General features: G+C 44.7%; 3 protein-coding genes across 5 annotated transcripts in view; all 3 read right to left on the bottom strand.

Annotated features, from left to right (window-relative positions):
- The window catches only part of LOC310786345 (protein MTSS 1-like), a 247,430-nt gene extending 223,682 nt beyond the window's left edge, over nt 1–23,748 (bottom strand). For all 3 annotated transcript variants that reach the window (XM_083647541.1, XM_083647540.1, XM_083647539.1), the window contains exons 1-2: nt 23,252–23,748; nt 13,177–13,238 (exon numbers count right to left, since the gene is read on the bottom strand). In XM_083647541.1, coding sequence (XP_083503667.1) covers nt 13,177–13,238; nt 23,252–23,323 — 134 coding nt within the window. In that variant the 5' untranslated portion in view covers nt 23,324–23,748. The remainder of the gene's footprint in view (nt 1–13,176; nt 13,239–23,251) is intronic.
- Nucleotides 23,749–34,979: 11,231 nt separating this feature from the next.
- LOC310788537 (semaphorin-4A-like) lies at nt 34,980–97,222 on the bottom strand. Its single transcript, XM_083650075.1, has 15 exons — nt 97,009–97,222; nt 88,689–88,840; nt 85,176–85,238; nt 80,816–80,914; nt 77,250–77,343; nt 63,212–63,325; nt 61,486–61,619; nt 56,846–57,027; nt 54,438–54,576; nt 49,585–49,765; nt 47,295–47,410; nt 44,466–44,629; nt 43,055–43,125; nt 41,272–41,494; nt 34,980–37,629 (listed from the first exon to the last, which is right to left on the bottom strand). The coding sequence occupies exons 1-15, from the start codon at nt 97,088–97,090 to the stop codon at nt 36,981–36,983; spliced, it is 2,463 nt and encodes an 820-aa protein (XP_083506201.1). The 5' UTR covers nt 97,091–97,222; the 3' UTR covers nt 34,980–36,980.
- A 7,013-nt stretch (nt 97,223–104,235) lies between these two features.
- Nucleotides 104,236–144,179, bottom strand: part of LOC310788593 (disintegrin and metalloproteinase domain-containing protein 15-like) — a gene marked incomplete at both ends in the record, with an annotated part of 189,890 nt that continues 149,946 nt past the window's right edge. Inside the window, 7 exons of the mRNA XM_083650124.1 lie at nt 104,236–104,302; nt 115,540–115,679; nt 118,154–118,762; nt 129,959–130,015; nt 131,664–131,726; nt 135,475–135,540; nt 139,025–139,130. Of these exons, the coding sequence (XP_083506250.1) occupies nt 104,236–104,302; nt 115,540–115,679; nt 118,154–118,762; nt 129,959–130,015; nt 131,664–131,726; nt 135,475–135,540; nt 139,025–139,130 (1,108 nt within the window). The remainder of the gene's footprint in view (nt 104,303–115,539; nt 115,680–118,153; nt 118,763–129,958; nt 130,016–131,663; nt 131,727–135,474; nt 135,541–139,024; nt 139,131–144,179) is intronic.

A 144,179-nucleotide genomic window follows, 5' to 3' on the forward strand; every position in this document is an offset into this window, starting at 1 on the left:
AAATGCGGGTATCACTCAGAGCTCCCCTTTGTCAGAGTTGACGTCATAGCCACATCAAAATTGAGACTTGTATCGTTAATGGTAAACACAGAATTATTATAAAGACGTTTGTTGACATTTTAACACAAAATTTGATGTCTTCATTATGTACCGTAATGTTAACGTTAACCCATTGATACCTGATGCAGCATTTGTGTGTGTATCCCTTTAAGACAGCGAACCGCGTCACGCAGTTTGCGGTCTTAAAGGGATACACACACAAATGAGGGATATACACGCAAATGCTGCATCAGGTATCAATGGGTATGTGTTTGTGTCATCTATTTTTCGCTCTGATTAGAGCACTATGTGAAATTCAGCATGTTCGGGTAGGTAGCTACAATGCTAACTGAACACAGGTTGCTATAGCCTGAGTTTGGTTTTCCCCCCGAGCGGGATGTGCAGCGTGAACGCAATTACCGTAAATTCCGGACTATAAGGCGCACCGGTGTATAAGCCGCACCTTCAAAGTTGACTATTTTTTTCTTATATAAGCCGCACCGGACTATAAGCCGCGGGTGTTTTAATGTTTTTTTTTTTTTTTTTTTTTTTTTTTTTTGTGTTTTAATGTTTAATTACCATATGTAATGCTCCCATTTATTAACATTTCAACAAAACAACATAACACAACACCACCTGTGTTGTTATTTACAGTGCACACAGTGTCATACAGTGTCATACAGTGTCATACAGTGTCATACAGTGTGGTGAAAAGAGGGCAAGAGAGGAAATTAAAACAGAAGTGGATTTATAGTTAGAAAGAGTGCTAAAAAAAGAGATTTTTTTTTTTTTTTTTTGAAAAAATCCATAGATAAGCCGCACCGTTATATAAGCCGCAGGGGCCAAAAAAGCCCAAAAAACGGGAAAAAAGGTGCGGCTTATAGTCCGGAATTTACGGTATGTCAGGGGCGGAGGTTACGTGTTGAAACTTACGGCGGTCCGAGTTGTCATGGACACGGGATATGGAACAAGTATGAAGCAACAATAGAGACACTGCATGAAATAGGCCACGCCCATCACGGGGGAAAGCCTCCGTTCACTTCCACACACCAGCGTCATTTTCCTTGAATTAAACATAGCTAAAAGCTGTTGTGTGGTGGGCTGCGCAGACAACAAATGTAAAAAAAATTGCCAACTAAAATTTCTTTGTACTCCCGAGCAAAACAAGGAAGCCATTGAGAATTGGCACGAAGAAAAATGTGGATCTAGCTGTCAAGGAAGTAAGTTGGAGTGTTCATCTTCTATATATGATCTTTGTGTGCAACACGTGACATAGAACGCCAGGAGGGGACAATAACGTTAGTATTTTTTGTAGGGAATGCACAAGTGGCCAGCCAGACAGATTGCAGTTCTGGAGCTGGTTTCCAGAGGGAATATCCTCAGACCAACTCGCCACAGACATTAGTCCTCTGAAGCGTATTATTATATCCATTAATTTTACCTAGGCTACTAATGTCAACATCGTTTGAGCATAAAGCCTAACCTACTTACAGGCACGGAGCATTCCTCCTGGCGCATGATTGTATAGGCTACTTTTTTTACTTTCACTGTCTTTCTTGCTGCATGAGGTGATTTCCCCTGTAATTTTTTTATGAAGCATTCACACTGTTCCGGCTTGGTGCTCCGACGCTTTCAAGTGGAGGCGGGTTACCTGCTAATACGGCGCTGTGACAAGCTTTGCTCCCGGGACAAAAGGCGTACAACAATTACCCAGCAACGCGCGTTCACAACTTTCACATCGGAGGAGCGGATCCTATTTTCCGTGCATTTTTCGGCTTTCAAGGCCGGTGTGAAAGAGCCTACTGTAACCAGAGCTTGACTTTAACATCTGCAAATGCCCCCGTCATGGTGTCAAGACAAATGACTTGAACAAATCTATTCCACAAGGTCTTGGCCAAGCCAACCTGAACTCCTCCATCTGACCATGATACATTCAGCCCCACTATCCCCATCTATTCTTAGCACAACAGCAAGTGGAATGTTGCTGTAGTAAAATGGGCCTGGCAGAGGGAGGTTCTTTCTTCTTTCAGGTAGGGATGCACGATATATCGGCCCGATATTGACCTTGCAATCGGGCCTATCGGCAAAAAAAGGCGGTGTTCCCCGATTGCAGTGGCCAATATTTAGCCAGTTGGGTCACATAATGTCTGCCTGGCTACTGTACTCGCGCACCTATAAGTAGGGATGGGCATTTCTAGCAAAAACACTATTCGAAATTCGCTGGCCAAAGTCGACTTTTAATCGAAATTCGAAAATAAATAAAAAATGTAAAAAAATAAAAAATGTAAAAAAAGATAAAAATTGTTTTACTTGCTCAAACCAAGCGATTCGACTATACTTAGAATCAGGAGAGACAATGCAACATTTCACTCACCAAAAAAAAAAAAAAAAAAAAAAAATTCAATAAACGAATTTCGACTTTCAATAATAAAAGTTGACCTTGATAATAACAACGATTATTCGAAAATTCGAAATTCGATGCCCATCCCTACCTATAAGTAGTGAAAAAGTCTTCTTGAGTAGGTAGGTCAAAGACTTGAAAGCAGTTTGGTTATTTAAGCAATATAGCATGAGAGCCAGTGTGTTGTGGCAAATATATCCCGCTGATCAGTTGTTATCCCACGAGGCCGCAGGCCGAGTGGGATAACTGCTAATCAGCGGGATATATGCCACAACACACGCTGCTCGAGTGCTATATTGCTTTTATAAAACGGTTTCCAAGTATGATAATATAAATATAATAATAATACTATAAGTCCGACTGGCATGGTATTCTGATAGAGTCAGTTGAAACACTACTGTAAGGCGGGACCTCTAGCAAGAAGATAGACGTGCGGGTGATTTGATTGGATCGTTCTGGAGACTGAAGTCGACATTGGCCAATCCTGGCGCTTGCTGAGAAGCTGAGAGCTTTTTGCAAAGCCCGACACCAGAGCCGTATGCCGACACCAACTAACGTTACGTCTTATTTAGAAATGCGGGGTTAACACATTGAGTGCCACAGCGCTTCAGTAAAATTGTCTGGAGCCTGTGCCAGGTTTCACTTCCATTCAGTTGAAAACAGCTATAGAATTTTTTCTATTAGGGCTATATGGACATAACCTGACGCTGCCAGATGGACGGTATAGCTCCACATAGGTTTCACTAAACCAGTCGATCTGGGTTTGAAGTCACCAGACCCGCTGACGGAGGCGGGCACTTTGTCCAAGCTACTTGGCAGGTGATTGGATGACCCATCTGTCTATCACCGCTGGTGGGTGTTAACTTCAACCAATCAGATCGCGGAAGGTGCCTGTGGATGATCTCCGTGGTATTCATTGATTGAGTCCTCGCGGTCGTAAAGTCACCTTCGAAGCATTTAGTTACGATTATAACGAACTAGTTGTGTGGCTTAGCCTTCCCAAATGTTGAGGGTCGTTTTTTAGAATTTAATACATAGAATTGGGAACATTACATTCAATTTCATTCAGACTGCCTGTCACTTCCGCGATGTTGACGAGTGAAAAGAACTACAAAGACCATGTACCCACTACTTGCCCAGACGAGCCTGCCCGCCTACGGCCGCCGCTGATTCGTCGGCCCGGCATGGCTCGACCAATCATCTTAAACTGCCTGTGCGGGTCCAGACCGTCACGGAGAACCAAATGAAATGTGAGTTCACGTGACGGGCGGTTTACCAGGCTAATATGGACAGGGCTGGACTCTAATGAAACATTGGACACTCCTGCTTCTTTCAAAGAAGAAATTTTGTTTCTAGACAGTTCCATTATGAAATGACAGCCTCTGAAAGAAGAGCACTTTCAAGGGTTTTCTGCTGTCTTTTTTTACTTTTCAAGATAAAGTCACTTTTATGAATACTTTTTGCACTCTAATTTCAAGCACATTCACTGACTCTAGCCACTATTTTCTGATGTAGTGACATGGTGTAGTTCTGTGCAGCCTGCGTGCCCCACCCCCCTCTCCCCCCCTCTCCCCCCCTCTCCACCCCTGAGCTGCGGGCTCCTCCCCACACGCACACAGTCTGTTTTCGCAGCCTCCGTTTTTGCCCCCGGCGGATCCCAGCGCAACAAGGAAATGGCAAACGGGACTGAAGGAAAAGGTTTGGCCGTTGGGCTTCGGGTGCTGCCTTTCTGGCAGGGAATCGTGTGGAGAAACTATATGCAGACAGATAGACAGAAGCAGAAGAGCTCAGTTGTGGGCGCGGATCGCAGCCAACTGTCAGCTGCAGACAGAGCAATCTATATGGCTCTGGCTGCAGCATGCATCGGTTTCGCTTTGATCACGGCTTTCTCCGCTTTCTCCTGCACAAAGTAAAGGATCTGAGGTGGGTGGCGCAGCTCCCGTGTAGATGTTTAAGGTGGCGCCGTGTGATCCCTTGAAGGGATTCATGCTCACTGGCTGGGTACGACCTTAAACAGCAGAATTATGGAATAATATGAATTATGATTTTAGGACGTCCACAGACGTCCTTGGCACTTCTCGTTACTTTTTTTTAGGACGTCCACAGACGTCCTTGGCACTCAATGTGTTAAGAGTGAGGGCGCGTGAGAGAGGGGTTAAGACATTAGCCCGCGTCTATTCTTGTACAAAACATAATTTTCTGCGAAGTATTAGTAAAGTTATAAACGAAGATCGATTCACAAGGATCTGACAGCTGTCTCCGCCATTTGTTTTTTCTACACTGTCATTTGAGGTAACCAAAGCCTTTTAGTAAGAGTTGCCATGGCAACTCAATAAACCATGGCCATGGGTTATTGGAGTGGGTTATTGGATTTATACAATGGCTGTGAACCAATCAGATTGCTTGATTTGAGAGAGCCGTTTTATAATTGTTAATAATGAAGGTGTCTTTGTTTCCCCGTCACAAAAGGGCAAATAAAATATATATTGGTATTTTATTGTTGCAATCGGTGCATCCCTACTTTCAGAGGCAAGCTATCAAGATTCATGGCAGAAGGAAGGCAAAAGCTAATTTTTCTTTCTTTCTTTCTTTCTTTCTTTCTTTCTTTCTTTCTTTCTTTCTTTCTAAGATTCATAGGCTGGATTTGGTCAGTTTTGAAGTGGCCTGTCTCTTCTGAAAATGAACTTGAAAGCAGAAGGTGGGAGGCCTATTTAAGCCTAGCCCTGACACAGCTGCACAGCCACGACCAGTTCAAAGCAGATTGTGATTAGAAATCAACTCGCCTATATTCCACCCTGCCCTCTTTCCTCAAAGCTGTGTGTGTGTGTGTGTGTGTGTGTGTGTGTGTGTGTGTGTGTTGGCTGCTAAAAAGCCAGTATGGGCAGCAGAAAAACACCATATTTGGACCAAAAAATGACAGAACAGCCCCAAGACTGTAATTGGTTGATTTCCTAGTTGCTTTGAGAGAGGGGAGCAGAGGGGCTAAATTACAGAGTAGTCTGCCTTAGGACGTCATTACACACACACACACACACACACACACACACACACACACACACAGCTGGTTAGACCAAGGAAGAAAGATGGGTGTGTTTGTATTTTGTTTTGTGTGTGCGCATTTGTGCCCTTCTATCTTCCCCAGTTCCAAAACAGATGACAGGAGTCCTGGGCGTGTGTGTGTGTGTGTGTGTGTGTGTGTGTGTGTGTGTGTGTGTGTGTGTGTGTGTGTGTGTGTGTGTGTGTGTGTGTGTGTGTGTGTGTGTGTGTGTGTGTGTGTGTGTGTGTGTGTGTGTGTGTGTGTGTGTGGGCGGGGGGGGGTTATTCTGCAGTTGAAAGACCTAGTTTGGCCAAATTTAAGGTGGCTGGAGATCGCTCTTCAAGTAGACACAAAAAGCCGTTTGGTTAGGCTCACATAAGAAGAGACTCTTAAGCTGGGAACATGCTCCAATATCAGCCACTATTTGGAGCATTCCCGACGGCAGACCCATATACTCCAACGTCAGCTTGACCAGGGCTCAAGGAAGAGTCCCCAGCAAAATTAGTCAATTGTGTGATTTCACTCGAATTTCAATGACTAGAAGTTAGCCGCAAGGAGGATGTAGTGCATATACCGTAAATTCCGGACTATAAGGCGCACCGGTCTATAAGCCGCACCTTCAAAGGTGACTATTTTTTTCTTCTATAAGCCGCACCGGTCTATAAGCCGCGGGTGTTTTGATGTTTAATTACCATATGTAAGGCTTCGTGCACAGAGGGGATTGTCGGGAAAGAGATGGCTGTTTGGGGAAGCTCCCATTTATTAACATTTCAACAAAACAAAAGTCAGGTCACTAATCCCCAGACAAAATCACACATTGTGAGATGCTTAAAAATCACCATCGGCGGGAGCTGCTGTGCAGCCAAGAACACAAGTGAAATTCGTTCTCTCGTGACCTGTGGTTCTCAACGTGATGGACGATTCACCTTTCTTGTTAACAGTCCTAGTGAGAGGCAGGTCGAACGTCAAAGGCACTTCATCCATATTTATGATCTGCTCCGGTCCGATGGAATATTCCTTGATCTTTCTTTGTGTGAATTCGCCGAAGTTTGTAATTTTCTCCTGGTAGTCGGGAGGGAGTTGCTGACACACAGTCGTCCGCGCCCTGACGGACAGTCCCTTTCGTCTCGGGTTTGTGCATGATCCTTTGCTGCTGCTGCTGTTGTTGTTCCTGTCTCGCTACTGTCTCAGACATGGCTTTCAGGCTCAATCGCCGCCATCGTCGTAACACAGCCAGTTCTCCATCTTTTGAAGCATGATGTTAGATTACAACGAGCTAGTTGTGTGGCTTAGCCTTCCAAAATGTTGCTGTTAGTTTTTTAGAATGTAATACATAGAATTGGGAATGTTACATTCAATTTCATTCAGACTGTCTTACAGGCTCAATCGCTGCCTTTTTCCCCCCGGAGCGAGGGAGGAGGGAGGGAGGGTGTTTTACCGTAGTGGCTGAGAGAGAGTAGTGGCACAGTGCTCCAATCAGGTCGCGAGGCACATTTTTTGCAACATCATCCAATCAGGGTCTCGCTCTCATAATGTCTGTCTTGCTCTCGTTCTGCCTCATACCAACATCCATAGATTTTGGAGGTTCCCGAGTGGCCGTTTGCTGGAAAAATCCATAGATAAGCCGCACCGTTATATAAGCCGCAGGGGGCAAAAAAGGCCAAAAAACGGGAAAAAAGCCGCGGCTTATAGTCCGGAATTTACGGTACTTGGTAATAGCTTTGACTCTCTCTCCAGTTACCTCCACATCTAAATTATATTATATTTGTGCGTCAAGTCATATTTTCAGGGAGCTGCATGCCAGCTGCGCAGCAGGCTCGCCAGCGGTGGCACAACCCTCGGCGCATATGGCGAAGGCTAAGGCTTTGACGCTGACACCCCGTGTCCATTAGGGTTGTGCGATGTCAGGAATTTATCCATCGTGATTATTCCACAGTGAACCATCGTGATCCACGATGGCATCGTCATTGGCGGGGGTGGGGGGAATAATTAATAATTTATTAAGTCGCTGCGGTGCGCTGCAATGCGTTCATTACAACTGGACAGCTGAGCTCTTCACGGAGACCAGCGGGCTTCGATAGGCTACTAAAGCCTCTGTGCTAACAGCACAGAGCCAGGTGACTGAATGAAGCAGTGGCTCTCACTACCAACAATTTGAACGGCGCAAATAACAAAACGTTAAAGGAGAATTTCGGTTTTTTTGAACCTGGACCCATCTCCTGGCAATAATTATGATTTGACCACTCACCCAGCGATGTCCGCGGCGTTTCTGGCCGTCCTAGCGTTGTTTTGAGATCAATAGCGTCCAAGTCAGTTGTAAAATGGAGCTGATTTGGGGCCAAGTGTGAGCCTGTCTTTCCTGCATCTAAATAGCTATTTTTATTCCCGTTTTCCCCAAATATCGTCATAATGTGATCCCTCAACATCCACCAGAGTGATATTTCGCCCCAGGCCATTTCCTGGAGTCGCACAGGGATCAAATTACCTCAAACGTGATCTCGGTCACCAAGTCTCGTGAAGTCCCGCGATACTTTCCTGCCGACTGGACAACTACAGGTAGGACGCTTTGCGGTGGTGGTTTTAGCGTAACCTATGTGGGGTTTGGTATAACCTTCATTATTTCGAATCCCACATAGGTTACTGTTAGTAGTAGGGGTGTCAAAATCAATCGTATAATCGATGCATCGCGATGCGGACGTGTCAATCGAATCGAATCAGATGAATCGTTGAATCGTTTATGTTTAAATTTCTGTTGACATTCAGATTTTAAAGCACTTTAAAATCAAAAAGGGACTTGATATTCATCTGACTGCTTGTATTAATTGATGAAAAAGTAGCCATGTGCAGTTAATAGTACAGAAAATTGAGGATTTGATAGTTGGAGCTGCAATACTGTTGGAGCTGTAATCGAGATGCATCGTGATGCATCGTGGAATCGAATCGAATCGTTGACAGATGAATCGTAATCGAATCGAATCGTGAGGCCAGTGAAGATTCACAGGCCTAGTTAGTAGCTAACGTTAGCTAGCTAGCATACAAGGTAAATGGCAGGCTAACTTCAAACACACAAGATAATACAATTAATAATTCTCACAGAGCCTCTCCTCCACCATGTTTGTTGATATTTTTAGTCTAGTTCAGTTTTAATATGCTGGCAGCTCAAAAAACGCTTTCTGTGGACACGGCACCTTATTAGTGCTTCAGCAGAAAGGCCATCGTTACTGCCAGCTATATGCTGCAACTCCTGCAGCCTGGAGTTTACAGAGGCTACAGCTGCTTCTAAAATACCAAAATATAGCAATCTATCTATGAATCAAACCCAATGATCGCACAAAGACAGAATTTATCTTCTCTTGGGACTAGGGATGTTAATGATTAATGGCGCTGCCGGGAACCTGACCCCGCCCACGGGGTGGTGCATGGGGGAACGGGCACTGCACTAGTATTAATTGATTCATGGACCAAAGATACCTTGCCTGCAGCTCTAAAACTCATTGTTGAAGATATTAATTGCAGTGTCTGCAATTTGGAAATTGCATAAGTTCATATTGCGATTGCAATTTATTTGCGATTAATTGTTCAGCATATCGTACAGTAACCTCACCAGTGCACAGGGTGTCCACTGTCCAGGCAGACACACAGACACCCTACTGCCAAACAGTCAGCCAGTCATTAGGAACAAGGGTACACATACCCCCGTGAGTAAAGCACTGCTGGGTCACATATTTAACCCCTGAATGATGGAGACACTTGAATAACATATTGATATTAATCAGCCCAAATACTGAGAAAATGAAGGACTGGGACACCAAGTAGTCTCTGTAAAGCAGGGGTTCCCAACCTTTTTTGGCTTGTGACTAGGGATGTTCATCAGTTATCGAAAATCGATAATTGATCGTTAAGGAATGGAATCGATCATGTGGAATTCTTATCGATTATTGTTATTATAAAAAAAAAAAAAAAAAAAAAATTTGCGGACTAGGTTTGGCTGGAATTCGTTCCTCCTCGCCCCACTCAATTGCACAGCCGACTAACGTGAGGTGGAGCTTCATATAGTCTCTAGTTTTCTGGCTGGGCACGGGCTTTTGTGCCAACAAAACTGTTTTAAACATGGGGAATTCACACCGGCATGCGCCGGGGACAGCAGAGTGTTGGAGAGGAGACACATTGAAATAAAGAATTAATTGAGGAGAACACGTTGTCTTTCGTATTTTCTGCCATAGGCATTCATTTTGTAAAATATATATATATATAGACATTTTTCAAAATGAACATCCCTACTTGTGACCCTATTTTGATGTGGCAAAGATCTAGGGACCCGCGACATTCAAATTCCAGTACACATCGATAATGTCATCAGTGACATCGTCAGTGATGTCACATAGTATGCTTCTTTTTCTCTTTTCTGACTTTAATCTGAGAATTCGGACTTTAATCTCAAAACTCTGGCTTTATTCTCAGAATCCTGATTTAAAGTTATAATCTCAAAGATTTGTATCTAAATAAAATAAAAAATTAAGTCACTCACAATGTTGATTGAGGCTATGGTCCATTGATGGAAGCCTTTGCAGCATATAGTGACATTATGTGACATTAGTAATGTCACATATTGCAACACTGTTTGGATGTCACCTGCAATTACCACTCATCGCCATAGGTGTCACCCAAGAGAACAACACTGAAATCTTAGAGATTATCACTTTAACTCAGAAGTAAAAAATAAGTAAAAAAAAAATCGCAGGTGACCCTAATCATCTTCGGTAGTATTAAATTGCGTCTGGTGTAAAATAATAATAATAATAATAATAATAAATAATAATAAATAAATCAGCAACCCTATTTGAATTCCAGGCGATCCCACTTAGGGTCACGACCCTAAGGTTGGGAACCACTGCGTAAAGTATTGTCAAGATCCTGGGCCTTTATATGACTGTCAGTATTTGTTCGTCTGTGGACACGTGGACACTTAAAAACAACTAGGAAACTGCCGCGCATTGTTAACCTAACAATAATTTAGGCTACAGGGCATGCATATTTGCAGTACCTGCAGGACAATGAGCTTTTATGTGGGCTGTCAGAGGTAGTTTGTCTACAGACACGTGGCCACTTAAAACCAACTAGAAAAGGTGGCTGGGATTGACATCCATTGTTTGCAGAAGACTTGGAATAATTTTTTCAGGAGGTTACAGCATTGGAAAGACAACCCCCTTCATAATGGGGGAAATTAAATCCGCCTTAATGAAGACTAAATGGGGGGAAAGGACACAGAATGACTCTGGACAGTATTGTGAAGACATTAGGCTTTTCTATCAACTGTCATTGCTGGTTTGTCTGTGGACACGTGTCCACTTAAAACTGCTTGGGAAGGGAATTGACACTGACATCCATTGTATACGCCCGGCAAGAGCACGAGGATGTAGAACCAGTGAGAAGAAGAGGCCAAGAGCACGAGGATGTAGAACCAGTGAGAAGAAGAGGCCAAGAGCACGAGGATGTAGAACCAGTGAGAAGAAGAGGCAAGAGCACGAGGATGTAGAACCAGTGAGAAGAAGAGGCCAAGAGGAGGAGGATGTAGAACCAGTGAGAAGAAGAGGCAAGAGCACGAGGATGTAGAACCAGTGAGAAGAAGAGGCCAAGAGCACGAGGATGTAGAACCAGTGAGAAGAAGAGGCCAAGAGCACGAGGATGTAGAACCAGTGAGAAGAAGAGGCAAGAGCACGAGGATGTAGAACCAGTAAGAAGAAGAGGCCAAGAGCATGAGGATGTAGAACCAGTAAGAAGAAGAGGCCAAGAGCACGAGGATGTAGAACCAGTAAGAAGAAGAGGCCAAGATCACGAGGATGTAGAACCAGTGAGAAGAGGCCAAGAGCACGAGGATGTAGAACCAGTGAGAAGAAGAGGCAAGAGCACGAGGATGTAGAAACCAGTGAGAAGAAGAGGCCAAGAGCACGAGGATGTAGAACCAGTGAGAAGAAGAGGCCAAGAGCATGAGGATGTAGAACCAGTAAGAAGAAGAGGCCAAGAGCACGAGGATGTAGAACCAGTAAGAAGAAGAGGCCAAGAGCACGAGGATGTAGAACCAATAAGAAGAAGAGGCCAAGAGCACGAGGATGTAGAACCAGTGAGAAGAAGAGGCAAGAGCACGAGGATGTAGAACCAGTAAGAAGAAGAGGCCAAGAGCACGAGGATGTAGAACCAGTGAGAAGAAGAGGCAAGAGCACAGGATGTAGAACCAGTAAGCAGAAGAGGCCAAGAGCACGAGGATGTAGAACCAGTGAGAAGAGGCAAGAGCACGAGGATGTAGAACCAGTAAGAAGAAGAGCCCAAGAGCACGAGGATGTAGAACCAGTAAGAAGAAGAGGCCAAGAGCACGAGGATGTAGAACCAGTGAGAAGAAGAGGCAAGAGCATGAGGATGTAGAACGAGTAAGAAGAAGAGGCCAAGAGCACGAGGATGTAGAACCAGTAAGAAGAAGAGGCCAAGAGCACGAGGATGTAGAACTAGTAAGAAGAAGAGGCCAAGAGCACGAGGATGTAGAACCAGTGAGAAGAAGAAGCCAAGAGCACGAGGATGTAGAACCAGTGAGAAGAGGCAAGAGCACAAGGACATATCACGATTTTTTCAGGCAGGATCACGATCCATGATTTTATCACAATTCTTTTTCATATAGTTACTGAACAGTACAAGTACAACCAAACTAATTTCAGGGTTCATACGGGCATGAAAAACCTGATAAAGTGATGGAAATTTAAAATACAATTTCCAGGTCCTGGAAAAGTTATGGAAAGAAATATTTTTTGGAAAGTTTTGGAAAAGTGATTGAAATTTGTTTCATAAATATTTTCACGTCCTTCATTTACGCTGAGTTTATAATAATTCATGTGCTAAGAAATAATGTACACAAGCACATCAACGTTGCCTGAAAACTAGTTTGGCGGTGGCCTGATACAGCCGCTTGGCTAATGGACAAATAGGCTGCATACATGTCATGGGCAACCGCAACAGGCCAAGCCCGGGCCAAGCAAAATGCAGGTTGTGTTGTGGCAAAAAAATCAATATTTTTAACATGAGAGAGGCGGCGGCATTAACGAGCCACACGCAAAGGAGGCAAACATCAAAGCTCTGCTGCTCGTCAATGTCACTGCAACTCCCATCCCTGGCCTGGGTTTCTTACCACAGCGAGGGAACTGCTATCACCGAGCAGCACGTCTCTCTCGTCGACTACCAAGCAGTAAGGGGTGTCCAAATTAATCTTATAATCGATGCATCGCCATGCGGATGTGTGAATCGAGTCCTTGTAGTCGACCTCATCGACTACAAAAATGTGTCGATTTGCATACGTACATCAATATTAAGTAAAGCAAAGATAATTAATACACTAGATAGCTCCATTCCAATATCAGATTTCAAAATAAATTTTGTGTGGTTTCCACATGAGGGTTCGAACCTGCGAGTCATAGGTTGGTAGGCAGGGAATATACCTTTACACTACCCGGACGCCCAAACAGTTGAATTTGTAGAATGTCAACTAATAAGCTGTTGAAATATTTAAAATACTATGTAGACTCTCTGTAGGCGGACTATCCAAATAAAGTGTTACCTCATTTTCTGTTCTATCAGGAATTGGGACACACAGGCATAAAGCCGTAACATACAGACCCACATGCACACAGACACATGCACGCACGCACACACTCACCTGAGCTGTGACTGCAGCTTCCCGGCCTTGGTGATGAAGTCCTCCCAAATAGGGTAGCTGCTCTGTGGGAACACACAGACAGAAGCATGCTCATCATTATACTGACACCAGTGTTCCCAGAGTTACTTAAAGCCATGCAGGTTAGGTGCAGGTTAGAGACCACTTTGCATTAATATGTGGGACTTGTATGTAGCAATTAGGATTCTCCTTTGTTTTTTTCAGCACACAGTTGCATCTAGACTAGGGATGTCACGATACTATAATTTCTACTTCGATACCGATACCCAGGAATATATCGATACTCGATACCATTTTCGATACCACGCGGCGGGATGAGAACACATCAAGAGGGAAAAAAATAAACAAAGACAGATGGACAGACAGATGCACGCTTCCCCATAATCTAGGCCTGATAAAACTCATTCAAAACTTTGACCTTACACAACAGATTACCCCTGCTCTAGTCATCAGCCTATCAGAATACTTTGAACTTGTTGAAGCAAAAGATACCCACCAATGACAGGGAGGGACAAATCAGTGGTATGTTTGATTTTTCATTAAGAGAAAGCACTGCTGATATTGATACAGTTGCAAATGAGTATTGTATCCGTTTCAAATTTTTAGTATTGATACTTATCGATACTATCGATACCTGTTGCAAATGAGTATTGTATCCGTTTAAAATGTTTAGTATTAACTTTTATCGATACTATCGATACTTTTGACAACCCTAATCTAGACTCATTTTTGTAAAGCAGCTGGCACATGAAAACCCGCAAATCGAGCCATAACACCTGTGACGTTTTTAATAAACAAGCGTTCCCTCGGATCATTCCCTCCATACGCCGAGCATCTGTCCATCCGTCTTATCCGCCTGAGACCAGTCTAGAGCCGGGTTAGATGAGCTGAGATGGTCGGTCGGCTGTGCGGTCTCTGGTTCTCCAAAATTATATTTCCAAATAAGCGTTATTTTGAAAAAACGATTGCATATTGGTGATCAACTAGTTTCAGTACTAGTTATGTTTGACTACTGAAACTATTAAAACTTCATAAAGTGCCATATTTACCATAGATAGAGCCCAAACTAAACAGAAACTAAATAGTTGCCTTCTCTGCTCCTTCAGTGCCGAAATGCATTCTGGGCAGTGTTGAATTATCGTACCAGAGGGTCAAAATGATCATTGTTGGAGGTAAATTAACGTACAAATATGATAATCATCGTACAAATACGATAATCTTACGTCTGGTGTTTTAGAAAGTCTTCTGCTGTACACATTGACTGTATATTATTATTATTATTACAGTAAGTACAGTAGCCCGATTGACATCACAGGTGTTATCTGCCCAGATGGCATTTTTTTTAGCATGTTCATTATAATGCCTTTATAATGAACATGCTCTTTTTCTCCATATTTCTGCCCTGGGGGCATGTTTTAATTAAATTTTTGTTTTTTCAGGGGTATGTGAGTCTTGAGTCCTAACTGTAGTAACTGCTCTTTAAAGACCCTGGAAACCGAAATCCACAAAATTACTATGTAATTTAGGGTCTTATGTGACTACGGTAATTGTAAGCCTCAAAAAGTTTGAGAAATCCTAAATATCGCCATTTCCCTGTTTACACTTTTTCTTGAGGCAGGATTTGAATTTTTTTTTTATTGATTGAGTTCTTTATTGATAATGAACAAACAGTATATACATATATACATACACAGGCCCACCATTATCAAAAGGATATAAAAACGCAATAAAGCTAACAGCTTATTTCCATTGCGGTCCTTAAAGGCCGGGTTTTCCGTGGGGGATATGAATATATATTAAATCTCACGCCCCTAAGGTTTTCAAATCCGTTGAAATTTTTGAAATTGGTTGTTTACAGCCTGAGATATCACCAGAAATCCACTCTGTGTGTGTGTGGGGGGGGGGGGGGGTGGGGGGGAGGTGCGGGTGCGGGGACTCGAAATACTACATTTCCCACAATGCACTGGGCTCGCGTGGCCTTCGTTTCCATGCCCACCCCTCAGGCGTTTGGCTGATATCAAACTCCAGTAGGTGGCGGTAATGCACATATATGTTTGCCAACCGCCATAAAACTCAAAGAAGAAGAAGACATGGAGAGAAGACATGGAGAGAAGAAGAAATAAATCGAAAATAAATCGAAAATCAATTGCCTCCAAATTGCACCAAATTTAAACTGAAGTATATATGTCGGGAGATGTCTTCATAAAAAAAAATTCATGCATTTTAAGGCATTTTCGTAGGAGTTACGTGCATCTGATGTTGTAACTATTTTCTGTAAAAATGTGTAAAAATGGGTACATTGCTCAGCGTTGATTTCGTTACTTCAAGCCACATACTACTAGATGTAAAATTTGACGAGCTTTCCAATGCCGCCAGTCCCGTGTCTGTTAGTGCTTCCGTTCCCGAGAAAATCGTCTCTTTGCAAGGAACTATGGGAAGCTAATATTAGCTACAGCAGGCTAGGCGGTTGAAAAGATGGCTGCCTTTTCGTTTTTCTTCAGACCTCTGAAGGGGCGTGGAGGACCTCTAGAGGCGGGACCATGGTTCACAACAGTTGTAGTTCATAGGTGCACGACTTCCGCAAGGCGGGGGGTGTCGCTCTGACGCGTTTTGCGTCAGAGCGACATGGAAATAATGTGATAGATGCTTGATAGGCATGGCAGTTAATAACCAATTTCAAAAATTTCAACGGATTCTAAAACCTTAGGGGCGTGAGATTTAATATATATTCATATTCCCCACGGAAAACCCATCCTTTAAGATGACTGTGATAAAATGTGCACTGTTGTGTGTATGCCTGGATGTGTGTAAGTGTATAACAGTATGAGTGCGTCAAGCACTTGTCAGAGTCTGCGGGTAACGCGTGGGTGTGCCTGCCACGCAGGGGGGAGGATAATATGGGGAAGTAGGGCACAGTGAATAATCAATAAAAATAAGCATAAAATAAAATAAAATAAAAGACAATTAGTACAATTAAAAATATACCCAACAAATCCTAATAAAATACCGTACAATAAAATATAATCAAGTAAAATAAATAAAATAAAATAAAATCTAATAAAATACAAGATCGATTGAGACACCGGCTCAGTTACTGGCTGGCCGACAACAGGTTGCCCCCACCTCAAACACTCTGCTTTGGGCGGTTCCGTTTTACAAAACCTTCATGTCCCCAGCCTGCAGCCTGATCAGTCTGCCTCTCTATTAGGGCTGGGTATTGGCAAGGACCTCACGATACGATACATGGGTCACGATACGATTGTATCACGATACATTGCGATACAATACATATTGCGATGAATTGCAATACTCTAAATCATTTAGTGAAAATTTAAATTTTTTATTTTTAAATCTCTTTATATTGATAACTTAGTGGACAAATTGAGTCAAAACTAGTGTTGAGTGTATTACTGAACACACTGAAATAAAAAGTATTCTTATTGTGTCACTGAACACACAGCTTTGCAAAAAATCGATATAGCGATATATCATGATACTTCTCTGAAATATCGATACAGTATTGCAGAAACAAATATTGCGATATATTGCCGTATCGATTTTATTGCACAGCCCTACTCTCTATTGAGTCCTGAGCTCTAGTGAGTAGTCCTACAGTAGCCTTTTTGCATCTAGCTAAACTACGCATTGCGTCAACACAACGGCACTAGCTATCTATCTACCTATCTATCCATCTATCTATCAGCAGAACTAGCACAGTGAGGACATAGACACCTCACCTCCACTAACGTGCTACCCACCAAACAGCTAAGGCTGAAGCTTCTATATGTCACTTACTCTGTCCCCCCCCCAAAAAAATCTATCTCATTGACAACAGACGTAATGGAGTCTGAATTTAAACCTGTTGAAAAATGGTGAAAAATAGATGAGTAATAATAATAATAATAATAAGATGAGTAAGTAGTGAGACAAACTGACAACTTCCAACATTCTACAATCTAACTTTCAATCATTTTCATATGCCATGCTCCTACTTTTTTCTCTCCTGTGCTCCATATTTTTCCATGTCATGTTCATGGGAGAAAAGATGTCATTGTAGTGCCCTGCATGTGTTGGGCCACAAAATGGGTCACAGGCCTCTTTCAGAAGGATCCCCACACAACACGAGTACTAATATGTTATAATGAGCCTGGCTCCCAAGGGGACTACATTCACTTCATTTGGGTCCTGGGCTGAAAATAGTTGAAGGAGCCTTTTATGTAAAGCCATTAGAAAGGCCTAATGTAATAATGTAACAAGAAGGAAACTATGAGGATGAACAATGGCAAGCTGAGTGCTGAATCTACTGTGAAGGGATGTCTGTGCCTGTGGCTGAATCTACTGTGAGGGGATGTTTGTGGCTGAATCTACTGTGAGGGGATGTTTGTGGCTTAATCTACTGTGAGGGGATGTCTGTGGCTGAATCTACTGTGAGGGGATGTCTGTGCCTGTGGCTGAATCTACTGTGAGGGGATGTTTGTGGCTGAATCTACTGTGAGGGGATGTTTGTGGCTGAATCTACTGTGAGGGGATGTTTGTGGCTGAATCTACTGTGAGGGGATGTTTGTGGCTGAATCTACTGTGAGGGGATGTCTGTGGCTGAATCTACTGTGAGGGGATGTTTGTGGCTGAATTTACTGTGAGGGGATGTTTGTGGCTGAATCTACTGTGAGGGGATGTTTGTGGCTGAATTTACTGTGAGGGGATGTTTGTGGCTGAATCTACTGTGAGGGGATGTTTGTGGCTGAATCTACTGTGAGGGGATGTCTGTGGCTGAATCTACTGTGAGGGGATGTTTGTGGCTGAATCTACTGTGAGGGGATGTTTGTGGCTGAATCTACTGTGAGGGGGTGTTTGTGGCTGAATCTACTGTGAGGGGATGTCTGTGGCTGAATCTACTGTGAGGGGATGTCTGTGGCTGAATCTACTGTGAGGGGATGTCTGTGGCTGAATCTACTGTGAGGGGATGTCTGTGGCTGAATCTACTGTGAGGGGGTGTTTGTGGCTGAATCTACTGTGAGGGGGTGTTTGTGGCTGAATCTACTGTGAGGGGATGTTTGTGGCTGAATCTACTGTGAGGGGATGTTTGTGGCTGAATCTACTGTGAGGGGATGTTTGTGGCTGAATCTACTGTGAGGGGATGTTTGTGGCTGAATCTACTGTGAGGGGATGTTTGTGGCTGAATCTACTGTGAGGGGGTGTTTGTGGCTGAATCTACTGTGAGGGGGTGTTTGTGGCTGAATCTACTGTGAGGGGGTGTTTGTGGCTGAATCTACTGTGAGGGGATGTTTGTGGCTGAATCTACTGTGAGGGGGTGTTTGTGGCTGAATCTACTGTGAGGGGATGTTTGTGGCTGAGTGCTGAATCTACTGTGAGGGGATGTTTGTGGCTGAGTGCTACTAGTGGCAGTGGGCGTAGCCCAAGGAATGTCATGGCATGCTGTGGAACATAACACCCAACAGCAAACTCAACTCTCTACCTACCGTAAAATACCAATTAGAAGCCGACTTCCAAATTGCCGCGGGTCCCATATATAAGCGGGGTCTGGATACATATTTTGTACATAAAAGCAGGTCCCAATTTGACGCCCGGTTAGTTTTTTCAATGTTTTCTTTTTACCTTTGCGACATCCTGTTGAATGCATCTCCCAAACACAACGAAGAAGAAAAATCGGATGAAGAAGACGAACAACGAGGAAACGAGGAACAACGAGGAAAAAAAACACATGCCCGAAACTTGCTGATCAAAATTCGTTTTCCGTCAACATCTGATGATTCTGAAAATTGTGTAGGCATTTCCTGAAGATTTTTATACACTAAAACCGACATCTCTGGTATAATAATTATTTTGAGAAATGTGCCTATATGGTATGTTTCCCTGCCAGCGGGCATAGAAGTCGGCTTCTAATTGGTATTTCACCGCACACTGCAGCGGAGGGGGCAGCGCATGCAGCCAGCGGAGGAGGCAGCGCATGCAACAAATAATCTGCTCACATGATGATCATGTTCTCTCACCTTCAGCGGAGAAAGTTTAGTGGTAAATACCGGTAGGTCACAGTTCAGCTCAAATTTTATTTGATTTCATGTACAGGCCAGAACTGGCATGCAATGTGCTCTGCTGCGCTGAGAGGGAGGCGCGGCTCTCCCCATAGACAAGCAATCGTGTGGAGGGCTGTAGCCAACTCATTAAAATAAATGGTTTATATAAACAATTTCATACTATTTACAATCTTTTCTGAGCAATATTTTTGTACAAAAATAATTAAAGCAGGTCCCAAACTGCCGCAGGTCCCATATTGACGCGGGGTCTGGCTACATATTTTGTCAATTAACGCCCGGGCTAATAATTGGTATTTTACGGTATCTTTCTAATGCTGCAGATACACTAGACAACTTTGAAAATCTTAACAGATTATGAAAAGACTGGGGAGTTTATACTCCACGACTTTTTCATTAAGATGTTTTATCACGACTGGAATCACAGATCAAAATACACTACCCGACTGTGCGCCAAGCGAACTCTGGTGAAAACTGTAATGATAAGTGATTTGAGTATAAGCCTATCATCTGAAGCATGTGCAGTAAGCAGTCTAGTCAGACAGATTCAGGAAGTGAACTGCACAGTAGAGCCGCATCATGAGACGCACAGACGGTCTGGTGTCAACATCTAACTGCCAAATCAAAGTAAAGCTCTTTCAAGTTATAAGACGGTGTGTTTATTGAAGAACCCGTAACACAAACAACCAGCAAACTTGACATGACCATACTAACCATACGGAAGCTAGACAATTTTAGTTTCAAAGTAAAAGCGTGAATCTATTACTGCATGACTCACTACGGGTTCAAATTGACATTTTGAAGCCACATTATGTTAATTTAAAACAGGTTTCTATGCAATTGTGTTCTTTATTTCCTCTTTGGTACTTGGGGTATTTCAGATCACACACACAAACACATGCTGCAATGGTATACTTTTATTTTGAAAGTTCTAACGGGAAGTTTCGGTTTTATTCTTTCTGACTTAACCATCAGCAACAGGCTTTTAGCGGTTTGCTTTGATGTGCCTCGGTATCCGAAATATCTATTGTATGAAGAATGACGAGCTATTAGACTGCTTTTGCCTCATTGCATCATATTCTTTCATTGGATATTGACGGGATTCATTCCACATGCACGTTGAGTTGTTGAGTTGAGTCAGGTCGTTGCACCAGTTTACAGTTTACACTACAGGAGAAATTCAAACATGATAACCGTTGTGGCTCCGCCTCCGACCTGCTCTGACTGGCATCGGGAGGCAGGTTACACTTGACTATTAGAAATCTGTAGCCATCATACACCAACAGATGTTGCTGCCGACGGGCACAACAACTGCAGACTAGAGTCAACAAAGACAGACTGAGCCCAAATGGAAAATCGGAGGGAAAGTCTTATAGTGTATTTTAAGCTTAAGCCTCTCTTCCACTGTCTGTGGCTCAAACTCTCCATTTCACTTCTCTCTCTTTCTCTCATAAGGATGTATGACCGATGATAAAGGCTTGGCATTGGCCCGAAGCTCACATTTAGTCAATGCTTGACTAAATGCTGGACGCCATGTCCTCTGTGTGGACAGAGATTACAGGATTTATTTGTTTTGCAACTTGTGAAATAGGTCAAATGATCTTCTGAGAAATCTGACGTTTAAGTTTATTTGTCGTTTGAATGTATCTCATAATTTGATTATTATGCTGCTGACTCAACCCAGTTTCAGTAATGTGAAATCGTGCATTTGGAAACACTGGTATAGTGCCTTACTTTAGTGTTCTGATTGCTTTATTTTTTTTTACTTTTTTTTTTACTTTTTTTGGTGTGATGCTTTTAAATGTAGTGTTTTTGTTTGTGTGTCTTCTTATTGGACCTTATGTGTCTGTCAATAAAGAGTTGATTGATTGATTGATCCCTGGTTCACTACAACCAGGGATCATTTTGTCAGGATTGTCTCAGGGAGAGCATCATCCAAGCCTGTTTAAGTAGGATGAATCCTACAGTTTGATTGGAAAGAAAATGTGTGTGTGTATATATATATATATATATATATATATATATATATATATATATATATATATATTAAAGAAAATTGCATGTTTTACATAACCTAAGTAGTTTTCTTATTTTGCCCAGTGAATGTGTACATTTTAAAAAGCGTTGTATTGTTTACATCTGCCAGTGGGCCATCACCATAAGAGTAGGCATAAATAATAATGTGTTAATTCTACTACAGGAGAAACTTGATGTTCTCTGAAATGTCTGCATATATCGCTATCGGCAATCGGACAAAAGAGTTGGACAATATTGGCATATCGGATATTTGCAAAAAAAAATCAAATCCCGTGCATCCCGACTCCCTCAGCCTGTGTATCTCTTCTCTCTGCTCCCTCACCCCACGCTGTCTGAAGAGGCCAGCATCTGCTCTGCCCTAGCTTCAGCACCACTAACACATACCAAACACTGCAGCGCGGTGCCATATAAGCCTCTGCATTAGGATTCTACCTCTCATTTAGACTCAAATACAGGCTATCAGCAAAGTGACACATGCCACAGTACAAAGTGATTTACCAGCACACAGGATTTGATGTTGCAAACATATGTGAGAGAATCCAAGGTGAGAATTAATTCATACAGAAGAGCCCAATTCAGAATGATGATGCCAAAAGAATGATGTACTAACTAGTCTAACCCACACACAAAAAAAAGGTAAGGCTGAGTCAGTGGTAGACCTGATGGCTGGCAATTTGACTTAGTGGGTGCTTCTTCTGGTGCAATCCTCAACCCCCCCCCTACTTTTCAATTAAAAAAAATGCCTTATGTTATTTATAGGATAGTGTATAGCTGTTTTCAGGGGAGCTGTGTGGACAGAGAGAAAGGCTGGTATGGACACAAAGGTAAGGTTAAATGAACATTATTCTGCTCATTTTCTGGAAAACGGCCTAGTGAGGATGTAGCCTTTGTGATAGTGGTAGACCTGATGGCTGGCCATTTGACCCACACATGTCAAAGCCTTCAGATCCTGCAGCTCAGGTTCTAGCCTGCCAGCTACATTCCCAGCATGCCTTCACAATGTGACAGCTGTGACATCTGCTAATTGTCCCATCAGCCAAGCTCTGTCAAAAATAACGTCAAAATGACATGCCCTACTTTTGTGACTCATTGGCCTATTTAGCCTTTACCTCTTTTGGGTTGGCTACATCCAGACCAAAGTGGAATAAAATAACATTTACATTTTTGATCAATCTTTCCCATTAGAATAGAATAGAATAGAATAGAATAGAATAGAATAGAATAGAATAGAATAAAATATACAATAGAGTGAAGTGAACCCTAATAGAAATGAACAGAAAACTAGGTTCCCCTACTAACTTGGACATCAAATTAAATCCAAGACTTTTTTCGTGACATACTTATTTGTTGACTTATGTTCAATGATTGAAAGTGGTCGTGTTTTGGACACAGACATGAGACATCAAAGTCGGGTAAGGTTAGGAGACGGTGTTTTGGACACAGACATGACACATCAAAGTCGGGTCAGGTTAGGAGACGGTGTTTTGGACACAGACATGACACATCAAAGTCGGGTCAGGTTAGGAGATGGTGTTTTGGACACAGACATGACACATCAAAGTCGGGTCAGGTTAGGAGATGGGCTCATCCTCGGACGAAGAGAGCTGCAGCATGATTATGAACTTGGCTGCAATCATGTAATACTGTTTAAACAAAAGGAACCCCAAGAATGTCCCAAGGCCATCTAACGTTATTCATTTCCAAACCTTTTAATGCCATATTTCATTTTCGTCAAATCCACAAACTTTCACGGATTTTACAGAAGTTAGATTACACATTTTGGGTGAGTTCAGTTCAGAAGGTGCCAGCTAACGAGCTAAATGTTTATGTAAACTAGCGTTAAAAGTTACTACATACATTACTTGAGTTGGGAAGCTAGCCAGCTGGTTTAACGTTATTTTTTTTGCAGTTGTTTAATGGTTGTTGGATAAAAGACAACTTATTTTTACAAAGTTTATTTGGCTTACTTTCATGTCTCCGATAACAGTTTGGAAGAGTCCTCCGAGCGCACCGCATTCCTTCTCGATCACAGCCTCCATTTTCAGGAGCAGCTCCAGCGGTCAGTCAGTCCCCACACAGCTCTCCAGCGGTCAGTCAGTCCCCACACACACACAGCTCGCCAGCTCAGCTCTCCAGGAAAACAACCACAATATATCCGGATGAACGGGGAAAAAATGGGTCGTGTGTGACACTTTTTTGCTCTTCTCAAAACCAATAATGCAAGTTGTGACTCAGTAAAAACAACAACAACAACAGCGCGCGGCTCTAACGTTACTCTAAGCCCACCGTTCGGTTGAAATCGTCAGAAGCCGTCTTGTCTTTCAGACGAAAGAGACTTTTAAATGGCCCTCTCTCCTCCACGCCGCTCCGTGCCTGGCCATGGCTCGACGACTGAGGCCACTGCGACTTTCTGTTGCAGCCTGCTTCTATTAAAACTAGTATGAATCCACCACAGCGTTTAGCGGGTAACGTTATCCTGTATCTTGAGGTTAAATACCGTCACACACACGGCTCCTCTCGCTGCCTTCGCTAACGTTACGTTGACTGAAGGAGGGGAGAGTGAGACAACTGTCAAGCCAGCCAGAATAAAAATAATAATAAAAGGAAACCGCTTCCGGTCAATTTTTCCAAATAAAACTCGATCGAACGCGACTACGCTCGAGTGTACGAAGTAGCCTATGTGTAATAAGGTTAGATTCAATTCAATTCAATTCAAACTTTATTTCAGACACAAGCGCAGGTCCATATAAAAAACAAGACAAGACATAAAATACATTAAAAAAAATGCATTATAAATGCAAAGACAACACTAAAATAAATACAATGCATCATAAAACATAGAGGCTCTTTCTCCAATGTTGCCACAAAGGAGAATAGAACCTGTAGCCTGTACTACGAAGCTAGTTTAATGCCTTATCCGAGTAAGTTTGAGTTTAAACCTGGTTTAGCCGTACTACAAAGCAAGTTAACTTTCAATCACCATGGCAACTGACGCTGCAAAGCTAACCTGGTCGCGACCAGGTTAGCTTCAGAGGATAAGATCAAAATCCATGACAGACCCATATAATCGGCTCTCTGGAGTCACTCACCGTTCATATAAGATCGCCATATGAAAAATAGATTGCAGTCAACTGAGAATATAACAAGAAAAACATTTGTGGCTCTGTAGGCTACATAATTAAATTAAGCCTACTTACCACTTTATGTCTTAACAGCTCAACGATGCGTGGAGAAATATGATCACTATTAATCACCGCCGCGCATATCATGAATGGACCCTCAAATGGAGTGAGGGTGATATTCTCCTACATGCCAGAAAATCCGCATCGTCTCAATTCAGTTCAGCAGTTTTCTCTTTTATAGTAGGCTATTAGGCTTTATACTAGGCTATTTTATATATGAATTATTCGATCAGTGCAACCACACACATGAGTGATAGAGATCATTATTCATTGAGCATGCGTTTCTAAATCTATGGTCTAAATAGGCTTACAGATTGTGGAAATGTATAGACTGAGATTACATTTGTTGCTGCTGTATCAATGTATGCAGCTGTATCAGACAGAAATCGCTGATCGAAGTAAATCAAATGACTGATGTGAATACAAGCTGCTGCTTTAGACAGCCCTTCAGCAGACTATCCAACGCGGATTTTCATTCTGACATTAAATCGCGGATACATTAAATATCCGCTAAAACTCTGATCATGCACTGCGCTTTCATGGAACGAGGAAATGGGTGTGGAAATTGGTGTGGGCGTGGATCAACTCAGCTGTTCATAATGTGATTGGCTAGTGCACCTCTTTCGCGTGGACGCGCGCCTGTGCACGAGCGAAAAACGTGCGCGTGCACAGGCAGATCCCAGGTCCACTTACCTAGTAAAAAACCAGCGTCGTAGTATCAGTTAACTAGATAGCTTTGATCCTGTTCAGTCAAACCAGATCAAAGGGACTTATCGCGGATCTGTTAAACTAGTTTCGTAGTACAGGGCTCTGGTGTTGCTTAATGCAGGATTGGTTAAGGCCACAATAACCCTGTTCACAGAGGCCTCTAATCAGGTGTTACTTTTGCGTCATTTGCTTTATTTAGGTCAGTGAGTTTGTCATTTGCATTAGGCTGGAGTAATACATAAATAAATAAATTGAAAGTTTTTTTTGTATTATTCGAGATAATAATGATGATTCAAGTCAAGATTATTTTAATGGCATTACGAGGGATCAGCCGAGCAGCATTTTGGTAAACAAACCGGCCGCGTCACTGGGTGGCAACGGCAATGGAACCCTATGGAGCCCAAGTGGCGCAAGGTGTGTCTGACTCTAGCCGGCTAACTCTTGTTTACATTTTTAAAACTGCGACAGTTCACACACCTTTAACACGACATGCATATATAGTCTAGCAGCAAGTCCTCAAAAAAGGCTTTAGTTTTTGAGATACCCCTACCCGAGGTAGAACAAATGACAACAATGATTTTTCTTATCTTTAGGGTCTCCCATTAATTGAAATTGATTGTTGTCCAAAAAAAAATTGGGGGAAAAAATGTTTTTTTGGCTGTTCTACCCCAATCCCTGAAAAAGAGCCAAATTAGGCCAGTCCGAATAGGGGAAGGGTACAAAAAAGCCAATAACTTGAGAATGCTCACTCTTTTCCTCATCAGATTTGCTGAGGTATGAACCAGGTGGCTGCCCTACATCACCAAATAGTCAGAAAATGATTTACCTAAAAAGATAATGAATTATAGTCCTGTAAATATAGCTTTAGTTTAGGCGGAAATTGTAATTTGTGATGATAGGAACATGACTCCATCACTTTTCTCTCATTTATCAGAAAAACTGAAATCCCTGAAAAATATACCATTACGGAGTTGTCTAGGGTGCTATTGAACACTGACCAGTAGCTGTATGGAGATATCTGGTACAGTTGTATTGCAAATGAGATTTCTTTAGACATAGGCCTACTATCTCTTCTCTGAAACAGTCAAATTAGGTCACTGGCATAATAGTCTATAAGTTAAGAATGCTCACTCTGATGGTCATCATATTTGGAGAGGGAAATACCAGGTGGCTGAACTACATCACCAAATAGTCAGAATGTGAGTAACCCAATAAAATAAAGATTATCTAAATTACAAACCGCCTGGAGCGGCTGTAGCTCAGGAGGTAGAGCGGGTCGTCCACTAATCGATTTGGATCAAAGAGGTCGGTGGTTCAATTCCCACCTCCTCCAGTCTGCATGTCGAAGTGTCCTTGGTCAAGATACTGAACCCCAAATTGCTCCTGATGGTGTGCCAGCACCCTAACCTGCCGCCATCGGTGCATGAATAGGTGAATGTACTGATTGTAAAGCGCTTTAAATAAAAGCGCAAGCCATTTACCATTACCATAAAACAGAAATAACATGCTGTAAATATTGGAAGTTTGATTGAAACTGGAACATTAATCCAAGTATAAAAATGGACTGATGTGCACAAACTTGTATGAACTGAGGTTCATAATTGCATCAACAACATATGCAGCCTCTGCAAATTTGCCACCAACAGAGGATGCATTTGCACAACATGTGCAAAGAGCAATGTATCAGACAGCGATATGGTGTCACAGTCACATGCCCAAACCAATGTTATGGAGTCCTATCGGCAAGGGATGGATTGTCAGAGATGGAGCAATTAAATCAGTCCTATTTAGGAAACCCCCAGCACCTACAGAAGTGAGAGACATTACTTACTTGTATTGCAAAGATCCAAACTGTTGAGAGTGGAAAGTGCCAGTGCCTCTCTGTTGGCCTCCCCTGTACGGAGTTCTGCACCTGCTGTGCAGAATGTCAAAATGTGTCCCCAAACATCTGAGGAACCTGACATTTGACATTCTAGTATCTATATACTTGACCTCTCACTGAAACACATCTTATGTACGCGCAGCAACAATGAAACATCCAAATACTTCGGAAAAAGTTTACAATATGATACACAGAAGAGGATTTTTTTTTACATTGTGATAGCTTAATCTGACAAATGGACAATGATACTAAGGATGCAGTATATTAAACACGATTGTCTCCAGATAGACAGGCTGCCTACAGACTGAGCAATATTTAGACAGTTTGTTTGCATCAGTCTTTTGCAATCCTTACAATTGCAGTCCATGGAGTATAAGCTTGTGAATGTGCCCCAGACTCGAAAACACTGGCACAATAATCTGGTACGGTCATAATACGTTCAACAAAGGGCTGATACTGTATTTCATATTTGGATATTTGGACTTTGGCTGTGAAACAAGTGTCCATATGCCAGGTCAAATGAGCAGTATTTTGTTTTCTAGTCTGTTCTCCTGTTTTTGTTCATTAAATGAAATGAAGCACTGAGATTTGGGGCTACCATAAAACAAATGTATTATGATTACTATTATACTTGTATTATTCCATCATGTGAAGACAGGAGATACTACTGATTTATAGTTTGGATTAATGTTCCAGTTTCAATAAAACTTCCAATATTTACACCTTGTATTTCTATGTTTTAGAGGCTTGTAATTTAGATCAACTTTATTTTATTGGGTTCCCCACATTCTGACTATTTGGTGATGTAGTTCAGCCACCTGGTATTTCCCTCTCCAAATATGATGATCATCAGAGTGAGCATTCTTAACTCATAGGCCACAGTACCCATCTGACCTCAAACACTATACCGTCCCAACTCCAACATCCCCTTCATCTCCAAAACTCTTGAGAGGGTGGTTGCCGCCCAAATCCAGTCCCACCTCGACTCAAACATCCTCCACGAACCATTTCAATATGGTTTCCGCCCTAATCACAGCACTGAAACAGCCCTGTTAAAAATAAATAAGGACCTCCTCCGTGCAGCTGACTCTGGACTCCTCACCATCCTCATCCTCCTTGACCTCTCCACTGCTTTCAATACCATCTCCCACCCACTACTTGTGGAGCACCTGGCGAACATTGGAATCACTGGTGTTGCACTTTCCTGGTTTGCATCCTACCTCCCGACAGACGACAGTTAGTCCAACTAGGGAACCACTCGTCCGGGTGTTCTGCCATTTGACCCAGGGGTCAGTATTGGGTCCACTCCTATTCATCACCTACCTCCTCCCCCTGGGTAAAATCCTCCGACACTATGGTGTCCAGTTTCACTGCTACGCCGATGATACCCAGGTCTATATCTCCACCAAACCCACCGCCGCTCTTCCTCCCACCTCCCTCACTGCCTGCCTCCAGGACATCAGGAGCTGGATGAGCAGTAACCTTTATTTACCCAGGCAAGCAAGTAAGAACAATTTCTTATATACAAAAGCAGCCTGACAAAAAGCAAGGGCCTTTTGGGGGAAGGGGGTGGGAGGCTGAAATAAAAACAAGGTTATATAAATACAAGTAAAAACTTACAGTAATAATAGGAGCATACTATATACAAACACAGGCTACAATAACAATATGAGAGAGAGAGAGAGAGAGAGAGAGAGAGAGAGAGAGAGAGAGAGAGAGAGAGAGAGAGAGAGAGAGAGGAGGGGGTGAAGGGGCAGGGAAGGGAGAAGAGGAGGGACTGGGGGTATGTGTGTGGTTGGAAGGAGGTCAACAGGTACAACAGTCGATTACAATCTGTTGCAGGTTTTGCTTAAAAGCAGTGAGGGATGAGAGGACCGTGAGTTTGAGGGTGTTTTGTAGAGTGTTCCAGTCATAAGCTGACGCAAAGCGGAAGGCACTGCGGCCAAAAACGGTGCGGACTTTCGGAACGGAGAGTCGGATGAAGTTGCTGGATCTGAGATTGTAGTCGGAACTGGAGAAGTGTAGAAGGGAGGAGAGGTAGAGAGGAGTTTTGCCTAGAATGGATTTGTAGATGAGCTGGAGCCAGTGAAGAAGCCGTCTGGTGTGAAGGGATGTCCAGTCGACCAGGTCGTAAAGGTCACAGTGATGAGTAGTGAATGGTGCGCCAGTGGCAAAACGGATGGCAGAATGATGAAGCGTGTCCAGTTTTTTGAGGGCGCTCTGGGATGCCATTCTGTAGATGGTGTCGCCGTAATCAAAGATGGGCAGGATGGTCATCTTGACAAGCGTGTGTTTGGCAGAACGGGTGAAAGAGGCTTTATTGCGGTATAAGAAGCTCAGGCGAGCTTTGACTTTAGACTGTAGGTGTTTTATGTGAGTGTTGAAAGAGAGGGATGGGTCCAGCCAGAGGCCAAGGTATTTGTATGATGTGACAAATTCCAGCTCGGAGCCATCGGCACAGGTGATCTTGGGGGCGCTGGTGGTGTCGTGTTTTCTGTCGAAAAGAATGCATTTCGTCTTCTTAGAATTAAGAAGCAGATGGAGGCTGTGAAATGACTGCTCAATATTGGTGAGACTGAGTTGAAGGGTGGATGCCGCAGAGTGGAGAGAAGGGCCCGTTGAATATAGGATGGTGTCGTCGGCATATAGGTGGATCAATGAATCTCCAGCAGCCTTGGCTACATCATTGATGTAGATGGAGAACAGCAGTGGGCCCAAGATGGAGCCTTGAGGCACCCCTTTAGAGATGGTAAGAGGCAAGATGTTTTCTGACTTCACCTGCTGAGCACGGTTAGCAAGGTAGCTGGCAAACCATTTACATGATTTTGGTGAGAGGCCAATGCTGGAGAGCCTCTGTAAGAGGATGGAATGGTTCACTGAATCGAAAGCTTTAGCTAGATCAATAAAGGCAGCGATGCAGACCTGCTTGGAGTCCAGGGAAGTGATGATGTCATCCAGGACTTTCAGGGTAGCTGTGATGCACCCGTGCCCCGGCCGGAACCCTGACTGCAAGTTGGTCAGGATGTTGTTTGAGGCCATGAAGTGGCTGAGCTGGTTATGAACCAGCCTCTCCAAGACCTTGGCCAAGCAGGGCAAGATGGAAATAGGCCTATAGCAGTTGGGGTCTGAGGCAGAGCCACCTTTAAAGAGCGGGAAGACCAGTGCAGATTTCCAGTCAGAAGGAAAGAGAGACAGCTCAAGAGACAAGTTAAAAAGCCGCGTGATGGGGACGACAATGATATGAGCAGCAGCTTTTAAAAACATGGGCTCGAGACCATCAGAGCCAGCTGACTTGTTTGAGTCCAGCTTGGTGAGCTCCTCTAAAACCTCCGAGGTCAAGATGGGTTTGAAGGAGAAGGCACCAGAGCTAGCACCAGAGCTGGAAGGAGAAAGAGGAGACTGCGACGAAACAGCAGAGGGGGGCGTGGCCATGAAGACATGGGCCGAGTTAACAAAATGATGATTGAAGAGCGAGGCCATGCGAGACTTATCAGTGACAACAGTGTCACCAAATGTCATCGCATTGGGAAGATGAGGAGAAGAGAGCTTGTTCTCCATAGATTTAACCGTCTTCCAAAACCTCTTGGCATCCGAGCCACAGGTTGAAAATTTGTCCAAGAAGTGGCTGATTTTGGCTTTCCTGACAGCCTGAGTTGATATATTTCTACACTGCCTAAAGGCAAGCCAGTCGGCAGGAGACTGAGAGGAACGAGCTTTCCGCCATAAGGTGTTCTTTTGACGGATTAGTACAGCCAGGTCATGGGAAAACCAAGGGCTGAAGCGATCCTTAATCCGTAGTTTTTTAAGTGGGGCATGTTTGTTGATGATCCGGCTAAAGGTAATCTTGAGGTAAGACCAGGCGGCATCAATAGTGGTGAGAGAGTTAATTTTGTCCCAGTTCTCAGCGGCTACATCGTGGAGAAAGGCTTCCAAGACAAACTTTTTCAGGGATCGCTTAGTAACGAACACTGGTGGTCGTTTGACCGAGGAGCCAGAGCGGATGCAGGCAATGGCACAGTGATCACTCAGATCTTGACTGAAGACACCAGATTTATAGTAACTTCCTGAAGTTAAATGCCAGTAAAACCGAGGCCCTCCTCATCGGCTCCAAAAACATCCTCTCCAAAGCTCAAAACACCACTGCCCCAAACATCATCATTGACAGCTTCCCTGTTCCCTTCTCCACCCAAGTCAAGAGCCTCCGCGTCATTCTGGACAGCACCCTTTCCTTTGCACCCCACATAAAAACATCACCCGGTCTGCTTTCTTCCACATCCGCAACATCTCCAGACTCCGCCCATCCCTGTCCCAACACAGCACCAAAGTCCTCATCCTGATCCACGTTACATCCCAGATTGATTACTGCAGCTCTCTTCTCTCTGGCCTACCCACCAAATTGCTCAACAGACTCCAAATGCCTGGATCATCACCCGCAGTAAATCATCTGACCACCTCACCCCTGTCCTCATTCAACTCCACTGGCTTCCCATTCACTACCGGATTGACTTCAAAAACCTTCTGCTCACTTACAAAGCCCTACACAACCTAGCACCCACCCATCTCTCTGACCTCCTCCAGGAATACACCCCTTCCCGCTCCCTACGCTCTTCTTCAGCTGGCCTCCTGACTGTCCCGCCTCCCTCGCCTCAGTACCATGGGTGCTAGGGCCTTCAGCTGCTCTGCACCCAGACTCTGGAACTCGTTGCCATCACACATCCAACAGTCTGACTCCATCACCACATACAAATCCCACCTCAAAACCCACCTGTTCAAATTGGCCTACTACCTTTAATCATATACAGTACTCAATCTGTTATTCGCCTGCCGTGTGTACCTTCTGTCTTTTCTTATATCTACGCTCGTCATATTTTAATGATGCTGGTGTTTGCAATGCTTGTTTTTATGTATGATATTTTAGAATGTCATGTCTCTTTTATGCACTGTACAATGAGCTTGGGTGTTTTGAAAGGTGTCACCAAATAAAATGTATTATTATTAGTATTATGCCACTTAAAGAAATCTCATTTGCAATAGAACGATATGAGATATCGCCATACAACTACTGGTCAGCATCCTAGACAATTCAGTAATGGTATATTTTTAGGGTTTTCTTTTTTCTGATAAATGAGAGAAAAGTGATGGAGTCCTATGTTCCTATCACCACAAAGTACAATTTCTGCCTAAACTAAAGCTATGTTTACAGGACTATAATTCATTATCTTTTTAGGTAAATCATTTTCTGACTATTTGGTGATGTAGGGCAGCCACCTGGTTCATACCTCAGCAAATCTGATGAGGAACAGAGTGAGCATTCCCAAGTTATAGGCTTTTATGCCACTTATTCCCCATTCAGAATAACATACAATAATTTGACTGTTTCAGTGAAGACGTAGTAGGCCTATGTCTAAAGAAATCTCATTTGCAATAGAACTGTACCAGATATCTCCATACAACTACTGGTCAGTGTTCAATAGCACCCTAGACAATTCAGTAATGGTATATTTTTCAGGGATTTCAGTTTTTCTGATAAATGAGAGAAAAGTGATGTCCTATGTTCCTATCACCACAAAGTACAATTTCCGCCTAAACTAAAGCTATATTTACAGGACTATAATTCATTATCTTTTTAGGTAAATCATTTTTTGACTATTTGGTGATGTACGGCAGCCACCTGGTTCATACCTCAGCAAATCTGATGAGGAAAAGAGTGAGCATTCTCAAGTTATTGGCTTTTTTGTCACCTTTCCCCTATTCGGACTGGCCTAATTTGGCTCATTTTCAGGGATTGGGGTAGTTCTAAAGAACAGCCAAAAAAACATCTTTTCCCCCAATTTTTTTTTTGACAACAATCAATTTCATTAATGGGAGACCCTAAAGATAAGAAAAATCATTGTTGTCATTTGTTCTACCTCGGGTAGGGGTATCTCAAAATCTGAGGGCCCATTCTGCTAGACTAATATTATACATCAAACTCTTGAGCTAATTCTGCTCTCACTCAGAATGTCAAAATATAAGCGATGTGATGTAGGCTATAGTTTTTGAGATATTAACGTTTGTTTGGCACAACTCATAGGCTACTATTAACTGCCGCGGGGTTCCGCATTTTCTGCGTGGCAAGTGACGTCACGCTGATTCATCCTATAGTAAGTAAACACACACACACACACACACACACACACACACACACAAATAATAATAATAATAATAATATATTTAATTTATTGAGCGCTTTTCTAAAAACTCAAAGACGCTTTACATTAGGCCTACATGTTAAAATATCAAAGAGAACAATATATTAAAAACAATAATTACATAGCATAAAATCACAACACAAGTAACCAAACATTAAAAGCGGTTTTGAATAGATGGGTTTTGACTAGGCATTTGAACTGGGGCAGATTGGTGCAGTCACGGATGTGTTTTGGGAGTGAGTTCCAGAGGGAGGGGGCAGCAATGGAGAAGGCTCTGTCACCCCGGGTCCGGCGCTTGGTCCTGAGTGGTGGGGATAGGAGGTTAGCATCAGAAGAACTGTGATGGTGGAGCAGGTCATTGAGGTAGGAGGGGGCCTGGTTGTGGAGGGCTTTATGGGTGAGGAGAAGGAGTTTGAACTGGATTCGTTGTGGGACAGGGAGCCAGTGGAGGTTCTGAAGGACGGGGGACGGGGTGATGTGATCACGGGTGTGGGTGAGGAAGCGTGCAGCAGAATTCTGGATGTACTGTAATCTGTTGAGGACTTGGGAAGATGAACCGTGGAGAATGCTATTGCAATAGTCAATTCTGGAAGTGATGAATGCATGGATTAGAGTTTGGGCAGCAGGGAAAGAGAGTGATGGGCGAAGATGAGCAATGTTTTTTAGATGGAAAAAGACATTTCTGGTGATGTGTTTGATGTGGTGATCGAATGAGAGGTTGCTGTCAAAGATGACTCCAAGGTTACGGATGTGTGGTGAAGGAGACAGGGTGGAGCTGTCGAGAGTGAGACGGAAGTTGTGGGTGGCTTTGGTGAGGGAGTTTGGGCCAATGATGACCATGTCCGATTTGTCACAGTTGAGTTTGAGGAAATTTGTTTGCATCCATGATTTAATTTCGGTGAGGCAGTTGACAAGGGTGGAGTGAGTTGCAGTGGTGATCGATTTGGTGGAGATATATAGCTGGACGTCATCGGCATAGCAGTGGAAGCGGAGACCATGATGGTGGATGATCTTACCAAGGGGGAGGAGATAGAGGATGAAGAGGAGAGGACCAAGCACCGAACCCTTGGGGATGCCTTGGGACAGAGGAGCAGCGGAGGAGGTGCAATTGAACAAGTCATTGGAGGTGGGGTGGGTTTTGAGTTGGGAGGCAACAACACGTTCCAGTATTTTTGACAGAAAGGAGAGATTGGAGATGGGGCGGAAGTTGCTCATGTCAGGGTGGAGTCCAGGTTTTTTGAGGATGGGGGTGACAGAAGCCAGCTTGAGTGGTTGATGATGCACTGCAGTCTGTAGAGGTGAGGAGGACTCAACAGTGGAGGTGTAGAAGAGTGCAAATGATGCTGCCTTTGGCATCTTGAACTTCCTTAGCCGCCAACGAAAGTAGGTTACATCCTCTGGTGTGCCTTCTTGGTGAGAGCTTTGATGTTTGTCTGACTCCCATATTAATATGATCCCATTATATTACAATACTTAAATTACAATACCCAATATGCACCCTGCAGTATGCACTGTCCAGTAGACTTATTGTAGTGCTAGCATCGTTCAATTCAGTAGGCTATTGTGTGGAAATAACATTAATACAAATTTAACCCTAGCAGACTTACTGGTCATTTTGTATTTTTGAAAATGCAAAATAGAAAAAAGATGCTTCTTGGATATTAAGTTCACATTTTAATTTAGAAGTAATGTACAGGTGTACTACACAAGTTCACTAACATGTACATCTTCAAGCAAAAACGCGGGCAACAAAACGTGCACCTGTACAAATAAAACAAACGAGATTATTCATTATTTGGAAACGTATCCATCATTGCTGTAGGTGACTTCAACGAACTTCCTCCTTGCAGAAGTCGACCACTTTATGATTGTTCACATGATCTGTTTAATGTATGGGTGGACAAGTTTACTATTATTGAACTTCAGGAGATTGTCAGACAAAAAGATGTGTCATTTGCTGAATTATTAAACAGACTAAGGAAGCGAAAGAAGGGCGAACCATTGCTGGAAGCTAATCTACGAATGTTGAAACAGTGTGAAACAGGAGAAGAAAAAAATGATGCTATCCATATTTGCAAGAAACAACCAGAATAGATCTTTGTTTTACATATCATTTTAAAAAGAGGTAGTACATTGCTCAAAAGGCACCCAGTTTACATATAGTCCCTGGTTTCATTGACTGCAGTAACAAAATGAGTTTAAACATAGACGGGCGATTTACAAAAAAAGAAGGCAGGTACTTATTTCTGTTCTCTACAAAGCTTACATTTTTACACTCAAACAAAACATGGAACTCATCTCCCAAACAGTTATCATTACATAAAGTACAGAATCTTTCCTCAGACCTTTATATCTTCCTATAACTTCACACGACAACAGCAACACGCCAAATCACTTTAAATAATTCTTCAAAATGATCTGCATGGTAACAAGTATGATCAATATAATTAATTCCAACAAAAGTATCTGATATTACGATAACCCAATGTAATTATTTTTTAATCACAATATGATTCTATTGATAAACGATACTAAATGTCTGATGTCTTGACTACAGGCAGATTGATATGTAAGGGATAATCAGCTGTGTTAAAGTCAAATTATTTCAATGCACGACGTGGAGGTGATAGCGGAGGGAGGCTGCCTCCGCGAAGTGCATTAAAATTGTTTAACGCACACCTAGGAGTTGATTATCCCGCTTATACCACGGCCATTTGCCAACAATATAAAATAAAAGCATTCACACATTTTTGGTGCAAGTTAAGCTATCAAAATCTAAAGCTTTTCACAGGCCATAACTCTGTTTACCTAGCAACATCTGGGAAACCGACTAATACCTGGAACAATCATTACCATCCTGTCAGCTTCTCATGCAATGGAAACGTTGTTTACTGCTGGAGTAAATAAGATGAACGCATTTCCAAAAAGACCATCACATAATCTTGAAAGTAACAGAGGTAAATTGTTGAAATAACACGTTGAGCATTTAAAACACTCGACCCAACGAGACCAGGAGGCCTTCAGTCCTGCAGGGGGGGCTGTAGTCCGATGTGACGGAGTATTTGGACTCATCTCTTGACCTTGGACTCCTCTGTATTTTGACTCAGATTCTTCTCTACTCTAGCTCTGTATTTGACTGTCTTGACTCAAACTCTGTATTTGGACTCACACTCATCTCGGATTTGTCTCAGTTTGTCTCTCTGCTGTTTGTTGCCTGTTTTGGTCTTGGTTTGCTTTGTCTTAACTTGGCCCCTTGGACCAGTTGGTATTGACTTGGTATTGACTTGGACTCCATTAATGTGATCTAGCTCTGAGTTCAGGTACGAAGAAGGAAAAACACCAAAATTGCAGTTGCCTTCTTTCCTCAATGGCAGTGACTTTGATGGGACCTAAGCATTCACACCAGCCAGATTTTCAGATATTCATATGACAAGAAGATTACATACAAAGTGAATGCAAACACGTCGCTCTTGGTGTATAACGGCCTTAGGATGAGTTATTTGAAGGAATGATAAATACTGACAGAACGAGATGGGGAAAAATTATAAAACGGATAAAAGCAGTGACCTGAGGGTGTCCACTGATTCTTAAGAATTCTGGCTTTGAAGACCCTTTCTGCTAACGATGTCTCACTCTCTCCTCTTATCGCGCTGTCGGGTGAAATCCTCGCAGCTCCAAAACACCGACTTTTCAAGAAGAGGAAGATTTGAGGTACGATGTCTTCACCACAGCATTACGCCAACACCTTCAGCTCAGTAGGCGAGTCTTCTTCCGGGCTGAGGGAGGGAACGCCCTCCAGTGACCCCTTGGGGTTGCCATTCTCCTGCAGACTGACCAGACAGGTCTTCCTCTGGTGCCACCTGTAGAGCCCAACGAGCATGACGCATACGCAGACTGCCAACAGGAGGGACACCACCACCAGCTCGCTGTGATAGCTCCTCTCCTTCAGAGGTTGGACGGAGTTCGGCATGTCGTCCCGGCTCTCCGTCCTGGGCCGGGGGTCCAGCGTCTTGTGGGTCTCGTCGGTCTCGTCGGTCACAGCAGAGTCCTTTCCGATGGGCAGGTGGGAGGTGTAGGTCACAGCAGAGTCCTTTCCGATGGGCAGGTGGGAGGTGTAGGTCACAGCAGAGTCCTTTCCGATGGGCAGGTGGGAGGTGTAAACATGGCCGCGCGTGGTGGGTCCCATTACTTCCTCATAGGGGATGGTCTCATCTTTGACGGGGGCAGGTTCCATCGTCGGGTTTTTCTCCGGCTCTCTGGAAGGTTCCATGATGACAGTCGGTTCCTCGGTTTGCGTGTTCTCGCCGATCTTCCTTTGGATGTTGGTGGTTATCGGGGACGGTCTCATGGAGCGCGGCGAGGCCTTCTGTCTGACAGTATACCTAATAATAAATAATAAAGTTTATTTGTATAGCACTTATCAAAACTAGTTTTACAAAGTGCTTTACAATGAACATAAAACCACCTCTGTAAAATACAGATATGTGAATAGGCAGGCAGGTATACAAAATACAGGAGGAATAAAACAAGTAGAATGGATGATTTACAAACCATAAAAAAGCCAATAATGAATAAAACCATAAGTAAAACACCAGGATACAATTAGAGCTTATAATTAGAGTTTATAAGAAAGTATTTCGGTATAAGTAAGTCAAGTCAAGTCAAGTTTATTTGTATAGCACATTTCATACACAGAGGCAATTCAAAGTGCTTCCCATAAAATGGTTGACACAAGGAAATAAAAGAATAAGAGGATAAAATATACATTTAAAAGCATCACAACAGAGGAAGAGCATAAAAAGTGCATTAAGCGACAGGCGCAGCAGTTAAAAATGTCCATAACCTTTATAATAGTTGGACTCGAACCTTTATAGGCCACACACATCTCCTAAAAAACAGCTGTCAGCAGTTAAAAGCGACGGTAAACATAAAAGTCTTTAGTCTATTTTTAAAACTAAGTAAAGTTGGGGCAGATCTGAGGTCTTCAGGCAGTTTGTTCCAGCTAGCAGAAGCATAGTGGGTGAATGCGGCCTTCCCATGATTTGATCCTAGGCAGTTAGTAAGCCGGACCCTGCTGACCTGAGAGGTCTAGACCAGTGGTCCCCAACCACCGGGCCGCGGACCGGTACCGGGTCGCAACGCATTTGGTACCGGGCCGCGAGCCGGTCCCCCCCACCAAAAAAATAATAATAATAATAATAATAATAATAATAAACATAGGCTATAATATTATAGGCTGTGTGTGGTAGTTTAAACATAGTTTCAAGTTGACGTTTATTTATGTTTGTAGTTAAAACAAAAACATAAATACTGTATAGGCTACATACAGTACAACACAAAAGGCTGTTATTTACCCTTTGTCGCCACCTGGTGAGTAAATATATATGTAACTAAAACCATTAAAATTGACAACCGGTCCGCGACTTTTTTTTCCATGTATCTACCGGTCCTTGGCACAAAAAAGGTTGGGAACCCCTGGTCTAGACGGTTCGTAGCGTGGGAGCAATTCAGCGATGTATTTTGGGCCTAGGCCGTTAAGTGATTTGTAGACTAGTAACAGTATTTTAAAATCTATTCTATGACACACTGGCAACCAGTGTAAGGACCTATGAACTGGAGTAATATGATCAGCTTTCTTAGTCCTTGTTAGAACTCTAGCAGCAGCATTTTGAATGAGCTGGAGTTGCCTAAGTTCTTTTTTGAGAGACCAGAGAAAAGGCTATTGCAGTAGTCTAACCTACTATAAATGAAGGCGTGAATTAGTTTTTCTAGATCCTGTCTGGACATGTATCCCCTAATTCTTGCTATATTTTTAAGATAATAAAAATCTCATTTTCTGATAGACTTAATGTGGGAGTTAAAGTTGAGATCAGAATCAATAATAATGCCAAGATCTTTAACTTGATCCTTTGGCTTCAGGGATAGAGACTCAAGGCGTGCAGTGATTTTAAGCCTTTGTTCTTTGGGACTGAAGACAATCACCTCTGTTTTGTCTTCGTTTAGCTGGAGGAAATTCTGGCACATCCAGTTATTTATTTGGTCAATGCACTGGCACAGTGAGTCTATGGGAGCATAGTCAGCTGAGGAAAGAGTTATATACAGCTGAGTGTCGTCTGCGTAGTTATGATAAGCTATTTAGTTTTTTTTGCATAATTAGGCCATAATGGATCCTTGAGGCACCCCACATGTCATGGTACTTAGGTCAGATGAGTAATTGCCAATGGAAACGAAGTACTTCCTGTCTTGGATAGGACCTGAACCACTGGAGGACCATACCCGATAGCCCAACCCAGTTTTCCAGTCTGTCCAATAATATTGAGTGGTCAACAGTGTCAAAGGTATGATGCACAAACCCAGACTATCAATACCAGATTCAAGCTGCTACAATATAAATGGATTATGCGTACATACATTACTCCCTACCTGCTACATCGTTTTGACAACAATAATCCTGATTTATGTAGTAAATGTAGTCTAGAAGTCGGCACTTTATTTCATTGCCTCTGGAGCTGTCCGAAAATTCAACAATTTTGGGAGAAAGTCATACAAACTATATCTGACATCACTGATGTTGCATTGCTAATCTGCCCACAGTTATTTATTCTGGGGTTACCCCCTCCTGGGTTAGGACTGACAGGGGCAAATAAAAAGTTACTAAATTTTTGTTCACTTCAGGCTAAACACTGTATTGCAACGTCTTGGAAGAGCACGGAGGCACCGACAGTTGAACAGTGGTTTAAAAGTCTTTCCAATGTTCTTGCCATAGAAAAATTGACTTATGCCGTCAAAGGGAAAATGCGAAACTTCTTTAAAATAGGGGGACGATTTATAGATTATCTAGAAAGTCGCACACCAGGAAATGTAATTGCTATTTAAGAATTGCTTGATTAATTTAATTTAATTGATTTTGGTTCTACTTTATAGTTTTTTGTGTGTTTTGTTTTTGTTTTTATATTCTTATGGCTGTGTATTTACATGTACATGTTGTCTTTATATCATTATATGTTGTACAAAAATGGAAAACCCAATAAATATATTTGCAAAAAAAAAGACAAACAATGTCAAAGGCAGCGCTAAGGTCCAATAGCACTAGAATCGAATTTTTGCCTGAGTCTGAGTTCATTCTGTCATTTATGACTTTAGTAAGTGCGGTTTCTGTGCTGTGATGGGGGCGGAAGCCTGATTGGAGTTTATCTAGGAGATCGTTTGAGGTTAGGAATCTATTGAGTTGCAGGTAAACAACCTTTTCAATTATTTTGCCTATAAAGGGGAGATTAGATATTGGTCTGTAGTTACTGATTACCGATGTATCAAGGCTACGCTTTTTTAGTAAGGGTTTAATAACTGCAGTTTTCAGGGACTTAGGAACGGTGCCCGTCAGAAGGGAGCTATTAACTATTTGCAGTAAGTCAGACGACAAGCAGCTATAAACGCTTAAAAAAAAACTAGTTGGAAGGGTGTCGAGACAACACGAAGATGATTTAAGGCCTTGCACAGTTTCCTCTAAAATGTTGTAGTCGATAGCGCTGAACTGGGACAAATTTATCGAGCTAGGGTTCTGTGGGTAGGATGATGTCACATCATTTCTTGGTGTGGAGCCACTAATAGCTTGCCTGATATTAATAATTTTGTCCGTAAAAAAGGCAGCAAACTCATTACATTTGACAGTGGAGAGAAACTCAGGTGCTACCCGAAGCGGCGGGTTAGTCAGTCTATCAACTGGCAAATAGGATGCGTGCATTATTCACATTTTTGTTAATGATATCGGAAAAGAACGATTGTCTTGACCTTTTCAGTTCGAGGTTGTAGGAGTGAAGGCTTTCTTTGTATATATCATAGTGAATATGAAGTTTAGTTTTCTGCCATCTACGCTCAGCTTTCCTGCAATCTCTTTTTTCGCCTAACGGACGCAGCATTCCTCCAGGGTGTTTTAATCTTGCCAGACAGCATTTTTAACCTAATAGGCTAATAAGTAAGTCTTTAGACGTGATTTAAAAGATGTGCCAAGCCAGAGTTGCTCCTACCTAGCGACGAGCTCCTGATGCCCTGCTTCCTCTGAGACACAGCGGTACGTCCCCAGGGTGTCAGAGGAGGCATGGAAATTCAGGTTGCCCTCTGCAAGCTGGAGGAAGATATTCTCTGGCAGGCTGCTGGCTTCAGTAGATTGCTCACAGGTCCAGGTCAAGGTTGCCAGGTTAGAAGGTTTCGAACACGAAAGTCTCACTATTTCATTCAAATCCACCTCCACTGTAGGACATAAACATTTCAGCAATCAATACCAATTCAAAGAATAGAGTGCATAGTCACGCCCTCATTCATTCATTAATTTTTCCATAAACATTTCGTAAAATGCGTCTAAAAATAGTTTTACTTGGTCAAACCAAGCGATTCAGCTATAACCAGGAGAGACCATAACATTTCACTCAGACAAGGGGGGACACAATTGTTTATTATTATTTTCTGTTCAAGTTTTTAAATCAGGATTCCGGTGGAGTGTCCCTTTATTTGTGATTTTAAAAAATTACCTTTTTTCAACTGCAAATGATGTCCGCAAAGGAAAAAACTTTGTCACCATCTGTTTTATCTAATAAGAAAGTTTCCAGTCTGTTAATCTCACTTCAATCACTTTTATTGCAGCAACATGGGATTGTCAAGCAGACAGACTGACCAACACTGTCATAAAAACCTGTCATAAATGTTGCATGCACTTGACAATTTATAATAAAATATTGCGATACTAGAAATCGCTTGTTCTGGCTCGGTAAAAAAACAAGTTATAGTTAGCCAAGATAGGAAGCATCTGTGTTGTTGTCATACTGTGAATGTTGACACTGAAGTAAGGAGACACACTGAATCACCTTGCCATGTATTTGGTAGGCTACCAAATTAAAGGGAAAACTGTGTTTTCTTAAATGGAAAAAATTTGATTGTTGAATGTATTTTATTTTTGAGATATAGCTATTGTTTGTTTGGAATGGCTTAAGTGAGAACTGCAGCAACATTGTAGAATTCGACTGGGCTCTAGAGCAGTGGAATCCAGGGACCACCAGGGGTCCTTGAGGTAGTTCCCAGGGGGTCCACTGAAAATTGATGAATTCTTAACTTCACCATTATTTCATTTACTAGGAGTAAACACAGTTGGAGAATGTAGAAGAATGACTGTTGTGCTCATAGTTTCACACTGTTAGAGCTCATGGAGTGTTTTTGACCAGAAGTCTCATGGAATTCTGGACAAAAACAATCTGGCAATAAAAAGATTCTCAGATTTGGTCAGAGAGACACGATCTCATCAAGTCCATGGCTGTGATGTGGACTAAATTATGATTCTTGATATGAAATGGTCGAGAATCATGGTCGAGAGGGTTAAAAGAAGCGCCACTAGATGGCAGCAGAGTACTTTACAACTACAGCTTGAGTTTCTCCACCTGCAAAAAAGTATTTATTTTTTAGCAGTGTGAGTTATTGGTATACTGCCTAAATTATTGTTAGTAGATTTTAAATCAATTGTTTAATTTTGACCATTATGGCCTTAGTGTGGTACATTAAAAATAATCGTAATGATAAAAAGGCTGTTACTCTATATCACACTTGATACCATCTTTTTATAGAAGAATTTGAAAATGTAATGTCAGGGCATAAAACAAAAAATCTGTTGATCTTTAGCCTACATATCAAGACTCGATAGTCTTGATATAAAATAAGAAATAAAAAATAAAAAATGATTGAAAATTGCATCAAATTGTGGATTTGAAGAATTGTGACACTATTGTCTGTCAGCATATGGTCTTTAGTTGAGGAAGACATTACCTGAGCTTGGCTTGGCCTCACTTTGACGCAGACATTCCTTTTCCACGTTGCCCTCCTCCACATCTTGAGCCCTGTGGAGGGAAACGACTGCCCGTCAGTCACAACCACAGACCAATGCTTCTCAAACTTCTTTGGCTTCAGTACCCCCTTTCCCTGATTTCTGAATCCAAGTACCCCCTTTACCTGACTACAACATTTCGCTTCAAGGTGCAAATGCGCGCTTGATCACGCAGTTATGGTTCTAGTTTGAATTTTAAATTTTAAATAGATATTTTCAAAAAGCCTTAATATTTCCATGATTTATTCTTATATTTGACCATTTCCCCCTTTCTCTCAAGTACCCCTTGTAGTACTTCCCCGTACCCCGATATGAGAAATTGACCATAGACTGTAGAAAGAGAGGTGAGATCATGGGGCCGACCATGTGTTTACAGCAGTGGTTCCCGACCTTTTCCAACTCAGGGCCCACTTGAAAATCTTAAAACTTTCCGCGGCCCACCTCTGACCTCTCACTCCCTCCCCTCACACAGAAACATCTGTACACAGACTACCAGGCTGTGCCACAGCTTCTTCCCCCAGGCTGTCTGACTGCTGCCCCCATCTACTCCTCTCAACCTGGGCCCCACCTCCCCCCTTACACCCCCCTAGTGCTCCTATTCAAACCAACGAGTGCCAGACTCTGTACTTTCTTCTTTTTTAATAGATTTTTTCCATTTTTACTTAGCTATATTTTACCCTTCCTGGAGGGCTGACCGTGGGTAGCTACTGGGACGTAAGTTGGGGCTTGGCCAGCCCCGGCTGGGTCACCTGGGCGAGGGTGTATGATGTTGCGAGACCCGAAACATCCTATGACCCCAGGGTACATCACTGAGGATACGTCCCAGTTATGCATCCATGCGATGTTTTTTCTTTATTAATTTGATATAATCCTACATATAGCCACTTAGCACACTTATCATTCCCCCTTTTTTTTTTTTTTACATTCATTTGATGTATCATGTCTATTGATGTGTCTTACCTTATAGAGCTCAACAGGCACGTGCCTTTTCGTGACGTAATTTGCCCTTAAACCGAATGTTTTATGGTCACTCAAGATTCTCTGGAAGACTTTTTGGCTTGGTTCGAGCTTTAAAACTCGTTATATTTGGATTTATCGAAATGTCTATGGAGAAAATGGACGTGGAACTTACTTCCGGGGCAAATAACGTCACGAAAAGTCACGTGCCTTTTGAGCTCTATTGATATTATGTGTCTTGACATAATTGATATGTGTCTTGTCTTGTTATACAGTAGGCTACAAATGCGTCCTGTCTTGAACGTTGTTTTTAATCGTCCTAAAAGTTACATTGTAGGTCTTACTGTATAGCTTGCTGTGTAGCGTTGGGAATGACAACTTAAATTGAATTCTTACATGTTGGTGGGATGGCTGCCCAGGCTGCTGCAGACCTCCCTGCTCCTGTCCCAGCCACAGAAGGGGTCTCTGGCCAGAACGCACTGGCTGCAGGTTGGGTAGGACGGGCAGTTCTCCACGGGCACTGCGGTCACGCCCTCCCACGTCCCCACGTAAAGCACACCCTGCGGGACCGGGAAGACCTACATGAGCAGCAATCTCCATACAGAGCCAAAGTCACGCCCACTTCCGGGTTAGGCATGCGAACCAAGGGATTTCATCCACCATTTAATTGTCCATAGACATTTCATAAAATGCTTATAAAAAATATTTTTACTTGGTCAAACCAAGTGATTCAGCTTAGAATCAAGAGAGACGATAGAACATTATTTTCAATCGGAGCAAGAATATTTTGTCCGAGTGAAATGAAACACATCTCCTGACGTAGGCAGGCAGTTGGACTACCTGGTAGTGTTGTATTAGGTTATTCCAGCTAACGTTAACGTTATTGGCTGTTTGTAACATTATGCTGACCTGTAAAGGCTAGTGCTTGTGCAAGCTAACATAGCCTGTTCATAGCATTATTTTGCTATGAAGATAATGTTAGCTGGAGTAAAACACATAGGGCTCTATCTTCCCAACGGCGGTAATTTTGCATTAGTTTTGCGCTGAAATAGCGCCACGCAAAGCCCTAAATTGTGGGCGTGTCGGCCCGCTGCGCTTCACGTCATCTCGGCACACATCTCCATATAGGCGTGTTTATGCCCCAAAGCATTGTGGAGGTGTGCTCATGCCCATAAAACCACAGCGTCACGTCAGCAGCTTCCTCCTTTACTGAGAGGGACTAGAGGGAGAGAGAGAGAGAGATGTGAGGCTGTCATGCATAGAAATCAAATAACGTGCTCATGCCCACCTGTGAATCACCTGGGTATTATTGCCATTTCACACGCTGAAAAAGGGCTGCTGCCGAAACGTCTGTATGCTTACAGTATCCCTTTTCGGGCTCTCTTCCATCTCCGCTGCGGGGCTATACTGCATGCGTAATTACGCAGCGTACTGAGAGCCGCGATGAGTGATGCTGCTCTATTTGAAGAAGTTGAATTTCGTTCCACCAGCACACATTTTATTAATCAGCTATTTTCTATTCGTTTCTATTCATATATATGCTACATCGAATCCCACCAATTTAATCTGTCATTTTCCCCTTGGCGCACATAAAGACACATGCTTCCGTCACTGTCTGCTTGATGGCGAGAGGGACTTCAGCTGCCATCCGCGCTGTGGAGAAGCTGGTCTTACATGCGTGCAATTGCAGGGAAATAGATTACTGTACTGGCCGCACAGGTGTTGCGTGAAAAAATTATGCGTTTTGAATTGGATTAAACGAGGGTCTGGTGGGCCGGGAGACTGTGTGCGCCGGGTGCTGGAGGGGGGTCTTCCCCGAGAAGGTGGGAGCTGGACGGGTATGCAGGCTTGGTGGTGGGGTGGGTGTGGGTCGGTGCCCTGGGTGTTTTGGGTGGGCCAGGGTGGGGAGAGGCAGCTTGGCACAACACCGTCACAACTTTCTCAAAAGCAATCTATTGTTACCTCACACCACAAACCTGTATGGTCGGGAATTATGTAGCCTAATAAAACCATGACAAACAAATTCTCATTTTTAAATCAAGGTGTTTTTTCTGCAATGTAGGCTATAGTTGAAAATCAACGTGGCATTCCGAGCAGAGAAGAGTGTGTGCAGGCACGAGTGGAGAGTGACATCCATGCCGTGCGTAAATGGATCCAAGCAAGGATTTCCTGCACTGCACGGAGATGTGGAGACTGTCTGCGCTCAGGCGTACGTCTGCGTTTGCGCTAAGACCAGCTATTTCCTGGCGTTAAAATTGAGAGCACCCAAGGCGATTTTTTTCTAACACATTGCGCTGGAACGCCTATTTTGGAACGGGCAATGCCCAGACCTCTCTTTGCGCTCGGAACATACCGACGGTATCTTGCCAGAGCGCTAAATGACACTTGCGCGAGACAGGTGATAGGCTAGAGGCCCACGGACACGCCTGGGCCACGCCTACACCTGCGTCATCCCAGCGCAAAACTGGACGGTGGAGGCAGACGATAGCTTAAGACGCTGGGAAGATAGCAATAAGAAACGCAGCGCAAACGATAGCGCCGTACGACGATAGGGCCCATAATTTCTGAAATTAACCACTTCAGTCCGGCTATACGTTACTTCCTCGTGCACTTTTCTCCAAGCCCTCTCCTTTGTATTCACTACTGTTGACAAAATGTGATGTAAGTTGCTTTGGATAAAAGCATTTGCTAAATGACGTAATTACAGTAATGTAATGTAGTTGCGGTCCCATTCACACATCAAATTGTAACAGAAACTATAGTAAAAGTAAGGTTAGCTTGAATGTCCTCCTAACCACCAATGTTACACAGTAATGTTACACAACTGTTGCTATTAGCGAACACACGTACGCAGGGCTTTCATGAGAGGAGCTGCCAGTGGTGGCTTGAGACTGGCTGTCACAGCTGTCATTCACCCCTTTTTATATCATCAAATAATTAAAAAAACTGATCAGAAAAATTAGCACTTGAACATTCATTAGCGTGAAAATAACTACCTAAAATGATAGAAACCACCTTTGGGGTTTGGATCTGACGTGTACTTTGATTGTTTAGTTTGGCTCATTTCCCATCCACTAACATGGTGGAGGAGGGACTTGTGACCTATACTGGGACCGACCACTAGGGCAGCGATCTAGATGCTTTGGCTTCACTTTTAGAAAGCTCATATGCTGTCCATTCTAAAACATCATTTGAAACTGGAAGGTGTGAAGATCTGAGGCTCACCTTGGAGGAGGAGAGGACCATGGTTTGGACCTGCTGAGGCTGTGTGAAGACCTGGACCTCCTCCACCACATGCGATCCCTGATCCAACAGAACCACTTTGTGCAGGAACCCAGATTCTGGACATTGTGAGAGTTGTAGAGAGTGATGGACCACAATGGAAATAAGTCAGTGACCTTATTGTGTCATCCTTGACAACTTTTAAAGCTGTGATGTATTTTCTTTTTTCCGGTCTCTCTTTTTTCTTTGTCAAATAAACTAAACTAAACTAATGATGAATGAGACTTTTAAGAACATTTAAAAGAGCTTCCAGGCCACATTTGCTGGACCCAGGAGGGCCGGCCTAGAAGCGTGTCAGGGGCTTACTCACTGACTGACTCCCTGACTCCCTGACTGCCTGACTGACTGACTGACTGACTCACTCAGTCGCTGACTGTCTGACTGACTGACTGACTGACTGACTGACTCACTCACTCACTCACTCACTCACTCACTCACTCATTCACTGACTCACTCCCTGCCTGGCTCACTCACTGACTCCCCATTGTTGAAACAGGCATGCTTGGGTGTTGAGCAGCAGCAGGCTACTGAATGAAGCCTGTGACAAAGGTGAATGTAATGCACATTTTGACTACTATGTGATTTGATCACTTTTGATCATGTAATAACGAATGTAAAAAACAACAAATAAATAATAATAATAACAATAACTAAAATAAACATAATAATAACAATAGCAATAATAATAATAATAATAATAGCAATAATAGCAATAATAATAATAATAATAATAATAATAATAATAATAATAATAATAATAATAATAATAATAATAATAATAATAATGAATTACTCCCACTCACTGAGCCTACCCTGAAACTGTTTGGAGCCCCCCTGGGGAGGCCCGCCTCCCACTTCAAAAACCTCTGAGCTAGGTGATTACATTCACCTGTGTCAACGAAATCCAGAGTGGGAATATTTTGGCTCTCAGCAGAATGAGAGAGGAGAGCCATCCAGTTTTCCCAACTGGGAAAAAAAACAGTTGGAGATATTCACACAGAAGTGAAAGTTTTTAGGGGGGCACGGTGGTGCAGTGGTAAGCGCTGTCGCCTCACAGCTAGAAGGTCCTGGGTTCGATTCCCACCTGGGACGCTGTGAGCGCTGAAGGAGTGCGTGCCCGTCCGCATGTCCTCGAGTGCCCGCCGCCCGGGTGGGGTCATCAAAAAGGGCCTTTGTGTGGAGTTTGCATGTTCTCCCCATGCCCCCTGGGGGTTTCCTTTTGTGCATTTGGTCATTGTGCCTGCCTAGTGCCTACATATAAATTAGTGTGGCCTTTCTTCCAAAATAGTGATGGTTCTGTCATTCTGTGGTGTAGCCTACATTTCAGATCTGATGCTTGCAGTGCGCTATAGGGGCAGAAATTGACACGTGAGAGAGAGGGAGAAGAGGGAGAGAGAGAGAGAGAGGGGGGAGAGAGAGTGAGATAGCGGCAGAAAGAGTGATTGAATTATGCCGTGGGTGCATCCCCGGACCCCGGGGCCGGCGCACTGAATAAGGCCTGATTTTGAAAAGCACTAACCGCAAAATGAACGCCAGTTGGGAAGATAGCTTTAGGGTGATATTTAAGGCCGAAACGCCCTATTGTGGCATTGCGCCACGCCTCTTCAGCATAAAGCGCATTTCGAGGAGTAAAAACATGACGCTATCTTCCAGAGTCACGGGTAGGCAGGCGCAAAGCGTGTTTTTTTGCGTTTAACGCCAGTTTAGCGCCTAAGGCCAGGGGGGAAATAGAGCCCTATATCTCCACGCTGGCCTGGGAACGCCTCGGCATCCCCCAGTCAGAGCTGACTAATGTGTCCAGGGAAAGGGAAGTTTGGGGTCCCCTGCTGGAACTGCCACCTCCACGACCCGTTCCCGGATAAGCGTTTGAAGATGGATGGATGGATGGATTTTACAAAATGTTGATGGAAAAATTAACGGTGGATGAAATCCCTTGTTTCATATGCTGAACGCGGAAGAGGGCAGACTTTGGCACTCTCTAGTGCTGCACTTTGTGGGTGTGGCTTGGTTTAAAACTATTCTTATCTATCAGAATTTGCCATTTGAAAACAGGCATGCTTGTTTTGATCGCATTGAGAGCATAGAGATTGCAGCTCCTAATTGTATGTACTTGGTGACATTCAATTTAGTTCAAATTTGACTGGGTGGTTAATAACACATTTTAACACAATAACAATAATAACTAATATAATAAATACATTTGGTTTCCAGGGACTTTAATGACTCGTCTCACCAGTGAGGAGGAAGAGGACAGTGTACTCTTTGCCGTTGGCTGCCGGAGTCGTCATAGCAACCAGCCGACTGTAGCGGTGAGCTGTAGAGGTCACAATAGGAACACCTGTCACACTGTGACTGGTCAGGAAACTCTTCTTCGCCTCCATTAACACAGCATCTGCGGCGTTCTCCAACCCACACTGTCACCAAAACATCAAGACAGACTCACTCAAATGACAATTATGTAACAAATTTACCACGAGAGGAAGGGGGTTGTGGCCACATTTACCACTGGTACAGGGTTGTGGCACGAGGCGAAGCCGAGTGCTATAAACCCTGTACCAGTGGTAAATGTGGCCACAACCCCCGACCTCGAGTGGTAAATTTGTTTTCTACAACAGCTACCAAATAATATAAAAAATACACAATTGTAACATCCAATTCATTTATTTACAATCATTACTGGTTTCAGAATACATTTATCCTTCCGCCACAGAATATAGTTCCATACACAAGATCAATGATTGCACTAAACATTTAGTTGCCTTTGAGCCAAAAAACAACTAACCTATTCCTTAACGGGATTCACAGTTATTGATACATTGCCTGTAAAAGTACAGTTATTTAAACAGTTATCTAAAGCAGCCCGTTTTGGTGGTGGTGTGTTGATATCTGGTGACGGCAGAGGGCATTTGTTTGTTTGACAGTCCCAGGTTCGGGGTCCGGGCGCTAGTCCGACCTCCCGCTAGTCCGACCTCCCGCTAGTCCGAACTCGTGACAACTCAAGCTCAGCCAGTTCTCTCTCCCCAATTTCACCATGTCATTCTTTGTTCACTTCACCTTCATCTTCATCTAACCACTGCTCAAAACTCAATCCACCCAGTAAATCAAACGTTACTACGAAATCGGACATTTCCTTGTTAGAGATCGGCCATTTCCTTGTTAGAGATTTGCAGACTGACAGGCTAACAGTGGGCGGAGTCAGCACAGGGAGCGGAGTCAGCATCAGGGAGCGGAGTGATACTGCGGTTGGAGCCGAACTGTAGATTGTTGGTCTATTTACCACTGTTGCTAGCCAATCAGAATCCAGTATTCACTCATGCTGTTGTAGAAGTCTTATTTTACAGTATGCATGTGTGTACACATTTTTGCAAATTGTAATCTTTGTGTTAAGAAGAGCGCATTTCAGACTTCTTTCTGCTGTTCAATAAATGAATTGAATGGAACAGGCCTAGGATTAGTGAGTAGAAGACTGGGCCTAGAACAAGCTGCCAAAACCATGGGTGAATTCTGAAGCCAATAAGGAAGTGGCTGAAAGAAGTGAAATGTTATGGTGTCTCTCCTGATTCTAAATATAGCTCAATCCAGGGCCGGCGCCAGGATGCAATGACTTACGGCTCGTGCACACCATGAAACGCTCGGCGGCATGCCTCCTGTGAAAGCCTCTTTGATGCTGCATCTTGATAGGCTGTCTTGCTCTATTTCCGCGTCTGATTGGTCAATTTCAACCTCGCGCCCCCTGCCGCAGGAACCGCCCAGCGTTTCGCTGTCGCAGACCAGAGGCGGCTTGTCTCCGAGCGGCTTCACGCTCGCGGGGCGGGACTAGGGCGGGACCTTTCGTTAAAGCTACCCAATGACAGCCCTTCCTACACATTTCGTCCCCCCACCCTCCTGTGTACCTCGACCTGAAAACGTTTCTACAGGCTACAGCTCCAAGCTGGAAGCTGGTTTCCACGCCCACAAAATGCTGCGACGAGGCGGAAAAGCGATTTTGCCATTGTAGATGTGCACGAGCCGTTAGGGAGCGGTTATAACTGGGGAGGGGGCTGATTTTTTTTCTGATTTTTATTTTTTTTATATATTTTTATATCGTAAAACATAGGTTATATACCCGCTATGTCTATTTCTGGACTTTTTAACCATAATAACCTCTGAAAAGCGCAATAACAACGCAAGAAAGACTACTATTCAAAATCAAATAAAACATTTATTTCACAGCAGCAGATTAAGGCATTAATAGAGCTGAGCTTTGCATAACGTGAAATGCAGGACCTGTCTGGAGCACTCTGAACATATATGTCTATGAAAAGTCATAGAATAAACAATTGCTGCAAAAATCGACAAAAAAATAAACAAAATAATAGCCAGTCAGTGCCAGGTTCATTAAATTAAAGAAATAAAGTGATCAGATGTGTTGTCTCCATCTTTCTGCTCATGGCATGCTGTGTGCTTGGGTGCAGCTGATTTCTCTCTCTCTCTCTCTCTCTCTCTCTCTCTCTCTCTCTCTGTGTGTGTGTGTGTGTGTGTGTGTGTGTGTGTGTTTTAATCACATCATGATCACTACAACATGCAGCGAGGTTAAAATTTAATAAATAGCTACATCTCTGACACCTTGTGACAACCAAAGCACAGCAAATAGCGCGTCCCTGCCAATTCTGAAACAACAGAGCTATGTTTATAGGGGGTAGCCTACACATCAACTTAAACTGATCAAATTTGATGAAGACTGCAGTAACAGCAGCCGAAACATGTCAGGTACAAACATTGCCTAACTGGCCTTTATAGATGAACTATTCAAAAAAAAAAAAAAAAAAATTTTTTTTTAAGTGAGTAAAATTATTTTATAAGCATTTTACGAAAGGTCTATGGAAATATAAAAAATAAAAGGAAATCCCTTGTGTTGATGTGAGATGAGTCGTAAGGTCACAACATTTGACTGGAGTGTTTGAAACGTGTTGGTCCAGCGTTGAAGATGCCTGCTGGTGAGAGCAGCAGAGATGCTCATGTCATTCTTTGCAAGTCCAAGTCAAGTCCCAAGTCTTTGGTCACAAGTCCAAGTCAAGTCTCTTATGGATGAGTGTTCTATCATGTGCTGCATGCCATCTGGGGCCCATACCAAATGTAGGATAAGCAGATCCAGGATCTGTCCCATGATCTGATTTGGCTTAACCAGATCATTGCCATCTAGCTAGATTGTAGCTAACTCATACCACGAATGTAGTTCTCAACTCGTTAAGTGGATCCAGGTTTTTCTAATCAAGTTGAGAGCGCGTGCACATGAAAATGCCCGTGCACAGGAGCTCGTGCCCGCAAAAGAGGCGTGGTTTTTAACAACTAGCCAATCACAATGCAATATGCACTGCTCCAGCTTTTACAGTGCCAGACTGTCAGTGCCAGCCTATTTCCGCTCATTCATTGAAAGCGCAAATCGTGAAGCTTTACTATGTATGTCAGAATCAAAATCCGCGTTGGATATTATTAGTCTGTTCCCGAATGACCACCAAAGTTAGCACTTTTATTCACATCAGTAATTTCTTTGAAGAGCGGTTTCTGCCTCCACATATCTACAGCAGCTCAATTCACCCTCTCAATAAACTCAATAAAACCTGTCTTTTTTGCAAGTGGAAGTAATGTGTAATCTATCTCAGTCTAAATGTCCAAAATCCGTAGGCGTATTTAGACCATTTAGGCTCAATGAATAATAATGATCTCATGATGTGTTTGGTCGCACTGATGGAATAATTCCTATAGGCTAATAGGCTATCAATAAAAAAATAATCATAATAAAATTAAAAAAGGCTGCTGAACTGAATCGACACGGTACGTGCGGGCATAGATTTCATTTATAAAGAAAATTGCCTATTTTGTGGTCACATATCGGCTATTGGCAGCAGAGTCGGATACAAGGACTATGCTGGAAATAATATGAAGTTCAATCACATCATACAGGCCAAAATCAACACAGTTGCAGCTGCAAAATGCAGGAGTAGCCTAGATATGAATAATCTGTGTGCAGGTGATCCCATATTAAATTGCTTAGATGTAGTAGGCTATTCTGGCATGTATGACCATGTCCAACCCAACGTCAGCATCAGCTCCGTTGCGCACACGGCACCGTGCCCTTTGGAGATGTTTATGTAACCTTTTTACGCCGGTTTAGTGATATTTCTCCACTCACCATTCAGCTGCAATCGATCGGCGGGGTCAAACGTATCTAGCCTACTTGGGAGCACAAAAATTAATATATAAAAACATATTCCAAAGTGGTAAGTAGGGCTTAATTTAATTATGTAGCCTGCAACAAGTGCAAGGCTAATCAGTCCTCGATTAATTCAACAGGGGCCATATGTTTTTTTCTTTTTTCTTTTTCTTTTGAATGCAATGTATTTTTCATATGGGGACCATGTGAATGGTGACTCGCTGTTTCCAGAGAGCTGATTGGTAAGCAGGTGGGTCTTTCATGGGTTTTGATCTTATCCTCTGAACTTAACCTGCTACAAAGCAGGTTAGTCGTAGAGCATAAGTTGCTATGGTGATCTATCTCGGTAAGAAGTTAACTAGCGTTGTGGTACGGCAAACCTAGGGTTAAACCTGAAGTTACCTCGCTAAGCCACTAATTTTGCTTCGTGGTACACCCCACAGGTCTGCTTAGAACACTGCATAGCTAAAACTAAGGAATTCAAAGCATGCAGTGTATTATCCTCACTCCATTATCTATAAACATACTGTATCAGCATTTATTAGTTGACATTATTATTAGTAGAGACTTCCTTAATGTTAATGCAGCAAAATAATTATGATAATGATAACAATAATAATTAACAATACCAATAACAATAACAATAATAACAACAACAACAACAACAACATTAAAAATAATAATAATAAATACATAACTAAATAAATAAAATAAAGATTGTTCACAAGTCCCAAACTTCAAGTCCAAGTCAAGTCTTTGAGGACGAGTCTCAGTCAAGTCTCAAGTCAAGTCTCAAGTCACTGTGTGCGACTTAGGTAGGTGCGACTCAAGTCCAAGTCCCCAACTCTGGAGAGTGGTTCTAACTTTAAAGACAGTGGCTGTGCTGGTCTCACCTTCCCCAGATCCGGGTGTTCCCCCTGCAGTTGACTCCACTGTTGGCTCTCCATGTCGAAGGTCTGGTAGGGTCCGGTGAACACCTCGCGCACTTTCTGCAGCTCAAACATGCACACTGCTGACTCTGACGCCATCGCCCTGACAGAGAGCAGAGACAAAACACATCGTACAACTCCTCTACGTACAACACGTTTATGTTTTTGCAATAGACCTATTTTCACAGCAGCCATTTTGAGTGTGAAAGCAGGGTAAACACAGGTGTAACCAATAACATTAATGATGGCCCTGGCACTGGAACATCTAAATGGAAAGGATTCATCATTGGTTACATATACGTTGGTGTTTACCCTGCTTTGACACGTCAAAATGGCTGCTATGAATTGGGTCTATTATCAGACTCAGACTAATTTATTATCTCCGCCAGGTGAATGCCGGAGGAGATCATGTGATCGCTCGAGTGTATGTGTGCTTGTGCATGTGTGCGTCTGTGTGTGTGCGTCTGTGTGTTCCTCCTCTCCTCGCTTGCCTCAGTGTGGCTGGGGTTGCCAGATTGGCCGCTTTGCCGCCCTAAATGGCCTGCACAAATTGGGCTTGGGCGGCAGTTCATTGGCCAGCAGTTGATCTGCTGGGTGACAGTTTACAGTACCTCTGCTGGGCGACAGTTTATCTGGCAACACTGACAGCCTTTTTTTTATTATTATTCTTTTTTCCTCCTTTTTGCTTACCGTTCACTCCGTGGCTGCCCCTGCCTAATTTTCAGACCGGGAGACGGACTGTCAGGGTGAGTTACACACCTCTCTAACGCTAGCAAGCATATTTTGTTTCTTATAGCCGGGCTGATGACAGACAGCCACCACGTTAGCTAGCTAACATTACATTGGAGCCTCTTCAGCACATTAGATATGTTTCCCCCTATCCTTAAATGTTGCCTGTAACGTTATGCGTTTATTGCAACGTGTACAACGTATTGTAGCGATCCAGAGTTACATGTAGTGTGGTGTGCAATAGAAGTGTCTCGATTGCAGCTAGGAACTGATGTGTGGGAGTGTTACTGGGGGGGAACACTATGCTTGGGGGAGACTTCCTGTCAGACAGAGCATGCGTGAAGTCAGTCTCCATGAACAGCCTAAGGAGGAAGCAGCTAGCTAGCTATGTGCGTAGCAACCTCCAAGAGTTGTAAGATAACGAACTGTGAATAAAGAACCCTGTACCAACAAGAAGCCTCATGATTCCATAAATACCAGGAACGCTACAGTATACATAAATACATACATAAAATAAATACATAACAAATAATAAATAAATAAAGGCTGATTATTTGGCCCAGTGTAATGAAAACATATACACAGGAATACAATCAGTCAGACTGCCCTTGAGAAACAATCGCACCCTTTCATCGCGTAACCGCATCCCCTAATCAAAAAACGAAATAATTATTAAAACACAAAGGGACAATGTTTGCATTAATTTCTACAAACCACTTGGCTTTGCTTGGTGTGCAGATCTGCATGAATGTGCCAAACATACAAACAAACCCTGCAACACTACAGTAAATGTATGTTTTGCCTGGCTGTAAGGGAAGTCAATGTTAACGTGTGTCATGTCCAAATCTGTTCTCCCATTAACTGGTGTTTCCTGTTATGGGTCCCTTCGCAGTTGGGTTTCGGTTTGGACACGGTTAGGGGTAACGCTGCCTGGCGGAGATCTGCACTCTACTAAGGTCACTTTTTTTTTTACATAAACGCTCATAAATCAAAATTGGTTTAAGTCATTTTAACCTAACTTGGTCCATGTGTTCAGATGCTAGGTCTGAGGTCCCAGCTTCACTACACAGTCTTAAGATATTCTGCCACTAGGGGGCACCACGAATGTGAAAAGCTTAGATTTCGTAATTGGCTACATAGTCTTCTGCTCTAAAAATAGGTTTTAGATTAAGGAAGACAACATAGGAGGTGCTGGTCAACACCCAGTTGGCCAGCAGGTTATGGCAAGAAGGGGCCTCCATCACACTCTTGCCAGTGTGCCTGCGACAACGCGAGCTCCAAGAATTGAGCCAAGATCATACCTAAACCCTGAAAGCAACCAGGGGTCTGGGCCCTTCAGGCCCATTAATTAATTCAAACCAGAGTCTGGGCCCTTCAAGCCCACCTCTACAATAATATGTCTTCTTCAGCATGATGTTCATTTGGTAAATTATGGTCCCATTTAGAGTAAAAAGACGATAAAGCAGACTATGTTTTGGGGCGTGATTGACAGATGTTCAGTGATCGCGCAGCTCGCTGATCACAGACCAATTGCTGCTCTGTGGGAAAGCCCTGGTCTCGCGCTAGCTGCTTCCGACTCCAAAAAGAAAAAGAGATGGTGACGGTGAAAATGCGTCCATATTTATTATAGTCTATGGTCGTACCACTGGGAGGTGAAGAGGCCGTAGAAGTGGGTGTCTCCAGTGTTGGCACCCCGTGGTGGCTGCAGGGTGAAGCTGTCCTGGAGGATGTTGAAGGGAATTTGTTCGGGATGCTGGCAGAGGAGCGGGGCCTTGGCGAAGGACGTCCATTTCCTCTGCAGAGTCCTCTCTCCCCCCACATCGTCCTGCCAACACACAGAGAACTCACTGTTAACCCCTTCTGTCCCGACCGACCAGAGGAGGCACTACCCAGATAACAATGACCCATCGGCCCAACGGTGGCAATGGTCGGCACCGGTCGGCAGCTGAAAACGTAGTTGGGCCAGAGTTGGGTGAGTTGGCTCTGATGAGCCGTATAAATGGTTGGACATAAATGGTTGGGCCGACGTTGGCACTAGGACGGTCACACATACAGTGTAAACCAGAGATCACATCACATTACAAAGTAAAGGTAAAGTCCCACTGATTGTCACACACCTGAGTGTGCAAAATTTGTTCTCCGCATTTGACCCATCCCCTGGGGGAGCGGTGAGCGGCAGCAGTGCCGCGCTCGGGAATCATATGGTGATCTAACCCCCCAGTTCCAACCCTTTTGATGCTGAGTGCCAAGCAGGGAGGCAAATGGGTCCCATTTTTATAGTCTTTGGTATGACTCGGCCGGGGATCGAACTCACAACCTCCCAGCAGGCGCGGACTGCATAATCGGGCACGTCGGGCCGATGCCCGGTGGGTGGCCTGGCCTGCAAAAATAAATAAAAAAGTTTGTGTGTGTGTGTGCCCGCAGTCAGGCCACTCACTAAACAGCAGGCCAGGCGCCACCTACTGGTTTACTAGTGGTTTTATTACTTATTAGTTAGTCTGAAGTAATAATTACACCTCAGGGTTAAAGTGGGTGCATCTCATTGTAAAATTGGACTCAGAAGCTCAGAACCATAGACGGTATGAAAATATGGACAGAGCCACCGTGATGTCACTCATTCATTTCTGAGGCCTGTACTACAAAGCAAGATTTAGGTTGATCCTGATAAGTTTGGGTTTAATATCACTAAACCGGCATAAAAAGGTTACATAAACGTCTCCAAAGCGCACGGTGCCGTGTGCGCAACGGAGCTGAGACTGACATTGGGTTGGAATTGAAATGGTCATAGCCTACATGCTAGAATAGCCTACTACATCTAAGCAATTTAATATGGGATCACCTGCACACAGGCGATCCCATATTAAGATGATTCATATCTAGGCTACTCCTGCATTTCGCAGCTGCAACTGTGTTGCTTTTGGCCTGTATGATGTGATTGAACTTCATATTTCCAGCATCATTATATGAAATATGGAGATATGCGACTCTGCTGACAATAGCCTATAGCCTATATGTGACCACGAAATAGGCTATTTTTTATAAATGAAATCTATGCCCGCACGTACCGTGTCAATTCAGTTCAGAAGCATTTTATTTTATTTTATTATCATTCTTTTTTTTATTGATTAGCCTATAGGAATTATTCCATCAGTGCAACTAAACACATCATGAGATCATTATTATTCATTGAGCCTAAATGGTCTATACATACGGATTTTGGACTGAGATAGATTACTATTATTAGGTAGAAACCGCTCTTCAAAGAAATTACTGGTGTGGATAAAAGTGGTCACTTTAGACCAGGGGTGGGCAATTATTTTTCATGGGGGGCCACATGAGAAACCCAGATTGTTGCCGGGGGCCGAACAAATATTGTCATGCCGTAACCCATGGATGGGTAACTTTGATGATAGAGAGGGCCACAAAAAATGTCCTCGCTACCAGGTTTTGCTGAGGGCCGAACGGCGCCAGTGTGAAAAATTTGGTGCATTTGAAGCCATGTTTAGAGGAATAACTCATTTTAAATTAACAGTTGTGATGTCATTATTCAGTCTTAACCACCAATATTTCATCCTTTTCTCACTCACTCCTATGTCACCACCTGCTCTCAGGGTTTGAAATTAACTTTTTTGACCACCTGCCAATATGGCTGCTAGATTTTAAAGTTACCAGCCAATTAGAATTTCCACTAGCCAAAATGTTTTTCTTGAAATAAATCAGAATATGAGCGGGTTAATTTAAGCATAAGTATCAGTAAGTGGCCCGGGATGATCAAAGCCTGTGTTGAGGGTCACACGAACAAAAATGCAGTCTTGAAGCTAAATAAATCCAAAACCAATGAGTTAATTATTTAAATTTCTAATTCAATGTAGCCTTTTAGTCATAAATATTATTGAAAGATATTCCATATTCCAGACTGAAATGCTATAACAGAAGTGGAGTATTGGCCAGAATGACATGAACATTTGGACACTTATTCAGCGGGTATCTTGCATGTTGCGTTCAGGTGCACTGTGTAAAAAAAAAAAAAAAAAAAATTTTTTTTTTTTTTTTTTTTTTGTGCAATTCCATGGCGGGCCACACAGGTGGCGCCCGCGGGCCGCATCCGGCCCGCGGGCCGTAGTTTGCCCATGTATGCTTTAGACAGTCATTCGGGAACAGACTAATAATATCCAACGCAGATTTTTATTTGCGGATTCATTCAATGAGGAAATAGATGTGTCTGGCGCTTTGGTGGCGAAATCAAGCAAGCTGAATAACTTTTTCTAACTTTTTAGACAATCTGCAATTTTTTGCCAGCCCTCCTTTCGCCGCTTATTATGTGCAACAGTGTTGCCCTTTCTTTTTATTAGATCTTTAAAAACCTCATATTTCGTGAATATGAGCGTTTGCTCCTCAAGCGAGAAATATGCGGCTCTGCTGCTGCTGCTGCTGCAGGCGTATGTGCCAGACGCAGCCGATGACATGTTTGGCGTCTCCATGTTGTGATTGGTCAGACGTCGGAGAGAACGCCCTTTTTATGTGCACGAGTTCATGTGCACGGGCATTTTCATGTGCACGAGCTCTAGGCTCGATTAGAAAAACCTGGTTCCACTAAACTAGTGGCAAACGAGGTTCGTAGTACAAGTTAACTACAATCGAGCTGATCTGGTTTAGACAAACCAGATCAAGGGACAGATCCTGGATCTTCTTATAGAACATTCGTAGTACAGGCCCCTGGACTCTTGTGTTGGAGCCTTGAGTTTTGCATTACTCAACACTTGGCTATAGGCTATAGAGACTAAAACCATTGTTGGCCTAATTTTTCAGAAACAAAGGTTGGGGCTTGAACAGAACACACTACCATGTCTTTAATGTTAGGGGCTTGCTTAAACAGGAAGATGTTTAATGAAACAGAATATGTCAATGTTTATTATTATTGTTATTGTTATGACGTGTAGTTCTTAAGCCTGTGGAGAACGCAGTATGCACGATCTGATCACTCTTCCTTAAATAAAGTTTGCTGTGAAGCGTTTGTACAGAGCCATGTTTTTGGTTTTACTTCTTCATATTATACTTGCAGTTATCTAGGCAATGTTGATGTTTCTATTAGTGAACAAATAGGTAACATGTATCATCGTGTTAGCATTATATTCAGTAAATCTAGCTTCAAACGACCCAAATTGGGCTTAAAACGGCCCAAATTGGGCTTCAAACGGCCCAAATTTTTCGCGTCAGCCCGTAGCGGCTAGCGGATAGTGAATTCAGCAAGATAGGTCACTGGGTAAAGCTCAGGGGCCGGTTGCACCAACTGGTCTTAACTATGCCTGGTCGTAACTCCTACGTCGGTCTTAGTTAAGACCATGGACTTACGCCTGTTGCACCAACACGGCTTATGTCTGGTCTTAACTATGCTGGTCGTAGCAATGCGCGTCCATGTGAATTGCCAGGGAATGCACCCTGATTGGATGATGTTGCAAAAAATGTGCCTCGCGAACTGCTTGGAGCACTGTGCCACTACGCTCTCTCAGCCACTACTGTAAAACACCCTCCCTCCTCCCATCCTCCCTCGCTCCGGGGGAAAAATGGCGGCTATTGAGCAGACAGAGTCAGTCTGAATGAAATTGAATGTAACGTTCCCAATTCTATGTATTAACTTCTAAAAAACTAACGGCAACATTTTGGAAGGCGGGTTAGGTTAACTAGTTAGTTATAATCTAACGTCGTGCTTTCAAAGACGGCGAACTGGCGGTGTTACGACGATGACGGTCAAAAAGGTCTCCGCGGAGATCTCCGTTACAGGCAGGCTCTACGCCTCCTCCTGACGAGGCGTAGGAGTTACGCCTGGTCTTAGTGAAAATAAGGCTTAAGTCGTCTTGGTGCAACCGGCGTAGCTGTTAGGTCGTAAAGTTACGACCAACTTAGCTTAAGACCAGTGTAAGACCAGTTGGTGCAACCGGCCCCAGTGCTGCTGCATGGGAGGTTTGTGTCCATACGGTTCAAGGAACTTTCAGAAAGTCATATTAACATATAGAAATGATGAAATGGCATGTAGAGAGGACTGTTTACAGTACAACGTTGGGCCCACGTGATGCCACCAGCCAAAAAGACGTTGGTCCGAAGCCGGCTGCCAACGTTCTGCCAACGAAAGTGCCAATGGTGGGCCACCGTTGGCCCCACATGTCATTGTTATCTGGGTAGTGTAGTGACCAGGACTCATACCCCACCGGCTTCCCACCCGCAGACACGGCCAATTGTGTCTGTAGGAACCCAGACGCCCCCTGGATGTGTTTGCTGTCTTTACCTTGCAGACTTGGGCGACTCGGGCGATCTTCAGCTTGTCTATGAAGCTGAACTTGATTTCTTTCCCGATTTCAGTGAAGAAGAAGTAGACCTTGTCGCCAGCCGGGTCCAACGAGGAGCCCACAAACGCAGGCTCTGAAACAGGAAATTATGCTATGAGGGGTGGATACTAGTGCCACAGATCACCCAGGAGACTGTCGTGTGACGTCTTCGTGAGGAGAGGGTTTGTACACCGTCACCAGTGTGACTTAAACATTGTTGATAAGTACGTCACCAGTGTTTCTTTTTTCCAACTTTGAGTTAAGTCAATTCATTCAATACGTTAGTATATGAGTATATGAGTATACATGTTCCAGACTGTTTTTCATCATAAAAGTAAATATACTTCACAGTATAAAAATAATAAGGGACATTGTACATGGGTGCCTGGTTATGTTTTAAAATGGGGGAGCAAACTTGGAAAGATACATATATGGCTGCACACACTGTTGGGGAGCCATATTCTATTATTAGAGGTTGCATTGGTTGGATTTGTGTGCCTGCATTTGGGTCGGATCACATTCACACCACAAAATAACTGTTTTCTCTACTTCCTGCTTCTACACCTATCTTACCTCTACTTCCTGCTTCTACACCTATCTTACCTCTACTTCCTGCTTCTACACCTATCTTACCTCTACTTCCTGCTTCTACACCTATCTTACCTCTACTTCCTGCTTCTACACCTATCTTACCTCTACTTCCTGCTTCTACACCTATCTTACCTCTACTTCCTGCTTCTACACCTATCTTACCTCTACTTCCTGCTTCTACACCTATCTTACCTCTACTTCCTGCTTCTACACCTATCTTACCTCTACTTCCTGCTTCTACACCTATCTTACCTCTACTTCCTGCTTCTACACCTACAGTATCTTAGCAACACGAGCCGCTGACTAATTATATCTTATATTATAGCTTCATGTACGCTGCAAGCATCACCTCAAGACCCACTCTTTACCAAAAGAGGAAGAGTGGCCACTCGATTCTGGGTCCAGAAGCTACACCAAGTTCTCTGTATATATTCTGAACAACTTCTATATCTTCTATTCGAGCAATTCCTTCTACAGTCGTAGACTGAGCATCTCGGACCAAAACATTAAGGTTCATGGCCCGCTGGTCATCTCAAGCATACCACTCCTATATCAGCAACAACGTCAATGATCTCTGTCAATCTCACAATCAACTCAGCTCTTTCTAAATCCGACTCTTTTGGGGGTCTTGAAATCAGCTCGGACGTAAACACGCCTGAGAAGCAATCCGCTCGGGCAGCACATGCCGAGACGGAACCCCCAACGCTGAGTCTCCCTCTGCCCGGTCTTCAGTTCCTCCTCTCAGACGAGACAGATGTCAACAGACGACATCTCCATGCACCCTCACCCTCACCTGCACCTCAACACATACACATTTCAATCTTCATTAAACTTCTAAACGATATATTGTTGTGGTGTGGTCCTTGCAAGTGAACTGATCTGTTTCAGCTGTCATAGGCAACCTGGCTGTCTGCCAAATACTGCTCTGTTTCAGCTGTCATAGGCAGCCTGGCTGTGTGGAGGAGAAGGTGCTATGTGTACCCTTAGGTGCCCATGAACTGTCTAACCCATTATATTTAACAGTGGTTTTAATATAATTTGTGGAATCAAATAAATAATTCAAATGTGTGTGTTGGGAGCAGAGTGAGCACTCACCATCCAGTAAGCTGCTGGTGTCCTGGTTAACGTCCGACCGGTCTTTACTGAAGTGACGCGAGATGAGTGGCGATCCTCTGAATTCTGACATGGAGCCGGTGAACAGCTCGCCGTCTGACACACAGAGACAGGTCACATCTCATTTATTTTGCCTTTGACAGGAATCTGCCTTGAGATTGTAATTTTCGAAGCAACTTCCGGTTTTGCCAGGAAAGTAGTTCTGGCTATGTATTTGCTCCGCAAATTAGAAAGTCTCATTTTTATAATAATATAATTATACATTTTACATTATTATTTCATAATGAATGCTCGAGTCACAACCTGTATTTGACTATAGTAACACTCTCTGACAAGGAGACGGAGAGCGAAACTCTCGACCCCCACTCTCCACATTCCACCAGTTGGTCAACTGAGTGACACCCATCATAAAGGACAGGGGGGCGAGCCAACTTCTTTGTTATCCAAGTGAAACAAGAGAACCAAGCCAACGTCTCTGTCATCAAAGCAGCGAGATGAGATGAGCCAATACTTGAATCTGAGTGGCTTATCTACAACAAAGACACGCCCTGACCCCCACACTGTACCCAGGGAAAAGTCACCCAAACCACAGGACGTTCTGCACCCCAGACAGAGAAACGGAGCAACCCCCCTCTCTCTTGTGAACGCGAATTAGCATTAGCCACTCTCAGGCTACGCTAACTAGCTACCTTCTCCGGTCCCCTGAAGAACCGGGACCACGTCGCCGCATCCCCCTTGCCGACTGAAGCCCTCTCTGCTTGGCCAGCAGAGACTGATGTCAGCTGCGGACCGCACCTCTCCTCTCCACCTCCCCCTCGTCGCCGGAGAACCCCGGCACGGACAGCCGCACCGAACTGTACGCGCATACAGATTTCTCAAAGTAAGACAGGCTCATTTAAGTTCAGGCGGACAGGTTGTTTAGCGTTAGAAGATTTAATACTGTGAAGTGATTTAATACTGTGAAGTGATTTAATACTGTGAAGTGATTTGATACCTGAAATTGTCTGTGATTGTAACTGTGCTTGCATATGTATTTACTGAACCAGAGTGCCTATGAATGCTAGCTAAAGATCTCCACCGATCCGCTGAACGGATCTAGGTTGTAGGCCGGGTTGAATTTATTCCATCAGTTAAACGTCGGTTAATCCATAGCCGTGGTGGAATAAGTGCATCACGGTCTCCATTAACTGCGCTAGCTCTCACTCACGGGCACGAGCGTTAAGCACGAGCACGTGATACACTACCCCATACACACACCTCTACACAGGCCAGCTAGCCACCATGTTATGCTAGGCGGAAGCGAACGCGTCCGCCATTTTGTGACGAGGTGGCCCTAGTCATACACACACACACACACACACCCAGCGCTCTGGCGCCATCTAGTATCCACCCGGTGACCCTACACTCATATGCAGAAGTCACCAGTCTTCCCTCACATTTTCCCATACTGTAAGTCAATGACTTTGCAATGTAACTTAGTTATAGAAGAAACTCATTGATTGTAATGCCAATATCCCTCTTTTATTTTACATATAATAAATAGTGTCAACTTTTAATTGAATTAAACTGTTTCCGTGTGATTTTGGTGTAATTGTGGTGAATCACTGCATAAGGATTTAAAGGACTACGCTTCAGAAAGAGACTAACTGTGATTAAATGCAAGCTGGGCCTGCCAATGAGCAGGTGGTGCCCCTAGGTTAATCCTTATTAAGGATAAAATATTTGATAATTAATAATTTTATGAAATATTAATAATTTGCAGATTATTAATATTTTATTTTACCCAGCTTAATTGAATCCAAATAACGAGCACTACATAAGTAAATAATTAATAATAATTTTGGCGTTGTAGGAATGTGTATTTGGTAACTTTGGTAACAGCAGTAGGCTAGCCCGTTCCGCAGGGGGTCCACCCGCTATGCCGACCACCCGCAATGCCGACCTTAGGTTTAGGCGTGGGGGTGGGAGAGGTTAGGTTTTGGGTTAGGGTCTGGGGGAGGTTAGGTTTAGGCATGGGGGGAGGTTAGGTTTGGCGTGGGGGCTGGGAGAGGTTAGCTCCACCGACACGCTGCACGCCGCCTCGCTCAGCTGGTTCTGCTTGTGGGCTATCGGCATTGTGACCTGTCGGCACTGCGGCCTGTCGGCACATAGACGCGGCACCGTTCCGCAGACTACCAGTCATTGTGCTAAGCTAACTAGCAGGAGGAGGGTTGTGTCACTACTTTCTACTGCACACACAGAGGAGAGAAGGGCATATGTGACCCGCTCTATCAAAATGAATCGGATGTCGCAACTTGCCGTTTCTCTTGACAGGCGATTTTATGAGAAAATATTGATGTTGGCTGTTTTCAGGTTTCACCTGATTTTTGTCAAATAAAGCCTTGGCTTTCATTCTGTGTAAAGATTATTAACTCATTGAGTACCAGCCACTTTTGGAGAACGGACGCTCCCAGTGCCAGAGTTTCAGAGCGTTTTCAGTGATTTCTCGAGGCCCACAGAATATTGTGTGATATTACTATGTAAACACCGAACACGCCCAAAGAACGATGAGACTCTCTTCTATCATCAGCAAAAAAAAGTTTATTGATATCATTTTCCGTTCTTTAGTTATCAGCCAGAGAAGATAGGTTGATTTCAGCAAAAACAGACGTTCCCATCTAGAAGCTGAGATAATCAGCCTTTTGTGAAATGAAGCATTTCAAGCAAATCACTGACTCTGAAGCTAATATTTTCTGACCTGAAACATCTGAACAGTAATTTCCTTCAATAAACAGCACCCCCACCCCCCTCAACTCCAAACTCCTCCTCCGTGGGAGTGTCTCTGGTGGCTCTGCTGGCTCTGCTGCGTGTGTCAGGCGAGTCTCTGCTGCCTGCTATGGCAGGCTCTGCTGCCTGCGGATCCACGTTCGGATGGCGGCCGCTCGTCGGGGGAGTCTGGATCGGGCTCGCTGAGTTCGTCTGCGTTTCTGGGGTTTCAGTTGTGAGCTGGGATGAAGCTGCGTCCGATTCTAGGCTTTCTGCTGCGCGTTTCAAAGTGCGCTGCACCCAGTCTATTTTCGCAGCGCTCCGCCTTGTGCGCCGGCTCCCAGCGCGACACTGAAAAGCCAAACCATTCTCATGAGAATGGTTTGGCTTTGGTTTTATTTTCTGGCGGCTAATCGTGTGGAGAAACTATGCAGCAGAGACAGAGGGGCTCAGTTGTGGGAGCGGATTGGCTGCTGTTCGCAGCTAACGTTAGCTCCAGCCAGAGCAATCTGTGCCGCTCTGGCTCATGCATCGGTTTCTCTTTCATCACGGCTTTTTCTGCTGTTTTTCCTCAACTTTCTCTAATCTGGAGAGCACTGTCGCCACCTAATGGGTCCGTAAAATAGGTTATACACCTTCAATAGCTACAATATTTTTACAGGAGATGCATGAGGCTTTGATCCACGTCCCACCGTCAAAAAACGCATTTGATGCCGATCGACGCCGATCGACGTCATTGGCACTCAATGAGTTAAGAAATTCGAACGCTAAATATCATTTTGAAGCAAAAGTTTGGAAGGATGAGAAAGTGAAACTTCCCCGCTCTGCTGCTCTGGGCTGAGCAGCATTCATTCTTGTTGCCAGATAAACTCGGTTGTGAGTAGGGGAGGTCCGGGACGAATTAAGCAGGGGGACGGAATAAGCTTGTCCTCAAATACTATCTTTGACGAAATTCTGGAAGACGATTTTTTCCCCCCATGTTACACTTCCTGGTAGCTCACTTCCTGTGAAATTTCAGCTCGGCCAGTCAGTGGATGGCGGAGATATCCGCAAAAACGTTGCCTTTTCGTCTTATTTTCAAACGTGAGTAAAATATTGCAAACTGTGTATTTTTCTATTAGCGTGTTGGAATTTATTTATTTAATGCTGCTAACGCTATTCATCTGTTAGACCTATCGGTAGACTACAGCTCAATGATCGTTTTGTGTGTAATGTTAGCATATCCTTTGTGTTAGCTTAGCTTTCATCGAGGGAAACGCACAGGGGACAAATAAAGCACTTTGCTCCAATTGCCTTGACTAGGCTATGCATTTATCTGTGCTTGCAGGACAATGCCTCGCATAAGGAAGAGGACCACGGATAGAGGGCAAAAAAATGCACACATTCAAATATTTCTTTGGATAAGCCATTTAAGGGAGGTAAAATATTGATCACATCAGCTAAATATATAGATAGAAGTTATAATGATATTAATTTGCAACATATAACATACTAAAATGTATTTCATAATACTTAGTTTCTTAGATGACCAAAAGATGAAGGAATTGTATGTTAATGCCAGAAAAAAATTGTTACCTGGCTGTTTTATTTAGTTGAAGCTCGGCTCCCACCTATTGCCATCTCTGCGTGGTACACGCTATCGAATGCTCTTACCTTTTATTACTTTAAAAGTGTCCTTTCCAACCATTCATTAGACCGTTGACAGGATGCAGACTGGACCCTTGGAAAATCCCGGGCGATCCTGACGGTCTCATGGTCTCCGATCCAATAGCTGGAGTAGAGGCGGGCACAAGCCCTCACGCCTGGAATTGGACCGGGAAAACCCTACTCTTACCTGCATTCGGCCATGGACAGACGTGTGAATTTATTGCTCCAGATTAGCGTTAGCTGCCTTGCCCGACCACTTTCACTTCAACTGCTCCCCGTACATCGGCGTAGCGGACGGGAACCTCGGTCGTTGATTTTCCGGTCTGGAAGTTTACCTTCGCCTGGGCGGTGAAAGTTGGAGGCGACAAAGCTAAGTGCTTTTTTTCACGTGTCGGCGGCTTGAACAAGCCGGTCCGAGTGTCGTTGTATGCTTGCTAATTGAATTGCTGTCTAAGCTAACCTCACGTAGAGATAACTCTCCGCTACTAGCGTCACGTGTTTCGTAGCTTAGTCTTGTTCTTGTGTTGGTTACAGGTATTAGTCGGCACCATTGCCGACTAGCTTGCTAGAGTTAAGACCCGCTAAAATAGCCTGCCGCCTACGCGCGCTCGGTCTGCCACATTCAGTGGATTGTGTTAACTCGCTTGCTTCAGTGTTACCCACAAGGCGAAAAAGAAGAGGATAAAATTAATTACGTTGGGTTACTCGCCTGTCACTACTCGCTAGGTGGAACCGCGTGTTCTCCAGGATGGCTAGTGCTAACAAGGCGAAGCGCTGTGCGGACCCCAAGTGTGGCGCGTGGCTATCAGCCAAGGACTCGCACACGCTGTGTGTTGAATTCCTGGGACAGGCCCACGCAGATAGCTGCCTCGGAGATCCGGAGTTTTGCCTCGCCTGTACTGAGATGCCTCGTAGCACTCAAAAATACAGGGCAGACTTCTTCAGAGGCCACGCTGGCGGCGTTGCCGCTGCAGCTGAGCCCAGCCAGAGTCAGACTACCTCTGGGCCTGCTACCTCCGGCACCCCGCTGCCTCTCGGACAGCAGCACGTTGACTTGGCCAGCTCTCGGGAGGGCTCCCAGCACAGCTCCCAGGAGAGCTCCCCACGTGCTTCTCGTTTGGGTTCACAGCACGGCCACAAGGAGGGTTCCCAGCAGTGCTCCCAGGGGAGCTCCCCACGTGCTTCTCGTTGGGGTTCACAGCATGGCCACAAGGAGGGTTCCCAGCAGCGCTGCCCGCTGAAGCGCCCACAAGATGCGTAGGGTTCCCGGTCGGGTTCACAGCACAGCTACCAAAGAAAAAAGGTAGGTTCCCAACAGTGCTCCCCGCCGAAGCGCCCGCGGCATGACGCGCGGATTTCCCAACGCGGTTCTCGGTCGGGTTCACAGCACAGCTACCAGGTAGGTTCCCAGCGTGACTTCCCGTCGGGATCACGGCAGTGCGAGCAGTATACCCGGCACAGTTTCTCAGCGGGTTCACAGCACAAGACGGGTTCCCAGCGCGGTCCCCACCTGGGTTCCCCACATGGTTCCCGCTGTTCCCTGCCCCCCTCCCCCAGGTCGGGTGAAGGTGCGGCTGACTTCCGTGTCTCGGAATGGGCTCGCCTTTCCGCCAAGATGACCGGAGGTGGGGGACCCTTTTGCCCCGACGTGCAGCGTAGGGTTCAGCGATCCTGGACCAAACCCTACTCCTCTGAGGCCCCCATCCGACGCTTTAAGTGCTGGTCTAGCGTGTGGAAGGGGCCCAATCAGGCTATAAACATCCCCCCCCACTGGAGAAGGCTGTGGCGGACCATCTGCTTCCAGGCCAGAAGAAGGAAGGGAAGCCCTTGCTCCCCTCCCCAGCCTGCAGGGAGACTGCTTCGCTCCTGGAAAAGTCCTATCTGGCGGCAGGCCAGGCGGCCTCCATGGCCAACACCATGGCCTTCCTGCTGAAGTATCATTGCTTCCTGATAGACCAGGTCCAAGCAGCCCCCGAGCCTGAAATGTTCACCGAGCTACGCCGGGTCTCCGACTACGTCTTCAAGATGCTGGAGTGTGTGTCGGAGGACTCAGGGAGGGTCATGGGATCTTCGGTGGCCGCCTTGCGTCACCTCTGGCTGCAGCTCACCAGCCTGCGTGGCCATGAGAGGACGGACCTCCTCAACGCGCCCGTTTGCCCTACCGGGCTCTTCGGTTCAATGGCGGACCTCGCCAGCAGGGCCCAGAGGCGGCGTGAGGACACGGAGGCGGTCGGCAGAGTCCTGCCGCGCAAGACCGGGGCGACCCATCACACAGCGAGGCCACCTCCTGCCCTAAGGTCGTCCGACGACGACCCGTGGCAGCCCTGCACGCCGTCCACGGGACAGGCACCCCCAGGGGTGGTCCGGTCCCCCGGCCAACGCAGACAGGAGCAGCTCGAATGCCCCAAGGAACGCGGGGCCAACACCTCCCCTGCCAGCCTGGACTGGCGCGGGTCGAGGAAGCCGTGCCCGCCGCAGCAGGGGCTCCCGCCGTAACCCTGACAAGTCGGCCACCGCGACCGGGCCCCGAGGCGTACCTAGCGGTCCCCCGGGGGGGGGGAGGGGCAGCCTCCACGCTGCCAGGACCTGGCGTCCCGCAGTGTTGTCAAGCGCCGAAGAGAGCCTTGCTCAGTACGTGTCCCTTGCCACAGCTGTCGTCGCACCAGCCGGGCAACGACCTCCTGCGGCCTCCGGGACGCAGCTCCTATGGGCTGGTCCTGCCGGGGCTGCACACCACGGGCGACGACTCGCCGCGGCCTCCGGGACGCAGCTCCTATGGGCTGGTCCTGCCGGGGCTGCACGCCATGCTGCCACGGCCTCCGGGACGGACGCCCCCTGGGGCCGTCCTGCTGGGGCCGTGTGCCGTGGCGCCTCAGGATCATGTACCAAGGGTAACCCCGACTCAGGGCACCAGACCTGCCCTGGCAAACAGCCTCCCCCCGTGGAAGAGGCTGTGCAGACCCACACCGTGGGTGCTGCGAACGCTGGAGAAGGGCTACGCGCTGCAGTTCGCGGCCCCCCCGCCTGCTTTCACGGGCATCCCTGTCTCAGACCTGGCGGATGCGGACTCCATGGCTGTCCTCGGCGAGGAAGTCTCCTCGCTTCTGGCAAAGGGCGCGATACGGCCCGTGCCGGACAAGGACAGGCAGTCCGGGTTCTACCACAGGTACTTCCTGGTGCCCAAGAAGGACGGGTCCCTACGGCCCATCCTCGACCTCAGGCGGCTAAACCCCCTGCTCAGGAAGCTTCCCTTCCGCATGTTGACGCTCCCCACACTGTTCAGAGCGATCAGACCCGGGGACTTCTTCACGTCAGTCGACCTAAAGGACGCCTTCTTCCACGTTTCCATCGTGGAAAGGCACAGGAGGTACCTCCGGTTCTCCTTTCAGGGAGTCTCCTACGAGTACTGCGTACTCCCCTTCGGCCTATCTCTAAGTCCCAGGACTTTCACAGTCTGCGTCAACACAGCGCTGGCTCCCCTCCGAGACAGGTCACAACCTTCCTGGGTCTGGAGCTAGACTCCCTTTCAATGCGCGCCCGCCTCTCTCCAGAGAGGCTGGACAACCTTTGGAGGACAGCGGAGACTCAGCGTCGCGCACGCACGATCTCCGTTCACCAGTGCTCCGTGCTACTGGGCCTTATGGCCGCGGCGACCGCGGCAATTCCTCTGGGGCTGCTGCACATGCGCCCCTTCCAGAGGTGGTTCCTCGGTCATTGCTTGGACCCAGCGATACATCGGTCCCGCGTCCTTACGCTGTCGGACCGCGCTCGCCAAGCCTTGGATGTGTGGACGGACCACTGTTGGCTCTCAGAGGGCGCCAGACTGCGTCCGGTCCCACTCAAGCGAGTGATTCGGACCGACGCCTCCCTTTGGGGCTGGGGCGCGGTCTTCGAAGGCCAGGCTGCAAACGGGCGATGGCAAGCCCAACAGCTTCGCCACATAAACGTACTGGAGCTGGAGGCAGTTCGCCTCGCTCTTTGGCACTTCCGACATCAGATCATGGACCACCATGTACTGATACGGTCGGACAACACCGCAACAGTGGCGTACATCAACCGCCAGGGCGGTGTCCGGTCGCTGGCTCAGAACCAGCTGGCTACGGTCATCCACGAGTGGGCCCGTCTCCACCTGCTGTCCCTGTCGGCGGCACATATTCGGGGCCACCTCAACCTGGGTGCGGACCTGCTATCGCGGGGCAACCCGCGCAACTCAGAATGGGTTCTCCACCCACAGGTGGTGGAGCAGATCTGGGCCAAGTTCGGTCGAGCCAGCGTCGATCTCTTCGCCTCGCGGCTCGCACACCATTGCCCCCAGTGGTTTTCCATCCTCGCAGACAATCCACCGTGTGGCCACGACGCGCTGGCGCACGTCTGGCCGAGGGCGGCCCTCTATGCGTTCCCCCCAATCGCACTGATTCCCCAGGTGCTGGCCAGGGTGAGACAGCAAGGGCTACAGCTCATTCTGGTAGCCCCGCACTGGCCGTCGCAGGTCTGGTTTGCGGATCTGATCACTCTGACGAGAGGTCCTCCGTGGCTGCTGCCGCGTCGGAAGGACCTGCTGTCGCAGGCGGGCGGAGAGATACTCCACCCATCCCCACACAAGTGGAAGCTGGCCGCCTGGTCCCTGAACGGGAACGGTTGCTAGCCCAGGGCCTGCCTGCGAACGTGGTGCAGACCATACAGAGTGCTAGAGCCACCTCGACTCGCACTCAGTACACCTACAAGTGGCGGTCCTTCTCGCACTGGTGCGCAGAAAGGGACCTGGACCCGGTGACCTGCGATGTTCGGCCCATTCTCTGCTTCCTCCAGGGTCTGTACGAAGCGGGCCAGTCGCCACAGTCCCTTAAGGTATATGTGGCCGCCATCTCGGCCTGCCACATGGACATCGAGGGCAAGACAGTGGGAGGCCTGTCTTTGGTCTCTCGTTTCATGACGGGTGTGCGCAAGCTTCGCCCCCAGACGAGGAACATCTTTCCCAAGTGGGACTTGGTCACGGTCTTGGATGGCCTCTCGAGGCCTCCGTTTGAACCACTCGACGCTGCCGACCTGAAGCACCTCTCGCTGAAGACGGCATTGCTCCTCGCTTTGTCTTCGGGCAAGAAAGTGGGAGACTTGATTGCCCTGTCAGTGCAACAGTCGTGCATGGTGTTCTCTAACGATGGGCGCAGGGCCACGCTCCGCCCGAACCCTGCTTATCAGCCTAAGTGTATTGGAGCTGGCTTCAGGTCCATGACCATAGACCTGGTCGCGTTTGAGCCTTCCGCCTCTTCTTCGGCGGAAGAGAGGAGACTTCGGTTGCTCTGCCCCGTGCAGGCGCTCCGTGCCTATGTGGCCAAGACGCGTACTTTGCGTACGTCTAACCAGCTTCTGGTGTGCCATGGGGCTAAGGCTTTGGGCAAGCCGTTGTCCAAACAGCGTCTATCACACTGGATAGTGGAGGCCATTAACTTGGCCTATTCTGCCGCTGGGAAGGTTCCACCGGAAGGAATTAAAGCCCACTCTACTCGGGGCGTGGCTTCTTCCTGGGCGCTGTTGCACGGGGTGACGGTGGAAGATATGTGCGCAGCTGCGTCATGGTCGACTCACCATACCTTTGTGAGGTTTTATAGTCTGGATGTGGGAGGCGCGACGTTCGCTCATGCGGTTCTGTCTGCCTCCGCGGACTAGTTGCCTCGCTGACTGCTCCCCAATCCTTATCGGGTTCCCATGCGCTATAAGCCGTGACGGCCCATTTTTCGATCGAGAGTCGCAAGGTCGGGCACTTAGGTGCTCCTTTGCAGCAAGGTCGGTTGTAAGGTGGCAATAGGTGGGAGCCGAGCTTCAACGAAATAAAACTAAGGGGTTGTCCTACAACCCAGGTTTTATGAGTGAAGCGAGGCTCCCACCTCAGGTGCCTTGCTGCCAGTCTGTCTGGTTGTGGCCGAATGCCGGGTGAGTGGGGTTTTCCCGGTCCAATTCCAGGCGTGAGGGCTTGTGCCCGCCTCTATTCCAGCTATTGGATCGGAGACCATGAGACCGTCAGGATCGCCCCGGATTTTCCAAGGGTCCAGTCTGCATCCTGTCAACGGTCTAATGAATGGTTGGAAAGGACACTTTTAAAGTAATAAAAGGTAAGAGCATTCGATAGCGTGTACCACGCAGAGATGGCAATAGGTGGGAGCCTCGCTTCACTCATAAAACCTGGGTTGTAGGACAACCCCTTAGTTTTTGTGCCTTTTTCAAAACCGCTACATTAGTCCCCCGCCTGTGCTTTATTTGTCCCTCCACTGTGGGACAAATGAAGCATTGCGCAGCTTCTGGTTGCCGTCTGATGACGTCTGATGTATTGACCCATGGAACGAAACTATGGTTGGTAATGCCAGAGGACATGTGTAGGTTGCTTACATAAAAATATTGTAACTCCAGCTGAAACAATCTTTACACAATGAAAAAAAAAAAAAAAAGTGCTTCATTTGTCCCGGACCTCCCCTACTTGTAAATGGTAGGCTTATAAATAGGCTACTGCAGGATTTAAAACACTGTTTATAATGTTAGTCAGCATTGTATTGTGGAGTTATGTTATTGGTTTGTTATTTTAGATTAGTTTGAGCTGTTTGTATAATGTTTTAACTTCTTCAAAATCTGCCGCCGGGGGGGTTTATCGCAAACTGCATGGCAACCCGTCTCCCTGCCGGCCTGTGTGTGTCTCTCTCGCTCTCTTTCCCTCCCTCTCTTACACCTGTGTCCCTTAAAATTATTAATGTTTTCTGCATAGCAACAGTTTGATGACCACTGTCATCATGTCCATGTGTAGGCCTATGGATGTATGGATTTCATACTGGCCGTTTTAGAAAAAGGAAAAGAAAAAAAGCGAGTGTTCGTCATCTGTCACTAAAGTGTTGGCAGGCTGTGAAGTCCAGTGACAGGTGACCGTCTGACTGATAAACTAAACTAGCCATGAATTTGCGCAATGAAGACATTGCTCGTCTTTTAAATTCAATTCCTGTTAGAGGTGCATCAACAGAGAGCAATTTGACTGAGTTGATTTCAGATTATTATTATTACGCCCGATTAGCTGCTGATGATGAGGAGAGGTGAGCGACTCTGACCACCAGTCGGACTCGGGCTGTCCGGGGGCTAGCTCCGATGAAGGTGATGATGATGAAGGCGGGGAGGAACATTTACCACTCGTTCCTGACCCGATAGAGATGCAAGATCTCAGATGACACAATGACGATAGTGTTACAGAAACTGAGACAGCATGGGAGTAGGCTACAAGTGTGACTGCCAACTTTACAACAGCAGCCCTTGTTACAAGCATCCCGGATGAGATGGTGTTAAAGAAATGAGTCATGTAAGCTTGGCTACATGATCTAAATATAATGAATGCATGAATGAATTCATGTATGTATGTATTTGTTTGTTTGTTTGTTTGTAAAGGCTGTAGGCATAGTGGCCCCTATCGTTGCATCGGCGCAGTTTCTAGGCCGAGCGGCAGGCGCAGATCAAAGCAGTGGGCGTGGAAAGGCGCTCTTGATATCGTCGTGCTGGCGCTAGATGCAGCCCAAAGCATTACAACCACGCCTTTTAGGCGTAAAATTATGCACCGTCATGCTCATTGGATAAGTGCAATAAACGAATCGCACGCTTGCCTTTTTAGCTCCAATTCCAGTGATCCCGCAAAACCAGACGAAAGCCAAACGCTCTGCCCCCCCCCCCCCCCTCCCTTCATCCAGCCTGTCTGTCTGCATTATAGGCTATTATTCCATATTATTATGCTTCTCAAACCAATCTAACTGCAGTTTCAATACTGCAAGCATGTAAATACGCTACACTATAGCAAGATCAAAGTGAAAATAATGTTCTATGCATCAGCTAGAAAAATATAGCCTATTAGATTGGTGAAAGTTTGTCCAGAAAGATATCATTTTCTCTCGCCTGCTGCAGGAAGGATGATGCACATAAATATACCCTACATTATGTCAAGTCATTGCATAAATGTGTTTTTATTGTAAAACTAAATGTGAAATAGGGCCAAGTTATTGGAGAGACATCACAGTATAGCAGATGCCATTAGAAGCGCGTTCCGAAGCGCGTTCCGCTGTTACTTCTCTAAATCACGTTAACTCGACAAGGGATATATATAGGCCCAGGAGGACATATATGTTTCACATAGGGTGGTGTTTTCATTTCGAGGTTTTATTTGGTCCAATATTGAAATGTTGACAATGGCAGGCTGTGTTACCATTACACATTAATTTAGAACTACCTTTTATATCTATTTTGGCTCATTTGGTGGCTATTTAGTAGCGAAATGAAGAAACACAATGCATGCTGGGAACTCAGAGAGAGAGAGAGAGAAGGGTGACAGAGAAGAAGCAGTGAAGGCAGAGAATAGGCCTGCTTTTCAAAAGCGCAAAGCGCTAAATGTAGGCCAGCTCCCAAGATATCACTAGGCTGGTATTTAGCGCAGACACGCCCACTTTGGGACTGCGCCACGCCCATTCGGCCTAAAGCGCATTTGGCAGCCTAAAGCCTATTGCTATCTTGCCGAAACAGGCGCAAGGCACGTTTTTTTGCGGTTAAGGCCCGTAATAGCGCCGATGGCCTGTGGGAGAATAGAGCCCAGTGTGTTTTCCTGATCATCAGTGGACAAGAAAATCACAGCTATCAATAGCTAATAATGTTTGTGTGTTCATGAGCATCTGTGAGAGACAATGTGAGGAAATTATTTCATATCAAAATAGCCTGTAATAATGTTAGAGAGAGAGGGGGGGTACAGGAGATTATAAGACAGGTGGTTTGGTTGTGTGCGTGTGTGTGTGTGTGTGTGTGTGTGTGTGTGTGTGTGTGTGTGTGTGTGTGTGTGAGAGAGAGAGAGAGAGAGACAGACAAAAATGTGAGGAAATAATTTCTTAGAAAAACAAAATAATAGCCTATAGCTTAGTGAACGTTTGTAGGGTTGTAATGTAAATCCATCTGATAGGCCTACCACACGGTGAATGTTATGTTCTGAACATGGGGCATATCATAATGCTATGTCATTTTGTAGCTCAAAAATATCTGGTTCTCCTTGGGAAGATCCAGGTGGTTTTCAGGACTTTCCAGGTGGTTTCCTGGAAAGTCCTGGAAACCACCTGGACCTTCCCATGACCTTCACCGGATCATAACAAACTGCCATACAAATGCAGGAGTCTGTGGGGTCGGAGACCCCCGGAAAAAAACGTTACCATTTTACAATTTTGGAGCCGAAATTGTAACATAGCAACATTGGTCCAAAACGTTGCTATGTTACAATTTTTTGGAGACTGGGCTGCTGGGGTTCAATTCCCAGCGCAAGCCACATTTAAATTTTTGAACAAAAGTTTTTCTTATTTAACCGCGACCAAACCATTTCTCTAAGCATTGGGCCTTAAGTGTTGGACTGACCCACGGTGATGGACTGACTGTGTGTGTGTGTGTGTGTGTGTGTGTGTGTGTGTGTGTGTGCGCGTGCGTGTAAGTGTTGGAGTGACCCACAGTGATGGACTGTGTGTGCGCCTGTGTGTGTGTGTGTGTGTGCGTGCGCGCATACGTGCGTGCATACATGTGTGTGTGTGTGTGTGTGTGAGAGTGTGCGTGTGTGTGCATGTGTGAGTGTTGGACTGACCCACGGTGATGGCGCTGCTCCTCTGGAAGGGGCTGAAGGGACAGCGTCCCTTAGCCTTGCTGGAAATCTGGACCATGGAGAAGTTTCTAACGTCCTGCAGGGAGAAACAGAGAGCAGAGACACTCCAGCCTGACACTGTCTGAAAACCCAGCATCACCAGCAGCTCATGAAATAGTCACAAAGCCGGCAACTGGTGCTTGTAGAACCCCCTGTATTTATATTTTACTGTACACATATTGTACTGTATATATATTTTAGTTGTAGTTTTGAACCCCCTGTATATATTTTAGTTGTAGTTTTGAACCCCCTGTATATATATTTAAAGTTGTAGTTTTGAACCCCCTGCATATATATATTTTAGTTGTAGTTTTGAACCCCCTGTATATATATTTTAGTTATAGTTTTGAACTTCCTGTATATTTTAGTTGCAGTTTTGAACCCCCTGGGCTCTATCGTTGCATCGGCCTATGAACTGCGCTCAACGCCAGACGCAGCCCAGAGTAGTGGGCGTGGACCAGCGCACTTGATATTTTGGTATCGGCGCTACACACAGCCTTAAGCATTACAACCACGCCTTTTAAGCGTAAAATTATGCACTATCTGCTCATTGGGTAAGTGCAGTAAACGAATCACATGCTTCACTTTTCAGCTCCAATTCCACAGAGCGATCCAGTCCGGCTTCAGAAAAGCCAAGGGCTCTGATCTCCCCCCCTTCCTTTTATCCCCTCTGTCTATCTCCATATATAGGCTATTATTCCATATTATTCTCAAACCAATCTAACTGCAGTTTAAATACTGCAAGCATGTAAATACGCTACACTATAGCAAGATCAAAGTGAAAAGAATGTTCTAAACGCATCAGCTAGAAAAATATAGCCTATCCCTATGATGAGATTAATTAGATTGGTGAAAGTTTGTCCAGAATGATATCGTTTTGCTACCTTTTCTTCTCCCCTGCTGCACAGGTAGGATGATGCACATAAATATAGCCCACATTTTGTAAAGTCATTGCATAAATGTGTTTTTATTGTAAAACTAAAATGTGAAGTAGAGCCAATTTATTGGAGCGGACATCACAGTAGGACATGACAGTAGAACTGCGTTACACTGTCACTCATCTAAATCACGTTCAATCTGCAAGGGATATATATAGCCCCAATATGACATATATGTTCCACATAGGGTGGTGTTTTCATTTCGATGTTTTATTTGGTCCAATATTGAAATGTTCTACAATTGCAGGTTGTGTTACCATTACACATTATTTAGATCTACCTTTATATCTATTTCGGCTCATTTGGTTGCTATTTATTAGCGAAATGGATTAGCCCAATGCATGCTGGGAGATTTCACGTGTGCCTGTTGCAGGAACGCCAGGCAGTGAATGTTTGGCCAGAATGATCTCATTTTCTCTCGCCTTCACTGCACAGGTAGGATGATGCAACACCCTCTGAATGTCACGAGCTCAAAACTGTCATGTTAGAAAAAACGGTCATGTTGTTATACTATGTACGGTATAACAACTTCTTTTTTCTATCGGACTTGTGTTGTGTCTGTCTGAGCGAGGGAGTCAGAGAGAGAGAGAACCGGCGAACTGTATTGTGCCTGTCAGACTGATGAGCAAGAGAGAGGGAGTGACACAGAGAAGGGTGACAGAGGAGAGGCAGAGGAGGGCTCCGCGCAACTGGCGCACTGAATAGGCCTTGTTTTCAAAAGCGCAAATCGCTAAATTAACGCCAGGACGGAAGATATCATTAGGCCGGTATTTAAGGCCAAAACGCCCATTCTCGCCCATTCTGGGACTGCGCCACGCCTATTTCGCGTAAAGCGCATTTCGGAGCCTAAAGCCATGTTGATATCTTCCCGAGGCAGGCGCAAGGCACGTTTTTTTTGCGTTTAAGGCCAGTTTTTGCGCCGAAGGCCTGTGGGAGAATAGGGCCCCCTGTGTATATATATTTTAGTTGTAGTTTTGAACCCCCTGTATATATATTTTAGTTGTAGTTTTGAACCCCCTGTGTATATATATTGTAGCGGGTTGGGTTTGTGTGCTACTGTAAGTGTGTTATACTGTTCTGTGCATGGGGGTTAACTGTGGGATTGACATGTCTGTGGGGATTTACGGGGGTCTGTGAAGGCGACATATAGCCAGTGGGTGGGGTGAGAGGGGGGGTTCACCTGTGATTGGCTGGGGGGAGGGGAGCTGTGGGCGAGAGGGGAACAGCTCGGGGAGTTGGTGTGTGGAACCTGAGAGGGAAGGCTGTGTGGGTGTGAAGAGCGGAGAAGCTAGGAGAGGTAGCGGGGTTTTGGGTGTGTGTTGTGGGGTTTGTTTTGGCGTGGGCTACGGCTGACAGTACCCCCCGGACCCGTGTGAAACCAAATAAAGTGCGGTAACTAGATCCTGACTCTAGACTGGTTCCTGACAATGCTACAATATTTTAGTTGTAGTTTTGAACTTCCTGTATATTTTAGTTGTAGTTTTGGTCCGAGTGATATGTTTTATGGTCTCTCCTGATTCTAAATATAGCTGAATTGCTTGGTTTGACGAAGTAAAACCAATTTTGTAAGCATTTTACGAAATGTCTATGGAAAAATGAATGGCGAAAAATTCCATTGTTTGTATGCCTAACCCGGAATAGGGTGTGACTTTGGCACTAGATTTGTGTACATGAACAAACCAAAAAATCCCATTACACTCAGCAGCACTTTCAAACGAATGTATTTCATCTGGAAGTATATTTCATGCATGCAACACTTTTTTTTTCTTTTTTTCTGGCAGCCGGGACTCAGGAAGTAGGCTAGGCTAGGGCGGAAGATGGGGGTATACGATGCCGACGACCGGGGTCAACACAGTCTCACAGAAAATTGTAAAATAGCAACGTTTTAGAGTGGACCAACATTGCTATGTTACAATTTCAGCTGCAAAATTGTAAAATGCTAAGGTTTTAGGTTTAGGGTTAGGGTCTGGGGAGAAGTTAGGTTTAGGGTTAGGGTCTGGGAGGGTTTAGGGTTAGGGTCTGGGGAGAGGTTAGGTTTAGGGTTAGGGTCTGGGAGAGGTTAGAGGAGTCTGTGGGGTCGGAGACCCCCGGAAAAAAACATCCTGGAAACCACCTGGACCTTCCCATGACCTTCACCGGATCATAACAAACTGCCATACAAATGCAGGAGTCTGTGGGGTCGGAGACCCCCGGAAAAAAACGTTACCATTTTACAATTTTGGAGCCGAAATTGTAACATAGCAACATTGGTCCAAAACGTTGCTATGTTACAATTTTTTGGAGACTGGGCTGCCGGGGTTCGATTCCCAGTGCAAGCCACATTTACATTTTTTAAGTTTTCTTATTTAACCGCGACAAAACCATTTCTCTAATCTTCACCAAGTTGTTTTATTTGACTAACCATGACCGTAACACACGTTTGAACTGTGACTGATCACATGGTATCCTGGCTGTTTTGACTCTGAAGCTCAGATCACGTGTGGAGTCGTATCAGGAGAGAAACAGATTTTATTGTCTCGTCTGGCTGAACTATAGAAGAACAACATTAAAGCAGCAAGGGGAAGGGCTTACGATGTAGGCATCATGGGGGTTGTAGGCAAAGCTGCCACAGGCGTACAGGTGGGAGGAGTTTATCGGCTGCAACACCTGGATGAAGTTAGGACAGTCGACCTGAAGGCAGACAGACAGAGAGAGAGATATAGGGCCCTATCTTCCCAAAAGCGCTAATTTAGCGTTTGCGCTCGTTTAATGCCGTGCTCAATGCAAATTGGGGGCGGACACAAGCGCATGCCTGTGATAATTGTACTGGGTATTGGCTGCCACATGCCAAAACAGGCGTGTCAGCGCTAAAATGTGGGATAGATGGCATTACCCTATCGTCAGCAGCGCGCAATTACTTTGCGCTAAGAGCTTTGAAAAGGACCTCTTACGTGCAATTACCTGCTGTGCTGGGAGCGCACCCATAATCTCCATGCAGCGCAGCGCAGTGCAAAGTACATTAGAATTCATTTTGGATATGTCATTACGCACAGCCTAGACATCAAATTATGCTGCTAAAATTGGGTATTAGCAGATAATTCAGTGAGGCAATCAACTATAACTCACTGAGAAACTTGTATCACATCGCAAAGAGAGAAATGAATTGAGAAAACGTGTTGGACAATGGACATGGGCTATTTACCTTCAAAACCCAGAGGGTCGTTGGCACCACAGACGATCTGTCAATAAGCTCTCTCTGTCCTTGCACGAGTGAGTACACTCTATTACACATGGAGAGAATTACAGCATATTGCATGCCTCGCGCAAACAGCCATTATGAGACGGGAATCTGATTCATTTTGATTGACGTAATGCCCAGCATTGCCTGGCCACGCCTGTGAATAATTCTGGTAGTTAAGACCACCCAAATCGCATTTGCGCAGGCATTTTGAGGCACAGATGATTTTGGCACGGCTCTAATTTGCGTCTGCGACAGGTGCCGTGAACGTTTCCGCATGCCGGCCGAGAATTGCATCCGCAACATATTTCGGGGCTGTTTTAACTTAGGGTGTATTCACACCTCTGGGTCGTTTGCTTTGTTCCGATTCAGGTACTTAATTGATACAATTGTTGCATTTGTGCCTTGGTTCGTTTGTGTTCACACAGCCACAAATGAAACGGTCCAAATAGTATTGTCAAACTTCCTGGATTGGCCAGCAGACACGCTGATAGGCTAATAGCCTCTCTCTGGATGGACAAAATAATTCCCAGAGATTTTCCTATATGATTATAAAAATGCGTTTTGTTAGACCTACATTTTAGGCTATGTCGGGCGTCCGCCGTGCGAGGAGAGAGAGAGAGAGAGAGAGAGAAAGAAAGAAAGAAAGAAAGAAAGAAAGAAAGAGGGAGGGATCGGGAGAGAGAGAGGGAGAAAGTTTTTTATTTATTTATTAATGTATGCTATGCTATGTAGCCTATGTAAGCCTATGTATTTATTTAGCCTATTTAGGCTATCGGGAATTTGGAGATCAAAGACCCTCGCGAATTCTGCTATTAGGCTACTATCACGGAGATGAGGATTAGCCGAGACATAGGCTATATGAACACCTGCCCTGTCAGGAATAAAATATTAATAAATAATTTAATAATAACGGACATTTCGAGGAAGACATGCAATCAGTCTGATTGTCTGATTGAACCAGACAATCTTATCACAAAGAAGGCTGGCTCTGATTACCACGATTTGTTTTCATTTTGAATGGAGACCAGAGAGAGCGAGAGAGAGGGAGAGAGAGGGAGGGAGAGAGGGAGCCAGCAGCACACCGCACACAATTTACAGGCAAAATCCGTAGAGATTCAACACATTAACTCATTGAGTGCCAGCCACTTTTGGAGAACGGACGCTCCCAGTGCCAGAGTTTCAGAGCTTTTTTCAGTGATTTCTCGAGGCCCACAGAATATTGTGTGATATTACTATGTAAACAATGAACACGCAAAAAGAACGATGAGACTCTTTTCTATCATCAGCAAAAACAGGTTTATTGATATCATTTTCCGTTCTTTAGTTATCAGCCGGAGAAGATAGCTTGATTTAACAAAAAAGAGCCTTTTTTTTCTAGAAGCTGAGATAATGGCCCTTTTGTGAAATTAAACATTTCAAACACATCACTGACTCTGAAGCTAATTTTCTGATGTAGTCACAACACTGTCTGGGTGTTGTGTGTGTGCTGCTCTGCGTGCCCCCCCCCCCCCCCCCCGCCCCGCCTCAACTGCACACTCCTCCTTATGGGAGGTGGCTCTCTGCTGAGTTTGCTCTGCACTGTGAAGGGTGCGGACATGGAGGAGCTCAATTGTGGGAGCAGATTGGCTGCTGCTGCTGCAGGCACATCTAACGTTAAAACGCTTCATGCATATCGATGCATACGGATGCGATGCGATTTCCGTTTCCCCAACGACTTATTCTCTGTTTTTCTCTGCCTTTCTGTTAACCTGGAGAGCACTGTCGCCAACTAAGGGTTCTGTAAAATAGGTTATAGACCTCCAATAGCTATAATAGTTGTACAGGAGATGCGGAAGGCTTTGATCGACGTCCCACCGTCAAAAAACGCATTGGACGTCGAAAGACGTCCGTGGCACTCTACGTCACTATTTAATTGGACGTCGAAAGACGTCCATGGCACTCAATGAGTTAACGTTGCTTCCCATGGTCCGAGGTAAGTTGATTGAGTTCAACTGCTGATGTGATGATCCAAAAATCCCCCAAAGTTTATCGATGCAAGTCACAAGTCGCCAAAACAGGATCTGAAAGATGTTGTTTTTAAACGATAAAAATGTTCGTTCTTCAGGCCATTACTACGCACAGCGCAGCTGACTACGGCAGCTGGTTTATCCAAAAATGCGCACCGTTTACTGCTGTTGTGGCGGATCGAGGTCGGCTCACGTTCTCACCACAAAGGAACCGCACCAGAGTTCGTTTAAAAGCGGACCGAGACCACCCTTTCTTGGCGATCTCGGTCCGCTTGTTTTGTCCCTCATCCGAGTGCGATTGCTGTGTTCACACTCCCCCAAACGAACCGCACCAAGGGGGAAAATGCTCTCTGTTTTGGAACAACTGCTCCAAACGAGATAGGTGTGAATACACCCTTAGAAATCAGGGAGGTCACGTCTACCAGACAATTATATCACTTTTAAACAGTTACATTTCTGTATAAATCATTGCAATATGCTCCCGTGAGGTGGGGATGCTGCTGGCGCTGGGGTGCAAAACTCGGCATAACACCTGGCGGATGGCGCAAGGCGGACTGCTATCTTTCCTGCCTTAAGGCACGCGCAAACAGGTGCGCAAGCGCTATTAGGGGATAGCGCTTGTCAGAAGATGCCCAATTTTAGCAGCATAATTTGATGTCTTGGTGTGGCAAGGCTGTGCGTAATGACATATCCAAAAGGAATTCCACTTTCCACTGCGCTGCGCTGCACGGAGATTACGGCTGCGCTCCCAGCGCAGAGAGCTATTTGCGCGTAAGAGGTCCTTTTCAAAGCTCTTAGCTGCTGACGATAGGGTAATGCCATCTATCCCACATTTTAGCGCTGAAACGCCTGCTTTGGCATGGGGCAGCCAATGCCCAGTACAATTATCACAGGCATGCGCTTGTGTCCGCCCCCAATTTGCATTGCGCACGGCGTTAAACGAGCGCAAATGCTAAATTAGCGCTTTTGGGAAGATAGAGCCCTATATTACCTGTGCAGACGGAACACTTTCAATATGGACAAGCCTTTGATGGTTTTATTCTCCAAAATCTTTTATTGAGTCTATTTTAACATTTTGTTTAATTTCTTGGTATGGGAACCTTACTGTGCAAACAAAAATTGTCTCTCCAATATTGTTAAAGTAGCCAGCAAAATCATTGGCATGCAGCAGCTCTTTTTAGCATACATCTATGACAAACTTGTGCAAGGCACAGTCGATCTTGGCTCGCCCTCAGCTTCTCATGGAATGGCTATTCTGCTCAGCTAATAGAATAAATCTTTAATTAGCTCAGCTAAGTCAGAAAGCTAACGTCAATACCGTAGCTATGCTAGCAATTTTCAAAGTCAATAACAATGCATACGGTTGACAAACAGTAAATATAACAGTATCCTATTTGTAACAACAAGACAAGCTAGCTACTGTATCCAGCCGTGCTATTGTCCCCAAATCAATATGAAGATTTTCAGGAACGATGAGATAGGCTCTGTCACCCTGAAGTAGCGAATAACGTTAGCTGTGCTGTTTGATTAAACAGCTGTGCAGGTTGGAATTTAGAACTGTGATTAAACTTGCACCGGACTACATGTACGTTAAAGGATTTTAACGCACACCTGCTGGCCAATCAGAAAAGAGTATTCACAGACCAAGTTATAACAGAAATTAAAACATGCAAATGTACAAAACTGGAATTATATGGTTTGTTACCGTTTTATTTTTGCCTTTATCCTCACAGGCCTGCAGGTCACCGTCAGACGGACTCCAGTCCACCTGAGGAGAGCAGACACACTGACATTTTAAGAGTCCACCTGAGGAGAGCAGACACACTGACATGTTAAGAGAGGACTCCAGTCCACCTGAGGAGAGCAGACACACTGACATGTTAAGAGAGGACTCCAGTCCACCTGAGGAGAGCAGACACACTGACATGTTAAGAGTCCACCTGAGGAGAGCAGACACACTGACATGTTAAGAGAGGACTCCAGTCCACCTGAGGAGAGCAGACACACTGACATGTTAAGAGTCCACCTGAGGAGAGCAGACACACTGACATGTTAAGAGTCCACCTGAGGAGAGCAGACACACTGACATGTTAAGAGTCCACCTGAGGAGAGCAGACACACTGACATGTTAAGAGTCCACCTGAGGAGAGCAGACACACTGACATGTTAAGAGTCCACCTGAGGAGAGCAGACACACTGACATGTTAAGAGTCCACCTGAGGAGAGCAGACACAATGACATGTTAAGAGTCCACCTGAGGAGAGCAGACACACTGACATGTTAAGAGTCCACCTGAGGAGAGCAGACACACTGACATGTTAAGAGTCCACCTGAGGAGAGCAGACACACTGACATGTTAAGAGTCCACCTGAGGAGAGCAGACACACTGACATGTTAAGAGTCCACCTGAGGAGAGCAGACACACTGACATGTTAAGAGAGAAATAACGCCAATTATACAACAGCTAATTCCGGTTGAGCAATTTGACCGGACAAGAGGCATTCCATGCATGCTGATATTGAGGGTGCGCCAGAGCAGTGAAAGTGCTCTTATGCTTGACCAGCTCATCATGGAGTGGGTGCTGTAGTATCCTATAGGAAACTGTGGACGATTCCAAGGGCCCTTGGCTGACAGGGGCCCTGACAGGGGCCCTAAAAAAATGGAAGACTCTGGAATTTTTTGCAGTATTAAATTATTAACCTATCGTCATTAATATAATATTTTATTCACAATGTACTAATAAAACTAATGGTTTATTTTTATTTTTATTGTATTTTGGCAAAAGAAATCATCCACCCTCCTCCCCCTTCGATTTTCATAAAATGGTTCAGTCCTGCCTCAAGTCCGCCCAACTATACCTTATTTTGTTCATAAGAAGGAGGGCTTTCCACTTTACAAGTAAGCAGAAATATATGAAAGCCTGAGAACGAAAAATAAGTAGTAATTAAATTAGTTACAAACCAGTTTGCAATCTCTTTGGATCTGACATGACATCACCGTTCTCCATCTACTCTCCAAAACTTTCCTGTGCTCCATAAGAGTAATAAACATTATGGATATGAATGAATTTGATTGTGATATTAAAGATAATCGATGTTAAATCGAACATGATGCTGTGATATTGTCCAAATCTCCAAGAAGCCTTTTATTTCAATTTTTTCCTGTGATGGCTATACTATACTAGTCCTACATAATAATTTCCTTCTCAGTGGACTTACAGGGTCTGATAGTTTATAGTGATACTCTTGTCTTGTCCTAACCATAGAACTGTCCTAGTGAATGTTATTCAACTTTTGTATATCCTACTGGAAATTAAGCCGTTAGTCCATAGTGAAATAGGCTGTTACTTCACAGAATCTCTGAGTGTTTACATTTCTGCCAATATTTAATCAATGCAGGGATAAGATTTTTTTTGCAAGCCATTCATACTAAATCAGTTGTCCCTGGCCTACAACAGTCTATAATAACAGACTCCTGTTGGACTCCATATGTGTATCAATATTCTTTCTAAGTCATTAGTTTACTGATAGTATTTCTTTGTTCACTCTGGGGCAGTGGTTCCCAACCTTTTCCAACTCAGGGCCCACTTTTATGTCTCAAAAATGTTCGCGGCCCACCTCCGACCCCATAAATACAAAGGCCATATAATGCGTTCTCAGAGCACTTTTTTATTGAAAATTGAACATAAAGGACTGAACTGAATACAGGAGAAACATGTTGGAAGCTCCACAGTCACTAACACAGCACCTGTAACATGTTGCAACACCTTCAGTATTACAGTTTTCAAGGAGCTGTCCACACACACACACACACATACACACACACACGCACACACACACACACACACACACACACACACACACACACACACACACACCAATCATTCAAGGAGCTGTCCATCAGCACCACACAGATGTCAGAAATGACAAGCAAGGGGCTGTCTGTAACAGGCTAATTAACAAATGATTAATAAATAACGGTATCCTTCAACAATGGAAAAATGCATTCTCATAACAATTTGACATCCAATATCAGATCCAAACAAAATCCAAATATCAGAAGAAAGCCCATTAAATCGATAGGGTTACAAATAAACACAAACCCAATATAAAGATGATGTAAAGATGAAACTTCAATTCAAGCAAAAGCAATAACATCAAAGAAACAAAAATCATACTTTTTCAAGTATGATTTTTCAAAATCTTTAAAAAAAAAATTGAAAAAAAAAAAAAAAAATTTTTTTTTTCAAAAATCATACTTTTTTGGAAATGATTTGGCGGCCCACTTGCAATACCTTCGCGGCCCACCAGGGGGCCGCGGACCACAGGTTGGGAATCACTGCTCTGGGGTATTCAGAGCAAAGAGGGAGAGAGAAACAGAGAGCATGATGATTCAACAGGACAAGGAGAGCTGGTATAGATGATATGGAGGTGAGTGAGAAAGGGCAAATAATGACATTACAATAGTCTAATCTGAATATTAATTTAAAATGAGATATTCCTCCAAATCGGGCTTAAATGGCCAACATTTTCCGCCGCCGCCCTATGGACGGCGGCATCGGTGTGGTATCCTTTCATGGGGCTGAAATTAAAAGGAAAGAAGACTGAATTTAAAGGATACTACGTCATCGGAGGCCACAAAGTACCATTCAATCTTCAAATTCTACAAAGGACTGCATCCTCAGCAGAGAAGAAATTTCGAGGATGCATGTGTATCCTGGCGAGCATCGTAAATTAAAAATCAGTTTAGTGTGGTAGCAAACGTTTTAATGCCAAATTGTTCATTAATAAGCTAGAAACTTCAGTAGCCTTGGGCTAACTGAGCTGGCTAAGTTTGTTAGCTGGCCTGCTAGCTAACTAGCTCGCTAGGTCTGTCAAATTCCTTTGTTGTGTTTTGGTGCGGAAGTGACATTGGGACCATGATGCAATCACGCACACTCACTAGCCTGTTCCAAAATGTTTGCTCTTCGAATGTGAGGAAGGGCTCTTGCCTGCCCTCTGTAGGACGTGACTAGGAAGGAGCCGTCCTGCCGAGGAAGCAACCTTAACATTGAGTGTCACATTGAGGCTAGGTGCTGATATACAGTAACAACAGCCCCACCTCCAGTGTCATATTGCTGAATCATATTTCATACAAACTAACAAAAAGCTGTAGGACTTCCAGCACATGAACACACTGCGTCCCAGTCCTGCTAAGCATCATGGGAGTGCATGACTACCTTGTTCTTCAGGCTGATGACATCACGCCGGCTGACATCCAATGAGAGGACCGCGTCCTGCCCTCCCACATACAGTGTGGCGCCATCGACGCTTAGCAACAGGCTGCTGCTGTGGGCGTCCCTGAAATGGGCCAGCGGCCTGTCTGTGGAGTCTACACACACACAGACACACATGCACGCACATCACACACACACACACAGACGCACACATGCGCACGCACAAACACGCACACACATGCACGCACACGCACGTGGAAGCGCGCAAACACGCACACACACACCTCAATATGGAGTAGGGTTTCAAATATTTGCGTTTTTCACATCGACTGTCTATATGTCACTGTGACTCACCCATTGGTTTTTGGCAGAGGTAGAAGTAACTAATTACAAGCATTCAAATTACTGAAATTGAGTAGCTTTTTTGTGTACTTATACTTTTTGAGTAATTTTTTTAAATCGGTAATTTTACTTTAACTTGAGTACATTTAGAAGTAGTAAAATGAATCCAAATTAAGTTCCTCTATGGGTTCCCCACAGGGCTGTGTTCTTTCCTCACTGTTCTTCATTCTTTACACAAACTTCTGCAGGAGCATCTATGAGAACAGGCACATCCTGAGGTTTGCTGACGACTCCGTCATAGTGAGTCTTTTGAACAACAGTGAAACTGAGCACGGCGCTGTGGTTGATGATTTCATAACTTGGTGCAATGACTTCTTCCTCTCAATCAATGTGTCAAAGACCAAAGACATGGTTATTGATTTTCGGAAATCTCGACCTAGCAGCTAACTCCTTATACCATCATCCAGGATAAGGAAGTCGAGATTGTCCCACAATATAAATACCTGGGAACTGTCATTGACAATAAGCTGAGCTTTGAATCCAACCCAGATGCTGTATGCAAAAAGGTCCAGCAGCGCCTCTTCTTCTTAAGAAAAGAAACTGAGTTCATTTAAAGCGTGGGGGTTTCCTGTGAAATACCCCACAGTCCAGCAGCGCCTCTTCTTCTTAAGAAAAGAAACTGAGTTCATTTAAAGTTTGCAATGTTCTAATGACTTTGTTTTATCAGTGCTTTATTGAGTGTGTTCTTTCTTATTGTTGTGTGGCTTGGTTTGGTTTCCTCTCCCTGTCCAATAAGAACAGGCTTATCAAAGTGGCAAGTAAAGTGATGGGGGTGCAGCAAGCCCAGCTCCAGGATATATACCTTAAGCGGGTAAGCAGCAAGGCTAAGCTTATTCTCCACTGTTCTGAGCACCCACTGTTTCAGGGGTTTGACCTCCTCCCATCCGGCCACCGTTTTAGGATGCCAAAGACCAGGACGCAGCGTACCAGGGTCTCTTTTATTCCTGTTGCTATAGACAGGCTTAATCTCCTGGGCTAGGCTTGTCTGCACACCCCATACTACTTCTTATGCATTTGCACTTCAATGCCTTGTTTTTTATTATCAATATTGTTTCGGTATTATGCACTTTAATGCACTGGTTACATTATTACCATGCACTTTAATGCATCACACCTTATTAGTAGTATTTTTATTGGTAGTTCTTTTGAATCTACCTTGATTGTCTCTGCTTATGCATTTTATTGCATTATCAGTGCATTATTGCACAATGTTGTCAGTGCCTTATAGGGGTAATGTACTTTTCCTTTTTTTTGCTCAAACCTGTTCGCTCCCGTAGCTATTGCAGCTGTCATGTTTATTATGATCTGTGATGTCGTCTGATGTTGTTTTTGTCTACTGTGTTGTTGATGCCTGCTGCAAATCTAATTTCCCTCGGGATATCAATACAACTGAACTGAACTGAACTGAACTATTGGCTGCTCAAAAACATCACCAGAAGTCACCAGATTACATTATGCTAATTTGCATATCAATATAAAACCTACAGTCCTTGCTCGCAGCAGAGGGAGGGGGGCTATGCTGTGATCATCAGACGTCTGTGGGTGACAAGCAAGTAGAGCAAACCGGCATCAACCATACCAAATGCTTTGGATTCAACACTTTACCAGAAGGTGAATGACGGTCAGTCAGACAGACAGACAGACAGACAGACAGACAGACAGACAGACAGACAGAAAGACAGGCAGGCAGAAGGACAGACAGACAGACAGACAGACAGACAGACAGACAGACAGACAGACAGAAAGACAGGCAGGCAGAAGGACAGACAGACAGACAGACAGACAGACAGACAGACAGACAGGCAGGCAGAAGGACAGACAGACATGATGATCACTTGGCTGCAGCACTGACTATAGATGCCTTGGTGCATGTGGGGAGCTTGCGCGTGATCTGCCAAGGAATGCGCTGCAGTGCCTCGCTCGACTATACTGTAGCCCTTAAAGTCGAGCTGAAATGGGTCGGAGAGGATCTGTGTGACGTATTGCGACTGAAACAGGGTAGAGAGGCGGGACACAGCATGTGGAGGAGTTTGATTTGACTGTTGGAAAGCAGGATTAGGGCCTGGAGTTGATGTTGGCCAATCCTGGCGGTTGAATAAGGCTAGTTAGGTTAGTTAGGTAAGGCTAGTTCTGCCCCCAAATCGAGTGGGATCCATATTATGGATCTCACTCGTTTTGGGGCAGAACAAGTCTGCAACACAAAATAATGTATTTTACCGGTCAAAACGGAAACCTACCTGTCACATTTCAATAACAGTCTATGTACAAACACAATATAAATACAGCCCTGTGGAGTGCGCGCTGGCTGCTGGCTTGAAGTGTGTGACGAGCTGTGGTAAATAACAATATTGCTGGAATGCGAGTTTAACAAGCCCGTTACATGTTCTTTGCATTCTACATTAAATGAAAACAGTATGAGTTTTATTTTGTATGTTATACTTATTATTGGCCAAGTATATTAACATTTATGGACTAGAAAAGTCTGCACTACTAGGCAGCCATGTTGCCTGCTCAGAATTTTCTCAGAGCCATGAAGATTGACAGCTGTCATGTCGTGATATGATTGGTTGAAATGGGGTAGAAATGTGATAGTACTAGCTGACCTCAGCAAACGGCAGATGACTGATGACTTTTCTTGGTGTACTGGTCTGACATGTTAGTAATATTGCACATTGGTACCCGGTTATCTTACCTCCCAATTTAGCAACCCTGTGTAATTGATTCTTGTTCTGTACACTTAGTGATCCACCCCAACACTGAATACTGAAGGTCAGCACACTCTGGATGCAGGTCTTATAGAACAGTATCTGCAAAGTTCTGTCCACTTTAAAACTTTTAAGTTCTGTTGAGCCTTTGCAGACCAGTGGCCTGTACTACGAATGTTGTATAAGAAGATCCAGGATCTGTCCCTTGATCTGGTTTGTCTAAACCAGATCAGCTCGATTGTAGTTAACTTGTACTACGAACGTCGATTGGCACTCGTTAACTCGAACCAGGTTTTTCTAATCAAGCTCACAGCTCGTGCACATGAAAATGCCCGTGCACTGGAGCTCGTGCCCGCAAAAGAGGCGTGGTTTTTAACAACTGCCAATCACAGTGCAATATGGACTGCTCCAACTCTGACAGCGCCAGACACGCCTATTTCCTCATTGAATGAAACCGCAAATACAAATCTGCGTTGGATATTATTACTGTTCCCGAATGACTGTCTAAAGTGACCACTTTTATCCACACCAGTAATTTCTTTGAAGAGCGGTTTCGTAGGCTATCTACAGCTCTCTATCTACAGTCTTTTGTGGAAGCAATGTGTAATCTATCTCAGTCCAAAATCCGTATGTATAGACCATTTTGGCTCAATGAATAATAATGATCTCATGATGTGCACTTTAGTTTAGATGTGGTTTAGTCGCACTGATTGAATAATTCCTATAGGCTAATCAATAAAAAAAGAATGATAATACAATTAAAAAATGCTTCTGAACTGAATCGACACGGTACGTGCGGGCATAGATTTCATTTATAAAAAATAGCCTATTTTGTGGCCAATCACATTATGAACAGCTGAGTTGACACGGCAGGCACACCCATTTCCTCGTTCAATGAAAGCGCAGTGATCAGAGTTTTAGCGGATATTTAATGTAGCCTGTCAGAATGAAAATCTGCGTTGGATATAGTCTGCTGAAAGACTGTCTAAAGCTGACGCTTTTATTCACATCAGTCATTTGATTTACTTTGATCAGCGATTTCTGTCTCCTGCAGCAGCTTTTTGCGAGTGTAAAAATGTAAATGTGTAATCTCAGTCTATAAATTTCCACAACCTGTAAGCCTATTTAGACCATAGATTTAGAAACGCATGCTCAATGAATAATGATCTCTATCACTCATTATGTGTGTGGTTGCACTGATCGAATAATTCATATATAAAATAATGATATCCTAATAGCCTATAAAAGAGAAAACTGCTGAACTGAATTGAGACGATGCGGGCATAGTTTTCATTGATAAAAACTAGCCTATTTTGTGGTCACATGGCTATTGTAATGTCAGCAGAGTCGCATATCTCCATATTTCATATAATGATGCTGGAAATATGAAGTTCAATCACATCATACAGGCCAAAAGCAACACAGTTGCAGCTGCAAAATGCAGGAGTAGCCTAGATATGAATCATCTTAATATGGGATCGCCTGTGTGCAGGCGATCCCATATTAAATTGCTTAGATGTAGTAGGCTATTCTAGCATGTATGACCATTTCAATTCCAACCCAACGTCAGTCTCAGCTCCGTTGCACACACGGCACCGTGTGCTTTGGAGACGTTTATGTAACCTTTTTATGCCGGTTTAGTGATATTTCTCCACTCACTATTCAGCTGCAATCGATCAGCGCGGTCAAACAACGTATCTAGGCTACTTGAGAGCACAAAAATGAATATATAAAAACATATTCCAAAGTGGTAAGTAGGGCTTAATTAAAATGTAGCCTAAGTGCAAGGCTTTAGTCCTTGGTTAATTCAACATTACAATTCGTGCTCCTTCCTCGTCCAGAAAGGGGTTGGCCATTTTTCCAAACTGCTGATTCGATTGGTTCGTGGGTGGTGTATTTAAGGTCTAATCTTATCCTTGCAACTTAACCTGCTGCGGACCAGGTTAAGTGTGAAGCATAAGTTGCTATGGAAATATATGTCGGTAAGAAGTTAACTTGCTTTGTAGTACGGCTAAACCAGGGTTAAACCTGAACTTACCTCGCTAAACCACTAATCTTGCTTTGTAGTACAGGCCTCTGGCATTGGTGTTGACATTCCATGTCAGTTTACTGTCAATAATAGTGCCCAGGTACTTGTACTCCTGTACTATTTCAATGGGTGAATTATTCATGGTCACGGGGGACAGAGAAACATTTTCACATAATGCAAGCAGAAAAAACACATGAACAAAACGAAAACACAAGTTGAATCCTCCAGCACACTAAACAAAAACATTCCTCCAATACACATTGATGAGAACAATTCTCAAACAAATGATTGAACCACACATGTCGGATTTAGTGTAAAGAAATCAGCAGAAACTAAACGAAAAAGCTCAGAACGAAAATGTGTTGCTGGTGAACGAATTTCCACTTTAAAGAGGGCATCATTCGCAGGGTGCACTGACGACGTTGACGTAGGCTATATGCGCTCTGTGTGTCTGTCTGCCTGTCTGCACATGCGAGCGCTGCGAGACCCCGCCAGTCCGCAGTTAATCAATGCATAGCCTACAAATGGATCTGGCTCTGACACAGCACCTCCTATTAAATAGCCTAAATTAATATTTTTTACGTCCAAGTTATAGTGTCGGCTACTGTGTTATGCGGTGAACCAAACAACGAAACACCTAATTCACAAGGATGCATGGCGCTCAATGCATGTGCCTGGGCGCAGTTAGCATGCAGCTCTGTCTCAACAGGTGGAGAGTGTGGCTACATATCAACATGCAGTGAGAGAAAGAGATAGAGACAAGACAAAGTATTTTCTGAAACCAAGCGGGTCTAATGTGTCTGTGGTGGAGAGGCACAGGAAATACCTCAGGTTTTCCTTCCAGGGGACAGGCTACGAGTTCTGCGTCCTCCCCTTCAGTCTGCCCCTGAGCCCACGGACGTTCACCGCCTGTGTGAACACGGCGCTGGCTCCCCTCCGTGCAAAGGGGATATGCATCTATGTTTACCTCGATGACGCGCTCATAGCGGCGGACTCGGGGGACCTCGTCATCGCGCAGACCAGGCCGGTGACAGACCACCTACAGGCCCTGGGGTTTCTGATAAACTGACAGAAGAGTTGACTCGCCCCGGTCCAGGTCACGACCTTCCTGGGGCTGGAGTTGAACTCGCTGACCATGAATGCGCGGCTCTCTGCGGAGAGGCCGGGGCGCATCATGCGGCTAGCCCAAGCCCAAGCCCTGCGCCTGGGTCACACAGCCTCGTGCATCAGTGCGTTGTGTTGCTGGGGCACATGGCTGCGGCGGCTGCCGTGCTTCCACTGGGACGAGTGCACATGTGTCCGTTCCAGATCTGGTTCCTCACCACCTGGACCCGGGCAGGGGCCGTCATCGAAGAGTACCCTTGACGAGTCTGGCCCGACGGGCACTGCGTGTGTGGACGGACCCTCGCTGGCTCTCCACGGGCGTGCGAGTGGGGCCTGTTCCACTCAGGCGTGTCATTCGCGCCGACGCCTCCCTGAGGGGTTGGGGCGCGGTGTGCAATAGCCTCTCGGGAAACGGCCAGTGGGAAGCCCAGGAGCTTCACCACATAAATGTGCTAGAGCTGGGAGCGTTTCGCCTGGCCTACTCCACTTCCGGCATCAGATACGTGGTTGCCATGTCCTGATTCGCTCGGACAACATGGCCAGGATCGCCTACTTGAACAAGCAGGGCGGTGTACGGTCGAGAACCTTGAACCAAGTGGCGGTGGATAGTTCCCTCCCCCTCCCTCCCCTGATATGTGAAGCACTTTGAGTATCTAGAAAGGCGCTATATAAATCTAATCAATTATTATTCAATTATTTATGAAGGGGGTGCGCAGGCTGCAACCACGGGTGCAGAATGTCTTCCCTAAATGGGACTTGTCACAGTGTTGGAGGGTCTCTCGGGTCTCCCGTTCGAGCCCTTGGAAACTGTGGACCTAAAGTTCCTGTGCTTGAAGACTGCGCTGCTGTTAGCCTTGTCTTCAAGCAAGAGGGTTGGTGACTTGATTGCCCTGTCGGTCCAGCAGTCTTGTTTGATATTTGCTGATGACCCCTCTCATTATGAAACAACAAAATAATAAAAACCTAATTGTTGTCCAGTCAGCCGGTTGCTGGCTTGATGCTGACGTCAGACTTGTGGTTGGCTCAGCTGATGCTCACTGCTTCTACATATTATGGGATGTGGAGCAAGCCCACCGCGTAAAAAAAACACTTGCTACAGAAACCACAATGGCAGACTTCCTCTGTCTGAGGAAGACTGCCTGGAGCCCGTTGGCTCAGTGTGGTTAGCGCCCTGCGCTCCACTCAGGAGCCTACAGGCAACAGTGTGGTTAGAGCCCTGCGCTCCACTCAGGAGCCTACAGGCAATAAGAGGAAGAGAAGAAGAAGCTACGTTTTGTCAATGAGATTCTGTCACATCTCTACACTGAGCTGCAACATGTGACGTGTTTCACAAGACAGCTGAGTCACAGCTGACTGACAGAAAACATTCACACTGTTAGTACCAGACTCACCCAACACTCTAAATGTTGGGCAAGTATGGTACCCACTAGGGCTGTGAATCTTCACTGGCCTCACGATTCGATTACGATTCAGAGGGCTACGATTCGATTACGATTATCGATGCATCTCGATGCATCTTAAATCGATGCATCACTTTTTTCCGCAATAGATGATTTATTTTTTCTCACTTTCTTTTTTCTCACTGTGTGGCTACTTTTAAAATAAATGTGCATTTGGAATTGCATTGTATTATGATCCATAATTAAAATAAACAACTGCATGTACATTATATTTTATTTGACTATATATATATATATTTTTTTATAATCGATTTTTGACATTTGTGAATCGATGCAGAATCGTGCACGTCCGCATCGCGATGCATCTTATAATCGATTATTTTTGACACCCCTAGTACCCACACGAGTATGGTTTTTATGCTGCTGTCTGATATGATGAGATGTGATTTTGCCTATTTAAATAAAGGCTAAATAAATAAAATAAAAATAAGTATTACTACTACTACTACTACTACTACTAATAATAAAAGTGCCATTGAAGGTTACAGCATTTCCAATGTGAAACACATTCTCAGTTTTCAACTTCCCATCCCTTGCCATCATGGACCAGTGGAACAAAAACACTTAAATACTCATTTTAACATTATTATTATTATTATTGAATTAATATCTAGAGGACTTACTGAGGGGGAAGGAGACCCGTGGAGGAGGCAGAGAGCCGGAGCAGCCGATCATGCCGAGCAGGAGTAAGACCAGCCCAGGCATGATGAGTCGAGACGAGACCAGACGAGGTGAAACAGACAGAGAGGTGGATGGATAGATAGATGATAGACAGATAGAGTTAGTATTTGCCTCTTACAGGAGCTTCGTCAGTGGTATCTCGTGTAGACGGACAGAGTTCAGTGTGTGTTGATTGTGTCTGAGAGAGACAGGAAGACTCACCAGCTACTTCCTCTTCAAGCTGCGGTGGAGAGAGGGCGCAGGGGGGGGGGGGGGGGGGGGGGGGCTCGACTCATTTCTCAAGTTCAACCCGCAACCTTTCAGTCCCCAGACCAGTTTCTCCCCCTCCCACAGCCAGTGCTGCGACTACTGCACCCATCACTCTCATCATTCCCATCACACTCTCACAGGCTCTGCTGGGTGGAGTCTGCTGGCCATCAATGTCCCTCCTCACCTATACCTACAGTATAAACACACGCAATCGAATCGATCGAAAAAATATATTTTTCCCTGTTTGTTTGTTTTTTGCTCCAAGTGAAATGTTTTATGGTCACTCACGGTCCAGTAGGTGGCTGGTTGGCTTGGTTCCAGGCTTAAAACTCATTACAGAAGGATTTTTCCAAACATCTATGGAGAAAATGAATGGGGAAATGCTCTGATGGAGCTGAGGAAAAGTGGGTGTTCACTGTTGAGCTCTATTGTAGGTAGAGATAACATGATCACAACATTCTCCTAGCCTGACTCCAGACCTTCAAAGCCACGCCCACTCCACAGTTGTGGATAATGAGTTTATGAATTGATGATGCAGTCTGAATATCAGGCTAACATTCTCCAACTGTGTTCACTTCTTGTCAATTCAATTAAATAATGCTGAAGTTTAACAATTCATCAGTTTGCTGGCGACCCCCGGAAACCTCGTTAAGGACCCCTGGTGGTCTCTGGACCACAGGTTGAGAACCTCTGACGTGGAAGCTTGGTAGAAATGACTCAGAGGTTTCAAAGTGACAGTGAGTGAGGTGCAGAGGCCCCCTCCCCCCCCCCACCCTGCCGACGCTCCACTGCCCACATCCTGTTTCAATCTGACATGCTGTTACTCACCGACCCAGATCTCTACATCACCAGATCACTCTCAATTCATCTGGATTCATTCAGTCAGATCTCTACATCACCAGATCACTCTCAATTCATCTGGATTCATTCAGTCAGATCTCTACATCACCAGATCACTCTCAATTCATCTGGATTCATCCAGTCAGAGAGCTGGACATTTTAGGGGATGTTTAGATAGAGAAACCGGACAAACCACTCAATGTTGGTGGACCAGTAACATCAGGGATTACCTGACCAGTAAAGTGACTAGTTGTAAGGCTGCTGGTTCAAACCTTGGTTACTAAGGTTATCAAAAGTATCGACAGTATCGATAAGTATGATCCCACTACACAATACAATACAATACTCATTTGCAGCAGTGCTTTCTCTTAATGAAACATCAAACAGACTCATGATCTTTCCCTCCCCATCATTGGTCGCGATCTGTTGCTTCAACAAGCTAAAAGTGTTGTGATAGGCTGATGGCGAGAGCAGGGGTAATTTGCTGTGTAGCGATAGGCTGATGACTAGAGCAGGGGTAATTTGCGGCATTCTGATAGGCTGATGACTAGAGCAGGGATAATCTGCTGTGTAAGGTCAAAGTTTTTAATGAGTTTTATCGAGCCTAGATTATGGAGAAGCGTGTGTCTGTCCGTCCAGCTTGTCTTCCTTTATTTTGTATGCCTTTTTATTATTAATAATAATAATAATAAAAATAATACATAAAATCTACCGCCATACCAAAAATGCTATCGAGTATGAATATTTTGTATTGCATCAAAGTTAGAAATACATTGTGACAACACTACTGGCTACTGTCAGTGTCTGACCCAGCCGACATGCTTGTGAGCAAAGCCTCCTGACCACTAGAGTACTGATGTAGCGGCCTGAGCTGGAAGGAATCAGGTTCGATGAAGAAGCTGCGGTCCAGTCTTGTCTGGGGACACGTCACAGTGGCAGCGTTCACATAAGAAGCGGTGAGAAGCTAAAGGTGTTACGACCGTCTGTCTAAATGCAGAACGCTTCCTCTGAAAGAGAAGAGAGCCTTCGCCTCGGTCTGCTCTGTGGGCAGACCAGCCTTTTTCACAGCAACTACTGGCCTAGTTTCACGTCTCGCACTCACACACACACACACACACACACACACACACATAGCTAGCATGCAGTGTCTGAAAGGGGAAATGGTCGTCAACACTTGTTCTGTTGAAAATATCAGCATAAATATCTAACATTAAGGTTCCAACAAGGATCCCAAAATGACACAAATTAGACCATGCCTCCCATCTGATAACTAAGATTTCTGCTTTTAGATGTTTTATTACAGAAAGTGTATGAAACCCATAACCAAAATAGTCATACACTCTGTCATTGTGTTACTAATGGATGGAATTATAGTGAAAATAAATGAACCCCCTTTTGGCTGGGGACGCCCTGGAACCCCCCCAAGGATGCCTGGGGATCCCCGGACCCCACTTTAAGAACCACTGAACTAAGGTATTGTTGAGGCATCCAGTCACTGAGGTTAAGGTCAGAGCAAGCTTATGGTCAAGGCTGTTAATTAAGGGTTAGTTAATGCATATTAAGCATTCATTAATGTACCCTTATTGTTAAGTGTTCAAATGGGGATCAAATTGGGATCACGTATAAAATCAACTAACAAAAGGAAAAGAAAAGCAAAGAGAGGAAATAGAAACAGTGTTTTATTGAGGCCATTTTCCTATAGCAGCACCACATGGGCAGAACAGGACAACAAACAGGATCAATCAGCCAATAAGATTGTCTGCTGGTTAATTTACCGGTTTCATGAAATGATCAATAATCCATGCATTTTCTCTCGCTGCTTATTCGCTATTCAGGGTCCCGGGCAGCTGGTCAGAGGTCAGTCAGACCGAACTCTCTTAATTGGCGATGCAGTGTATTCACACTTTCATGTTGACATGTGTCTGAAAACTGATTGGACTGATTAGACAGTGAAGAAGGAAGTGATTTTAAGCAGAAGCTCGTAGCCAACCCCACCGCAGTTTATCTCTGGGCTAGGGATGCACCATTTTGGATTTTCTTTGGGCTGATATCCGATATGCCCATATTTTCCAACTCTTTTGGCAGATTGCCAATATATGTGCATTCCCCCCCCCCCCCCACACATCTAATTTCAGACATCAAGTCTCTCCTGTAGTGGAATTAACAAATTATTAAGCCTACTCTGCTCGTGATGGCCGACCCGCAGTTGCAGACATAAATACAATGCTAACCCCAACCAACGCCAGGGACATGGCATTGTAGGAAATAAAATAATCATTGTGTTTTTATCTTAGCGTGTTTTTCTTTTATTGGGAATAGTGTATTCTTTTCCGTGCATTGAAGGATAAAGTGTGTTTCCTCTGCTCATACCAGGAGGGATGAAAATCACAGTAGAGCATAGGACTAAGGATAAACTATATGCCATGTTTGGTTAGGAGGAAGGAGATGATGGACAATGTTAATATGCTCTATAAGTGTCTCTGTGTGCTACATGATGTCCAAGTATGGTAATGTTAGCGTTTTGCACTTGACTTCCTGTTATGAAACTAAGGTACATGTGTGTTCTGAATAATGCACAATTCTAACATGTGTTTTGTGTCCATTGTGTCCTAAAGGTTAGGGTAAAGGTTAGAGGTTTGAATGTGCAAGTTGAGCATGTGGGAGGAACTATGATGACTTGATATTTGATACTTGATATGATGAGATCTGTGTCCCTGGACCCCGGTTTGGGAACCCCACAGTTAATCCAGAACACCCAAGACTGCTTGGTCACCAGAGAGGCTGTTTGTTCAGCAACAGTAATAGTGATTTTTCTTATCTTTAGGGTCTCCCATTAATTGATTGTTGTCCAATTATATTTTGGGGGAAAAAGTTTTTTTTTGGCTGTTCTTTAGAACTACCCCAAACCCTGAAAAAGAGGCAAATTAGGCCAGTCCGAATAGGGAAAAGGTGACAAAAAGCCCATAACTTGAGAATGCTCACTCTTTTCCTCATCAGATTTGCTGAGGTGTGAACCAGGTGGCTGCCCTACATCACCAAATAGTCCGAAAATGATTTACCTAAAAAGATCATGAATTATAGTCCTGTAAACATTGCTTCAGTTTAGACGGAATTTGTACTTTGTGGTGATAGAAACATAGGACTCCATCACTTTTCAGAAAGATTTATTTTTGCCTTGGTTATTTTGTTTTCTAGTCCGTTCTCCTGTTTTTGTTTATGAAATTAAATTAAATTAAGCACTTAGATTTGAGGCTACCATAAAACAAATGAATTATGATTACTATTATACTTGTGTTATTTTATCATGTCAAGACAGGAGATACTACTGATTTATATGCATGAATGAATGAAGTATTTATTTGTCCGTTAGGAAAATTGGTTTGTACATCATGGTCATTGGCAAAAAGGACATCAAAAACAACAGACAAGACAACAACAAAAATTATTGGCAACATCAACACATCACAAGATTGGGCTATTGGAGGGGCTGGATGGGTGGTGCTGGGGGTATCAGAGTCCGTTTATTAGTCCAATGGATGTGGGGAAAAATGTTCTGTTTGTCCTTGTTGTTCTATGGAGTGGGGTTCTGAACCTGCGTCCTGAGGGGAGTGGTTTATATTGGCTGTTGAGTGGGTGAGTGATGTCTGTTATAATCCGGTTTGCGTTCTGTATTGCACGTGATTTGAAGAGTGATGTCCCGGCATTTGATTCTGCAGATCTTGCTTGATATGTTGATGATTTTTGCTATCCTATTTTTATTGATGAGTGTTAGGGAACTGAACTAAAAAAAGGCTAAAAATCCAAAAGTGAGTACAGTTTCCATGAAGGTTATATATAGTTTGGATTAATGTTCCAGTTTCAATAAAACTTCTAATATTTACACCTTGTATGTGTATGTTTTAGAGGCATGTAATTTAGGTAAACTTTATTTTATTGGGTTACCCACATTCTGACTATTTGGTGATGTAGTTCAGCCACCTGGTATTTCCCTCTCCAAATATGATGACCATCAGAGTGAGCATTCTTAACTTATAGGCTATTATGCCAGTTATCCCCCATTCGGAATGACCTAATTTGACTGTTTCAGAGAAGAGGTAGTAGGCCTATGTCTAAAGAAATCTCATTTGCAATAGAACTGTACCAGATATCTCCATACAACTACTGGTCAGTGTTCAATAGCACCCTAGACAATTCAGTAATGGTATATTTTTCAGGGATTTCTGTTTTTATGATAAATGAGAGTGATGGAGTCCTATCACCACAAAGTACAATTTCCGCCTAAACTAAAGCTATGTTTACAGGACTATAATTCATGATATTTTTAGGAAAATCATTTTCTGACTATTTGGTGATGTAGGGCAGCCACCTGGTTAATACCTCAGCAAATCTGATGAGGAAAAGAGTGAGCATTCTCAAGTCATGGGCTTTTTTGTCACCTTTCCCCTATTCGGACTGGCCTAATTTGGCTCTTTTTCAGGGTTTGGGGTAGTTCTAAAGCAGGGGTTCCCAACCTTTTTTGTGCAAAGGACCGGTAGATACATGGGAAAAAAAGTCGCGGACCGGTTGTCAATTTGAATGGTTTTAGTTATATATTTAGTCACCAGGTGGCGACAAAGGGTAAATAACACCCTGTTTTTTTTGAACAGCCAAAACATCCCCCCCCCCCCCCCCCCCCCCCAAAATAAAATTTGACAACAATCAATTTCATTAATGTGGGAGACCCTAAAGATAAGAAAAATCATTGTTGTGTTTTGTTCTACCTTGGGTAGGGGTATCTCGAAAACTAAAGCCTTTTTTGAGGACTTGCTGCTCGACTATAAGGTCACAGGTTAAATTCCCTGGAGACTGAAGTGCATTCAATTTGAAAAAGCGACCACCAGTTAAAAGTTGCCATCTTTAGGAAGGCGTCTTCCAGCAGCAGTCTGTAGTTTCTGCATCCCAGCATCACTGCCGAGGAGCTGCTGAGCAAGGCACTGAACTCCAAGAGGCTCCAGAGGGGGCTGCGCTCTGGAGATGCATATTATGAAGCGCGCGCACGTGTGTGTGTGTAGAGATGTTCCGATAAAATGTTTTCCTCTTTTGAACAGCTGTATTATACTACTAACCCTGTATGGATTTGTCAGGTTTAACCCTTTGATTTCCAGGAAAACAGACGTTTCATCTGGGTGCAACAACCTTTTATCAGGGCTAATAACTCAGGACTAAAGACTTGCCAACTTGCCGATACCGATCTAGCATTTTAGGCAGTATCGGATCACATTTCCAATACTGGTATTGGTAGCGGAACAACTCTATGTCTGTGTGTGAGTGTGTTTGTCTATGTCTGTGTGAGTGTGTGTGTGAGTGTGTTTGTCTATGTCTGTGTGTATGTGAGTGTGTGTGAGTGTGTGTGTGTGTGTTAGATGAGAACTCAGACGACTGTGTGCAAAGTGGCTAATGGAGTCATCTTCATTATCTTCATCTTCAATGCCACTCCCGGTTGGAGTGACGGATGTATTAACGAACCTGCATAGGGTATAGGACACGTCTAGCCTGAGTAAACCCCGCCTCCACGTGACCTCTATGTGCTATCAGTGACGTTGAAGGCTGGGTTTACCCAGGCTAGGACATGCCCACCCATGGGTTTACCCAGGCTAGGACACGCCCACCCATGGGTTTACCCAGGCTAGGACACGCCCACCCATTCATTTGAACGTAAGCTGCTGATTGGCGCAGGAAGCATTTTGAAGAGTTTTTTTCCCTGGTTTTACTTCCCTGATGTGCGGCCCAAGGTCATGTGACATGTCTGCTTGCGTTCACGAGCGAGCCCAGGTCCAGAGTTATAGTGGCCAGAGCCATAGAGAGAGAGGACTCCAGAAAACGCTTCTTGGTGGATTCTGGAGAAACAATTGTCAAAGAGTCATTTTTACTTTGAGTCACACCACGGGTTAACCATATCCCACAGAGTTTTCCAGCGGACGGGAAAAACTGTTTCTGGGCGTCAATACCGAGCTTGGCCACCATGTTCAATTTTCTTCAAAGCTGGGGACCTGACGCTGGGGGCCTGGTCCAGAAGTCCACACTGCGGTTATGGTCCTGGATCAGAGTGGAGGAGAGGAGTCGGGCTTCCTGGGGACTGTGGGGCGAGTCGGAGGCAGAGGAGGTCGCCTGCAGACACAGAGTCAGGTCGACTTTAGTTTTGAAATTAATATAATTTTTAAGTTGAGAGGGGCCGTGGCCTATCAGCTAAATTCGTATAACTTCATGGCTGATGCGGTAGAGATTCCCTGCTTACCAACACGAGGGGCGCAGGTTCGAGCCCCCGTGTCACCTCCAGCTTGGTCGGTCAGGTGAGCACATGTATTGGCCGTTGGCAAAATCGGCCTGGTCTTGAATGGCATTTCTAACATGTGTACTGAATTTTGCGGAATTCTACCAGAAGGGCACCCTGCAAATGTGTGCTGTCCTATGTGGTAACCTCACCCACCTGGTAACTAAGGAGGATAAAACAAACAAATCACACACATAAAGAATAAAATGTTGCAAAGAATAAAATGCTGCATTTTACATTTCTGCAAACAACGGATATGTAGAATCTCAATGTTTCTGAACCAAAAATATGTTTCATATCAACATTTCTAGATGTGTGTAACGTTATAGACTAGACCTCTAGTGGTCGTGCAAATAATGACAGTTGTTGGGGAGTGAGGGTGTCATGGTGGAGGGCGTAAGCGGGACAGCTCACCCTAAATTCGAAAATACATATTGTCCCTCTCACATGTAGTGCTATTTATCCATCAAAATACATATTGTCACCTGTAGAGCTATTTATCCATCAAAATACATATTGTCACATGTAGAGCTATTTATCCATCAAAATACATATTGTCTCTCTCACCTGTAGAGCTATTTATCCATCTAAATACATATTGTCACCTGTAGAGCTATTTATCCATCTAAATACATATTGTCTCTCTCACCTGTAGAGCTATTTATCCATCTAAATACATATTGTCACCTGTAGAGCTATTTATCCATCAAAATACATATTGTCCCTCTCACCTGTAGAGCTATTTATCCATCTAAATACATATTGTCACCTGTAGAGCTATTTATCCATCTAAATACATATTGTCTCTCTCACCTGTAGAGCTATTTATCCATCTAAATACATATTGTCACCTGTAGAGCTATTTATCCATCAAAATACATATTGTCCCTCTCACCTGTAGAGCTATTTATCCATCAAAATACATATTGTCACCTGTAGAGCTATTTATCCATCTAAATACATATTGTCACCTGTAGAGCTATTTATCCATCTAAATACATATTGTCCCTCTCACCTGTAGAGCTATTTATCCATCTAAATACATATTGTCTCTCTCACCTGTAGAGCTATTTAACCATCAAAATACATATTGTCACCTGTAGAGCTATTTATCCATCTAAATACATATTGTCCCTCTCACCTGTAGAGCTATTTATCCATCTAAATACATATTGTCACCTGTAGAGCTATTTATCCATCAAAATACATATTGTCACCTGTAGAGCTATTTATCCATCTAAATACATATTGTCACCTGTAGAGCTATTTATCCATCAAAATACATATTGTCACCTGTAGAGCTATTTATCCATCAAAATACATATTGTCACCTGTAGAGCTATTTATCCATCTAAATACATATTGTCACCTGTAGTGCTATTTATCCATCTAAATACATATTGTCTCTCTCACCTGTAGAGCTATTTATCCATCAAAATACATATTGTCTCTCTCACCTGTAGAGCTATTTATCCATCAAAATACATATTGTCACCTGTAGAGCTATTTATCCATCTAAATACATATTGTCACCTGTAGAGCTATTTATCCATCAAAATACATATTGTCACCTGTAGAGCTATTTATCCATCAAAATACATATTGTCCCTCTCACCTGTAGAGCTATTTATCCATCAAAATACATATTGTCACCTGTAGAGCTATTTATCCATCTAAATACATATTGTCCCTCTCACCTGTAGAGCTATTTATCCATCAAAATACATATTGTCACCTGTAGAGCTATTTATCCATCTAAATACATATTGTCACCTGTAGTGCTATTTATCCATCTAAATACATATTGTCTCTCTCACCTGTAGAGCTATTTATCCATCAAAATACATATTGTCTCTCTCACCTGTAGAGCTATTTATCCATCAAAATACATATTGTCACCTGTAGAGCTATTTATCCATCTAAATACATATTGTCACCTGTAGAGCTATTTATCCATCAAAATACATATTGTCACCTGTAGAGCTATTTATCCATCAAAATACATATTGTCCCTCTCACCTGTAGAGCTATTTATCCATCAAAATACATATTGTCACCTGTAGAGCTATTTATCCATCAAAATACATATTGTCTCTCTCACCTGTAGAGCTATTTATCCATCAAAATACATATTGTCACCTGTAGAGCTATTTATCCATCTAAATACATATTGTCACCTGTAGAGCTATTTATCCATCAAAATACATATTGTCACCTGTAGAGCTATTTATCCATCAAAATACATATTGTCCCTCTCACCTGTAGAGCTATTTATCCATCAAAATACATATTGTCACCTGTAGAGCTATTTATCCATCTAAATACATATTGTCACCTGTAGAGCTATTTATCCATCAAAATACATATTGTCACCTGTAGAGCTATTTATCCATCAAAATACATATTGTCCCTCTCACCTGTAGAGCTATTTATCCATCAAAATACATATTGTCACCTGTAGAGCTATTTATCCATCTAAATACATATTGTCACCTGTAGAGCTATTTATCCATCAAAATACATATTGTCCCTCTCACCTGTAGTGCTATTTATCCATCTAAATACATATTGTCTCTCTCACCTGTAGAGCTATTTATCCATCAAAATACATATTGTCCCTCTCACATGTAGTGATATTTATCCATCAAAATACATATTGTCACCTGTAGAGCTATTTATCCATCAAAATACATATTGTCACCTGTAGAGCTATTTATCCATCTAAATACATATTGTCTCTCTCACCTGTAGTGCTATTTATCCATCTAAATACATATTGTCTCTCTCACCTGTAGAGCTATTTATCCATCAAAATACATATTGTCCCTCTCACCTGTAGAGCTATTTATCCATCAAAATACATATTGTCACCTGTAGAGCTATTTATCCATCAAAATACATATTGTCCCTCTCACCTGTAGTGCTATTTATCCATCTAAATACATATTGTCACCTGTAGAGCTATTTATCCATCTAAATACATATTGGCCCCTATCGTTGCATCGGCGCTGTTTCTAGGCCGAGCGCCTGGCGCAGCGCAAATCAGTGGGCGTGGACCAGCGCACTTGATATCGTCGTGCTGGCGCTACACGCAGCCTAAAGCATTACAACCACGCCTTTTAAGCGTAAAATTATGCACCGTCATGCTCATTGGATAAGTGCAATAAACGAATCGCACGCTTGCCTTTTTAGCTCCAATTCCAGTGGTCCCGCAAAACCAGACGAAAGCCAAGCGCTCTGCCCCCCCCCCTCCCTTCATCCAGTCTGTCTGTCTCCATTATAGGCTATTATTCCATATTATTATGCTTCTCAAACCAATCTAACTGCAGTTTAAATACTGCAAGCATGTAAATACGCTACACTATAGCAAGATCAAAGTGAAAAGAATGTTCTAAAGGCATCAGCTAGAAAAATATAGCCTATCCCTATATGATGAGATTAATTTTATATTGGTGAAAGTTTGTCCAGAACGATATCGTTTTCTCTCCCCTGCTGCAGGTAGAATGATGCACATAAATATACCCTACATTATGTAAAGTCATTGCATAAATGTGTTTTTATTGTAAAACTAAATGTGAAGTAGGGCCAAGTTATTGGAGCGGACATCACAGTATAGCACATGACAGTAGAAGCGCGTTCCGAAGCGCGTTCCGCTACGTTAAATCGACAAGGGATATATATAGGCCCAGGAGGACATATATGTTTCACTTAGGGTGGTGTTTTAATTTCGATGTTTTATTTGGTCCAATATTGAAATGTTCTACAATTGCAGGCTGTGTTACCATTACACATTATTTTAGATCGACCTTTTATATCTATTTCGCCTCATTTGGTTGCTATTTAGTAGCGAAATGGAGTACCCAATTGCATGCTGGGACATTCACAGGCAGTGAACTTATAACTGCTATTTCCTATAGGACGTGTGTTGTGTCTGTCTGAGCGAGGGAGTCAGAGAGAGACAGTCGTATTGTGCCTGTCAGACTGAGGAGAGAGGGAGAGAGTGACACAGAGAAGGGTGACAGAGGAGAGAGCCAGAGGGGAGGGAGAGAGCCAGAGGGGAGCGCTCCGCGCAACTGGCTGCACTGAATAGGCCTGGTTTTCAAAAGCGCAAGGCGCTAAATTTACGCCAGGTCGGAAGATATCAGTAGGCCGGTATTTAGCGCCGACACGCCCACTTTGGCCCATTCTGGGACTGCGCCACGCCCATTCGGCCTAAAGCGCATTTGGCAGCGTAAAGCCATATTGATATCGTCCCAAAACAGGCGCAAGGCACGTTTTTTTGCGTTTAAGGCCCGTTTTAGCGCCGAAGGCCTGTGGGAGAATAGGGGCCATTGTCTCTCTCACCTGTAGAGCTATTTATCCATCAAAATACATATTGTCCCTCTCACCTGTAGAGCTATTTATCCATCTAAATACATATTGTCACCTGTAGAGCTATTTATCCATCAAAATACATATTGTCTCTCTCACCTGTAGAGCTATTTATCCATCAAAATACATATTGTCTCTCTCACCTGTAGAGCTATTTATCCATCAAAATACATATTGTCCCTCTCACCTGTAGTGCTATTTATCCATCTAAATACATATTGTCCCTCTCACCTGTAGTGCTATTTATCCATCAAAATACATATTGTCCCTCTCACCTGTAGTGCTATTTATCCATCAAAATACATATTGTCCCTCTCACCTGTAGAGCTATTTATCCATCTAAATACATATTGTCTCTCTCACCTGTAGTGCTATTTATCCATCAAAATACATATTGTCCCTCTCACCTGTAGTGCTATTTATCCATCAAAATATGGGGGCACACACACACACACACACAAGGATGCATTGTGACATCAGTGATGTCATAAGACTGATGTCATTAGTGATGTCATAAGGGGGGACACACACATACACACACATGTAAACCCGCACGCGGCAATATGGCAGGCGAGGCCACGCAGCTGCCGAGCTGCAGGGCGGGCGAGCCTAGTAATGGAGATGCCTAGTAACCTATAGACGGTTTTAACTTGACAACAAAAACATTCTAAATTGAACCCCCGCTCACTTCCTGTTGCAGTGTTTGCTATGGACATAAAAGAAAAAAAAACATTTAAGTGCAGGACTGACCATTCCGTGAAAACCGTCTATACAGCTGAGCAGCGAAAACAAAAGTAACGATGTCGAGTGAATATTTCTGCAGTTTACCGAATGCTGAGAAAAAGGAAGTGCTGTGGGGTTGCGCTCTGGTGAAAACCGTCTATAAATAACAATACCTCCCAAGTTTCTTTTAGTTTAAAGAAATTACAGGTACATTTCAAGAACACGTTTTCACATAGGGTCATCTCAGCTACCATAGGCCGATCCAACAAATTATCAAATTTACTATCTGTAACTGTGCATTACAATTGATGGCAACTGTGAAATTCTTTATATTCAAGAGCAATGAAAATAGTTGACCATTCAGTCATGAATGCAGAAAACATAAATAGGCTACTTACTATTTAACTTGCTCCTGAAACCTGCTACCCAGTGCATCAAATTGGATTGAAGGACTTCTCAGTGGAATTGTCACACTTTGCAAAGTCATCCTGTGCACCGGACTGGACCCTCTGGCATGCCGGCCCGGTTCTGGTTCTGGCCCCCGGGCCGTTTGTTTGACACCTCTGATCTAGATGGTTTTGGTGTGAGTTGCAGAGTTTTGGAGATATCGGCCCTAGAGATGTCTGCCTTCTCTCCAATACAATGGAACTGGATGGCACTCGGTTACATACAGTACATACATTTGAAAAACTCAATGGCAATGTGTCTTCCCAGAAATCTTTACCCGGTTACTCAAGATAATTCACAGACCAGAGCAGTTTCATGTAGGAACTGGAACTGTTTTCTTTTGAACGAACTACACCGCTAGCTGCTAGCTAGTTACTACATGAGCAGCAGCTACTGTAGAACAGCAATTAGTTAGCAGCTAGCGGGTGTAGTTCAGCCAAAAGTAGAAAATAGTTCCTACATGAAACTGCTCACAACAAGGTCTGGATTATCTTGAGTAACCAGGTCATGGTTTCTGGAAAGAGACATTGGCTGCATTTCCCAAATAAGAACCTTCTTAACTCCTTAACCCATTGATACCTGATGCAGCATTTGCGTGTATATCCCTCATTTGTGTGTGTATCCCTTTAAGACCGCGAACCGCGTCACGTGGTCTTAAAGGGATACACACACAAATGCTGCATCAGGTATCAATGGGTTAAGAAGGCTCCAAAGAAGAGGCCAGGTAAGACGGAGCCTTAAGAAAAGAGTGTGTCCCAAACGCGTTCTTAATGGCCTTCTTAAGACAGCCCGAAAGAAGCATCTTAACTCATTCACCGCCAAAGACGTCTTTGACGTGTTATCAGAAATAGCCCTCCCCGCCAATGACGTGTTTGACGTGTTTTTGTTTTTATTAGTGCAGCGCGTAGGTCAAACACTTCCCCAGCCTGTGACATAGTATCAGGTCCCTAGCATCTAAGACAACACGTGAACAAACACATACCGCAGCTGTTGTTTTGAAATTGAGCAGGAGGAAAATCAGAAAACGGATAAACGCTTCCTTGTGCAGACAGGAGAAACGCCATTGAAACGCCCCTCGGCGCGCTGCATGAGCTGGTCGCCTTCCTCTGTGCCAGCCGGGAGAAAACGGGAGAAAGTAATCCAGAGAGATGTGTTTGATCATCGGAGGAATGAGGAAATGATCGATCAGAGGGCGGTGAGGACGTGTTGAATAGCCGAGGGGAAAACGGGAACGATCAAATAGCAAGGAGGATAGGACAGGGAGACATGGACGAGGACGGGTGGACCAGAACAAAACAAAATAAACACACGAACAGCTAACAAGGCAGAAGCGGCAGTTACAGCAGCCCGCTGTCCGTTCTCAAGAGCTATTCAGTTGGTTCATGAAATCGCTGGGCTGCGTGCCCTCCAGTGTTGCTCCTGGCCAATCCCGGCGCCACAGGGCGTGGTTATTGCTTATCCTATGTGGGGTTAGAAATCACGCAACGAAGATAAAAGGGGGATCGTGTGTGTGTGTGTGTGTGTGTGTGTGTGTGTGTGTGTCTGTCTGTCGGTGTGTCTGTCTGTCTGTCTGTCTGTGTGTCTGTCTGCACACTCACTCACACTGAGTAAACTGTATTGTTGAATGTAAAAAAAAGCACTTCATGTGTATATATATATATATATATATATATATATATTTCTTTTTTTCATTTGTGTCATAACGAATAATATTTACATGTCTGATGTCAATACAGTTCAAAATAAAAGAATTGAGAGCGAGTTCTGCCTGAGAATGTGTGCTTTACAAAAATTGCCTTTTCTCCTGTTTATCTTCTCATGGAGACCTTTTGGGGGAAAACAGGGTGTATATAAATGGCTATAAGTAGAGTACAGAACATGCTAAAAGCTCACTTTTTTTTCCCTGGTGAACCCAGAGACGTACATCTTCATTTTGAGGTATTGCAAATCACTTTGGTGCTAATAGATCATTTACTGTGGGTCTTGAAAGATGACCAACAATTATGAAAATCTTTGGCCTGTGCTAAATATTGGCAGTCCTAAACTGGCCATGAATGAGTTAAGAAGCAACTTAACTGGAGCTGTCCACCATCTCGGTGCTGAAAACAAATCAATCGATGCCAGGCTAATCGATTGTTCCACATAATGACATGCTCCCAAATGAAGTGTTGATGTAACAAGTGGCGTCCTACTCACCCCCATCAATAGATAACGCTAAAAATGAACAAACGGGGAAACGAGGCACGTGAACGCGATTATAATACTAACTGCGGGCTGAATCCCCCTGCTGTTCTGCCTACCTATTCCAAGTAGGATAACGTTATGTACCATTCATTTGCAATGTGGTGCTAAACAAATGAAATAGCCTTGCTCGCATTGCCCATTACAAATATGAAACACCAGGTTCCCCCACAAAAGTAGCACACGCAGAAGAATATCTGAAAACGTCACCTGACGCAAATAATGACCAATGACCTGGATAAAATCAGACAAATAAAACAATGAAAACATAAAATGAAATCAGATTGAGGCAAAGTGACCGCCTACTTCCTGCTTCAGCACTGTACCAGAGATTTTCATATGCCTTTTATTTTCCCATAGACATTTCATAAAATGCTTATAAAAAATAGTTTTACTTGTTCAAACCAAATGGTTCACATAGAAACAGGAGAGACCACATAACATTTAACTCGGACCAAAACGTAAAAAAGTTGCGGATTTAAAGAAAATATGTTTTAGATGTAGCCTAGTTTTTTAAAGTTTTGGTCTGAGTGAAATGTTCTATGGTCTCTCCCGATTGTAAATATAGCTGAACCGTTTGGTTTGACGAAGTAAAACTATTTTTATAAGCATTTTGCATTTGACAAATTGTCTATGGGAAAATAAATGGCGGATGAAAATCTCTGGTACAGTGCTGAAGCAGGAAGTAGGCAGTCAGTTTGCCTCTCTATAACATACTCTAACTTGGTGTCGTGAATGGGGAAAATAGATATGCAAGGATAGCAGTAGGCTAGATTCAAGATTCAAGATTCAAGATTCAAGATTCAAGATTTTTATTGTCACTCCATGGTACAAGTACCACGTGTGAAATTCTTGTGCAGTGGACTCCGTTTACGACATAGTACAAATAGGCAACAGCAATAAGTAATAGGCAATAAGAAATAGGCATCAATAAGCAATAAGACAGCAATAAGGCAATAAGAAATAGGCATCTTATAAGCAATAAGACAAGTCGGTGGCTTATACGACAGTGGCATATTCATTGCACATAGGTGCACATGTCATGTGCATACGTTAGACGTGTTCAGACATTCCAAATTCGACGTTTTATACATACATGTGCAAATAGCATGTACCTTATTAAACATACACTTAAATTTACAATTAAACGTTAGGCACCTTATTAAACATACACTTAAATTTACAATTAAACGTTAGGCATCCGTAATAGTAGCAGCTGCAGTACGGTACTGCGGTACGACTACTGCACTATTTGTGCATATTTAGGAGTCTCGTGGCCTGCGGGAAGAAACTGTTCCTCAAGCGATTTGTGCGTGTTTTTGGAACCCTGTATCTCCTCCCTGAGGGTAGCCGGGAGAACAGGCTGTTGTGGGGATGGTTTGTGTCTTTGATGATCTTCAGGGACCTCCTGAGGCACCGCTGGTTATACAGTTCGTGCAGTTCTGGCAACTCGTCTCCTGTTACGTGCTGGGCCGCGCGCCTCACCCTCCGTAGCGCCCTGCGGTCCATGGTGGTACAGTTCCCGTACCAGGCGGTGAAGCAGCCAGTCAGCAGGCTTTCAATGGTGCCTCTGTAGAAGTCCCTGAGGATTTCTTTCCTTAGCCCAAACTTCTTCAGGCGCCTGAGTCCGTGTATTCGCTGTTGGGCCTTTTTGACAACAGTGGCGGTGTGGCCGGCCCAGGTCAGGTCCTGGTGGATGTTGACTCCCAGGTACTTGAAGCTGTCCACCCTTTCCACCACTGTGCCGTTGATGGTGATTGGGGGGTGTGTGCCCCCCCCTCTCCTGTAGTCCACAATGATCTCCTTGGTCTTGGAGACGTTCAGAGAGAGGTGGTTGTCCTGGCACCATTGTTCCAGGACCCTCACCTCCTCTCTGTAGGCCGTCTCGTCGCCCCCCGAGATCAGCCCCACGACTGCTGTGTCGTCTGCAAACTTCACGATGGTGTTTGAAGTTTGAGTCGCCACGCAGTCGTGGGTGTAGAGGTCGTACCAGAAGGGGCTGGAGACGCACCCCTGGGGTGCTCCTATGCTGATGGTCAGCGGGGAGGAGGTGAGGTTGCCCACCCTCACCACCTGGCGGCGGTCTGTCAGGAAGTCCAGGATCCAGTCGCACATCGCTGTGTTTAGTCCCAGGTCCCTGAGTTTGCTTACCAGCCTGGAGGGTACTATGGTGTTGAATGCTGAGCTGTAGTCCACGAACAGCATTCTCACATAGGTGTCCTTCCCCTCCAGGTGGGACAGGGCGGTGTGGAGCACGTGTGCCACTGCATCCGCTGTGCTCCTGTTGGGGCGGTATGCAAACTGCAGCGGGTCGTGGTCCGGGGGGAGTGTGGGACGGATCTTTGATATGACCAGCTTTTCAAGGCACTTGCTGGCTATTGGTGTGAGGGCTATAGGGCGCCAGTCATTGAGGCTGGTCACTTTTTTCTGTTTGGGAATGGGGATGATTGTTGCTGCCTTGAAGCAGGAGGGAACTCGTCGGAGGGAGAGGGACTGGTTGAAGATGTCTGTGTACACGGCTGCCAGCTGGTGGGCGCAGGCCTTGAGGACCCGCCCAGGGATGCCGTCCGGGCCGGCCGCCTTGCGTGGGTTGAAGCCATGCCAAATATCCAAATATCAACAGCTCACTGATGCAGGGGACTATGTGAGACCCTGTGACAGCTAGGCTAGAAATAATAGCCTACCTACCTAAATTAAAATTTAAGCGACCTTGGGTTCTGTGAAAGGTGTTATATAAATCCACAACATTCTTATTATAAAAGGAATCCATTATGATTAGAGGAATATAGCCTACGGTAAAACATTTAAAACACAAGTAACCATATTACATAGAGGAGAGATTTTCAAGTGTTCCCCAATTTTAAACACTAAAAGGTGCATGAAAGAAAGGAAAGAGGGGAAAACACAATATGAATGTATGTTTTATATCTCCTTTTGCCTGACGTGGCTGAATCTGTGAGCGTTTCGTCATTAAGAACGCCCCGGACCCTTCTTACAAACCTTCTTAACGAAAGATCATCTTAGGCTAAGAAGCAATCGGGAAACGCGTTTGCTTCTTACGGGAGCCTTAAGAAGGGTCTAAGAAGCTTCTTAGCACTAAGAAGCTTTTGGGAAACCCGGCCATTGCTGTTGAGTAAAAAAAAAAAATGGGCGCTTTGAGCACAAGTCAAGTGCCATCCAGTTCCATTGTATTGGAGAGAAGGCAGACATCTCCAAAACTCAGTAACTCACACCAAAACCATCTATATGGATAAATAGCACTACAGGTGAACACACACACACACACACAAACCTGTTAGGAATGAGTGCGGGGACGTTGGCTCCGTGCTGGGGGGGGTTGGTGTCACTGGCGTAGCCAGGGTGGGGGAGGTGGGAGGTTGGGCCCAGAGGTGGTGGCTTTTTGGGCACGGCGGGTTTGGGCGGAACATCAAGCTGCAGAAAGACAGGATCATGGGGAAAATATGAAGCGCCATGCAGATGTTTAAGGAACAGTTCACCCAAAAATGTCATGATCGCCTCAGCCCCATGCTGATGGAAGAACCGGTGAAGTTTTTAGTCCACAAAACAGTCCTGGAGTTTCACAGCAAAACACAGCATTCAATTTCCACTTTGATCCAATACACAGGAAAATATCGATACCACGATATCACAGCAGATTACCCCTGCTATAGTCATTTGCCTATCAGAACATGTTTAGCTTGTTGAAGCAACATACAGTACGCACCAATGATATGGAGGGAAAAATTAATAGTATGTTTGGTTTTTCATGAAAAGAAACAATGGTTTTAAAGTCAACCAAAGTTTATAGATATTAGCATAGCCCTTTTTAGGGGTGGTGCCTACTGGATATATCCCCACGCGACAGCGCGATTGAAGATTTTTCATAATTAATAATAATAATAATAAATTGTATTTGTATTGTATTTTCATTTTGGACAAAATCCCAAAGTGCTATGTGTTGCCAACCACTGTCAGGCCCCTTAGCCATCCTTGCTCATTCAGGTTGGCAAGGCGGGTAGTCTCTTAGAACAGACGAGTTGGCTTCCGCAATTTTCAAATGCTTCCGCCATACCGTCTGTACTTCGTGGGGGAGAATCATGCACCAACCGGAATGGGAAGTAGAAAGGCGGGTTTTCCGCTCATTAGTCCAATCAGAATCGCAGAAAGGCAGGTCTTCCGCTCATTAGTCCAATCAGAATCCAATATGCCGCATTTTTCGTGCACACAAGTGTCGTGATTGGTCGGATTCCGTCGAACTTCTTTCCTGTCTGAAGGTTTTTTTCCCAACTTCCTTGTGCATGTTCTGGGGGTGTAACGTACAGACTGTTTAGCTGCATTCGCCGGATGTAGATGAGACAGTCTGTTTTAAGAGACTACAAGGCGGGTAACCTCTGACGTGACTATTGTTCACCTCCCAATAGTAAAGTTTCCTTCACTATTGTGGCGCAGTGTGCACAGACCTTAAAAGGGCTATGCTAATATCTATAAACTTTGGTTTACTTTCAAACCATTGTTTATATTCTATTAGCTTCGCCCTTTTTAGGGGCGGTGCCTACTGGATAAGGGCGGAGCTTGATGTCATCAACGCACACTGCGACACAATTGGTCCAGGACGATCATTAGCTTTTGGTTAGCAACGTGAGAGGTTGTCGTAGGCCACACCCCCTTGAGAGGGGGTGGACCCAGATTGCCTCATCTTGACGCACCTGACATCCCCAGAGGCGGGGCTCGGGGATTTTAGGTACGTTCATCAAATGTCTCTATAACATGAGGACAAAACAGGGGAAGCATGACGCCTCTCCAGCCTATTTTCATGCCTTTGAGAGAGGGACGCCTCCCTGGAGCATGTCATGTTATGATGAACCATGTTCTGCCCCTACAGAAGACCGCTTCTGAGGGGGCGTCCATGTTTATTATCTCATTCTCATAATTATGCAATTGTGGGGGAGAAATTAGTCCCGGAGAAGGGAAAAACCTGGGCGATCACTGCACTCCAGGTATTTCCTTTCCAGGGGAAACAGAGAGAACTAACCAGGTTTTGTAAGAGGATGAGGAAAGGAAGGTTTCTCCTGCTTTCTCTATCCTCATTACGTATACATTAAGTGTATTTAATGAACCCCTTTAGACACCTACATTAGGTGGGAGCGGAGAAGCAAACACCCAGGTTCCCTGTATAGATGTTTGCCCAACCCATCTTTCAACAGGGCCATCATTTTCATGACTACGGCCTTGGTGAAGTGTGGTCCGCGCTCTTCTAGAGGGGGTTTTGCCATTGTCTCCGCACGTTGCCAGTACCACTGTCATCGGGAGAAGCCGCTGTGTGGGGAAGATAGAAAACCTCGTGACCGGACCTTGTAATAGACAGCAATTGCTCTGTCTATCCCGGTGGTTAGTGTGCGTAAAGTGCAGTGCACTCGTGTGCATAAACGGGCACCTGTGGTGCATCGCTGCCCCGAGGGGTCTCTGAGAGGGAAAACGAAGACCCCCTATGGAACGTAGCTCCTGAGTAAGAGACCCGTCCTGAGACCTTTTCGGGAGTGAAGAGGGATTGGTAACCAGTGTTATCTAGCCCTGATGGGTAGACCTGGAGGTACTCCGGGTAGAAAAACATAAAGACACCTAAAACTCTCCAATTGTTGCACGAGAGCTAGGAGTTTTGTTTCATTCAGTGAGAGCATCTCCTCTGTAGGATAATACGTTAATCAAATGAAAGAGAGAGGGCTCTTCCACGAGAGCACAGCATTATAGGAGGGTCGTACTGGAGAGCCAGTGAGCAACCTAGATGCCCGCTCCATTTTATGAGAGGGATCTCAATAAGGCTTCCTTAAATAGGACGTTTATCTCGAAAAACTATCCTCTAGGATAGTTGGACCAATGAAAAAGCCGGAGTCGGTTTTGTCCACTACCCTCGTAATGTCCGCCCACTTTTTCTTTGCTGGGCTCAGTGAAGGCTCTTTCAGGTGTTTCAGCTCTGGAATGCTGGGCTCAGTGAAGGCTCTTTCAGGTGTTTCAGCTCTGGAATGCTGGCCCAGATGAATGCTGGCCCAGATGGGAAGGCGGGCTTTGGCGGCAGGCTCGTTGGAGACATCTCCCGAGTCCCGAGAGCAGGCTACGGCCGGCGACCAGGGCCAGGGGCCAGGGACCAGGGCCGCTGGGGGAAGTTCAATCCCCTTGATGATAGCTGCTTTGAAGATCATGTCAGGCAGGTCGCCTAGAAGAGCCCTGGCGGAGATCGTGTTGTTTCTGGAGGAACAGAGGGAGCTGGAGAGAGGGAAAAGACCTAATGCCTCTGCTCCAGCAAGCATCTCACCAGACCCCAGGCTCCCGCCGGGGAAGGGGGGGGTGATGGGAGGAGAGAGAGCCCGAGGAAGAGGCATCATCATGATCATCATCCTCTGCGGGATTGCGGTGGTGGCGACTGCTGTTTCAGCCTCATCAAAATCGACCGAGGTGAAATACTCCACGTGCCGGCGAAGCTCCTCGTATGGCAGCTCCCTGCAATAGGGAAACGCCGCCTGACGCATGGCGTGGTGGCGCGGTCACAGACACACAAAGCATTTATGGTGCATGTTATCTGCATTGATGTAATCGGACCGGCACAGGTTCGGACGCCGGCAGGGAAGCGGCCGTGTATCAGCTTAGGACGGGGTCCGTTCTGCGGGGCTCTGCTGCCAGCTGGTGCACTCCGCTCATCTCGCTTGTAGCTTCTTCAAGTCGTGTACGAGTCGTTTTGAAGGAAAAGGGAGGTGAACAATAGTCACACCAGAGGGGACCTGAATGAGCAAGGACAGCTAAGGGGAGTGACAGTGGTTGGCAACACCAAGTATGAAAAATCTTCAGTCAGTACGCTGTCGCGTGGGGATATATCCAGTAGGCACTGCCCCTAAAAAGGGCGGAGCTGAAATAATATAAACTACTGGTGGTATCCATACTATTGCAAATGAGCATTGTATCTTTTTCAACTTTTTAGTATTGATAGAGTACTTTTTTGAAATTGATATACTTACAATGACATAATCTCAGTTAGAAATTTCCAAAAACATTCAAAAACAAAATCCCACCTCCTATTAACATGACCATAGTATCTTATAGATCAGGGGTGCCCACACTTTTTCAGCTTGCGAGCTACTTTTAAAATGACCAAGTCAAAGTGAGCTACCAAGCATATTTATTTATATATATATACACTGAGTATACAGTGGAAAACAGTGGAACAGTGGAAAAACAGTGGAAACAGTGGAAAAACAGTGGAAACAGTGGAAAAACAGTAAAAAAAAAAAAAAAAATTTTTTTTTTTTTTTTTTTCTTCCTCAATGCCATGCGATCGACCACACTACCTTCGCGATCGACCGGTCGATCGCGATCGACGTATTGGACACCCCTGTTATAGATCATAACTCACCAGACTTTCTTATAGGAAATAGTAAAACAAATATATATCTATATTGTTAACAGTAGACATGACATAGAATGACACATGATGAAAAATAAATTATAAAAGGATATATATATATATATATATATTTATTTCCATCGTCAATGTTTAAACCATCTTCTCAACCAACCGATTGGGTGCTATAGAAAAGATCGACCACTATCCTTATGATCCAAAATACAATGTCTTTAGATGTCCCGTCTGCAATTCAAGTACATTTAGTCCGTCATCGCACAGGGCCAAATAATTCAAACAAAACCGTATCACATCAAGAAAGAGTCAAATCATAAATAGTCAATACTTCCAAATATGAGCTTCAAAGCGACCAGGGATACTTATCGATACGTTTGGCAACCCTAGTATGGAAGCTTTTTTTAATTAATTTTTTACATTTGAAACTTGGTCTCCATTCACTTCAATTGTTTAGGAGAATGCTGTGACGGTGTTTTGATGTGACAATCCAGGACTTTTAACTGTTTTTTTTTTAAACTAAAAACGTCACCCGTCCTTCCATCAGCATGGGGCTGAGTAGATAATGACTGAATTCTCATTTTTGGGTGAACTGCTCGTTTAAAGGAATAGAGCAACGTGACAAAATCTATTTGATCAGTTTCATATAACAGCAGCACACCAAGCCTGTCTCCTTCAACACATCTTTATCTTCAGCAGCAGGGGGCAGCAGCAAGCTAAAGCACAAGAGTTGACGGTTACATAAACATTCCAAATTGCCCCCAGCTTAATTCCTGTTGCAGTGTTTGCTAGTATAATAACTGACAGGACATAAGCTAGGTTCCAAACTGTTCCCTAGCAACACAATTCTGTGAAAAAAACCTATATGCAGGGCTGTCTGTCAAACTCATTTTAGTTCACAGGCCACATGCAACCAATTTGGTCCTCAAGTAGGCCAGCCAAAGAAAATCAATCATAACCTATAAATGACAAAACTTTAGGGTTGTGCTACAACCCGGGTTTTACGAGTGAGAACGAGAGCTCTCACTAGTGCCTACAACGCTGCGTACGCAGCCCTATGGAAGACTGTCATTTTGCTCCAAAATTACTTTTCATTAAAACCGACCACCCACCCGTAGGTGGCGTGGTGCCCCCCTGGGGCTGACACGGATCCACGTGACTACGTCACGTCCTGTCAGCCCAGGGATAATCACTCTAATTTCTTCCAGCCAGCTGAGATCCGACGCACCCCGTGACGCATCGACGCAGCAAGGCTGGGTAGTGAGAGCTCTCGTTCTCACTCGTAAAACCCGGGTTGTAGCACAACCCTAACGTTTTACTTCGTTTCGAACTCAAGCTCTCACTAGTGCCTTAATTCAACCGACCTTGCTGCCGGGAGCACCCCACAGGGCGACCCGAAAGGCACCGGTGAACCACGGCCGTATGGCAACGTTCATGCCTGACCGTCTGACATATTAGAGTGGCAACGATACTACTTTCTTGCCACCGACAGCACCGCGTGCGCGAATTGCGAACCGGACACGTCGAGACTGTAGTACCTGACAAAAGTGTGATGAGAGGACCATGAGGCCGCGGCACACATGTCCTCCCCTGAACACCGCGCAACAACGCAGAGGATGTCGCAACACCCCGCGTAGAATGCGCCTTAATACCCTCCGGGGGTATCTTACCCACGGCAGAGTATGCCAAAGCGATCGCCTCCACTATCCAGTGTGATAAGCGATCCTTGGAAAGGAGGCCACCCTGGGCCTTCTGCCAAAGCAGACCAACAACTGGTTTGGAGTGCGTAATGAATGCGTCCTGGCCACATAGGCCGAGAGCGCCCTTACTGGGCACAGCATGTGCAAGCGTCACTCCTCACCCGAACTGAACGGCGGGGGACAGAATGCTGATAAGTCTATGACCATAGACCTAAAGCTGACATTAATATTCTTAGGTTGGTAAGCCAGGTTAGGTCGCAACGTAACCCTGCGCCCATCATTCCCAAAACCATACAGGCCTGCTGCACCGAGAGGGCAATCAGGTCACCAACTCTCTTTCCTGACGACAAGGCCAGCAGCAGCGCGGTCTTTAAAGACAGAACCCTTAAATCGGCGGAGTCCAAGGGCTCAAACGGATGACCCGTTAGCCCATCCAGCACCGTAACCAGGTCCGATTTGGGAAAAAAACGCACCGCGGCGGCGGGCGCAGTTTACAGGAAGGAGAACCTCAGGTATTTCCTGTGTCTCCTGACCACGTGGACATGGAAGAACGCATCTTTCAGATCCCCGGAAGTAAGAAATCCCCCTGTCTCAACTCGTTGAACAGGCGGGAAAAGAGAGCAACCTCCTTGTGGAGTATGTCCATGGCCTCCCCCCTCCACGGCTGGATCGGGGGTCCCGTCGAACGTGGGTGTGGACCTAGCAAACTGTAGAGCGTATCCCTTCTGGAGGGTGCGCCGTAATGGGGACGGGGAACATAGATGCTCCCAGGCATCGAGCCTGTTGGACAAGATGGTCTCTTGTGGCCAAAGGAGCGGAACCCGTCATGAGCATATTGTTGGGCACCGGGACCTTTTGATCCGGTACCCTGATGGAGGGGCGGGACGTGAGAGGCTACGCCCCCCCGCCGCATGGTCAGTTCCGTAGAAGCTGTGCATGCTGGGGGAGAACTTCTCCGCCCACTGACGCGCCGTGGGTGTGTTGTATTGAACACCCCCCCCCCCCCCCTGCCGTGCGACTTTCGCAGGCTGGGGGGACTGCGGAGGTAACGTTCTCTCTCGAGACCGGCCGCACGTGGACCTGTCCGACAGTGCGGCCCCCAGGCGAGCTCCCGACCAGCAATGGGCCCTCGGTGCCATTGATGGTGGGCTGTCCTAGGAGCCTCTAGCCGAGGCCAGGCCGTAGCCATGGACCAAGGCGAGCCTTGATGATGGGTATGAGACCCTGGGCGAGCTCCCGACCGAACTCGGGCCTTGGGCACCGAGGACGGTGGGTCTAAAGCTACAAGCCGCAGGCTGGAACTGAGCCCAGCCTTGGTGAGCCAACCGGAGGGCTTGACCTGAGCGCTGCCAACCGAGGCCAGGCCGTGGCCATGGACCAAGGTGCGCTGTGCCCCCTGCCAGGCTCCCTGCGCTTGCAGGGGGCGCTCCAACAAGGGAGTGCGACCCATGGAGAGCTCCCAACCACCCCGGGCCTTGGGCACCAAGGGCGGTGGGCTTGTCCTTAGAGCTACAAGCCAAAGGCTGGCACTGAGCCCAGACCTTGGCGAGCTGTAACCCCTGCTGGACGCGTAGCGCCAGCAAGGGGCGGTAGGTCTATTGTAGCGGAGGTAGCTCCCGCCCAATGTACTTAGCACACAGATACTAACTGCACGGGTGCACGCCAGCTATCTGCCACAATACTATCGTTCTGTGCTAAACAGTACTAATGCTATCTGCACGTATGCAAGCTAGCTTTCACACTCTTTTGAGAGCGGACCTTGGTCCGCTCTCAAGAGCTTAGCTGCGGCCCTGGGCATCGCCCCACGAACTGCTCCCTTGGAGGGCTTGCTCGTGAAGATAGCCCAGCAGCTGCAAGACCGAGGGTTCAAGGCGCCTGTGCAGCGTGCTCATGCCCAAGGCAGAACACGCACTTATCGTGCCGGTTCATACTCGGCCAATGTAGTTTTACACACAGCCCATCCCCTCGCTGACTTTCCCTGCTCAGTAGCAAGAGAAAGCAGGAAGCTAATCACTAATAGCAAGCTCCCGCGGGCCGCACCCTGTTAGCGGGAGTACCGTTTAAGCAAGCTAGCAGGCTAGCAAGAAGCACAGGCTAGACAGTAAGCAACCCGGAGGCTAGCGAACGTGCGCGTGCAACGGTAACGTAAGCGGCAATAGCCCAGCCCAAAGGGGAGGCAACAATACCCACAACCTGTTAACCCGCGAGAACAGGCGTGAACAAGCCACTAGCTAAGCTAGCGTAAGCACTGAGAGACAAGCGTGCACTAACACAAGCCTGCGCACAAGCCGGTGCAGCGAGTCTCTACCCTGAGTAACACGGGGAAGCAAGCGTGACCGCAGGCAGAGGCCAGCGGCCCGCGAAGCTAGTCAATCTCAGAAGAAACTCCTCAGAGGGAGTTACAATCTCGTAGATGCTATTTGCACGAGGCAAGCAACACTTAGCAGACAAGCAAGCTGGCTAAGATGGCGTAAGAACTGAGAGAAGCGGCCAACACAACTTTTAGCTAGCGTACTCGCTCAGCTAAATCTCAGAGTGCCCCCTTCGGGGCCGACAGTAAAATCTACACTACAAGCAGTATGTAGGTCCCAGCAACGCTTGTGGAGCGTGCTCATGCCCTTAGGCAGTGCACACATTCATTTCATTGTGCCGGTCGTAACCGGCCAGCGTAGCCTCACAGTTAACACAGCACCTAGCTGTTCCCCCCTCTCTCTGCTAACAGGAAAACGGGGTTACCGTGTAAGCATAGCCTGCGACGGTAAGAAGCTGGAGTGCTACACAACACTAGATACTGGCTGCACGGGAGCAAGCTAGCTATCTAGCTAACTGAAGAGCATGGCTTCTAGCTACTACTCTCGCTTAACGCGCGTCCTACACAGAGGTAGCCGGCGCCTAAAGTACTTAGCACACAGACACTAACTGCACGTGTGCACGCTAGCTATCTGCCACAAAACTGGGTGCGTTACCCTGTCTGGGGACGCAGCCAGATAGCTGGAGTGCTACAAGCTAGTCCAAGCTAGCTGCACTGAGCAACTGGCTAACTATCTATCTAACGTTACTCCTGGAGTAACGTGCACGCTCTGACAATATAGCCGGCGCCTAAACAAGCACACGGACGCTAACCACACGGGTGCACGCTAGCTTATCCGCAAGAACCAGGCTAGCTAGCCTATTGTTCTAGTGCTACACTGTAAGCTAACAGCACGTATGCAACCTAGCCTAACAGTTTTGAGCGCGGACCTAAGTCAGCCCTCAAACGATAAGGCTGCCCCAGCCGGGGGAGCGAAGCACAGCTACACGGCGGCAGCAATAACCCACTACACGGCGGTAGCAAGCACAACTACACGGCGGTAGCAATAAACAGTTAACTAAGGAAGATACTCTTAGCTTTTAGATGACTTGTTCCGACGGCGCCGGTGGAGAGAACAGGATCGGGTCCCCGAAGCCTGCTTTTACCTCGTTCCACGCAAACCTCTTAAGGTGGGCAATAAGAAGGAACGAGCCTAGTATCTAAAGCTATGTAAGAGAGCTAACTCAGAGTTAACCGCGGAGCTTTCGAAAACACGTCTTCTCAGTGGCTGGAAGAACGTAAAAGTGATTATCCCTGGGCTGACAGGACGTGACTAGTCACGTGGATCCGTGTCAGCCCCAGGGGGGCACCACGCCACCTACAGGTGGGTGGTCGGTTTTAATGAAAAGTAATTTTGGAGCAAAATGACAGTCTTCCATAGGGCTGCGTACGCAGCGTTGTAGGCACTAGTGAGAGCTTGAGTTCGAAACGAAGTAAAACCTCAAAATCTTCCTGTTTTTTTAGTGTAAAGGATTACAGATACATTTTAACCAATTTTCACATAGGGTTATCTCAGCTACCATCAAACAAATTATCAAAACTACTGTCTGTAACCATCTGTGCAATTCTCTATACTGCCCTGTAACGACGCATTATGGAATAACTGCACATTATGTAATAAAATCGCAAAATGTAATAAAACCTCACTTTCAATATGTAATAACGACGCATTATGTAATAATATGCGCAATATGTAATAAATCACCTGAACGCAAAATGTAATAATTTTATAATTTTGTAATAAATGTATTACATATTGTGCAAATTATTACATAATGCGGGGGTTGCACTTTTTTCTGGTTGAAAATGTAATAAGTGACGCATTATGTAACAAAATTAGAAAATGCACTGAAGTTGTCATTGGGGGGGGAAGTAGGCTAATAAATATATTTGACCATAAAAAGCATTTTAACAGTGTTGACACGTGCCAATTAACCCAGAATGCGCACATTTCTCTGTCCTCATGTGTGGTGTCAAAACCAGTCAAGCAACTAGATATAGCCTAGTTGTTAAGCTGATGACGAATTGAATCTATGGGTGACAACAGTCCGATCGGGTAGGCTACACCTTCTCTCTCAGCGTGCTGTGGCACTTTTCTTTATGGTAAACCAGCGGGCATAGACTGTAAGACCCGACACTTGCATTTCAGTTCTGGCCTTTGATCTACAAGTGATAGAAGCGTGGTTGACATAGCCGCATTTACTGCCTCAATCTATAGATTACATGGCCATTTAAACATAAGACATCCATTAAGAATTGAGGATTGCAGAGACGTTTATGAATTGTCTGATATTAGGCACAGGGTTTTTTGGCTGCCCAATTGTTCTTCGGGCTCTCCTCCGCACCGCACCCCACTCCTCCCCACCGCCCCCGCCCGCTCTACTCACCTTCGGCAAAAAAAAACAAAGACTCCTCATGTCTAGAAAGGTATAGATGTCCTATCCATAAACAATTTGTCACGTATTGAGCCAAGTGATACAGTAGGCTATGTCTAAGAAAGCGGACGGTGAAGCTTTACAGACACGCTTATTCTGCAGTAGAAGAAAAAAGCTTCAGATGTTTCAGCACCGAGGACAGCGCAAGGCGCTCTATACATCGATTGATGAACATTTCACACACCACCAAGCTCGATTAAAATATAAAAACAAATCTCTAAATCTAAATCCTGCTTTGCAGATAAACATTTTATTCACATGCCTTTCAACATGTTGCTTTTGCCAGAGCCATTCATTCAGGCGTCTCCTCATATAGACGCATGGTCAATGGGTCAGCATAGCCGGGGGAAATCCTAACACTGATAGACAATTAACTCAAATCAACTCTCAATAACTGTCAACATAGTTTGACAGTTATTGAGAGTTGATTTGAGTTAATGAGTTATTCATTTGAGTTAGTGTGGACCAGTGATGTCACTGGTCCACACTTTAACACTCAATAACTGTCAAATTAAATGACAGACTTCAAAACCGTTTACAGTTTTCTGATATACTACTGATGTTCTAATGATACAAAGCTGGTTGAAAATGGGCGGAGTGTTCCTTTAAGACCGCCCAAATCCCGTTTGCGCAGGCATTTTGGGGCGCAGATGATTTTGGCACGGCTCTAATTTGTGCTTGCGACACGTGGCGTGAACGTTTGCGCACCCCGCCAAGAATTGCATCCCCAACATATTTCGGGGCTGTTTTAACTTAGAAATCAGGGAGGTCACGTCTACCAGACAATTATATCACTTTTAAACAGTTACATTTCTGTATAAATCATTACAAGTATGCTCCCGTGAGGTGGGGATGCTTTTGTTTTGCTGCCGGCGCTGGGGTGCAAAACTTGGCAGAACACCTGGCGGACGGCGCAAGGCGGACTACTATCTTCCCTGCCTTAAGGCACGCGCAAACAGGTGCACAAGCGCTATTAGGGGGTAGCGCCTGTCGGAAGATAGGTCCCATCCTCTTCAGCCAAAGTCCATCTGCAACATCATGATCAAACAAAATAGAAATACAACTAATTTTAAATGAACAAAAAACCATAACATGTTGCTTGCTGGCTCGCAGCAGTTAAATGTCTACCTGCTTGCTGATTTAAATCAAATGTGCATTGTCTCTCCAAATGCGCGAGCCAGCAGCCAAAAAAACCCGTGCGTAATATCAGACAATTCATAAACGTCTCTGCAATCCTCAATTCTGGATGGATTTCTTATGTTTAAATGGCCATGTAATCTATGGATTGAGGCAGTAAATGCGGCTATGTCAACCACGCTTCTATCACTTGTAGATCAAAGGCCAGAACTGAAATGCAAGTGTCGGGTCTTACAGTCTATGCCCGCTGGTTTACCATAAAGAAAAGTGCCACATGCAAGCTGAGAGAGAAGGTGTAGCCTACCCGATCGGACTGTTGTCACCCATAGATTCAGTTCGTCATCAGCTACTACTGTATATAGTTGCTTGACTGGTTTTGACACGAGGACAGAGAAATTTGCGCATTCTGGGTTAATTGACACGGGTCAACACTGTTAAAATGCTTTTTATGGTCAAATATATTTATTAGGCTACTCCCCCCCCCCAATGACAACTTCAGTGCATTTTCTAATTTTGTTACATAATGCGTCACTTATTACATTTTCAACCAGAAAAAAGTGCAACGCCCGCATTATGTAATAATTTGCGCAATATGTAATACATTTATTACAAAATGCTTCAAACGTTATTACACTTTGAGGTGTAGTTACTGCAGTTCAGACTGGTTTTTGGTTGGATTTTGTAGTTACTGCAATTTTCCCGCTCTTATAACAAAGCCCAACATATCAATCACTCATAATGGCACAATCTGTTTAGTTAATCCAGTCAATTCCCAATATGAGAGCGCACTGACAACATTTAATTGAAGGACTTCACGGTGCAATTTTAACACTTTGCAAAGTGGGCCGGATTGGACCTTTTTGGGCCCCCGGGCCCTATGTTTGACACCTCCTGGACTATAGAGTGCTGCAGGAGTGAGTCCTAAACCCTAGACATGTGTGAGCATGGGTTCCCTCACCTCCTATAGAGTGCTGCAGGAGTGAGTCCTAAATCTAAACCCTCGTCTAAAAGTCAATGGGCTTTCGTTATATGCCTGAAATAAGGTCTGTGGTTGACATAAGTTTATCAACGATAATCGAGAACGATAATCTTCATAAACAAACTCAACTTTGATTATTTTTGAAGCGTTTTCCGGCAAGTACCAGAATTGTGATCGCCAAACTAAAAACCCATTGACTTTGAGATGAGGGAACCCAGTGTGATGAACTTCTAGGTTGGCCTACAAAAAAAATTCATCCCTGCGACACTTTATTAGGGCCATTGTAGGAAGACAAAAAATATCCTGAGCCTGGGGAGGGGGGTAATATTCTGAGAAACAAGACTAGGCAAGCCTGATTAAGCCAGACCCGGAGTGCTGCCGCTGCTGCTCAACACACCTGCACGCGTGTTTCAACAATGGGGAGCCAATCAGTCCCCTGAGACATTTCTTCAATGGCCCGTTCCGCGTCCGGCAAAAATATATTTTTTTCCCCGCAGACATGATGTTTTGTGCCAATCTGGGAATCCATCGATTAAAAATAAATAATTGTTTTTATCTAAGCTCTGGGGCAAGTTCGTTTCAAAACCTGAATAACCGGAACTCAACATGCCCCTTTATGCTCAGTTTACTGAATGCTTGTGCTATTCTTAGGAGTGCTATTATCCGTATTTTCTTCGACCATGCCGACAGATTTCATGCAAATTGAAAATCTGTTTTAAGATTAGATTTGTGCAAATCCATCAGTCCAGTGCCAAGAACCTGGAATCCCAAGCAAGAAGAACAATGATTTGAGTTTTCTATGAAGTCTTTATGTTGCCTTGGTTGACTATGGCTGTATTCGGAACCGCCGACTACATACTGTACTACCGACGAACATACAGTACACTACAGTATATGTACTGCATACTGCTTTTCATAGTAGTATACAGTATGAAACTGTTAATTGGATTTAATTTGCAGTATGCTAGGCCAGGCTTAGCCATTTTCCTGCTTTGGAAAGCAGAAGTAAATACTAGCACGGATAACGGCTAACCGCCGCTACTGTGTAGCATTCCCTTATGCAAAAAAACAAACAGAAAAGTTATAAATGTGGGTTTTAAGATTTTCTCAAACATGAACATTTACCCGAGAGATGGTAACGCCTATCTGACAATTGGAAGCAGCAGATTCACCAGCGTTTTGTCGCAGAAGTGACCGGGCAGTTGTTGTACGAGCACTTTGCATCGTGGGACACAGTAGGCGATGTAGATTGGTCAGATGCATACTGGAGATTTTTCCCCAATAAGTATGACATCCAGGTATCTTTGGCATAGTGCAGATTTTGCTGTTGTTTGCATACTGCTACATTTTGGCCAAATCAATACATACTGCTAGAACTGGCGGTTTTGAATACAGCCTATGTGATGAATAGTTAGCATTAGCTAGTTAGCATCAATTAACCAACCAATCACCACTTACTAATCGGGAAGTAAGATCAATCCACATCGTAAGTTCACTAATCAATTCCATTCAACCAATAAACGATCTGATTTCACCCAATCACCATTCATTTATGCCAAACAATAACCAAACGATGCTAATCAAGCACAGAATTAATTATGCAAAACATTCCACACCATTCCACCAATCAGTCAGCCTCCAATAATTTTATTCAGTGGCCATTTTCACTGCACGCACATGCTAACTCCGTGCTAGAGTGCGGTACCTGGCCAGGTGTAGCCGGGTCAGGGGGGAGGGGCTTGTTGGGTGGAGCTGGTCGGAGCTGTAGGGTTAGTGAGGGAATCATAGAGGAGGCAGATGAGACGAGAAGAAAACCAGAGAGAAAGACGAGAAGAACGCCATGAAGAGATGGTCATGTTCATCCTGACTTGGAATTACTTCAACTCGCCATGCTGCCTGTTGTGAGACTGATGACAGTCTGTCATCCAGCTCTTTGAGTTCCTAGATAAAGCTCTGATGGTACAAACTGCCATCTGCATTCAGGTTTCATTCATCACCTTGGTGACGGTGATGATGTCAGAACCTGTTATAGTCTAGGTATAGAATGTGATGATGTCAGAACCTGTTATACTCTAGGTATGATGGCAGATGGCATTATCATGGTCTTTACCATCTTTACCAGATGTCAACCTTTAAGCCCCAGACACACCAAGCCGACAGTCGGCCGCCGGCCATGTCTGGCTGCCGGCCATGTCTGGCTGTCGGCCATGTCTGGCTGTCGGTCGCTCTAGTATTTGTGAGTCATGCACCATTGGCTCTAGTCTGCGGCGTTTCCGGCCAATTCAACATGTTTGGGTGGTTGGTGAGAGAAATCCCTTTGATTGACTGGTCAGCTGATAGCAGAAGAGAGGGCACAACACATGGTCTGCTGATTCACCAATTTATCTAATCTGATCATTCCAAAACATGGATATTATATTATGGATATAACAACGTGCCTTTGGGAAAGTCCATTGAGCCTCTCACTGCATATCACGAATTTAGTGTGCTTTTCACCTCTGCCTCTTCCTTTCTTCTTCCACAAGCAAACGACCAGACAAGGGCTGATATACACCAGGGCCAATTGTAACCTTTTGCTGCGACATATTCTCTATTAGAAGTAGCTGTATTACAAAACTGTAGGGGCGGCTGTAGCTCAGGAGGTAGAGCGGGTCGTCCACTAATCGCTTTGGATAAAAGAGGTCGGTGGTTCGATTCCCGGCTCCTCCAGTCTGCATGTCGAAGTGTCCTTGGGCAAGACACTGAACCCCAAATTGCTCCCGTTGGTGTGCCAGCACCCTGCGTGGTAACCTGCCGCCATCGGTGTGCGAATGGGTGAATGTACCTACTGACTGTAAAGCGCTTTGGATAAAAGCGCTATATAAATGCAGGCCATTTACCATTAACTGTGAGTGAGCGAAATGGTCGGCAAACGCTGCTTTGTTTCATGAATCAGGTCTCGCGCAGGCGCAGAATTGCGTAGAGTGTCGTGTTTGCGGGGTGTTCAAATCAGTTCAAATGCAACTTTTTGGCCCTGACAGCAGACGTTAGGTGATGCATCGGTCGGTCTCTATTTGCAGCTAGTCCTTTCTTGTGTGCCAGGGGCTTTAGACAGATTTAGGTTTGGTGTTGCATTTCTCTGTGGCAGTGACACCCTGGGCAATTGTAAGCAACATGACAGAGCATAGTATTACATTTGCACCTTTAAAACAGAGCTGCAATTTGAGTAACCAGAGGTTAGAAAAAAAGTGACAAAAAGTGTATTTTACATGTCAAAATATATGTGGTTATATAACACAAATTAAATTCAGTGTTGGTGCCTTTAAAAAGAGGAATACTCCAAATAGAAAGTGTGACCCGGCCAAAACTGAACTCTACACGCGACTGAAAACAGACAGACAGACAGTTACTGCCACTACAGCGAGTGGCTGCTGTACCTGATTGGTGGGTTTAAAGGGGTCGGGGGGCAGAGGCTTGGTGGGGGGGGCCGGGCGCTGTTTAGCCGAGTAGAGAGAAGAGTGAGAAAAGCGCTGGGTCAGCTTGGGAAGGACAAGAACACAGAACTAGAGTGGATAGAACAGTCATTCTCTTTCAGCTCAACCTTCTTGGACGGTCGGAGCAGGCGGCCATTTTGCTGTGACGCATTGGACTAGCTTCTGTATAAAGTGACTCACAGCAAGTCACTGAACTGAGAGGCTTTACAGCAAGATTAGAACCAAAGCAGTTTCTCTGTCTCCTTGCTGCCATGGATTGCTGACATGCTAATGTTGGCTATAAGAGCTAGAGAGAGAAGTACAGTCTGTGATAAAGCTACTGGCACTGCCAATTTGCGTCGCTGCCCGATCTGTGTCGCACATGCGCGAGCGGGTCTGCCATCTCGGACATAAGATATACATGATGATATATATCACATTCGTGTTCATTTTGACACTACCCGATTTGCATCCCCCTGCCCGATATGCACTGTGCATGTGCAATATTTTCATGCCATAGTGTTATGCTAAAAGTGTTAGCGATCGAAAAGACCCCTAAGGTGCAAGTCTGCTGGCCATGATCCTAATCTTCGCTATGTTCAACTCCATATGCTGACACCGTTAATGATCTAAAGGTCTGCTAGCGGCAATCAAGTTTTTCCTAAGTAAGTATGAACTCACTGAACTAATGATTTGGGTTGGTTATGAATGAAATTGTGATTGTTAAACTGAAGTGAAGCGCCTATATGTTGTACAACTGAAGTTTGTGAATTGGAGAATTAAGTTGACTTCATAAGCTTTACTCTTTCCTCACTGCCCGATTTGCGTCAGATGCAAATCGGGTAGTGTCAAACTCAACTCTGACGTGGTTTGTCCAAGTAGTGTTGCCATATGTAGCTGTCTGTGTCCAGGATGGCGGACCTGCTCGTACATGCGTGAGATAGATCGGGCAGCAAGGCAAACAAACAGTGACAGCTATATGTTAGCTTAGTCCCTAACATTAGCTTTCAGTTGAGTTTTGAAGGTTTGCTAACAGACACTCATCTGCTCAGTTCTCAAGCGACAGACTTGTGTTGTCACCATAGCAACTCACACTTAAAATCGCATCGCCATTTTATGCTGTACTAGCCAAATGACAGTGAGAGATCCGTTCTATCCAGTCAGGTTCTGTAAACAGGACCGTTCTTTCAGTGTCTGTGGGTCATCTGGAAAATCCTTTAAGCCAGGCATACACCAACATTTTAGCAAATACATCAGCAATGTAATTTATGTTTACCTCCTATGTCCCCAGGGTGCTATGTTCCCAGGGTGCTATGTCCCCACGGTGCTATGTTCCCAAGGTCCTATGTTTCCAGGGTCCTATGTTCCCCAGCTCTATAGCACATATTGGGAACCTGAAAAAGATGTTCCCTAGCTCTGTATTTGCTTAATATGATAGCATACAGCAATAAAGCATAGCTGGGTACTTTAGTTTTGAGGCTCAAACACAAGCCAAACAAGAATTTTAACACCGTAACAGACCTTAAAAATCAAAATAAATGATAACCATTTGTTTTGTTGTTGTGTTTAGCTGTTTTGAAGCCTTGTTCCAAAAAAAGTATAATATTAATGAATGAAATATTTTAACTTGAAATGGGTCAAATTTGAACACAATATGAGGGTTAATGTGTGTTAACAGAATATTGAACCGGGGAACATAGGACCCTGGGAACATAAGGGAGTGCATCTATTGATTCCTCAGACAACACAACTCAAACACATCATGCAGGACCGGACCAAGACAATAGCAGCCACTCAGAACCACAGAACAGCTAACACAGCTAGTGTATAACACAAAATAGCTAACACAGGTAGCACAACATAGCTAACACGGCTAACACAGCTAAGCTAACACTGCTAACACAGTTTGAAGCACTTAAGCTCACAGACGTTAAGGCGGCACCACACTGATCCGTCTCTTTCTGTCTTGCTGCCGTCTCTCTGTTCACTTCAGTTCATTTGACTGAGAGCTGTCTCTTGTCAGTCAGACTGACAAGGCTCCGTCTGTCAGATTACCATCCGTTTCGATGGACAATCAGAATGTCCATCACGTTTGTTTCAACGTTTGTTTTGGAAAAACTGGCGGTGAACACATACCACGTTCAAAACAACTCGGAACTTGGAAGTTTCAACTCGGAGATTTCCGACTTCCAACATTATTGCGTTCAAGACAACTCAGAACTCAGAAAAAAATAGCTCTGACTTGTTAAAAGTGAATTAAACGGTTCGGTTGTCCAACTCGGAATTACAGGTCAGAAATTGGGGTATCATTTCAGAGCTCAGAATTTCCAACCTGTAATTCTGAGTTGGACAAGCGTTCAATTCATTCATGTCAACTCTTCTTTTTTGGAGTTCCGAGTTGTCTTGAACGCAACAACAGAGACGACAATCCGAACGAAACAAAGATAAAACAGAGAAACCTCTGCCTCATCGCCATGTTGGCGTCCAAAACAAACTGACAGACACAAATCTATCCTCAGTAATAGAGAGCCAGTCACGCCAACTTTATTGCAATACCACTATATTTAGAATCAGGAGAGACCATAGAAAATCTCACTCGGACCAAACTAAAACAACATAATATATATATTTTTTAATCAGCTATTTTTGTTGTTGAAAAGTTCTATGGTTTCGCCTGATTCTAAATATAGTTGAAGCACTTGGTTTGACCAAGTAAAACTATTTGTATAAGCATTTTATGAAATGTCTATGGAAAAATGAATGGCGGATGAAATCCCTTGGTTCGTATGCCTAACCGGGAAGTGGGCGTGACTTTGGCTCTCTATAGAGTACCGCAGGAATCAGTCCGGAAGTAGCACTTCCGTATGTGTAAAAGGCAATGGGATTTCTGTATGGGGATTTCATTTAAATACATTAAATAAGGTCTTGTGGGTTACAAGTTTATGAAACAGCAAAGTTTGTGTTCAGCAAGATACTCTTCTTCACAAACGATGACCACTTTATGACTTTTGAAGGATAAATGTTTTTTTACGCAATTTTCAGAAAAGGCTTCAAAAGTCCTTCATGATGACCGAAAAAACAAGATCGCGGATACAAGCGGCCAAAATGGGTTTTCTCAGGAGGGTGGCTGGCATCTCCCTTAGGGACATGGTGAGAAGCTCAGTCATCCATGAGGGAGTCGGAGTAGAGCCGAGGCTCCTTTGCATAGAAAGGAGCCAGTTGAGGTGGTTCGGGCATCGGGTAATCATACCACCTGGTCACCTACCTAGGGAGGTGTTCCAGGCACATCCAGCTGGGAGGAGACCATGGGGCAGACCGAGCGCTAGGTGTAGAGTTTATATCTCCACGCTGGCCTGGGAGCGCCTCGGGATCCCCCAGTCACAGCTGGCTAATGTGGCCAGGGAAAGAGAAGTTTGGGGTCCCCTGCTGGAACTGCTAGCTCCGCGACCCGATCCTGGATAAGTGGTTGAAGATGAATGGGTGGATGGATGGCTTCAAAAGTCCTAAAAGTGGTCCTCGTTTGTGAAGATTATCTTGCTGAACACAAACTTCGCTGTTTCCTAAAGCATTGTTAACCACTTATTTCATGGATTTAACAGAAATTCCAATACAAAAATGCCATTGACTTTTCCCCCTACGGACCAGCACGCAGGGACTTCCACGGTAAGCCTACAAAAAAAGTAATCCCTGCGGTACTCTATTGTGCTTGTGATGGATCAGTGTGGCCACCGCCTCAGACAGACATCCAGAGCGCTGGAGGCGGGGTTACCTGGAGAGGTTTAAGGTCAGGGTCGGGGGGGAGTGGCTTAGTGGGAGGAGCGGGCCTGTCATGAACCTGATAGGAGAGAAAACAGGAAGTACAGGAAGATTGGCAGCCGGTGTCGACACATGCACAGGAGAGCGGCGCCAAAGAGCACGAGTGTTAATGTGAGATGAGGCAGAGAGAAAAAACATTTGCAGTTTTCTAGAAAATTTGTTTCAAGGAAATTCTCTGAATAAGTTGATTTGTATGAGATATGAGTCAAAGTATCTCACCACATTGGACGCGCACAAAGGTCCACCGTTTCCACACAAAACCCAGTGGTCTAACTCTCTTTTCTGAACAGTTGAACCAAGTCGTTTCAGGTGCAGTGTTTACCCTCGGCCTGGTTCAACCCAGCCACCAAAACCACAATTATTCTGAATATGACAATATCAGAATCATCTTTATTGCCAAGTTCACACATACAAGGAATTTACTTTGGTGTTTTGGTGCAGAACACTCAACATCATAAGACAAAACAAGAAAGTAAAAGCAAAGAACAAGTACGACAAGTCAGGAAGCTAAATCTAAAATAAAAATATGAAATAGAAACATTTACAATAAGAGAACAATGTGTAAAATATATAAGTATATGGCCGGGACAGCAGGAAGAATATCAGCTGGAGAGAAAATAGGGGGGGGGGGGGGGGGGGGGGTGCTGTCTCATGGCAAGTGACTCTGAATGGTGACCCCCAGGACTTTACCTGTGTCACAGACTTCCATGATGTTCTGGTCAGTGGAGATAGTCGGCAGGGTGGGTGGTCTGCCTCATGTGGGTGACATGTCAAATGTTACATTTCTTTGGGTTGAGTTTCATTGTTTGCTTCTCTACCCATATACATGACCATCCAGAGTCTGGTAGAGTCTGTACAGGGTACAGGGTCTGGTGTACAGGGTAGAGGGTACAGAGTCTGGTGGAGGGTACAGGGTAGTTTGAGCACCCAGGTCTGGGCTAGAGTTATGTCATCCACATATTTCCAGTGGTCTACTCTATTCTGTAATGGAGGGCACTGTTAATCAGTGCTAGGAAGTCTATAGGCCCTAGTACGGTTCCCTGTACAACTCCACACGTGATGTATTCCCAAGTTTTATACCCGAGTCTCTGGTATAAAACACTTTCTGACTGAAGCTGCAGCTCAATGGGATTAGACACGGTCTCACTCCAAGGTCAAGGAGGCTCTGTGCCAATGTGTGGTCTCCAGCAGTGGTACTCAAACGCTGTCTTGTAAAGGACCCTTAAACTGACACAAAATTAGAACATGGACCCCCATTTGATAATATTTTGTCCCAGGGTCCTCCATCTGATAAGATGTTTGCTTTTTGATGTTTTATTACAGAAAGTGTACGAAACCCATGACCAAAATATTCATACACTCTGTCATTATGTTACTTATGGATGGAATTCGAGTGAAAATAAATTATCCCCACACGCCTCAAGGATCCCCCCGGCGGTCCCCGGACCACACTTTAAGAACCACTGGTCAACAGCATCGAAAGGCCTTGGCAAAATCAGTTGTAATGAGTGCGGACACTGAGCCCGGAACATCACAGACCTTCTTGTACGCAGAGTCCATCCAACAGATGCTGGCTGCTGCCAAACTCTGTGTGATTTAGATTTGGCGTGATGTCATTCAGGATCCAATACATAGTTTAGAGTAGCCATCAACACTCGATAACTCTTCAGGCATGTGGGGAGTAAATCAAGTTTCTGAAGTTGCTTCCCCAAGTAGCCTGGAACTCATCAATCTTGTTTACAAGAGTTCTGGGGCTTGGACATCAAGAAAGACGGTAACATAGCATGGTTGGATTGGATGATCTATTGTTCACTACCTTGACTTCCATTAGGGTTGATTGTGATTTGTCCGCAGCCAGAATTCCTAGATCCCAAAAAAGTTGGGGTCTAGTGAGGTCAAATGTTCTGCTCACAGCAGTCCTAATCGTGCACAACATGTCTGTACCGCCTCTACAGCCTTTTCCTGGTTGATGTCCGTGCCACCCCTTCTTTGCTTAGCATCTTTCTCAGCCGAGGGGACTTTGTGGAGGAGCAGACTGTTTGAGCCTCTTGAGGAATTCTTTAGGACAGGTGCCATTTCTGCCATTACTTCACAAAGGATAGGACACCTGTCAGTCCAAACACTGTTCCAACACGACATTCCAACAATATCAAGCGGATGGCAACTCCAAAAAGAGATATTTATTGAATTCTAGATCCACTTCTCCATGCACAACCCATAAGGCAGCCATCTTGGGCAGCTATTATAAAATAGAATAGAGAGGTCTGAATTAATGGGATGAAATCTGAATGGCAATTAAGGAAATGTAAACAAAAAAAATAAGAAGTTTAGGGGTGGGCGTGTCAGGGGGCGGGGTTTGGGACTTTGGGAGGGAGGGATCTGTTGGAGGGTGTGGTCAGTTGTGGAGCTGCCATGGCAGAGTCCGGCACGTGTCCAATTTTGTAAACCCAGCCCTGCCCGGACCCGTTAATATAAGACCCGCGCCCGGACCCGGACCCGTTAATATAAGACCCGCCCCCCGACCCGTTAATATAAGACCCGCGCCCCGACCCGTTAATATAAGACCCGCGCCCGGACCCGGACCCGTTAATATAAGACCCGCCCCCCGACCCGTTAATATAAGACCCGCGCCCCGACCCGGCACCCATGATTAATCACACAGGCTACAAACACAGTCGCTCACTTTGATCCAAACTGCCACACGGGAGGTGAATGAATAGCAGTCTTTCTGGCTGAAACACTTATCACCTGTAAGGTTAGCACATAGCAGCTGCTAACGTTAGCTCAGTAACCAGCTGGTCCGCACTTCTATCAGACAACACAGTGTTGCGCAACAAGCAGAGTTACCAAATATTTCCAATCCATGTCCGGTATAATCCATACTGCCTTTATGATCGCTGTTCTGCTGACAGAAATGTACTTTTACAACATCCAAGTAACGTTAACTTCTCCACCTGGACTTGCACTTTCACCATGTTGTCATTATGGAAACCTGACAGCATCTCCTTGTTTTCTCCTGTCAGTCATGTTGACTCAGCGGCTGAGTTTTGAATGTTTATGTTGTACAGTCCGTAGCATCAAACAATGCAGTATGCATACTTGAAACATGTCGGATATGTAGACAAAGCATAAAACTGTTTGACGGGGGGGGGGGGGGGGGGGGGGGTTGAATAGTCTACTTCAATCTCCTCTTGCCTCTGTCCAACCAGACTGACTTCCTCCATCAACACACACCTCCCATGTCCTGCACCAGATGACTGTAAGTAGCTGTGAACTCAGTCTGAGCGGAGGCTTTTTGCGGGTTACCCGACTCGTTGCAGGACTCTGTGCCATGGTTATTCTTTTAGAGGTCTTCATGTGTCCAAAATGACAGACCTGGACCCTCATGGACCCGAATGAACCTGTGTATTATTAGAAAGCTAAGACCCGGACGAGTGGGGGGGTGGGGTCAGTGTGTGCGTGTGTGTGTGTGTGTGTGTGGGGGGGGGGGTTGTCCTGGTTACCTTGTTGGTGGGCGGGGTCAGGGGGATGATGTCGTGGGTCAGATGGTACCTCAGAGGGCGGACCTGCTCTCCGTTCCTACCGTCCGCTCGCTCCGTCACCGGAGTCCTGAAACAAAACAATAAAAACACTAAAGATTACAAAACAGTGAAATACACTCCAGTACATAATATACATACGTTTCCACTCTGTGAAACTGGTTTCTGGTTTCCACAGATTCTGCTGTCTGACATTACAAACACAACAATGCAAATCATGGTGCTGTCAAGTTGTTAAAGACAACAGTCCCTAAAGATTTCTAAAGCAGTGGTTCTCAAAGTGGGGTCCGGCGGCCCACGGGGTTCCAGGGAATCCCCCAGCAGAAAGGGGAATACATTATTTTCACTATTTATCAAATTTCTCTAAAATGTCATAGCTCAATTTATATAACATATTTAGAGTTGCTCCGATCGATCGGCACTTGATCGGAATCGGCCGATTTGGCCTTTTTCGGCTTTGATCGGAGTTATCAAAAGTGCCGATCAAACAAGGCCGATCAGAATGACACAAAATCTGCAAGAACTACTACCAGAGACGTTTCAATATAGAGATAGTGCACTCCCAGGCTGCCAAGTAGTATTCTTCCGGTCTCCTAAAGGACAGCTTGTGATTGGCTGTCTCTCCGTGTCATGAAGCTTCATTGGCTCCCAAGTTTCCTTAGGGGGCGTGGTGGTAGTGGCGAAAAAGTGTTTGGAAGTTGCACTCTCTCTATAGCGAAAGCAGCTTGGGCGAGAACAAACACAGCAGCTAACATGGCGTCGCCTGTCTGGCAATTTTACAACTTGTTGGAGAAGGACAACAAATTTGCCGTTTGCATTGTGTGCTCAAAGGAGATACCGCGTGGAGGAACGCAGCAGAAGAGTTTCAACACTACGAACCTCATAAGACATTTGAAGGTTTCCCACGTCAAGGAATTTGAGGAGTTTACAAAGTTGGCGAGCGCTAAGGCAGCGAAAGTGCGTGCAGCAACCCAAACGCGAAACGCCACTCACTCAGCTAACTGTAACAGAGACATTGAAACGACAGCAACCCTACAGCAACGACAGCAAGAAACGAAAAGAAATAAATGCAAAGCTAATGGAATTCATATGTCTTGATCAGCAGCCGCTGTCTGTTGTGGAAGACCTCGGGTTCAAACGCCTCATGTCCTGCTTGGATCCACGTTACACGCTGCCAGGACGTAAATATTTAACTGACGTTTGCCTGCCGGAATTATACCAAATTGTTTACAAGCACATCGAGAGCCTTATGAAAGACAACACCACGTCAATCAGCTTCACGACTGACATTTGGAGTTCGAGCTAACTAACTAACTGCGCAGTTTATTGATGAAAAGTTCGACCTGAACAAAGTTGTACTTCACTCACAAGAGTTTTCTGGGTCACACACCGCAGAGGCTATCGCTGAAGCTTTCACAGACATGTTCCAAGCTGTGTTGGTGCACATGTTGTGTACATAGTATTATATTTTTTGTTTTATAAGACTATTTATTTTTCCACAGGAAAGCTACAGTATACAGTCTACTCTGTAAGCTCCAAGTTGTCTCTAAGAGAGTGTCTCTAGAGAGAGTTGCATGTTGCCTTAGGGCCTGTGTCCACCTAGCGTCTTTTCATCAGCTCCGGCGTCTATTTTCAATTGTTTCCAATGCGGGGAGAGCGTATGCGAGCGCACACGGACGTCTAGAGAAAGTACACAGCGCCCAGCGTCTTTTTTCAGAGCGTTCTGGCGTTTTTGTGCGCTGGCTCCCAGCGTTTCCAGCTTAAAAAATCTGAACTTTCAAGATTCAAGATTCAAGTTTATTATTTGTCCCCGAAGGGCAATTTGTGTGCAGCAGACATAAAAAGCATAGCGAATACATGAAAAAACAGAACATGAACAAATTAAAACAAACATGGAGCATGGCAGCAGTTTTCCAGCAGAAAAAGGATCAAGTAAACACAGGATAAAATAAAATAAAAACAAAGTAAAAACACACCTCAAAGGATCTGTACGATGTACTTAAAAGTAGTAAAGACACGTACAATGTACTTAAAAGTAGTAAGAGACACGTGCATGAACTTAAAAGTAATAAGAGTCCAGGACTATTTGAGCTCACATAAATAGGTAGGTAAAAAATAAATAAAGATATATCTCGAATATAAAATATATAAAGAATATTTATAGCAGCAATACCTACCTAAGAAGAGAGACAAGGAGAGAGAGTGCATCATCTCCTCCGCCCAGCAGCGTTTAAGCTGCACGAGAGACAGAGAAAAGAGAGCGAGACAGAGAGAGAGAGAGAGAGAGAGAGAGTGCACTATCTCCTCCTCTCAGCAGCATTTAAAGCTGTTATGGAAACAGGAACGAAGGACAGTTTATATCTGTTTCTCGTAGCCCTCGGAACCTTTAGCCGAAGGCCCGAAGGGAGCAGCACATACTCTGAACAGAGAGGATGAGTATCGTCCATGCGAATGGACATGGCCTTTTTAAGCACCTGTTTGTTAAAAATGTGGTCCAGGCTACTAAAATTTACTCCGGCTATTTTTGATGCCGCTCTCACGATCCTCCCGAGAGAGTTCCTCCCTTGAATACCGTCTTTGCAGAAAGACGCTGGTGTCGTCACGAGCGCTCTTTTCCAGGCAACCAATCATAGTGAGTGGGTCGCCCGGGACGGCTTGAAAATGGAGGAGAAGCTTGTCCTTTCCGTGTCAGTTTATCCGGAATTGTATGATATGTCCAACAGAAACTATCACAACAGAGACAGAAAGGCACAATTGTGGGAACAGATTGGCCGGACACTCAAGATTTCTGGTGAGTGTTGCGCTTACTGCTTTTAATAACGTAGCCTCCCTTTGTTGTTAGCGTGCTAGCTGCCAGCTCTGTACGTTAACATGCATCAAGCTAGCTCTCGCTAGCTACTGGGCTAACGTTAACGTTAGCTTCTTGCATATTGTTACTTTCTGATTATAGGTGACCAATGCTACAAAAAATGGAAGTACTTGCGGGACAAGTACAAGAGAGACAGAAGGGCTGAGAAGGAGAAGAAGAGTGGGGCAGAAGGCGGAGAGAGAAAGAAAAGATGGAAGTTCATGTCAATCCTGGCTTTTCTAGAGCCTCATATTCAGGACAGGGACACCAGTTCAAATTTCAGGGAGGAGAGACAGCAGCTACATACTGTAGAATCCCTGCTTCACCCCATGTCTCCATCATTTACTGTGTCACAGGTAATGATTTATAATAGGTTACAATCACTTCAGTGTAAGCAGGGAGTAGGCTATAGGAGATGAGACAGGTTTTTATTGCCAAGCATTCTCAAAAATGTCGGTGAGATACCACTGGTGATGTGATTTGTTTACATTAATGAGAAACTGTCTGAAAATTTTTGTTTTACATAGTGACAAACTGTCATGATATACAGTAATGTTATATAGCTAACTGCGTGGCACTTGTGGAAATGTAATTTATTATTATGCTAATTTATCTCCCAACTGAAATATTCTGTCAACCAGATGACTGAAAACCAAGGCTGGAGCAGTGAGGAGGAACTGCTTGACTTCAGCGCAGAAGTCAACCACAGTCCCCCCCTTGTTCGTGTCCCCCCCCTTGTTCGTGTCACATCCCCATCTGCACTGCTACCTACTCCACCTGCTACGTCACAGAGGGACCTACCCCGCTCTGCTCCACCTGCTGTGTCACAGAGGGACCCGCCCTGCTCTGCGCCACCTGCTGCGTCACAGAGGGACCCACCCCGCTCTGCTCCACCTGCTGTGTCACAGAGGGACCCGCCCTGCTCTGCTCCACCTGCTGCGTCACAGAGGGACCCACCCCGCTCTGCTTCTGCACCACAGAGGGAGGTCACTGGTCGGCCTGGCCCCTCCAGGGAGGTCGTACGGGGAGCAAAGCGTGGGAGGGCTACACCACAACCAGCGGCTCCCTCTGTGTTCCAACAAGAAGTCCTGCAACACCTCAACAAAGAAGCTGGCGAGGAGGAACTTTTTTTGTTGAGTCTGGTGCCAGTTCTTAAAAGAATGGATGCTAGAAAGAAAGCCCTTGCCCGTATCAAAATCCAACAGCTTTTATATGATATAGAGTTTTCCGATTAATTTTCAGTTTTGTTTACACTTAATGATCAGTTCAATTGTTTAAAAACCTGCTGTAGTATACTGTAGGCTAATTATATTTATTATTATTAGTCCTTTTTATAATCTGTTCAATTGCTTAAAAATGCACCTGTTGTATCCTGTCAATAGCAGTTTCAATAATCAGTTAAATTCCTAAAATGTACCTGTGCCATATTGTGATCTGTAACTATATAACACAAATCAAATTAATGATCAGTTCAATTGTTTAAAAACCTGCTGTAGTGTTCTGTAGGCTAAATATATATATTTATTATTATTAGTCCATTTTATAATCGGTTCAATTGCTTAAAAATGTACCTGTTGTATTCTGTCAATATAGCAGTTTCAATAATCAGTTGAATCCATTTAAGTGCTTAAAAATCTACCAGTTATATTCTGTGAATATGTAACAAATCAAATTCATAATGAGTTAATTAAAAAAAGGTTACATTTGTTAAACATTATTCATTCCTTGGGTCAAGTCATTTGTTGAAACTTTTTCTGTTAATAGCTCATAAGTTCTGAGTTGTTAGTTGAAACAAATAAGATGCATAAACATGAAGATATGAAGAAAAATAAACATTTATTCAGAATAATATTCACAGTGGGTGCATGAAACAATCATTCAGAGACAACAATACAGTGACTATCATCGCCTCGTCCAAGGGCTAAATGTAGGATAGAGCCTGGTTCCAGGCCTCTTTTCGTGCTAACCAATGGTGAATTTAAACAACTCCTCCAGAAGATAGGCAGTACCATATACAGATCAGAGACTATCACCAGAGAGACCATCAGACCATTAACACAGAGAGAAGAGTGTAAAAGAGAGAGACTGATTCTGGACAGTTTAGAGTTTGTTGATGGATGAGAGGGGTGGGAGATCCTCAGAGGAGAAAGTCAGGTTGCAAGCACACTCGAAAATATTTAAAAACTCACTGGGTGCAGGGCAAGCACAAGATATGAACAAGAGAAAAGCCAGCACTCCAAATGTCTTTTTGTTGATTTATTTCCTCATGTA

Source organism: Poromitra crassiceps (assembly GCF_964638095.1).
Source record: "Poromitra crassiceps genome assembly, chromosome: 1".
NCBI classification, from domain to species: Eukaryota; Metazoa; Chordata; class Actinopteri; order Beryciformes; family Melamphaidae; genus Poromitra; species Poromitra crassiceps.

What these genes read in the sequence shown, in the direction of transcription:
- LOC310788537 (XM_083650075.1), bottom strand. Translation starts at nt 97,090, where the DNA reads ATGCCTGGGCTGGTCTTACTCCTGCTCGGCATGATCGGCTGCTCCGGC. An exon ending in CACCAGCAGCTTACTGGATG is followed by an intron (nt 61,620 to 63,211) that starts GTGAGTGCTCAC and finishes TTCCTGTTTCAG; the next exon opens with AGCCTGCGTTTGTGGGCTCC. An exon ending in TGGTCCTCTCCTCCTCCAAG is followed by an intron (nt 44,630 to 47,294) that starts GTGAGCCTCAGA and finishes CCGGTCCCGCAG; the next exon opens with GGTGTGCTTTACGTGGGGAC.